Here is a 121,538-nt window from a genome sequence, read left to right as displayed (position 1 = left end):
TTTTTGTTTTGTTTTGTTTTTGTTTTTCACCTGTCAGTGCTTAGGGGTTACTCCTGGCTCTACGCTCAGAACTCGCTCCTGGCAGGCTCAGGGGACCATATGGGATGCCGGGATTCAAACCACTGACCTTCTGCATGAAAGGCAAATGCCTTACCTCCATGCTATCTCTCTGGCCCCAAAACTAGGCTTTTGAAGCAAGAGGCACCCTCCTCACCCCACACCTCATCTTTCCTCTTCGAGGAAGCTATAATTACACTCACAAATGCAGTGGCTATGTTCACACCAGGCCAGCTCCATATTCTCACTCTTTTCTTGAAAGAGATGTAAACCAAGCCATGAAAGATCATGAGTACACTGGCCAATTAGCAGAAAGCTGGCAATCTCAAAAGGAAAGGGCTGGCCAAGCCTCCACCTTGCTGAAGCCACACATGCTGCATCCATCACCCAGAATCATCGTTTTGCCTATGGTCCTGCCTCACAACCCTTCTACAGTTCCCTTCAGGGACACCAATCTGACCACAATTCTAGTACGCCTTTTTGGGGGCTGATATTATGAAGGCTTTTAAGTGGGAGTGTGGGCACCCCACAAACACACACACACACACACACACACACACACACACACACACACACCCCTCCTCCTTTTTTTCTGGAGGACTGGCAGCTGAGAACTTACCCCACAAAAGCTGCAGTATCAGTAATAGTACTTTGAATTTCTGGACAACTTCATTTGCTTGATGCTTTCATCCCTATAGGAACACACCAATTTAACAGAATGGACAGCTAAATAAATCTTCTGCTGTTGTATTAATGACTTCATTATAAATACAATAAATTTTTTGACATTTTTATTTTTATTTTTTTAAATAAAAAATTTTTTTTGGTCTTTGGGCCACACCCGGCAGTGCTCAGGGGTTACTCCTGGCTGTCTGCTCAGAAATAGCTCCTGGCAGGCACGGGGGACCATATGGGACACCGGGATTCGAACCAACCACCTTTGGTCCTGGATCGGCTGCTTGCTATCTCTCCGGGCCCTTAAATAAATTTTTATTGTGACCGAAGTGCATTACAAGTCTTTCACAGAATTAAATATAATAATTTTAACAAATGTACTTGCTACTGTCTCCTTCCTTCCTTCCTTCCTTCCTTCCTTCCTTCCTTCCTTCCTTCCTTCCTTCTTCCTTCTTCCTTCCTTCCTTTAAAGAAAATGAATCACAAAGTTGATATAATTGACTATAATAAATTTCTTTCCAGATAAGTGAGAGAAAAGTGACTTTAAACAAAGAATAGAAAGAAAAAAGAAGAGAAGAAAGGAAGTTTTGTTTTGTTTTGTTTTAAAAGAAAGAAACCTGATTCCTGAAGGGTCTGCCAGAACTAGAGAAGTCTGACTCTACAGGGGTTTCAGGAAGGAACCTTGGAAAGTCTGCTCATCTCTGAGACCCAGATCCAGGCTTGAAGTTCTGGGGAGAAATAAAATGCAGATTGTCATGTGAAATGGCTTGTTCTTTCAAATGTTAAAGACAAGTTCTTAAAGTTGTAATGTGCTGTGTGGGTCAAACACAACATGTCTATGGGCTGGGTCTGGTCCACCAGCACCTCTGAGTGTGGTGAGGTTGGCTGAACACCAGCCTAGTGATACGAATGAGAGAGAAAAGGAGGATCTGGGAAGAACACTCACTGCATCTTGGATTCTGGAACCCATTTAATAGTCCTGGCAGATGAACGAACATAGAAAGAAATGTGCTGTGTGTACATTCTTTTATTTATTTATTGGATGAGGGGGTTACACACAGAGATGCTCAGGGCTTACTCCTGGCTTTGCATTCAAGAATCATCTTGGTGTTCCAGGAACCATATGGCATGCTCGAGATTAAATATGGGGCAGCTGTGTGCAAGGCAAGTACCCTACCCACTATACTATTGCTCCTGCCCTGGGTGTATACTCTTGGGGGCAAAAAGCATCCAGGAGGCTGCGCCTTTATCAGAGACGTGGGCCAATCTCAGGAGACCTGACAAGTTCCCGTCCTGACTTGTTCTGTGTCTGCAGTGTCTGAGTTGCTTTGGTATCTCTGGGTTTCAGCCCACGTTGACAGGTCAACTACGCCCCCAAGGGCAGATTAGGAAGGGCCTGGAGTGTCTGGAGAAGGAGGCTGGGCTGCATTTGAGCAGGGCGTGGGAAACGAGACAGGTTCTGAGCAGGGGAGTGACATTTTGAGTGAAATAATAGGGCAATGAATCAGGTTTATGTGCACCATGCAAGGGTAGTGAAAGAAGCCTGCAACTGCGGCCTGGCCTGATCACATCTTTATCCTGAGCACATCTTTTCTCTGGTTATGTTTGTTATTTAAACACCATGGTTACAAGGTTGTGCGTACTATTTTTATTTTCACAGATAATGTTGTTCATGATTGAATTAGTCGTACAATGTATAACAACCATACCAATGAGCATTGCCCACCACCAATGTCAACATGTCAACAGTTTCCCTCTCACCCCCTCTGATGCTCTCTCCTCCACCAGCCGCCATTCTCTCTCTAACTCTCTCTCTCTCTCTCTCTCTCTCTCTCTCTCTCTCTCTCTCTCTCTCTCTCTCTCACACACACACACACACACACACATTGAGCACATCTTTATCCAGATCTCATCTGACCCCTCTGAGCTCATAAGCCTTTTAATCTTTTTCACTTATTTTATTTATTTATTTATTTATTTATTTATTTATTTATTTATTTATTTATTTATTTATTTATTTATTTATTTATTTATTTATTTATTTATTTATTTTTGGGTTTGGGATTACACCCAACAGTGCTCAGGTGACCATCTAGGTTGGCGGAATTCAAGCCCAGGTTAGATGCATGCAAGGCAAATAAATGCCTTACCCTCTGTACTCTCACTTCAGCTCAACCAACTTCTTTTAAAAGTTTTATTTTGGGAGGCTGGAGCGGTGGCGCAAGCGGTAGGGCATTTGCCTTGCATGCACTAACACACACACACACAAACGCACCCTGCAAGGCATGTGCAAGGCAAGTGCATCAGCAGCTATGCTATCTACACACACACACACACACACACACACACACACACACACACACACACACACACACACACCACCTTCCCTGCAGCTGCATACACTCACCGCCATGTGACAACTCAAGCTGGACCTGCTACCTGAGAGCAAGACATCCCAGGAAGCTTTACTTCTTGGCAAGGGGCAGGGAAGTGAACTGTTTTATCTTTTGGGTCATGCTTGTTGGTGCTCAAGGTTTATTCCTAGCTCTGCATTCAAAGATCACTCCTGGAGGGCTCAGGGGACTAAATGGAATGCCTGGGATTGAACTCAGGTCAGTCGAATGCAAGGCAAAAGCCCTACCCACAACCTCACAGGGCCTCACTTTTATTTTGTACCAGAAACCCACAAATCACCCCCAAGGCCCATCTAGGTCTTTGTTTCGGGGGTGGGACCAGAGGCAGCACTCCCATCAGTGCTCCAGGGACATATCTGCATGGGATCAAATCCAGGACTTCTGTCTGGAAGGAAGCATGTGCTCTGGCCCTCAGAGCTTTCCCCTGGCCCCACAACTTGGTTTTTTATTCCTCGAATTTCTGAGAATTATCTCCTGACACTTTCTCTAACCTTTGAAGATGATTCTAAAAACTAAACTTTATGGCTAATTTAAAGCAGGCCCCAGCTCCATGTCCCCAAAGAAGCAGATGGCTTTGCCTGTACAGAGAGCTCCCCATACTACAGAGAGTGAGAACTTAAGCTGGACTCTGTTTGTTGAGTCTGTCTCCCCCTCCAGACTGTGAGCGCCAGGAGGCCTACCAGGGTCACAGGAAGCTCATAAAACTCAGACTGTAAGGGGAGGCTCAGAGGCATGTTAAATAGGAGTATGGAGACCCCATCTTGAACCTTTCTTCTTGGTGGGCAGATGTTTTGCAGAATGGCCAGACCACACACCCAGTAAGGTCTGCTCCGGCCTTGGCCTTTTCTTAGCCCATTAGCTCCAGATCCTGCTTCCTTCCCAGTGCGGGGACAAGTGAAGAGGGGATTGGGGAGGGGCTATATTTAGTGTAAAGGCAACACAAAGGGCGAATTTTAGAACCCTGTCATAGTAATCTGGGTACTTGAGGGATTTGTGTTTAAAAAGGTTTGAGAGAAAGTACAGCAGATTAAGACACCTGCCTTGCATGTGCTGGCTTGATTTAGATTTTGGGCATCCCATATAGTCTCCCAAATACTGAGAGTGCTCCATGAGACCAGGGCCTTGAGTAAACTCTAAGCTGAGTGTAACTTTCAAACCAAAAGGTAATTTATATATATAAAAAATTTTATTTTCTAAAGTAAGAAGTATTTAAAGGTTTGTTTTAATTTTACAAAAAATTGACACCATTAGGTGCTGAAGAGAGAGCACAGCGGTAGGCCATTTGCCTTGCACGCAGCCAACCCAGGATGAATAGTGATTCGAATCCCGGCATCCCATATGGTCCCCCGAGCCTGCCAGGAGCGATTTCTGAGCGCAGAGCCAGGAGTAACCCCTGAGTGCCACCGGGTATGACCAAAAAAATTGACACCATTAAAGCCACCATGATTATTTGATGCTTGTCCAATCACTGAGGTAACAGTATTATAAAATATGTAAAAAAAATTTGTAGGTTTATAATATCAGATAGCTTAATTCTCATATAGCTAGTATAAACTTGATTCAAAAAATTTGGGAGGGGCATGAGAAATAGCACAGCAGCGTTTGCCTTGCAAGCTACCAACCCAGGACCTAAGGTGGTTGGTTCAAATCCCAGCATCCCATATGGTCCCCCGTGCCTGCCAGGAGCTATTTCTGAGCGTAGAGCCAGGAGTAACCCCTGGGTGCTGCCAGGTGTGTCCCAAAAACCAAAATAAATAAATAAATAAATAAATAAATAAATAAATAAAAATTACACCAGACTCAAAGCCACAGACAACAGAATCGAAACCCCATCTACAATATAGTAGACACAGAGGGGACAATCCAGAATTCACATTCATTAAGCTGGTCCCATGTACCATGATCTGAGAGAGACATTCAATTCCAGATCTGTCCTGAGCCCTTCACTTCTACAAAAGAGCTAAAGGGGCTCATCCTATGATTGGAACAAATTCCTTAGCCTCTCTGAGTCTCAGAATCGTTAGCCTTAATCATGTCATGCCGTGATAGATGCTGCAGCTGGCTCTTAAGACTTGGCATTGGGGCCGGAGACATAGCATAGAGGTAAGGCATTTGCCTTGCATGCAGAAGGTCAGTGATTTGATCCCGGCATCCCATATGGTCCCCTGAGCCTGCCAGGAGCAATTTCTGAGCATAGAGCCAGGAGTAACCCCTGAGCGCCACCGGGTATGACCCAAAAACAAAGCAAAACAAAAAACAACGCCAACAAAAAAGAGTTGGCATTCATTCTCCACTAGACCCTTTATGGGAACCTGCTGAAAACAAGCCTGGAACCTCTCCATGGGTGAGACCCTGGGGGCTGGCACTGGTGACCTCTACATGCTCTGTCCAAGTAGCACCACATGGCCATGCTGGGCTAAATCTCACTGAGAGTGGTACCCAAGCCCCCTAAATACAGATTGGGAGGTATTCACAGCTTCCTACCATTGTTAAGGTATCTGGACTAGACCTAATTAGGTATATAAAAAGTTTGCTGAAAAATAAACTGCAAGTTCAAGAAAGCATAAAAAAGTTTAATCTGGGGCCCGAGTGATAGCGCAGCGGTAGGGCGTTTGCCTTGAACATGGCTGACCCAGGACAACCATCGGTTCAATCCCCAGCATCTCTTATGGTCCCCCAAGCCAGGAGTGATTTCTGAGTGCATAGCCAGGAGTAATCCCTGAGTGTCACTGGGTGTGACCAAAAAAACAAAAAAGGGGGAGAGAAAAAAATGTTTGCCACAGAAACAGGAAGGGGACAGGGCATCAGGAGAGTGAGGGGAAAACTGGGGACATTGGTGGTGGGAAATGGGCATTGGTGAAAATTTTGTACATTGAATGACTGTAAGTCAATCATGAACAACTTTGTAACCATAGAGCTAAATAAAAATATATATATATATATATAAATAAAAAGAATAAAGAAAATATCCATCTGGTTGATAAAAGTATGGACCAGTTTAGCTCCTTTTTTTTTTTACCATTTATTCTTTTAGAAAAATTAGTGGTCATATATGTTTTATTCAAAAACATGTCCTCCTTTTGGGGCCGGAGCAATGGCGCAGTGGTAGGGCATTTGCCTTGCAAGCAGCTGACCCAGGACAGACCTGGGTTTGATCCCCCGTGCCCAATATGGTCCCCTAAGCCAGGAGCGATTTCTGAGCGAATAGCCAGGAGTAACTCCTGAGCGTCACCAGGTATGGCCCAAAATTAAAAAAAAAAAAGTCAGCGGAGAGATAGCAGAGCAGCGTTTGCCTTGCAAGCAGCCGATCCAGGACCAAAGGTGGTTGGTTCGAATCCCGGTGTCCCATATGGTCCCCCGTGCCTGCCAGGAGCTATTTCTGAGCAGACAGCCAGGAGTAACCTCTGAGCCACGCCGGGTGTGACCCCAAAAAGACAAAAAAAAAAAAAAAAGTCAGGGCCAGTGCAGTGGCGCAAGTGGGTAAGTGTGTTGTGTTTCAATCCCTAGGTGTCCCATATGGTTCCCCAGGCCAGGAGTGATTTCTGAGTGCATAGCCAGAAGGAGCCCCTGAGCATCACCAGGTGTGACTAAAAAACAAAAACAAAGGGGCCGGAGAGATAGCATGGAGGTAAAGCTCTTACCTTTCATGCAGAAGGACTGTGGTTCGAATCCCGGCATCCCATATGGTCCTTCGTGCCTGCCAGGAGTGATTTCTGAGTGTAGAGCCAGGAGTAAACCCTGAGCGCTGCCGGTTGTGACCCCCCCCAAAAAAAATACCCAAAAAGCAAAAATAAAAACATGTCTTCCTTTACCTTGTATGTTCAGATGCTCAATAGACTTGTTACAGCCCATGTATTGGGAGACATTCTTTACTCACCAACCATCTGATAAGGGGTTAATATCAAATATATATATATATATATATATATATATATATATATGGCACATCCACACTGTCATAATGGGCCTTAGAATCACAGATGATGTCACAATGAGACAGGTGATAAAAAGCAGGTGCAAGCCCTGCTCAGATTCATTCTCTCATTGGAACTAGGACTTACACTAGTGACTTCAGAGAATGCCTAGGAGAATTCCTCCACAATCCTTCTTACCTCATCTAAATCCCCCTTCTAACCCTCCTAAACCTCCCTCTCAGCTTCCAAGACCGATCATTACTCGAATTACCCGCCTTCCTCATATATCATCTACTAATTACTCGAATTCGAGTAAAGTCATTGTCCCCCCTAAAAACCCTCCACCCCGCAAACCTGCCACTCACCACCCTACAACTGCTTCTCACATCATCCCACCCCGCCCTGTCCCTGTCAATCTTACACTGGACTACATTTTTGCCAACCCACCACAACCTCGCAGAGTAGTCACCTCGCAGCACAGCACAACCTCATCCTCATCCTCATCCCAGAGTGTCGTATTTCCATCTCTTCAAGGATCTTCCTCTCAAACATCGAACCAGGTGGAAGATCGGCACTTCCCACGAGGTTTAACCAACTACAAGCCCCCACCCCGTCCTTCCCGTTCCCCCAAATAATTCCCCCAGTTCTGGCTCTCTCTTCTCCCCTGCCTCACCAAAACCGGGTAAGTCAAACTGTAGCCTGGGGAGGTGGCTTCACCCCTAGATCAACAGTTGGGTAGAGGTTGCTATTGCCAAGACTTAGTGGAGCCAAGTGTTTATTGAGCTGGGGGTGGTCTGCCAGGGCACAAAGGGCACATTCTCCTCTCATCCTCTAGCCACTTTTGCAGTGAGCAGAATTACGTGTTTATATTTGGCCAATGAAATCATGCCCTTGAGCCAAGGCAATTAAAAGTGATGAGCCTATTCGGCTTTGTTTTCTGAGGGAGATCCCTAATATCAGACTTCTTAGGAGTGAAAACAAGATGATTGGATTAAGCTAATGAAATTTTTGGTGTCGTAGCAGTTACCAAAAATTACAGAAGAAAGATGTCGCAGGGTTGGAGAAATAGCAGAGATAGTTCTGTGCCTGACTCAGGTTTGATCACTGGTTTCCCATATAGTTCCCCTGAGCCTGCCAGGAGTAAGCCCTGAGCACTGTGAGTATAGCTCAAAAACTTGGTTTTTGTTTTTGGGTTATACACTCTGTGCCACTCGGGTTACTCTTGGTTCTGTGCTCAGAAATCATTCCTCATGGGCTCGGGGGAATCATATGGGATGCCAGGGATCAAACCCATCTGCTGTGCTATCACTACAGCACCTCAAAACATTTTCAAAGGGGGCCCAAGTGATACTATAAGGTGTTTACCTTGCACATGACCAACCAGGGTTCAAGTCTGGAATCCCATATGGCCCCCTGAGCACCATTAGGAATAAATAATTCCTGACTATAGAGACAGGAATCTCTGAGCATTGACTGGTGTGCCACCCCCAAAATATTAAAATAAATAAACAAAAAGAAAAAGAAAAATGAGGGTCTAGAGGGTCTAGAGCATGGTGGAAGTGGTAGGGTTTTTGCCTTGCTAGCGCTGACCTAGGACGAACTGCAGTTTGATCCCCTGACATCCCATATGGTCACCCAAGCCAGGAGCGATTTCTTTTTTTTTTTTTTTTTTTTTGGTTTTTGGGCCACACCTGGCATTGCTCAGGGGTTACTCCTGGCTGTCTGCTCAGAAATAGCTCCTGGCAGGCACAGGGGACCAAACGGGACACCGGGATTCGAACAACCACCTTTGATCCTAGATCGGCTGCTTGCAAGGCAAATGCCACTGTGCTATCTCTCCGGGCCCCAGGAGCGATATCTGAGCGCATAGCTAGGCGTAACCCCTGAGTATCACAGGGTGTGGCCCCAAACCCCCCCCCCAAAAAATTGAGTATCAATTTTCAACTGCACAACAATGCTGCATAACCAGCCACCCCAAAATTTAGTGTAAACAGCCAACATATAATGTACAATTTCATTGATTTTGTTTATTTGTTTGTTCTTGGGTCACACCTAGCAGTGCTCAGAACTTACTCCTGGCTCTGTACTCAGGGATCATTTGCTTTCTGTCATACTCAGTGGTACTTATGAGTTGATTACTCCTGGCTCTGTGCTCTGGAATTACTACTGGTGATTTGGGGGGACCAGCTTTGGCAGCTTGTAAGGCAAAAGCCATACCTAGTGCGCTGTTGCTCAGGTGCTACTTCTTGATCACTCAAATCTTAGCAAGTCCCTTTTCTCTCTTGGGCTCTTTATTTTTCCCATTTTCCCATTTGGAGGACATACCTAGTGGTATTCAAGGGCTATTCCAGGCTCTGCGCTTGGAAGCTGCAATCTGAGGGACCATGGTGTGTTTTAGGCAGACTCAGATCCGTTGCTCATCTCTCCAGACCTCTAGGTCTTCCCCCTCCCTATCTAAGTAATCAAGAGCCTGAACAGGGACCCTTACAGCAGGAAGGCCACGTGCCTTAAGTGCATACAACCCAAGTTCAATACCTGGCATCCAATATGGTTCCCTGAACATCAAAAGCATGAGAAAGAAAGAAAAAAAAAAAAGAAGAAAAAAGAAAGAAGGTAGGGGCCAGAGTGGTGGCACAAGGGGTAAGGTGCTGCCTTGCTGGCACTAGCCTAGGATGGACCATGGTTCAATCCCCTGGGCGTCCCATATGATCCCTCAAGCCAGGAGTGATTTCTGAGTACATAGCCAGTAGTAACCCCTGAGCACCACCAGGTGTGGCCCAAAAACAAACAAAAAAAAAAAAAAAGAAAAGAAAAGAAGGAAGGAAGGAAGAGGGAGGAAGGAAGAAATGAGAAAGAAAGAGAAAAAGAGGGACCAGAGAGGTAGCATGGAGGTAAGGTGTTTGCCTTGCATGCAGAAGGACAGTGGTTCGAATCCTGGCATCCCATATGATCCCCCGAGCCTGCCGGGGGCAATTTCTGAGTGTAGAGCCAGAAGTAGCCCCTGAGTGTTGCCAGGTGTGGCCCAAAAAAAAAAAAAAAAAAAAAAAAAAGCAAAAGAAAAGAAAAGAAAAGAAAAGAAAGAGAAGAAGAAAGAAAGGAGGAAGGGGGTGGAAAGAAGGAAGGAAAGATAAAGAAAGGAAGGAGAGAAGGAAGGAAGTAAAGAAAAAAGGAAGAAAGAAAAAGAAGGGAGGGAGGAAGGAAGAAATGAGAAAAAAAGAAAGGGAGGGAGGAGGACGGAAAAAGGAAAGAAAGAAAGAAAGGGAAGAAAGAGAAAGAAAGAAAGAAGGGAGGGAGGGAAGAGAAAGAAAGGTAAAAAAGAAAGAGAACAAAGGAAGGAAGGGAGGAAGGAAGAAATGAAAAAGAAGAAAGAAAAAGAAAGGGAGGGAGGGAGGGTGGAAGAAAGTAAAGAAAGGAGGAGGGAAGTAGGAAGGAAAGAAAAAAGAAAGGAAGGAAGAAAGAAAGGAAAGAAAGAAAGAAAGAAAGAAAGAAGAGAGAAAGAAAGAAAGAAGAAAGAAAGAAAGAAGAAAGAAAGAAAGAAAGAAAGAAAGAAAGAAAGAAAGAAAAAGAAAGAAAGAAAAGAAGAACTTGTCTCCTAAAACGAGAAAATCCAATCCAAAGTGCTTATTTAGCACAGGGTTCAGGACAGATATTGCCCAAGTTCAACAATTAGAGGTGAATTGCTTAACTTTCTGTGCCTCCTTTATTCTTTTTCTTCTTTTATTTATTTTTTTGGGGGAGCCACACCCAATGATGCTCAGGAGTTACTCCTGGCTATGTGCTCAGTAATTGCTCCTGGCTTGGGGGACTCATATGGGACCCCGGGGTCCGTCCTAGGCTAGCACGGGCAAGGTAGATGCCTTACTGTTTGTGCCACCGCTCCAGCCCCTGCCTCCTTTTTTCTAGCCTTCAAGCAGTACTAAGTTTTCATCATCACCATCAACAACATTAGCATCATTATTTTGGTGTCTGGGCCATACCCAGCTGTGCTCAGCGCCTACTCTCGGCCCTAAGCTCAGGGATCACTCCTAGGTCGGGGCTGGCGGTACCAAGGATCAAACCTGGGTGGGCTGCATGTAAGGCAAAGTGTCCTACCTGCTGTACTAGGTCTCTGGCCATGGACTAAGGACAGTCTTAAGGCAATGGGGTGGTGGTGTAAAAGAAACAAGCTATTGTGGACTAAGCCACAGCACATTGCCTGCTATACACACACACTTCAGAAGCACTTTAAATTTATTTTAAAGTTCTGAGACCTGTTCTGGGCCAGCAAAGACAATGGCGACCCCAGCCTCCTTCTGAGCCTTGCTCCAGGCATTGCCTCTGCTGCCATTCAGCTATTCTTAGGCCCAGCGTCCTCATCTCAAATCCAGATGGGGAATGAGAGAAGGGTGGGCAGGGCTGGGCCTGGCTGGCGAATGGCTGGGAACACGGAGGGGAGGCTGGGTTCGGGTTTGGGCCCCACCCGCCTGCCCGCCCTCGCCGGCAGCGGGTCCAGCCGCCACGTCTACACTTGGCTTGAGGTTTGCACAGAGCACTCCCCTCCCACTGTGGCCGCCTCCTCTGGGAAGATCCAGAGTGTTTCCACAGCCTCAGCACTTTCCTCTCTGCCTCGGGGAGGCCAGGCCTGCATGGAAATTTTAAACTGGATACCTTTCTCCTCAGGCGCTGCAAAGGGGCAACCGCCTTCCAATTCTCACATGCCTGGGTTCAAACTCCGGCTGGGCCACCAACATTGTCAGCATGGACAGGTGATCTCCCGCCTCTGAGCCTCAGTGTCTTTATCTGTACAATGGACACAGAGCCTTGCCGATGTTTTAATGGCTGATTGGCACAGAGCAGGCCCTGTTGTCTGCCACTTTTTGTTATTTTATATTTTATGGTGCTAGGCCTGAGACAACAGATTTGGGAGACTGGGGATATGGGATACGGAGTGGCTCTACTAAACCTGGCTTGGTGATTGAGCACCTGTGTGCCATGGGTGAGGGTCTTGAGTTTGATTGCTAGTACTCCAAAAGGGGAAAAAAAAATCTGGGCCTAGTGGTTCTCTGCAATTTGCAGGACTTTGTTCCTTGCCTTCTCTAGGACTTCCCTGAGTCCACTTGGTCTACCAAGTTGGCATCTAGAACTCTAGGATGCCAAGATGCAGTTGCATGTGAGCAAAGAGCCTCAAAGGGCAGGTAGACGGTTGCATGGGTGGTGAAGGGAAGGTTTCTGAGTTTGATCTTATGTGAGGTGTCGCCGATGGTCTCATCTGTATAAACATGGTCCCACCTCTGCTACCTCTGGAGGCTCAAGTTATAAATGTCATAAGCTGAGGGGGCAGGGAGATAGCACAGGAGCTAGAGACATGCTAGATTTGTGCTCAATTTGCATTTGGTCCCCTGAGCATTGGTGGGTGCAGCTTTGAGATCCCTAGCACCACTGGGGTGGCCAACTATTGGCCAATGGCCAGCACCACAGGGCCAAGCATTATGACATGCTCAAATTCTAATATAGAACTAAAGGCGCTGTGGTCTCAGAATTGTCTGTGGAGCTCCCAGGCTTTCTTTTTCTTTTTCTTTTTTTTTTTTTTTTTTTTGGTTTTTGGGTCACACCCGGGCGGTGCTCAGGGGTTACTCCTAGCTGTCTGCTCAGAAATAGCTCCTGGCAGGCACGGAGGACCATATGGGACACTGGGATTTGAACCAACCACCTTTGGTCCTGGATCGGCTGCTTGCAAGGCAAACACTGCTGTGCTATCTCTCTGGGCCCGAGCTCCCAGGCTTTCTAACCACAATTTGGAAGCTGCTTCCTTCCTACACGCCCCCCCCCCACAAACCCCAAAACTTAACAAAAAATGTAAAGGTCATCTGGAGCCAGACTCCAGCCCTCTGCACAGTGTAATGTTTCTCAACTTTTCCACAGAGGCTTCCTTTCAATCTTGTTCCCCTGCCACCCCGGGGCCCCATAGACCTACTAGTTGGCCCCTAAACTTATGTTGTGATCTTCCTCTGTTCACATAATTTTCACCTGTGGCACCTCAGAATACCCCCCAGGGGCTCAGTTGAGAAACACTTGGGTTAGACAGTATGAGGCATCTCAGAAATGACACGTTCAGACAATCTGGATACTCAGAACCCCTTTGTCCTGGTCGCTGGGACTCTGTACAGCCCAATGAGTGTCTGAGGGCTCCCTCTCCTTCCCAAGGAGAGGGATCCCCCATTCTCTCTCTCAAGGCCGGAAGTTTATCTGGAACTGTCATTCAGAGGACACAGCAGCTGGATGACTTCATCAAAGAGATGGCTTTGCCAAACTGGTTTCCCAAACAGATCCCCAGACACACTCCAGGGGCTGCTGGACATGACCTTGAGGGCCTCCAATTCTGCCCAGAAGGAGGAGGGAGAAAGCCCTTGGAACCAACCAGCCCCCAAGCTCCAGTTTTTTTCTCCTCTTTTGCTCCAGTCTCTCTTACCTGCCCCCATGCTTGCTCCAGTCCTCCCTCCTGGCCCTGGACCAACACAGCCTGGGGAGAAGCCTCCACTAAGACCCACCACCCATCTTGCCTGCTGCTCCCAGATCTGAACTTTCTCTGCAGGACTCTGGCTGGCAGGAGAAACTGGGGTGGTTCAGGGCCAACATGGGTAAACTATTTCTTTTCTGACATAGTCAGTAGAGCAAAATATTACACTTGGCCCCTGAGCTGCTGTACCACACCCCACCCTGCCAGTCACGGTTGGGTCCAGATACAAAAACAGTCCCTGGTCCTGAGATGCCTGAATCAGGCTAGGTCAAGCTCCTCATTTTATAGAGGCTCTGGCCTCCCTAGTGTCCAAAATAGGTTTAACCAATCCTTCCCTACTATTCAGGACCTTTCGCAGGTGAAATTACCTCCATCTCCTGCTCCATCCATCTATAGCCCATCTCACCTCCTTTCCACACTCATGAACTTCCCAGCCTTTCTTCACTCTGTCTACCTTTGCCACAAATGCTCTTCTATGTCTGGTCACAGCATTAAAGGGTCACAAGGAGGTGAATTTCTTTCTTTTGTGTTTTGGTCATACTCATCCATGCTCAGGAGTTACTCAAGCTCTGCACTCAGGAATTAGTCCTGGCCAGTGCTCAGGGGACCATATGGGATGTTGGGGATCCAAATTACCAGATCAGCTTCTTGCAAAGCAAGAGCCTTCCCATTGTCTTATGGCTCTGGCCCCTGTGACTTATCTGTACTCTTCCTTCCTCAAGGATGAATTTGCACATTGCTTCCTCTGGGAAGTCTTCCTGAGGCAGCAAAGAGGGTTTTGACACAGAATAGTTTGTATATCACCAACCCAAAGTTACTTTACCCTCCTGAGCATCAGTTCTTGTGTAGAATCTGGATAATACTTGTCTTGCACAATAGTCAGCTAGCAAGAGGACAGATCCTCTCTAGCACTCAACACATGCTCAGAAATCCCAGGACCTTACTCAAGGGATGTTTACTTCTCCTAAACCACGACAGCAAGTTTCCCAGCACTGCAGCCCCAAAGGAGATCAAAATCTCCGGGTGACCACCACCATCACCCCACCCAGTGAAGGAAGGGAAAGAGGGGGAGCAGTGACTTCTGGTGGGGGCCCCTAGATCTTAGCAGGGCGGGGCCAACACCTCTTTGGTATCTAAACACTGCCAGCTCACCAGCTCGAGCAGGTCATTCACTGGAGCCCACAGCCACCACTCAGGCACTCTGCCCTTTCTCTTGGGAGCTACAGTCCAAATAATTTATGATGTTTGAGGGAGGGCCAACTTGCCTTGAAAGGTGCTGATTTTTTATTTATTTAATTTTATTTGGAAGTGGGGGGCAGAGAAGGTTCTGGGCCACACCAGGCTGTGTTCATGGCTTTCTACAGACTCTGGTTGAGGGTGCTGGAGATTGAACCAGGTCTGCCACATGAGAGGCACGCTCTTTAACTACTACTGTACTATCTCTCTAGCCCTGATCCTCGTTTTGGAGATTAAGATTGCACCTAGATGGCTGGAGTGGTAGGGCATTTGCCTTGCACGTGACTGACCTAGGACGGATCTGGGGTCGATCTCCCGGCATCCCATATGGTTTCCTGAGCCAGGAGCGATTTCTGAGCACAGAGACAGAAATAACCCCTGAGTGCCGCTGGGTGTGGAGCAAAAAAAAAAAAAAAAAAAGAGAGAGAGAGAGAGAGAGAGAGAGATTGCACCTAGGTCAGGAGAAGGGGGCCTTAAACTAGACTCTATGTTCCTCCTCCCGTGTCACCTCGATTAGGTTCTTCCTTTTTCTTTTTTTTTTTTTGTTTTTTGTTTTTTGTTTTTTGGGCCACACCCGGTGTTGCTCAGGGGTTACTCCTGGCTGTCTGCTCAGAAATAGCTCCTGGCAGGCACGGGGGACCATATGGGACACCGGGATTCGAACCAACCACCTTTGGTCTTGGATCGGCTGTTTGCAAGGCAAACACCGCTGTGCTATCTCTCCAGGCCCTGGGTTCTTCCTTTTTCATGCTTCAGTTTTCCCATATGTAAAGTAGGACCACCTCTCAGGGTCATGGGGTTAAAATAAGATAACACGGGCCGGTGAGGTGGCACTAGAGATAAGGTGTCTGCCTTGCAAACGCTAGCCAAGGAAGGACCGTGGTTCGATCCCCCTGCGTCCCATATGGTCCCCCTAAGCCAGAGAAGCGCTCAGGGAAACCCCTGAGCATCAAATGGGTGTGGCCTGAAAAACAAACAAACAAAAAAAGTAAGATGACACAGAGAAAGAGGGAAGTGGGAAAGCCAGAGAGATTATACAGGAGATAAGGTATTTGCCTTGCATGTAGTGGACCTCTGTTTAGTCCCCAGCACCACATATGGTTCCCTGAGCTCCATCAGGAGTCCTGAATAGAACCTAAGGATAGAGTCAGAAGTAGTCCCTGAGTACCCCACAGGTGTGGCAAAACACCCCCAATAAAAGAAAGGGTCTCAGAGTGGATTCTGCTCATCTCCTTAGAAGGGGGTGAAGTAGAGGTATATGGGTGGCCATGTAGACTCTGGACAGTGCTGGTGAGGGACTTCCCTTGAGCAATAGATTGGAAGTACTTCCCAGAGCCCCACATCACTGTGGTGAAAAGCAGATTTTTGGATGCAGACAGTGCTGCTAAGCAATAATAGGTCTAATCTTAGCTCTTGTAGCAGTTGTATCTATAAAATGGGAAAATAATCTTGGGCTGTTATAGCAATGCAACGCAACAAGTAGAAAATATGGGTTTGGAGTGATAGTACAGTGGTGGGTAAGGAGTCTGCCTTGCACACAGTTAACCCAGGTTTCATCCCTAGCCATCCCATAGGCCCCAAATCCTTCCAGAACTGATGCCTGAGCACAAAGCCAGGACTCAGACCAAAGCACAGCCAGGTGTGGCCCAAAATACAAGGGGAAAAAAGAAAAAAGAAGAAATGAGTTGTTGTTGTTTTAATTATGCTGTTTGCTCCTTTGATCATAGGAAAAGACTCTAACCCCATCCTCTGGGCCAAGAAAACTAGCAAAGGCTGTGTGTGGGCAGTAGGGTGGGAATATGGGGACAGGTGGAAATGAACCCTTGGGTCATGCTCTTTGTGATCCTGAGCCTCAATCTCCCCCACTTGCACGACAATGACTCCTTTCCTCTTCTCTTTAGCTGAAGAAACACACACAGCCCAAGAGGTTTGAAGAGAGAAGCATGAATAGCGAGGGGGATATAGCTGTGCAAAAGGTGTGTTGGTTGGAGAGGCGGTGCTGCAGGACCGACCCTAGGCTACCTGACCTGGCTCCTGAAATGCTTCGACAGGAGGGCAAGGTACTGCTTGTGAGTGACTCAGTCCCTGCTATGAGGTGGCCCAGACCAGGTGTTTCTAAGTCAGGGGAGAGGGGCGGAGTCGAGGGAGGGAACACGGCCCACTGAACAAAGACGAGGACGGAAAAGGGGCTGTCCTGAAGGGCCTGAGACGCGATTTGGGGTCTCCAGCACCAGATCGGGGTGGGGGATTTCTTTCTAACTGAGCACACAGTACCTAGGCCCAGCCAGCCCCAAGAGCAATCCGGAGCCTGGAGCTGCCACCGGGTTACCCGGGCCCTTAGACTCAGCACGCAGGGCGTGGCCTCCCGGGAGGCGTGGCCTCTAAATTGAATTCGACCAATGGGATGCGATGGTGGGCGGGACCCTTTCGGGGATAGGAGGAGGCTGCTGCAGGGGCGGGGCCGGCCGGGCCGCCGGCGGGGCTGGCCAGGCGGCGCTTGCAGAATCCCGGGAACGGTTGCACAGCCGCCTGGGTTCCCGGTCGCTGCGCCTTCCGCCTAGCTGGCTGTCCCGGGGCACGTCTGTCTGTCGGATCCCGAGTGAGCTAACCCGAGCCCGCGCCGGTCGGGCGGGCAGGACTCAAGAGGTCGGTGTTCGGGTCTGTTGGGCCACCAGGGTCCCCGATGGTTCTGGCGGTGGGTGGAAGGTGGGATCCGAACATCTGACCTGGACACTCCCCACCCACCTATGGGAACCCTAAACCAGGTGAGGTGCTGAGACCTCGGGGGTGGAGGACGCGCATGGACCTCTCTAGAAAGCTCCATGGACAACCCCCCCGGGAGGTAAATGCCCTAGGGAAGCTCATGTCCCCCCAAAAGACCTCTCATAATCTCTAGGATCCCAGATGATGACAGGGCGACATGAAGCTGGAGGAAGGCAGTAACAGGAACCTGGGAGGAGAAAGAGCCTTCAGTCTGTCTCTTTGGGGTCCTTAGAATATAAATGCATTAGGCACCCCCAGTCTCCCAGAAGACACGGAGGGGTGGGGACTGAGTGTCCACTTGATACCCAAAGCTGGTGATTTCTCGTGGCCCTTAAGAGGTAGGGACTCCCAACAGACAGGTTAGGATTGACACATGCCTTTGCCTACCAGAATAGGAAAAAGTAGCAGCATTTTGGGTAAACAGGATAGGAGGACGCCCCTCAAATCAATACACTGCTGGGGTGATGCCACAAGTGGCTGCTGCTCTGGGAACAGAGAGCTGGATGACTGAGAGATGAATCAAAAGGGGGCTTTCTGGGGGCCTTTCAGTCACCAGACATTAAACATGGTTGGTGTACCAGACCTTTGGGCCCTCAAATTCCAGAAAGACATCAGGTTATAAGAACGAGTTATGCTGGGAGGCTGTACCAGGATTTAGGGTACATAGTGAGGGACAGTGCTGGAATAAGAAGTTTCTGGGGCCCCTGAGAGCACTTGGGAAGGGGGCTTCCAAAGCAGTGGTGGTTTGTATTTTGTTTAAATTCCTCCCTGTTTTCTGGGTCTCTGGGATCTCCTCCTCTGGCAAATACCCCACTCTCTCCAATTCTGTTTGCTGAAGTCCAGGGTGTGATGGGTTAACTTTGGGGGCTCCTCCATCCCGAGGAATTAAATCCTAGCTGTGAAATGATAGGAAGAACTAGGTTCTAGCATCTAGCTCATGATGTCAGGACAACTGGCATCACGGAAGGGCTGAAGGAGGCGAGATGGAGAGGCTACGAACAGATGGATATTGGGTAGAAACTCCTATAGCTGGGGATAGGCAGCAAGACCTGGGAACATGGGTGCAGCCCATAATGAGAAGCCAAATTGGATGGTTGGGTGGGCCAGGAAACCTTGGAATCTGCGGGGCACTCCCTGAGGAGCACAGCATGGGTGGGCTTTGTGTAACGCCCACATCTCCTCAATGCAGACTCTACCCACACTAACCAGGGCACCAGGGGCTCGTCCAGTTTGGTGCATTTCCTAGAACCCCACTCTGGGGGAGAGGTCAGCTCTTAGCCTGGAGCCATATCACCTGGAGCCAGGATGGGACTCCAATTGCTGGCCAGGGCTTAGAAAGGGAAACTAAGGCCAAGCACACAGTGTGTTCAGTTCCTAGAGATCCCAGCAGGCTTGATTCACCTCTATCCCTTGCAGAATCCCCTGAGTTGGTGTCAAGTGCCACGAGGGGCAACGGAGCTAGAGGCCAGCAAGATGGCAGATGAAGCCTTAGCTGGCCTGGATGAAGGAGCCTTGAGAAAGCTGGTAAGTGGACCCTCTGGCCACCCGGAGAGGCAGGGACTGTCCAGGGTATCTCTCTGCTAAGAGGAGTTCATGGGGAAGGGGCAGAGGGAAGGCTCTGGGTAACAGGACTAGGCTGGTTCTGCGTGACTGCTGCAGAGGCCCCCATGGCATGTTCCTGTCCATGCCAGGTGCTGGGCTGATTCCTCCCAGCCCCCCACTGGCACCACCTGTTTAAACAGTAACTGCGGAGGACTCGCCCATGTGCAGCCAGCCACAGGTGTAGGGAGGCTGGATTTGCCTCTACCCAGCAACAGCCTGGGCTGTGCCTAACCCTGGAGGCTGGCCCCATGATAACAGCAGCCATAGCCATACGTACTGCCAGGGGTTGGTGGTATTTGGAGTATGCCAGGTGCCAGCTAGACATTGTAGCCCACAAGGGGGCCAAGGGGTCTAGATAAGTCAAGGCTGGAAGTGCACATCTAAGGAGTCAGGCTTTGGGGACCCTTCCGTGACTTCCAGTCTGTCCTTTTTTTTTCCCTCGGAGGGGAGGGTATTTGCGCCAACATCATTATCCTGGAGTTGGCACGGGCATGGAAGGAGACATGGGCCTAAGCTGTGGAAGTGGAGGAAGGATGCCCAGGTCCATCTCCTTCCCCTAGTGCCTTCCTGAGTACCTTAACCTCTCCCACCCACCAGTCCAGCACCCAGGCCAAGACCATACAACAGGGTAAATATGTGCCCACCGGCAAGGCTGGGAGGGGAGCCTTTGGACTGGAGGCAGAGCCAGAGTCCCCCCCCTCCCCTTCACCAGCTCTGACCCTTGTCCAGTTGTGGGGGGAGATTAAAGATTTACCTTCCGTGGGGGAAAGAAGCAAGTGACCACTCCACCCCCATGTACCATTCGGCCAACTCTGGGTGTCTGCCACTGCTACAGCTGCTTGCGTGCTGCCTGGAGGAGAGGGGATGGCTTTGGGTTTCCAACAGTTCCCACCACGTCAGCTCAGGCTCCTCGCAGGAAATCAGAATGCAAATGGGGGTGGGGAGAGGCAGAGCTGGTTGGTCCAAGAGAGCTAGCCGGGCCCCTCTCCCCGGATTACCGATGCAGCCTGGAGTCTCAGGTCACCCGGGGATATCCCCCCCTTGCCCAGGCCTTTGCGGGGTTCGGGTGCTGGAAGGGGGGGTGCGGTCAGTGGTCGCTGCAATCCCAATCTCGGTAAAGTACTGGGCTTCTGCTGTCTGGACCCGAACTCTTTGCAACCCAGGACCCAGCTGGGGAGTGGGGGGACGGTCCCCCCCACTGCCAAGCCTGCGCCCCGGTTCCAGCCGAGCCCCGGCGGCCTCGTGGCAGGAACAGGGGGCGTCCCGCGCTGGGCTCCTCCCCGCGGGATGGCACCTTATAAGGAAGAATTGGCCTGCACCCCAGTTTTGGGCTGCTTCGGGGACCCGGGACAGCTTCCGGCCCCGGCTCCCGCACATTCCTGAGGATGGGGCAGCCAGGGGGGGCTGCGCGGGATGGGGCACCTAGGGACACTCTGCATGCACCCCCCCCATTGCCACTAACCGGGGTCTGGGGTGCAATACTCACTGCCTGGATAGCCTGGGGTGTCGCTTAAGTTTCCCGAACCTCCTCCGTTCCCTCTTCCTCGGGGGTGTCTTGCAAGGGGGGGTTCTTGCCAGGCTCCCCCCTGGGCGCCTAGCTCGGGGTGGCCGGGACTGGAGCTGGAGGCCTAGAGCACCCTCTGGTGGGACTTGGTTACCAGTGTAGGGCCGACCAAGCATCGCCTATGGTCCCCCCAGTACCGCTAGGGGTAACCCCTGAGTAGCTCTGGGTGTGGCCCCTCTCAAAGGAAAAAAAAAATAAGTCACCTTCTCTGGCAGGGAAACAGGCTCAGAGAGATGCTTGCTAGGATCCTCAACCACACCCCCAGCAGTGAAAGCAGAAAACTCAGAAACTTGGCCCCCCCACCCACCCATGGAGGAAGCTCAGTCTTTCCTCCCAGGAGAATTTCCCTGCGCAGTTTCCGAAACCGCCCCATCCCCTTCCCCTTCCCCAGTGTGGACAATGGCGCTTTGTACCTTCCTTCCCTCCCTCTCTCCCTCCCTCCCTCCCTCCCACAGCCCCCTCCACCAGCCGTTGGGCCCCAGAGGGTGAGGGCAGGGCGGGGAAGCTGGACACAGCTAGGACACTGTGCAGGGATCGTGCCCAGGCTCAAAGGAAAGGGCCATGGGGTGGACTGATTGGTAAAACTGTGGTTCACCATCTCTCAGTCCTGTCCCACCCGCAGTAGGTGGGGAGAATGGACAAAGGCGCCTTCCAGGCCAGGACACTGAGGACCCCAAGGGATGGCAGAGGTGATCATCGCTCACATTAGTATTTTCTTTTTTATCACACTAGCATTTTTTTTCTTTCAGTGGTTCCCCCTTCTCTGGGAGACCAGGAGCCAGGAGATATCTCTGAGCTCTTAATAGGAAGCTTGATCAATGGTCCCCAAGCACACACAACAAGTGTACCCCGAGGTCAGGGAAGGCCAGGAAGAAGAAGGGGGTTGCATTTTGGGTGGGGGAACTACATTCTCCTCCACCAGTTAGCCCATCTTGGTCCCAGTATATCTATCACCCAGTATATCTATATATAGTGTACTGTCCAGTATATCTGTATATGCTATCTATATATGCATAGTCCAGTATATCTATCTATACTGTCCTATATATAGCCATACATAATACTCCTATAGTTTACCTAGGAAGCCCATTATATCTATAGTCCAGATAACGGGAGATATCTTACTTCAAGATATTTCACAGGCCCACCCTGGCAACAAAACTATCCTCAGTCCAAGGCAAACCCAGTTTAAAGGTCTGTTTATGGGGGCCGGAGCGATAGCATAGCAGTAGGGCGTTTGCCTTGCACACAACCAATCTCGTACGGACTCCAGTTGGAATCCCGGCATCCCATATGATCCCCCCGAGCCTGCCAGGAAGACTTCTGAGTGCAGAGCCAGGAGGTAACCTCTGAGGTCCTCCGGGTGTGACCCAAAAAACAAAAAAAAAGAAACAGAGGGCCCGGAGAGATAGCACAGCGGCGTTTGCCTTGCAAGCAGCTGATCCAGGACCAAAGGTGGTTGGTTCGAATCCCGCTGTCCGATATGGTCCCCCATGCCTGCCAAGAGCTATTTCTGAGCAGACAGCCAGGAGTAGCCCCTAAGCACCGCCGGGTGTGGCCCAAAAACAAACAAACAAAAAAAGAAACAGAAATAGTCTATTCATTTGACAGTGAACAGATCTGTGCCTTCAGCCTTAGTTTCCTCATCTGATAAATGGGAGTAGTTGAGGGGGTAGGGGGGTTCAGAACAAGCATGTTGCACCTCATAAATGTTTCTTATTCTCTGAGGTAGTTCCTTCCAGGTAGCATCTACCACTATGGAGAAGGGGGAACCCCCCAATTCAAGTCACAGTTTAAAGGAACAAACTCCACTCCAATCCCCACCAAATAGAGTAGAGCAACATGTGGGGTGCTCTTTCAAGTGAATCTCTACCTACATTCGATCCCCAGTGCCCTAGAAGGTCCCTGAGCCTGCCAGGTTTGATGCTTGAGCACAGAGCCAATAGCAAGGCATGAGCACTACTGGATGTGCCCACCCCCAAACAAAAAAGAAAAAAAGAAAGGTACCTGACTCTGCAGCCAGGACTGGACTGAAACCAGCTAGGGGTTCTGACCTGACCAGCTCCTCAAGAATGTGGTTGAGTGCTCAGTCCAACCCCACTTTCCCCAGCCTCAGGCAGCACCCTCTTCCCACTGGACAGATGAACTTATAGCTGAGTTGGGCGGGCCCACATTCCCTGCCGAAACCTCCTCCCACACATACTGGCCCCCCCCCAACAGGGAGGAATGATGGGAGGGGGCAAAGAGGGTTGTAGTGGGTGCCTGGGCCCTACCCCCCTAAAGACTGGGAGGGTGTGGGCAGGGAATTCACCGTGCCCCTGCTTGCTCTCCCCTGGCTCAGTCCCACACTGGAGACTTTATCTTGGCCATTATCTTCCTGGGGGGCCTTGGGCCAATCCTTTCTCCCTTGAGCCCCAGAGACTTCGTGGGGGGTGGTGTGGGGAAAGCCACAGGATTGGCTGGCTCTGCCCAGAGAAAGTGCCCTTCCCTGGGCCAGCTCAGACCAGTCACCCCCATTTCCCAGCGACCAAGGGGCTAAGAAGCTGGTAAGAACTCAGGTCCCCCAAGAACACACTCTTCCAGGCCCTGGGCCCATGGGGTGGTGGCTACTGTTAGGTCTGCATGGGGAGCCGCTTTGCACCCAGCTTGAGTGTCTGCTTCTGCCTCAGTTTCTCCACCTTCTCCATTTGGACAAAGCTTCCACTTGTCGGTGTCTTTCCTGGCTCACAGGGCCTCCAGCTGGCCGGGTGGGGCGTGGGGGCTGCCTCCTGCTCCTTCGTTTTGGCTTATGGGGATTTGATGTAGAACTTTGAGGTGCCGGGGTGACATCAGAGGAAGGCGTGTCTGGTTTGGCACCTGGCAAAGGTAGGCAGCTGCTAGCCTACCCAATGTGCTGTTCAAAGTCCCTGGGTTCTCTGGTTTCTGGACCTAGGCCTAACTCCCCTGCCCCCTGACCCTGGGTGGGAGGTGGGCATGTGATGGGCTTGCCTCAGAGCAGGCGAGACAGACTGTTCATTGTGCCCCAAAGCAGAGCAGTGGGCAGCGGGTGCCCGCCCTTCACCCCTGCCAGCCAGAATGACCTTCCCCTCGCCCCCGCCTACCCCATAGTTGGAGGTCACTGCTGATCTGGCCGAGCGGCGGCGCATCCGCTCAGCCATCCGGGAGCTGCAGCGGCAGGAGCTGGAGCGCGAGGAGGAGGCCCTGGCATCCAAGCGCTTCCGCGCAGAGAGGCAGGATAACAAGGAGAACTGGCTGCAGTGAGTGGCCCCAGGGGGCTGGGCACCAGGGTTGGGGAGCAGGGTGTCTTTCTTGCTGCCATGTGCACAGGTTTGTCATCTGTTCTACTAGGGTCCAAATGGCAGGACAGTGCTGGCAACAAGCATACACGGGGAGATCTGCAGGGCTTACTGTCCTGGCTATGCCCATGTGGTGTGGAAGAAGCTGAGATGAGCATATGCTGTATTTTTGGGGGGGCGGGGGATTGTCATACCCAGATGTGCTCAGGGTCTACCCCTGGCTCTATGCTCAGGTATAACTCCAGGAGGTTCTTGGGAGACCATATGCAATGCCAGAATTGAAAGCAAGTGCTGTAATTCCTATAAACTGTATCTCTTTTTTTTGTTTGTTTGTTTTTTGGGCCACACCCGGTGACGCTCAGGGGTTACTCCTGGCTATGCGCTCAGAAATTGCTCCTGGCTTGGGGGACCATATGGGATCCTATGCTGGGGGATCCTACCGTGGTTCGGTTCGTCCTAGGCTAGATGCCTTACCACTTGTGTCACTGCTCCGGTCCCTATAAGCTGTCTCTTGAGTCTACTTTTGTGTTTTGTGTGTGTGTGTGTGTGTGTGTGTCTGTGTGTGTCTGTGTGTTTTGGGGGGACGGGGGATTGATTTACACCCAGTGTAAATCCTTACTTGGGGACTATTCCCAGAGAGATGTTGGTGGTCACTAGCAGTGCTCAAGGTTGCAACTTCTTGGAGCTGGAGCAATAGTGCAGAAGTAGGATGTTTGCCTTGCATGGGGGCTGCCCAGGATGGGCCTGGGTTCAATCCTCGGTGTCCCATATGGTCCCCCAAGCCAGGAGCGATTTCTGAGTGCATAGCCAGGAGTAACCCCTGAATGTCACCGGGTATGGTCCAAAAACAAAAACAAAAAAAAATAAACCCCAACTCCCTCCACTCCTATTCCACCACTCCACACAATATCACACAGACACAGACACAGACACAGACACACACACACACACACACACACACACACTCACCCACTCACCCACCCACCCACTATGCTGTATGCACACTAGCCCTTTGAACCATCCTCGGTCCCTGGGCCCGTGTATTTATTTACACCCTTTCCCATGGCTCTGTACCGGTGTAGCCAGAGGCTATGCGCAGAGACATGCTTCCCTGCCAAGGTCTGGACACCCAGTGCCGGCACCTCCCTCCATCCACACCCCCTATGACCAGGCCATGGGGTGTGGGGGTGATGATCCTTGATGTCCCCACAGCTCTCAGCAGCAGGAGGCTGAGCAGCGGGCTGCCCTGGCTCGCCTAGCTGTACAGCTGGAGTCTATGAGTGATGTTGAGGAGCTGACCGTGCTGGTGAGGCCTGGGCCGGGTCAGGAGTGGGGGCATGGGGCACCCGGAACTACACGCCCCTCCCAACCATGCGGCCTGTCTCTCCCGCACAGCTGCGAAGTGCTGCAGAGTACGAGGAGCGAAAACTGATCCGAGCTGCCATCCGCCGGCTTCGGGCCCAGGAGATTGAAGGTAGTGAGCGTCTCAACAGCCTGGCTTCACCCACACCCTCCCCTGTTGTCCCTCTTCTGACACATTCCCTTCCTCGCAGCCGTCACCTTGGCAGGGAGATTGTGCAGTGGGCATCTGAACAGTGGTTCTAGAGAAGACAGCCAGGGCCGGGCAGCACGCAGGCTGGCACGGTGTGAGGTAAGGGGTGTGGGCAGGGTGGGGAAGGGGGCCCAGGGTCCCCCCAGGTGCCAGCAGCAGAGAGTGATTGCCTGTTTTTTTGCAAGATGGTACTTGACTGAGGTGTGGAGAGGTACCCAGCTAGTGTTATGGGGACACTGGGCTATCTGTCTGTCTCTCATCTCCACTCTTGCTGACTGCCTTCCTCACCGCCTCCATCCCTTTTGGAAGAAAGAGGACAGAAAGGTGTTTGGGGCTACATCTGGAAGCTACTACTGGCTCTGTCTGTGTTCATGGTACCATGCGGTGCCTGGCATCAAGAATGGGCCCATGGGCCCGGAGAGATAGCACAGCGGCGTTTGCCTTGCAAGCAGCCGATCCAGGACCAAAGGTGGTTGGTTCGAATCCCGGTGTCCCATATGGTCCCCCGTGCCTGCCAGGAGCTATTTCTGAGCAGACAGCCAGGAGTAACCCCTGAGCACCGCTGGGTGTGGCCCAAAAACAAAAACAAAAACAAAAAAAAAGAATGGGCCCGTTGCTTACATAGCATGCACTCCATTTGAACTACCTCTTCAGACTGGCCCTTCCCACTCCCTGCTTTCTACACTCACCCTGACCACCCAGCCTCCACTCAGCAGAAAGAGATCTCCCTGAAAAGCTTAATCATAGGTACCTGCCTGGCTTACACCATGACTGCAGGCCCGCACATCCTTCCCTGGCTCCCAGGCTCCCTCCGCTAATTTGCTTATAGCTTATCAGTGAGTGAGAAACAGGCAATGTAGGCTCCCCAAATGACCAGTAGGGGTCACTGGGTACTTGCTCTTGCCAGGAGTATTTCTTCTCCCGTGCATAAGCCAGAATAAGGTCAGGGATCCTAGGACTAGAATCAGTTGCTAGGATCAGTTGCTAGGCCTCCCTTGCAGGGGTCTATTTGCAGGGATCTAGTAAGGCGGGGTTTCTCTGCCATCCCCATCCTCTGATGTTGAGATTTGAACTGCCCTTGGCAAAGCAGGGTGGAAAACCAAAAGGATGGGAAGTGAAGCTTGGAGACAGTGTGCCCAGCCCCAGGCCTGTTCAGGTGTGCCCACAGGAAGCCATGCCCAGTCCCTCTGCTTTGCATGTCCTGCATGGCAGCCTGGAGCATAAGCCACATTCTGTGTGTCCCCAGCAGGCACCTGAGCAGGCACAGGAACAGGAGCAGCTGACTGAGGGCCCCAAGCACACCCCAACTCCTGAGCCCAGCAGCCAGAACGTGACGACAGTGACAGTTCTGCTGCAGGCCCCACCTGGGGCCACCCCCAGCCCACCTGCATCACCCAACACTTCCCCCTCTTCGGCCTCCCCGGAACCTCCCCTGGAGTCCACTAAGCCCCAGGTTCCTGATGCAGAGGCCCTGGGCAGCCCTGAACGACCCTCCAGCCTGCCCATCGCCACCACTCCTGAGCCTGAGGAGCAGCCAGCACCCCCTGATACTGAGGAACGGGTGGTCAATACGGTGAGTCCGGATGAGGGGTGGAAGCCCAGGCAGGCGAGCTCTTTGGTCAGGCCCTAGCCACGTGCTTCTCCCCATGTAGCTCCTGACTGATCCCCCAGAGCCCGCTGTTGCCCACAGCCCCATCAGAAGTCCTTCGGACACAAAGAGAACAGGTGAGGGACCCACCGGGGGCATCTGCCCTCCACTTTCCTGCCTAGAGAATGGTCTCTGGTGCCCAGACAGCCCCAGCCTCCCAGGTCCAGGCCAGCTCTCCTCCCACTGCCCCTGAGGTGTCCCCGCCCCCAGCCCACCCAATCTCCTCCGCCACCCCCTTATGACCAGAGGCCTCCCTGCAGCCTTGAAAGGCAACGGGCTTCAGGCACATTCTTTTTCCCAATAAGGGAGTGCACCCATCTCCCAGCTTGGAGACGGGGCAGCCTTGAACCGGGGTGGGGGTGGGGGTTGTCCCCAATCCCATCGGCAGGGAGGCCTGGGCACCCTTCCTCCTGCTCAAGCCTTGCTTCAGCCCCCAGAGAGTCCAGGGTACCCTGGGCTTAGTGCCGGAAAGAAAGGTGGGGCGTATGGGTGGGGAAGTAGCTGAGTGGGGAGGCCCCAAGGCTGTTGCTTTGAGATTTAGGTGTGGTGGAGAGGACTATGAGAGGTGACCCCCCTCATATCTACTGTCCATTCTCTTTCCCACATGGTCCCCACATTTCCCCCCATGTGACCAGACCTTGCTGGACCACGTCCTTGCCAACGTTCTCTTTCTTTGCTCAGCCCCCGCCAGCCACCTCAAACACAAGGTACTGTCTGTTCTCACTTTCCCAGGCTTGGGGCAATCCAGCCGTGCCCACCTTGCCACTGACTGCCCTCCTGTCCCTTCTAGAGTCCACCCCGCTTGCCAGCGGTCCTTCCCCATTCCAACGGACTGGCTCGGTGAGGGACCGAATGCGCAAATTCACACCGGACCCCCCCAGGACAATGGGGCTCCAGCACGGCCCACCCCAGGCAGCTCTGGGTCCCTCGACCCCTGCCAGGCTCCCAGGCCCCACCTTCGTCAACACCACCCTTGCCTCCTCCTCCAGCGGCTCCTCACGCCCAAGTGATGCATCCTCCCGGTCCAGCAAGGAGAAGCCAGGGACAGCCCGGCCCTTGGCCCAGCTTCAGAGCTGCCCCCAGGAGGAGGGCCCCCGGGGGCGGGGCTTGGCTGCCAGGTCCCTTGAAAACGGAGCAGGGGGGGCTGGGGCCTGCTCAGAGGAGCCCAGTACCCTGCTGCCCGTGGCTGTGGGTACTGCTGAGCCAGGGGGCAGTATGAAGACCACATTCACCATCGAGATCAAGGATGGCAGAGGCCAGTCTACCCCAAGTCGGGTGCTGCTGCCCGCAGGCAGCCAGAGGGCAGGTAGGTCCCCTGTGTCACCCCGCTGTAGGAACAACCCTCTGCAGCCGCCCAGCTCTGCCCCAGGGACAGGTGCGGTGGCCAGAGCACAGGGTGTGTCCAAGGGGCCCACTGGGAGCAAGGGTGCCATTCACCTAAAGTGGCATCGCCTATGACCCCTCTATTCTGACCATTCCTGTCCCTTCTAGAACTGACACTGGGGTTACGGGCTTCCCCAGCCGTCCTCAGCACCAGTCGTGGAGGGAAGAGCTCCATCACTCAATTCAGCAACCCTGGGACACCGAGCCGGCTGGCCAGTGTCACACATGTCACCAGCTTTAGTCATGCGTCTCCCGGGAACCGGAGAGGCTGCAACGTTAAGGTGAGCTTCTCCCTGGGTGTACCTCTGTCCTCCAGCCTCACCATCCATCCATCTGGGGCTTCTAGAACCAGTTTCCTGCTCCATTCCTCTACTCCATTCCTCCCCCAGTGTGCACAGGGGGAAACCAAGGCTCAGAGAGAGAGAGATAGAGAGAGAGAGAGAGAGAGAGAGAGAGAGAGAGAGAGAGAGAGAGAGAGAGAGAGAGAGAGAGAAGGTGGCTGACCAATGCCCACCTCAACTGGTAGCAGAGCTAAAGGCAGCCCCTAGACTTGATGAGTGAGAAATTTCTGGCAGCAGAAAGCTTCCCACAGGCTAATCTCTGGTGGCGGCTGCGGTGTCGGTTCAGCCGGTTCCGAATGCTCAGATACAAGGACGGGGCACAGAGTAAGTGAGTGGGTTTCACCCTTTCTTCTTGAGCAGCCGCACTTGCTACTTCCTACCCCACACTGGGGGGTAGAGCTGCTCCTTAGCGCTTCCAAGATCAGCCTGGTTCATTAGGAAATTGGAGTCTAGCGATTAGCATCAACATTGACACTGCAGTGGCAGAGGGAGGATGAGCAGATGTAGGGACAAGGGGGCGGGGGGGGGGGTTGACAACCAGCCCTCCGGCTAGGAGGGGGCATCAGGCAGTTGAGGCAGCAGCCAAGCAGATGCCACAGGAACTGAATCCTCCACCTGCTTCCATTATTCATTCCTGAGCTGGTAACTCAGCCAGGGAAGGGATCCCAGTAAGCCCTTTGCCCAGGTAATGCCTGTCTGCTACACCTGGGACTGGATGGGTCTTTGTTCAAGGTAAGATGGCTCGAACCCAGGGTGATGAAGAGCGGGGGTAGGGAAAAGAAAGCCTCTTCTGGACTGAGAGATAGATAGTACAGCGGGTAAGTAGTCATTTGCCTTGCATATGGCTAACTCGGTTCAGTCTCCTGCATTCTACATGGTTCCTTGAGCATCATCAGGAGTGATCTCTGAGAATAGAGACAGGAGTAACCCCTGAGCATTGCTATGTATGCCCCCCCCCAAAAAAAAAAAAACACTACAAAAAGAAAGAGGACCAGAGCAGTGGTGCAAGGCAAATGCGCTAACCCCGGATGGACTGCGGTTCGATCCCCCGGTGTCCCATATGGTTCCCTAAGCCAGGAGCGATTTCTGAGTGCATAGCCAGGAGTAACGCTTAGTGTCACCAGGAGGACATCTGGCCCCAAATGCATGCTGGCAGCTCACTGCTAATACTTTGTGTGGCTCCCTGCCTCTTATTTTCCTACCTCTAAGGCAAGGAACCTTGGCCTCAGCAATCCTCCAGCACGTCTGCAGCCTGGATGGACTATGGGCCAATGATCCGTGCAAGGCCAGGGCTAGGTCTGGGCCATCTGTTGGCTTTAACGGGCCACCCCTCCCCCAGCCCCTCTGCAGAGAGCCCAGAATAGGTTTCTATTTGGGCTGCAGCCCCAGTTGGCAGCCAGGGCGGGGCAGGCCCACTGCCCTTGCCTTCGCCCTCAGCTGCAAAGACTCTGACACTGGCAGCCAGAAGGCATCGTCCCTGTCCCCTGGTCATAGAGCTCCCCTGCCAAGAACTATGCCGGGGGTCCCAGGGCCCGGGTCAGAGCTGGCTGCAGCCCTTGAGGAGCATTTGGGCCGGGCATTGGAGGAGCTGCAGGCAGTGGCTGAGGCGGGCCGGGCAGCCGTGACCCAGGCAGCAGAGGCAGCTACCTCTGCTGTGGAGCCGGTGGCCAGGGCCGCGGAAGAGCTGCGGGCAGACACGGCTGCACTGAGCCGGCGCCTGGAGGCTCTGAGCAGGCAGGTGGAGGTGCTGAGCCTGCGGCTGGGGGTCCCGCTGGCACCTGACCTTGAGCCTGAGCTGGAGCCCAGTGAGCTGCTCCTGGCTGCTGCCGACCCCGAGGCTCTCTTCGAAGCAGCTGAGGATGCCGGGAGCCCAGTGGCCCACCCGCCTGCCTTTAGCACCCGCCGCTCCTCCTCTGCCAGCATTGCCCGCAGCAGCAGCCTTGTGAGTCTCAGAGGGGGGAGAGGTGAGGGATTGGGGGTTCTGAAGTAGATTTTGACTTTACTGAGTGATCTGAGGTGTGCCACCATCTTCTCTGAGCCTCAGTTTACCCATTTTTACAGAGCGTTGGGACTCTAGTGTGCCTGGGGCTGAGGGCTGAGGGTGGCAGCTGCTCCTGGCCAGGGCCAAATCTAGCCTCGCTCCCATCCCCAGGCCCCCCGACCAGGCCTGGCCTTCCCAAGACAGCTGTCTCCTCAGCTCTTCTTACCCTCACAGCCGGCAGAGAGGCCCTTTCAGGAGGGACTGAGCTGTGAGAGATGGGGGCAAAGGCTGCTTGTCTATGAGGCTGGAGAGATGGTCAGGTTGTACACCCCTTCCAGGGGAAGGCAGAGCGTAGGAGGTAGCAGTGGCGGCATATGGGTTGCAGCTTTAGGCAGACACCCGGTGCAGGGACCTCTGTGACAGAGGCAGTCTGAGGTTTGATTGTATGTTAAAGGATGGTAGCACAGTGTATGTAAGCGTATCTATATGTGTATAGATTGTGTGTGTATTGAGAGGGGAGCCTACTGTGACCCAGGACTTGGGAACTGGCAGAACAAAACACAACCTACCTGGAGGGGCTGAAAAAGGAGCAGTAAAAGGAACCCCAAGAAACAAGAGTCTGGTTACTGACAGCTTAGTAAGTAATTAGTAATTAGTCCTCATTGCACTGAAAGGACTAATGGGCAAGTGTCCCAGCCTATAAGCCTCAGGCTTTCCTTCTGTTAACTAGGGACAGAAAACTCTCTGGTACTTCTACCAAACTCCCTATTGGATGGACAGCACCCACCATGCCCCCATCCATTGTCTCGACAGTCCTGGGTGCAGGGGAAGTCCTACAGCAAGGCTGGCAGTGCCTCTTCTGACACCAGATTGGTCATCCTGGACAAGCAGTCTGGCACATTTTCATTTCCAGGCTTGGCCCCTTTTTCCACTGGGGCCATGTTGATCTCATCAACACCCCTGCTCACAGTCCATGCCCTCTCTCTGCCTTCCAGATGGAGCCAGAGCCAGCAGAGCCCCCCTCTGCGGCAGTGCAAGTTGCTAATGATACTCAGCAGACTCAGGGGGACAAAGGTCCTGAAAGGCGGAGTCCCCTGAGCGCTGAAGAATTGATGTCCATTGAGGACGAGGATGTCCTGGACAAAATGGTATGGCGGATCTGGTGTGTGCTGGGGTTTGGCAGGGGACCAGGAGCCTCCCCTGGAGAGCAATGACCAGGGAATCTGTCTGCAGTTGGACCAGGCTACGGATTTTGAGGAGAGGAAGCTCATCCGAGCCGCCCTTCGAGAGCTTCGACAGAAGAAGAGAGGTAAAGAGCCAGTGGGCCCAGCTTCTATCTAATGGTGCCATCTCCCAGCTGCTCCTCCAATGCTTAGATCCTGCACGGACACTACAGCTCCTTTACCCTACTGACTCCTTTACCCTGTTCTTTTCTAGACCCTGCTTTTCCCCTGCCTCCTTCCCTAGCTGCTTTTCTCCCTCCTGGACATCCCAGTTAGTCTCTCTGAGATGTTCTTTGGATCCATCTACTTGCTTCCCCAAAAACTGTCAATTACTCCTTCGGAAACCAGATTCTCCTCCTCCCAGTTGGCCTCTGTCTCCTTGAAGCCCTCTGAGGAACCCCATAGCCACTCCCACCCCAGAGTTTTAGAAACTCTCCATGTCTCCCTTTCTGGTTTGGCCACTATAGCACACAGATGACCATGTAACCTGTCTCCACCACATTCTTCTTTGGTTAAAATACTTTGTTTTGGAGCCACACCTTGTTAGGAGTTACTCCTGACAGTGCTCGGAACCATATGGGATGCTGGGGATTGAACCTGAGTCAGCCACATGCAAGGCAAATACCCTACCAACTGTATTACTTCTCTGGGCTACCACTACCATCTTCTTTAGACAGGCTTTCCTGCTTTACCAGCTTCTCTTCCAACTGCCTACCCCTTCTCAAGGACTTTCAGTTCCCCTCTTTGGATTTAGAGATTCTTTCTTTAGCTGTTCTTGTCTCCACTAAGAGCCAAGTTAAAGCCTCCCTGGCCTCTGGCCTCCTCACACAACTTCTCCTCTGCCTGGGGTTTGCTCTTCCCATCTTCTGGACTCAGCCCTCAGTCTCACATAAACTCCTTCCTTGGGGTGAAACAGTCCCCTTTGAGTTGATTGCTTCAGTAGCCCCTCGTTTGTGCTTGTATATATTGCTAAGCCCTCTGCACCAGCCTCTACCCTGCCACGCCTACCCCTACACCTTTCCTCCCCTGAACTGCAGTCAGTCATGTCATCAGTGTTTCTAACCAATTGCCCTCTACCCCATCCTGTGTACCTCTACATCTGTGCATTGTGGGTACTGGGTGGCCCCTCTGGGCACAGATCAGAGAGATAAGGAGAGAGAGCGGCGGCTGCAAGAGGCCCGGGCCCGGCCGGGGGAGAGCCAAGGCCATACAGCCACCGAAACCACCATGCGACACAGCCAGCGAGCTGCTGGCGGCAACGCTGTCAGCACCGTTACCAAGACAGAGAGGCTCGTCCACTCCAGTAAGGGACCAGGCAGGGCTGCGGCTGGGTGTAGGGAACCTCTGCGGGCTCCATGAGTCTCACCCTCTTCCTCTCCTGTTCTGCCCACCACAGATGATGGCACTCGGACGGCCCGTACCACTACAGTGGAGTCGAGCTTTGTGAGGCGCTCAGAGAGTAAGGCCGCTGGCTGTCATCCTGTGCCCACCTGTCTACTCAACCTCTTGCAGCTCTTCCTCGAACTCTCTGAATTTTCATCTATGTGTCTCTGTCACTTCTCTGCCTGTGGCTCCAACTCTTCTCCGTAGCCCTTTGTCCCATCTTCACCATCCAGCCCAGGCCCTTAAGTCTCTCCCTTTCCTCCTGTCTTTGCAGATGGTGGTGGCAGCACATTGGTACAGACCAAGACCATTTCTTCCTCCACCTCCTCTTCCTCCAAGAAGATGGGCAGGTGAGCACAGGGCCAGCAGCGCCAGGGACCTCACAGCACAACCATTCTATAGAGGGGCCAAACCAAGATTTTAGGAGGTGATAAACTGACAGTTTGGGGCCGAAGAGATAGCACAGCAGTAGGGTGTTTGCCTTGCACACAGCTGGTGGTTCAAATCCTGGCATCTCATATGGTCCCCCGTACCTGCCTGGAGAAACCCCTGAGTGCTGCCAGGTGTGATCCAAAAACCAAAAACGAAAAACCAAAAAAAAAAAAAAAAAAGACCCTTCTTGCGCCCCCTGAGGTCTCACCTAGTCCTCAACAGCACCATGGTGCTTGAGAAGCTTTCTCAGGTCTCCTGGCCACTTTGGTTTGTATGTTTTATTTTGTTTATTTTTATTTATTTTGGGGGGGGGGCATACCCGGCCATATTCAGGAGTTAGTTACTCCTGATTCTGTGCTCAGGAATCTCTCTTGGCAGGCTCAGGAGACTATGGGATACCGGGGATCAAACCGGTCTGTTGCTTGCAAAGAATCACTTTACCTTTTGTAATATTGCTCCAGCCTTCCTCCTGGCCACTTTGGATGGCACACTCAAGGGGGTGTCAACCCCAGAAATTAGGCCTTGGTACCTTGAGGGCCTTACCTCAGGCAGCTCTTTCCCTGTGGCAGGACCTGCCAGTGGTCATTTAGGTTCAGCTTAGATGCCAGTTGCCTTGCCTGGCACTTTCCAGAGAGGCTTTGTTACTCTGGTCCTTGCTCCAGGAGACAAGCAGAACTTTCAACCTCATCCTTCTGAGACCTCAGGGTCCTTAATGAGGTCTCACCATGCTGAACTGCCCAGGGATGCCATTTCCCACTGTCCACAACCACGTTCCACATCACAGAACCCCACAAGGCAGGGGTGCACCTCTTATCTTAAAATTTCAGGGATGCTAGAAGCAGGGGTAGGATCAGCATGCAGGTCAGGCTAAAATGCTATGGAGATATCCCATCCTCTTAAGAAATTTTTTGTTTTGTTTTTGGGCCACATCCGGCGTCGATCAGGGTTACTCCTGGCTCTGTGCTCAGAAATTGCTCCTGGCAGGCTCGGGGGACCATATGGGATACTGGGGTCCTTCCTGGGTTGGTCGCATATAAGGCAAATGCCCCACCACTGTGCTATCACTCCTGTCCCCCTCTTGTGAAGGTTTTTTTTTTTGGGGGTCACACCCAGCAATGCTCAGGGTTACTCCTGGCTCTGTGCTCAGAAATCGCTCCTGGCAGACTCGGGGGACCATATGGGATGCCGGGATTCAAACCACGTCCTTCTGCATGCAAGGCAAACGCCCTACCTCATGCTATCTCTGTGGCCCAGCCTCTTGTGAAGTTTTTTTTTTGTTGTTGTTTTTTGGGGCCACACCCATTTGACACTCATGTGTTACTCCTAGCTATTAGCTCAGAAATTGCCCCTGGCTTGGGGGGACCATATGGGACGCTGGGGGATTGAACCGAGGTCCGTCCTACACTAGCGCTTGCAAGGCAGACACCTTACCTCTAGTGCCACCTTCCCGGCCCCTCTTGTGAAGTTTTAAGTGGCATACTGAGAGATAGTACAGTAGGTAGGGTGCTTATCTTGCATGCAGCTGACTCGGGTTTGATCCCCAGCATTGTACATAGTTCATGAGCACCACGGGAGTGATCCCTAAGCACTGACAGGAGTAAACCCGGAGCACAGCCAGGTATTATCCCCCCTCCCAATTAGTAATACAGTAAAATGCATGCTGGGAAAACACAATGGAAATGTTATTCCTAGGGTGAGGCTCATCTGGACAGTGTTCAGAATCTGAATTCACTCTGAACTTCACCCATACCATGATTTTTCTCAGAGAGCTCTTGGAGGGGCCAACTTTGTGAATGAGAGTTGTCTCCTGGCTTTTTTGTTTTGAGACCACACCCTTTGGTGCTGAGGTGGGAACCAAATGGTGCTGGGAATCCAACTCTGGTCTCCTGCGTGCGCCTTCTTCAGGCCTTGGAATTCCTTTGGAATTCTGTGTACTTTTCTGTAAAATGGGTGTGAGGACGCTTCCCTTGCAGGCTAAAGAGCTATCAAATGCTTAGGGTCTGAACCACGATCCCCATCCTTGGGGTTGGAGAAACAGTACAGGGGGTAATGCACTTTGCAGGAGACTGACAGGTTCAATTCCAAGGCACCCAGGATGGTTGCCTGAGCCCCGCCAGGGATAATCCCTGAAAGCAGAGCCAGGAATAAACCCTAAGCACTGCTAGTGGTGCCTCCACCATACCCGAGGTTTGGTGAGTTGGGGGTTGAGGCCCAGGTGCAACGCCTCTCTGCGGACTGAACACTAACCTCTTCCCTACCTCCTAGCATTTTCGACCGCGAAGACGAGACGAGTCCGCGGCCAGGGAGCCTGGCAGCACTTGAGAAACGCCAGGCAGAGAAGAAGAAAGAGCTAATGAAGGCTCAGAGTCTGCCCAAAACCTCGGCCTTGCAGGCACGCAAGGCCATGATTGAGAAATTAGAAAAAGAAGGCAATGCAGCCGGGTGAGTGTCGTGGTGGGGTGGAGCCCAATGGGCACTCAAGAGCAGACTGGGTGGTGGGGGCAAGGCCAGGGCCCAAAACCTGGTAGGGCCTGAGTGGGTGGGGTCTGGGGAAGCAACCAAGGCCCAGGCTACGGGCCCCTTAATCTCGGAACTCCTCTCTCACTCCCACAGAAGTCCCGGCAGTCCCCGTGCAGGCGTGCAGCGTTCCACGAGTTTTGGGGTCCCGAATGCCAACAGCATCAAACAGATGTTGCTTGACTGGTGCCGGGCAAAGACGCGTGGCTATGAGGTGAGCTCTGCGTGGCCCTACGTGGCCAGACAACCCAGCCACTCCCTCTCCCACTTGACACCGGGACACAACTTGTCACTATCCTCTGTGATTAGAGTGCCTCCCATCCTATACCCAGTGGCTGGTACTGGGTAGGAGAAATGGAAGTTTTGCTGAGGATGAGGAATGAATAAGGAAGTACCAGGGCCTAGGAAGGGGCCCTTATTTCATGGTTCAGGCTCAGGTCCCATGCTTGAAGTGCCCTTTTCATTGTCCTGCGGGGAGCAGGAATGGGGTGGTTTGGGGGCCTTTTGATCATGTTGACCCTCATAAGTATCAGGCTTGGGAGTTGACAGCCTTGGAGGTTTATGTTCTCACTGCTTGCCTACTGTGCATCCTTGAGCAAGTTACAGAGCCTCTCTGAGCCCAGTTCCTGGGATGTCAAATGCCAAAAATGGGGAGACAGAAAAGATGGGGGAGCTCATCAACCTTCCTCCATTCTCCTTTCTCCTCCCCCACAGCATGTAGACATCCAGAACTTTTCCTCGAGTTGGAGTGATGGCATGGCCTTCTGTGCTCTGGTGCACAACTTCTTCCCCGAGGCCTTCGACTACGGGCAGCTCAGTCCACAGAACCGGCGCCAGAACTTCGAGGTGGCCTTCTCATCTGCTGAGTAAGTGCGGTGTCCAGACTTACTGGAGTCTGCCGAGTCTCTGGGGCTGGGCAACTGGGCCAGGCCCACTGCCCCAGGACCCCCAGGAGCTGTCAGAGGGCAGCCGAGACCCCGTCCCCAGAACACCCCAGTCCTCCATCCTGCCCACCTGCTGCTGAGTGTGCCAGGTGCCTGCCAGAACAAAGGAAGGAGCTGCAGGCCCGCCTGCCAGCCCAGGCCAAGGCCTACCAGGTGGCCCTGTCCCTTTTGCCCCATTCTCCCTCTGCTCCCTTTATCTCTCTCCTAATCTCTGTCCGGCTCTCTTCCCACTGTCATCAAAGCTTCCCTGCTCCCACGGGATCCCGGCTGGAGATTCCAAAAGGAGGCTCCTGGCTTGGCCACCGGGCCCGTCCAGCCTATATAGGCTCTGTCAGAGGCTTATATAGGACATCAGAAAGCCCTCCACTTTGGAATCGTTGCCCCATCTGCTCACCTCACCTTGGCACCCTTGTCCATCTGTCTTTCTTTCTGCCCTTTTTTCTTTCAAGTTCTCCTCATTCCCCACATTTTGGCCTCCTCTTCTCCCCCCACCTCCTCTCACGCCTCCCTCACCCCCTTTCCCTGGGGCACAGCCCTCCTCTCCAACCTTGGCATCCATGCCATCGCCCCCCCCCCACCCCGAGTTCCTGCTTGCCCCAAGAGTTCTCCGCACCTGTGACTGGTATGGTCCTCCCACCCTGTCTGCATCGCACACCATTAGTGACGGGTAGTGAGCGGCACGTCCACGGTGGGGAGGGGGCATGCGGGGGCGACTGGCAGAGTGCAGCACCAAGAATGGAACTGAACTTATGTCTCTGTGTGTATGTGTGTCTCTCTGTTCTCCTCCCCTCTCTCTTCTCTGCCTCTCCCTTCTCTTCCCCACCCGGGCCCCCACCACCCCACCTCGCCCCTTCCTGGCCCCCTCCCCTCCCCAGGACCCATGCGGACTGCCCGCAGCTCCTGGACACTGAGGACATGGTGCGGCTGCGAGAGCCTGACTGGAAGTGCGTGTACACGTACATCCAGGAATTCTACCGCTGTCTGGTCCAGAAAGGGCTGGTAAAAACCAAAAAGTCCTAACCCCTGTTGGAACCCCACGGTGAGAAACGTCGTCTTGCCTGCCTGCCTGCCCTGTTATGCTGGAATTTGCTCAGATGCACAAAGAGGTCTGGGTGGAGGGTGGGGAAGCCACGAGGGGGGACCCTGAGAAGAGCTGCAAGGAGCCAAAACTCTGATCCCACAGTAGTTCGTGGGGGATCGGTCTAGGCAGAGGCCTGAGGATGAGAGAGACAGAGCCTGGCATATGCAGGAAGGAAAAAGAGTTTGTGAGGGAAAGGAGATCTTATGAAGGGATTGTACTTCTTCCTAAGGATGAGGTGTGAAAGGTTTCCAGAGGTTTGCGTTCTAGAACATTCCTTGGATGAGTTTGGGTAGTGAATGGATGGACTTGAATGTTGGAGCAGCTTCAGTAGCAGGACTAGCTTCCAGGTGGCTCTGGCTTGGGGAGGGAGAAATAGGGTCACAAAGCCGCCCAGACCCCCTGTTCAGGTACTGGGAATTGTTAAAGCACCCAGACATAGAATCAATTTAAACAGAGCCAGAGTAGCAACTAGATCCTGATCTGGCTGTCTCTATCTGCAAGGATCTGCGAGGGGCCAGGTAGGCTCAGTGAGTTCTGGAAAGCTCCTTTAGAAATAGGCTGGAGGAGCTAGAGAGATGCTACAATGGGTCAGGCACTTGCCTTGCACATGCCTGACCCAAATTTGATTCCCAGCACCCCATCTAGTCCCCTGAGCACTGCCAGGAATATTTCCCTAGTGCAGAGCCAGAAGTAACCCCTGAGCACTACCAGGTATGGCCCAAAAACTTAAAAAAAAATTGGGGGGGCCGGGCGGTGGCGCTGGAGGTAAGGTGCCTGCCTTGCCTGCGCTAGCCTAGGACGGACCACGGTTCGATCCCCCGGCGTCCCATATGGTCCCCCAAGAAGCCAGGAGCAACTTCTGAGCACATAGCCAGGAGTAACCCCTGAGCACTACCAGGTATGGCCCAAAAACTTAAAAAAAAAATTGGGGCCAGGAACTGCAACTCCTCATTTTCCCCACCACCATCTTGATGAGTCTTATCCTTGCCCCATTCACTTTCTCACTTTCTGTAGAAAGAATAGACATAGTCCTGGAGAGGGGGAAACAAGATTACCCAAGTAATCTTATAAGATTACTTACAAGTAGTAAGAGTCAGGGAACACTTGGGGTGCAGCTTAGATGTCCCTTGGGGCCTGAAGTCATAATAGGGCCAGTCCCTGAGTGCTCGAGCCTACTCAGAGAAGCCCTGCAGGTGAGGGAGGGTAGGCTGGGTGCTTTCTCTGGCTCATATATGGACTTGGGGCTGCTGCCCAGCGGGCCAGCCTGGAGGGAGTAGGATGAACCTGCTCTCATCCAGTTGGAAAGTGTGACTCAGCCATGCTGGTGAGCTGATGCTCCAGTTGCTCTAAGTTGCCTGCTGTTTGGCCTGTCACTGGGGCAGCTAGAGCCCTGAGCTGTGAGCCCCGGTGTAAACAATGGCTTTATAAGGTCTCCAGGGAAGACACCGAGTGTGGGAGGAATCTCCACATCGGGGGAGGGAGGCTGGGATCCCAGGGAGATAGCCACAGCTGGAAAAAACTGCACAGAGAGCCTCAGGAAAAATGCGACCATAAGAGGTGGGAGGCCCAGCTGTCAGGGATCTCTTACTCCTCTGAGAGCATTCCAAGTCTCAAAGGAGACAATGACGAACTGTTGATCGAAGGAAGGGTAAACTGAGTCACCACACAGAGGAGGGCTTTGTGATGCTTTGGGTGCCATCATGGCTGGTAAGGCTAGAGCGTGGCCACAAACAGGTCGCCTGTCTCCCTGGCTTTCCAAAAGCAGTCAGTCTTGGTGAGCCAGAGGAGACATTTGCTGCCTTCTGTGTGTAAGGTGGGAGGGACAAAGATGGAAGGAACAAGATGATGGGAGGTCATGCCAGACCCTGGGTGTCTGGTAACAGGAAAACTTCCTGCCCTTCTGTCTTCCCCATCAAAGGAAACTTGCCACTTCTGCCTGGAGCATTTCCTCTTGGCAGATGGCTGGGGACAGGCAGAACGCTGCTCTGAGACAGGAGGGGACGTAGAAGCAGGGAACAAACTCCAGCTTTAGAGCCCCGGGGGCTGTCAGAAACTTGGAAACAGCAGCTACTGACGCTAGAGTAGAAGGGGTGCCAGGCAGGCATCAGGACCCTGTGTTGGGGGTTGTGTGTATGTCTCCTTAGTAGGGGGCGGGCACTCCCTTAGCAGTGCAGCTTAAAACAAATGACTGTGTTTGGTGACTCAATCTCTCCTGATCTTTCAAGTACAGGTCACTCTCTGAAAGCTAGTTGTAAGCAAGGTGTTGTGTAGATAACTTCGGTGTATCAATTAAGACCTCTTCTGCATCCCCTGCTGTACTCAAGTGGGTTTAATCTGAAATACCCCCCCCCCCAAATCCCTTATACACAGCTTTTTGTCTACTGGGGCAAGGACAGGGGTGAGTGGGTCTCTCTGCAAGAAGGTCCCAGGCAAGGCAGCTGGCTGATAACCTGGAGCCCAGAGTCACTGCTGCAGTGTAAGAGCTGCCTGAGGTAAGGACCCTGCAGTGCAAAAGGCCTAGCTTTGAGGTGGTGCCATCCCAGGTGACCAGGAGGTGGCGACCAGGAGTTGGCACTCCAGAGAGGCCTGGAGCAAGGACCTTCCCCGGACTAGAAAGAGATCCAGGCCGTCTGGTCTAAAAGGGCCTTTGCTGTCCCAGCCACAGTGTGGGCCTCCTACCCACCCCACCCCTCAGCGGTGCCTCCAGGCTTGAGTGGGGCTTGGGGTTTTCTACCTTCCTGGAAAGCTTTGTACCCCAGAGGCGTTCGAGTGGAGTTTATGGAAGACCAGCCACCGCAACCATGGAAAAGACTTTGGAGGAGAGGGTTACCTCCAGAGGGGGAGCCGGAGCTGACCCCCCTCGTGCCCCCTTCTGCAGGATGCTGGTGGACTGCGTGCCCCTCGTGGAGGTTGAGGACATGATGATCATGGGCAAGAAGCCCGACCCCAAGTGCGTCTTCACTTATGTGCAGTCGCTCTACAATCACCTGCGGCGCCATGAGCTGCGCTTACGTGGCAAGAATGTCTAGTCTGACAGCCCCCCACCTGCAGCGAGCTGCCCACCACCCCAGGCACTGGCCCCTCTCGCCTGCCCACCGCTGCCCCCTACTGCCCCGACACCTTTCCCTGCACACGCAGAGTTTTGATAAATTATTGATTTTCAATGACCTGGATTCATTTCTCTCACTCTTTTGTTTTGGGTTTTGTTTTTGCTTTTTGGTCATAGCCAGTGATGGTCAGAGCTAATCCCTGGCCCTGAGTTCAGAATTCACCCCTGATGGCCTCGGGGACCAAACCCAGATCTGTGGCAATGAGAGGCAAGTGCCCTTTCTGCTATACTCACTCTCTCTCTCTCTCTCTCTCTCTCTCTCTCTCTCTCTCTCTCTCTCTCTCTCTCTCTCTCTCTCTCTCCTCTCTCTCTCTCCTCTCTCTCTCTCTCTCTCTCTCTCTCTCTCTCTCTCTCTCTCTCTCTCTCTCTCTCTCTCTCTCTCTCTCTCTCTCTCTCCTTGGAGGGTTGACTGGAAAGATTCCCACTCCAGCTGGACAGTTGGGGATCTCAGGGGATCTTTTGGCTTGTTCTGGGGGGAAGAAATGTTCCTAGTTCCATCGACCACAACAAGATAGGCATAGAGTTAGAATGAAAGGAATAAGATTTAATGGAACCGAAGAGGGGGAAAAAAGATGTGGAGAGGAATGAGGAATCCCCAAACTCTATCCCTGCTGGCTTGGAGACGGGGTGTCGACCCTCAGCGAGGGAGTGCTCCCGGGACACTGAGCGCTTCATTCTGTCCCCAGGACTCGGCAGGGGGTGGGCAGAGGGGATTCCACACCCCGGAGACTACAACTCAGAAGATCGGTCCGGGGTGCCTTCAGTGGACTTAGCAGGAGCCTGCAAGAATTCTGGGGGCACGGGCGCATCGGGGGCCTCCTTGCGGTAGAAGCCGAGCTCCTGTAGCAGCGCATTGATCTCGTCACGGGTCATGTCGCTGAGTGGGATTCGCTGATGGGGAAGAAGGATGACTTTAGTGTGTCCCATCTATCTTCTCACCCTGCCTCCCTGCCAGCCTCCTCAGGCCTCACCTCCAGCTCTTCGTGGTGATGGCCCAGAAGCACCAGCTCTGGGTCGGCCCCCGGAAGGTGTTTCATTACCAGGTTGTGGCTGGAAAGGGTGTTAAGGTATAGAGCAGTGGACCGAGGCGGATGGGTGCTCTGAGAGCCTTGCTTAAACCTGCCCACCCCACTCGTCCAGATTGCCCAGGGGTACCTGTTTCCACATGGAGGAATCAGAGTTAATGGAGTAATGGGTCCGGCTTTCTCTGGTCTATGCAATTTGGTGGACACATAGGCATATCCACATCACGTATCAAATGAAAACCATCTGCTCCCTCTGGGTTAACAGAAGTTGGCCCAGGTCCTCTCCCCCAGAACAGAAGAAGGATACTACAATGGGATGTCCTCAGTGACAAAGAGCTTGACCTGGGAGGAATCAGAACATCAGGCCCTAGCCCCCCCCTCCAGGAACTAATAGGAAACTGAAGCCCAGGCACAGTCAGGTGCAGACCCTGTCATCCCTACCCAAGGACCATCCACCCATGCCGCCCACCTGCCAATGCCCAGAGTTTTGGGAGAACAGAGCTGGACATTCCTTCTTTTAAACTCACCTCCTTCAGGCGATTCAGCTGTCATCCCCCACAGGTCTGGAGGGGAAAACAAAACATTCAGTCAGGGAGTGTGTTGGCATTTGCCTTGATAATAGCTGATCTAGGTCTGATCTCTGGTATCCCATATGGTCCCCTGAGGCTGCCAGGAGTAACCTCTGCCTGGTGTGGCCAAAACACACACACACACACACACACACACACACACACACACACACACACACACACACACACACACAAAACAAAAAAACAGAAACACACAAAACAAAACTATTAAGTCAGGATTTCCTCTATTCCAAAACCCTCAAGACATTCACTGGGGCAAATTACAGTGTCTGGGCCAGGCTCTTTTGCCTTGCACACAGCCAATCCAGGTTCGATCTCCAGCATCCCATATGGTTCTTCCAAGCCCACCAGAAGTATCCCTGAGTACTTGAGTGTGGCTCAAAAACCAAGGTTGGAAGGAGACCACTAGTGGGAGGAAGAGGGAACCAACGGTACAAATGGAGGAAAGGAGCAAGGCCAGAGAGCTAAAAGGCCATGAACCAGTCTTGAGTTGCCTGCCTGCAGACTCTCTCCCGATGCCCAGGAAAACAGCAGTCACTTTGGTCCCTTTACAGCTGAGACCTCGCCTTTGGTCCTAGGCTAGATTTTGGTCCTAGCCTAGAGCAAGCAGAAGGTCACAGTTCCCAACTGCCCTGGAGTTCCCTGTAAGCCGACCTGCCATATGGTGCCTATTCACTCCATGCTTAGCTGTCACCCCTGCCACTTGTGGGCCCTCCCACCCACCATCTGGCAGCTTCTTCCTCAAATAGTCCCCCCTGGGAGGGTCCCTCCCTGTAGGAAGGTCCAGGCAGGTGCCCCGATGGTCCCTTCTATCTTCACACCCTCTCACTTAATTTTGATCAGACCCAAAATAAAGGCCCAGAGAAGAGCCTTAGGTGTACATCCGCGATGCCACACAGCAAGACAGGAACCCTAGTGGGAAATTTCCAGGCGGGCCAGGTTAGGGTTGCTACAGATGTGTTGGTAAAGAAGGCAATAATGGTTGCAATGAAGGTTCTGGGAGAGGCACCAGAGCATTCCTCCCCACCCCAGGGCCCTTCCCTTCTGAGCAAAGAAGGAGACCATCTGGAACCCAGTGGGGGGGAGGAATTCCGGGTAAAAGTGCAGCGATGGGGGCAGGATGGGCTGCTGGGGCCCCCAGGGAGGGAGCCTCAGGACTCTTGCAGCCAGATGGGGAAAAGAATCTGGGGCAGAATTCCAAATTTCCAGGCCGCAAGATCTGGTGGCTCTTGGCTTTCAAAGTGCAGGATGATGCAGGGGCTCGGGAGGAAGAGACCCCAAATCCGCAGCAATGGGAGGGGATCGGGCATATGGGCATCCAGGCCAGGGCGGAGAGGAGCTCGGAGGCTAAGAGGCCAGATTCTGGGGGTTCTGGGGGACCCGGTGCACTCACCTCTACCCGGGCTCGGGCCAGACCGTGCAGACGGGTCCAGTCGGGCCGGAAGGTGGTGGTGGAGGCCGCGAGTGCCGCACAAAGCAGCAGCAGCAGCAAAGGGCTCCGGAGTGTCATCGGGGCCGGGCGGGAGATGGGCCGCGAGCAAGTCCCGGACTCGCCGCCGCGCCACGTCGGATTCGGCGGCTGGCCACGCCCTGGACCACGCCTACCACTAGGTCACGCCCACTGGGTGACGTATAGGCCTTCCATTGGCTTGCTCCCGCCAGGGTCCCTCCCCTTTTCTGGCCACCACGCCTTTTCTTTCTCGGTCCCGAGGGTCCGTGCGCCCTCTGGCGGCCAAGAGAGAGGATGGCGCCGCAGAAGGCGGAGGAGTCAGTTCTCTCTCTGGCCGGCAGGGGGCGGGATGGGGACGGACATTGCTGCGAGTTTCTGCAGCAGACACTCAAGGCAGGGTGTGAGAAACAGACATTTTTTTTTTTTAATAGTTTTTAGTTTTGGGATCTTGGGCCACACCCGGCGGCCCTCAAGGGTTACTCCTGGCTCTGAGTTCAGAAATTACTCCTGGCAGGCTCCTGGAGAACATATGGGATGCTGGGAATCGAACCCCGGTTGGTGCCTGGACAGCTGCATGCAAGGCTACCCCCTGTGCTAATTGCTCCCAAATCAAATCTGTTTTCTTTTATTTTCTCTCTATTTTATTTTTTTGCGGGGGAGGGGGCTTCATCCAGAAATACTCAGGGATTACTCCTGGCTCTGCACTCAGGAATTATTCCTGGCATCCTAGCAGGTTCGGGAGAACCATATACGATGCCGAGGGATCTAATCCAGGTCAACGGCTGCAAGGCAAACACCCTACCTTCTATGCTATCACCACAGTCCCTGTCTTTTTGTTTTGTTTTGCTTTTTGAGATTGACGAAATTCCAGGTAGAGACAGACGCAGAATGATCTCTCTCATGTGCAGGATATTAAAAAAAAAAAAAAAAGTAGTAGGAGTTAATAAGTGCCCAAAAGCCACACTCAGGGAAGGGTGTAATGCGACCTTGGTGGAGGGAAGCTGTCACCCAGAGGAGAATGCTGAAAAGGAGGTAAAAAGTTCCTGCCATAGAGGCAAGCCCGGGTGCAGAGGGTAACTGGGGACAATGGTGAAGGAAATGGACACTAGTGAAGGGACTGGTTTTGGAACATTGTACCCCTGAAATTCAAGCCATGAATAAACTGGTAGCTTTGTAACTCATAATGTCTCAAAAAAAAAAAGGTAGCCAGAACCAGGGTAGCACAGTGGATAGGGCATTTGCTTTATATACTGCCAACTCAAGTATCCCATATGGTCCTCTGAGCACCACCAGGAGTAATTCCTGGGGCTGAGTGCAGAGTCAGGAGTAACCCTTGAGCATTGCTCGGTGTGCCTCCCCAAAACCTGATCAGGGTTCTGATTAATGATGTACACTTAAAAGGGGGAAATCATAAAGAACACAATCACAGTAGGATAATATTACGGTTTTTATAATTCAAAAAATTTTAATTTAAAAAAGTCTGTGATTTAAATTACAAAAACTGTAATTTTATTCCTTCTCTTATAAAGACCCCGTGAACTCCATTGTGGAGAAACATTGTTGGGAAAGTTTAACTAGGAAAGTTTAACTAGGGGCCAAAGTAATAGAAGAGCGGGCAGAGAACTTGTTTTGTAACCCAGGTTCCATTCCTTTTTCTTTTTTTTTGGGGGGGGGTAACACCCGGCTGCGCTCAGGGGTTACTCCTGGCTCCACACTCAGAAATTGCCCCTGGCAGGCTCAGGGGACCATATGAGATGCCTGGATTCAAACCTCCATCCTTCTGCATGGAAGGCAGACGCCTTACCTCCAAGCTATCTCTCCGGCCACTCCAGGTTCCATTTCTAGCACCACATATATTCCTAGGAGTGATCTCTGAACACTTCTGGGTATGTGAAGGATGAAGAAGTGGAAGAGAAAAAAGGAGGAGAAGAAAAAGAAGAGAAAGAAAAGACCCAAAGGTGGTTTAATAAGAATAGGCAGAGACTGGAGCAATAGCACAACAGGTAAGACATTTGCCTTGCACGCGGAGAACTTGGGTTTGATCCCGGGCATCTCATATTGTCCCCTGAGCCTGCCAGGAGTGATTCCCAAGCTCAAAACCAGGAGTAACCCCTAAGCACTGCTGAGTGTGCCCTCCTCAAAATAAAACAAAAACAAAAACACAAGACTATATTGGAACTTTAATGAACCTTAGATGTTACTGCCTTTCTGAGTCCTTTCCTCCAAAAATAACAATATTAAAATTTGGATTTTTAGGACCAGATAGATAGTATAGGAATGAATGCTCTTGCCTTACATGCAGTTGGCATTGCATTTGGTCCTCCAAGCACCACCAGGAGAAATCCCTAAAAAACAATGTATGTGACCCAAAAGAAAAAAAAAAAAGATTAGGGGCCGGAGAGATAGCATGGAGGTAGGGCATTTGCCTTGCATGCAGAAGGACAGTAGTTCAAATCCCTGCATCATATGGTCCCCCAAGCCTGCCAGGAGCTATTTCTGGGTGTAGAGCCAGGAGTAACCCCTGGGTGCTGCCAGGTGTGACCCCCACCAAAAAGGAAAAAAAAATTAGGGGCCTGAGCAATAGAGCAGCAGGTAGGTCACTTGCACTGGCCAACCTAGATTTGATCAGCTGCACTCCATGTTACCCAACACCACCAGGAGTGATTCCTTAGTGCAGACATAAGAAGAACCCCTGAGCTTCACGGGGTGTGATCCCCCCCAAAATTAGTTTTATAAATTGCTTTGGTGAAAAAGATAGATTGATTAATCAAAGCTGGGTTCATTACGCTATAGATTTTTGCTTTTGTTGTTGTTGTTGTTTTCTGATTCCAAAAGTAACTAAAATCTGGGGCTGGAGCAATAGCATAGTGGTAGGGCATTTGCCTTGTACATGGCTGATTCGGAACAGACCAGGTTAGATGCCTGGCATCCCATGTGGTCCTCCCAACCTTCCAGGAGTGATATTTGAGCAAAGAGCCAGGAGTAACCCCTGGGTGTGACCAGGTGTAGCCCAAAAACAAAGAAAAAGTGAAAATTAAACATTGTTCTGGATCCCCTAAAAGTATTGTGGGTCCTAGACTCTGATCTTTTAATAATTTAATATGAATAGGCTTACAATTGTTATTTAATTTATTCTCTACAAGCACATAGAAAACAGTAAATATAATAGATACTTTAACTCATTTTAAAAATTTTAGGCACCATGATTTACAACAGTTAGTTATAAGGAGGGATGTGGGAAAGCTATGAAACTGTAATTTCAGTTGGGAATTGTACTGCTCTAGAGTGCAAGTCCCAGAAATTTGAAGTGAAATTTGCTCATGTTGATTGATTGATTTGCAGCATGTACCCCGGGTAGTTTACACTTGGATGTGGCTTACTTATCAAAAATTGCACTTCTGGCTTTAATGTATTAAACAATAAAGGAATTCTGTTGGCTCAAAGAACAAAAATGTCTAATAGGGGTGCCAGAGCAATAGCACAGCAGGTAGGGCATTTGCCTTTCACACGATCCATCAGTGTTTGAGCCTGCAGGAGTGATTTCTTTTTCTTTTTTTTCTCTCTTTCTCTCTTTCTCTCTTTCTCTCTTTCTCTCTTTCTCTCTCTCTCTCTCTCTCTCTCTTTCTTTCTTTCTTTCTACTTTCTTTCTTCTTCTTTCTTTCTTTCTTTTCTTTCTTTCTTTCTTTCTTTCTTCTTCTTTCTTTCTTTCTTCTTTCTTTCTTTCTTTCTTTCTTTCTTTCTTTCTTTCTTCTTCTTTTTTTTTTTTTTTTTGTGGTTTTAGGGTCACACTCGGCAGCGCTCAGGAGTTACTAATGGTTCTATGCTCAGAAATCACTCCGGAGGACCATATGGGATGCTGGGATTCTAACCACTGACCTTCGGCATGAAAGGCAAATGCCTTGCCTCCATGCTATCTCTCTGGCCCCACAGTAATGATTTCTAAGTACAGAGTGAGGACTAACCCCTGAGCACCTCTGGGTGTGGCATAATTCACCCCAAAATAGTCTAATAGCAGGGAAAGCATCATTTAGTGAGGTTTGATCCTGGAGAGGAAATAAATGACCAGGAGCTGATCTCTCTTTCTCTCTCTCTTCTGCTTTTTATAGTATCAGCTTATTAGGCAGGCTCTCTGTGTGGTGTTGCGATGTTGCCAACAGTCATCAGATGACTCCTTCATTCACAGATAATCAAGAGAAAATTATTTTTTTTTTTTGGTAACCTCTTCAGGACAGCATTTGCCCAAAAGTCTTCAACAAAAACTCTCTTTATATTTCTTTAATCTATCTATTAATGATCTAACTAAGCATGTGACTGAGGGGATAGTAATCTCTCATTGGCTTAATCATTTGGGACCATTTCCTAAAGCTTATCAAAGGAATATTAGCTCAAATAAAAAAGCTAACTCTTTTTTTTTGTTTGTTTGTTTGTTTTGTTTTTTGGGTCACACGCGGCAGTGCTCAGGGGTTCCTTCTGGCTCTAAGCTCAGAAATTGCTCCTGGCAGCTTGGGAGACCATATGGGATTGCAGGGACTTGAATCACCATCCTTCTGCTTGCAAGGCAAACACCCTACCTCCATGCTATCTCTCTGGCCCCAAGCTAACTCTTCTATCTATCTGTCTATCTATCTATCTATCTATCTATCTATCTATCTATCTATCTATCTATCTATCTATCTATCTATCTATCTATCTATCTATCTATCTATCTATCTATCTATCTAATCTTCTACCAGCTGTGTTTAGAGCTTAATCTTGGCTCTGTGCTAAGGGATCACTTCCTGTTGGGCGTTGGGGCCCATATACAGTGCTGAGGGTCAAATTCAGGTTGGCTACAAGCAAGACAAATCCCCATTGTTCTGTACTTTCTCGTCCAAGTCAATCAATTTTATACAACATGTGTATATAAAGATATATTGTTAGATTAAAGAGAAAGTTGAGAAAGAAATCAGCCAAGAAGTTAAATTGGTCATCCAGGGGCCGGAGAGATAGCATGGAGGTAGTGCATTTGCCTTGCATGCAGAAGGATGGTGGTTCGAGTCCTGGCATCCCATATAATCTCCTGAGCCTGCCAGGAGCGATTTCTGAGCATAGAGCCAGGAATAACCCCTGAGCACTGCCGAGTGTGACCCAAAAATAAAAAAAAAAAAAACACAAAATGTTCATCCAATGGTGGATGAAAGTATAAGTGAACTTTTTTCTTTTTTTTACACTAAACTTTGCCATAAAATTTATGCCAGGGGCTACCTCTACCCCACCCCATGCCCCAAGAAGGGCCTCTGAGTGGCTGAAATCAGAGGTCCTATGGAGCCTGTGGTTTTTCTACTGATAGAGCCAAACCTCAGTGCCCCATGGGTCCATATTGTTCACTGGATAGATGCCACCAAACCACTCTCATGCATTAACCTGAATGCTGTGGCCAGGAGGGGCCACAGCCTGGGATGCTGAGGGCTGTCTAGTCAGTCAGTGGAACCAGTGGTAGAGACAGTGGCCATAATATACCGGGAACATTATGGCACCAGCGATCACGGGAGGCCCAGAATCTCTCAGAACTGAACTCTGATCATCATCAGTGGCCTTATTTGACAGTTCCTGGTCAGTCTTCTTCAGGTGCAGCTGGATTTGAGTTTAGTCTTTGATAAGGTGAGGCTGAGACAGGTTCAGGGTTCAAACAGGGCCCAAGGTCAAGTTGAAAACTGAGTCTGGGTTGAGTTAATAGTTGGGAGTGGCCTGGATTCCTAACCAGGATCAAGGGTCAGCTTGTAATTCTGCTCAAGACACAGCTTTTTTGTTTAGTTTTGTTTTGTTTGGGGCCCACACCTGGTGATACTCAGGGGGTTACTCCTGACTCTGTGCTCAGAAATTATTTCTGGCAGGATTCAGGGTACCATATTGAGATGCTGAGGATTGAACTCAGGTAGGCCACACAAAAGGCAAGCATCCTACCTGCTGTACTTTTGCTTCAGCCCCTCAAGGTGCAGCTTTGGCCTGATTCAGTGCATAGCCTGAAGTCAGGGTGCATTGTGAGGTTCGGGGTCACATACACCTCAATTTGAGACCATGTCTCAGTCAATGGTTAGGATTTGGACTTTGTGATGATACTCAGGTTGGGACCCACTCAGTCACCAGTTTCAGGGATCAGTAAATATCTAGACTTGACCTCATTCTAGACCTAGGGTCAGGATTCAGTTTCTATATTTTTTGTGTAGGTAGGGCACATTTGTTTGTGTTCAGGGCTTACTTTTGGCTCTGTGCTCGGGGATCACTCCTCATGGAGCTGGAGGACCATATGGATGGAATGTTGGGTTCTAACCTGGCTTGGCCATGTGCAAAGCAATTGTCTTACCTGCTGTACTAGCTCTCCAGTCTCTTGGAACTCATTTTTAAAACCAGGGTTAAGAGTCAGAAATCATAAGTCCTTTCTAGGTTCAATTCCAGCATCATACACCCTCTTTTTTTTTTTTTTTTTTTTTTGGTTTTTGGGCCACACCTGGCAGAGCTCAGGGGTCACTCCTGGCTATCTGCTCAGAAATAGCTTAGCTCCTGACAGGCACGGGGGACCATATGGGACACTGGGATTCGAACCAACCACCTTTGGTCCTAGATCGGCTGCTTGCAAGGCAAACGCCACTGTGCTATCTCTCCGAGCCCTATCATACAACCTCTTGAGCATCACCAGATATTGCCTTGGATGCCTTGAGCACCAAGGTGGCCCTAGTGGTCTCTGAAACCACAGAGCCTAAGCAGCACCACATCTCCGGTTTCTCTCACCAAACCACCAGCCTGGTTGGCTGAGCATCACCAGGAATGTCCCTGCCACCCCAGTTCTACTCAGGAGGCTGTCAAATTAATGGAAAACAAATAAATAATCAAGGGTTAATCAGGCTCAGTAAGATAGCTTAAAGAGTAGGGCTCTAGGCTACAACCCCTAAGTGCTGCTAGCTATAGACCTGATGATTCCCCTCCTAAGCCCTGTTTCTACCAAATCTTACACAAATGAAACCCAAGATTAATGTGAACCAGGAATAGTGGTCAGCCTACCATGAAAGCTCAATCTTAGACTGGAGTCAGAGCTCAATCTGGGTCTAGAATGGAGGAATGGAGATCTTCAATTGGGGTGTCTTTGTTCTCTTGGAGCAGGGCTCAGTATGCACCTCAAATCAGGGCTGATGGTCAAAGCTCATTCTAATATCAAGGTAGAGCAGGGGTCTTTAAACTACAGTCTGTGGGCCACATGTGCCCCTCCAAGGACATTTATTTGGCCTGCTGCTACCTGCCCTGCTTAGCACCCAACTGGTCCCAGACCTAAAGGTGTGCAGGTGTGGATGTTCACTGCACTCTCAGACTTTCTCCCCGCTTCTTTCTGTCTCTAGATTCCTCATCTCAGTCTCAGGCAGGGATTCTCAAACTATGGCTGCCCAGTGGGGCCACTATTCATATTTTTTTAAACTATAGTCCAGCCCTCCAACGTTTTGGTCTGAGGGACAGTGAACTGACCCCTTGTTTTAAAAGTTTGAGGACCCTGGAGTAGAAGTTCAGTTTTGGAACGAAATCAGGGCTCAGTTAATGCCAAGATCAGGGCTCAGGTAGAATCTGGGATCAGAGCCTTGGCCAGTTTCATCTGGGGCTCTGCTCTGTTTTGAGCAGAGCAATGAAGAAGTTTGTGGAGGCAAATGAACCAAGACAGGTGGGTCTGTAAGAAATGAGAGTCGTCAGGTCCACTTAGCAGAGCCTGTGGCAAGTTTCCCTTCGCCCGAGAGACCAGGCGTCCTAACTGCTTCTAACCTACATGGCTCTGCAGCCTGAGATCCCCTCGCACCAGAGTATAAATAGCCACTCGCTTCAGAGCAGCTGACAGCGGGTGCCAGGCTGCCTGGGAGGGGGGGAGCTAAAGAGAGGAGAGAGGCAGGAGGCCAGAGCTTAACCCTAGAGGCAGTGTGACCTTGGAAAGTCACTCCTCTTTGAACCCATTTTCCTACAGGGCAAAATGGGAGGTGAGGTCAATACCCATCACAGTGGCTGAGAACAAGGGGCCAGAACAGTGACCTAAGGGTTTAACTCCTGCTACTGAGAAGAAACCCAAAACAAAGCCTCAGAAAGAGAAATGATCTTTCCCATCCTGAGTGCTTTCTCCTCCAAGAAACCCTCCGTGGTGCTTATCCTGTCTCTCTTGCATCAGGTCATGTAGCACCCCTACATTTTGAGACATTTCTCACAATGTTTGCTGTGTGATTTCCCTCATCACTAGCCTGGGTCAGAGGCACTGGGGAGGAAAAGGAAAGAGGATAGAACATCTTTGGATTTTGGTTTCGTTTTTTTTGGACCACACCGGCAGTGCTCAGGGTTACTCCTGACTATTCAGAAATCACTCCTGGCACGCTTGAAGGACTATATAGGATATGGGATGCCAAGAATTGAACCTGGGTCTACTACGTGCAAGGCAAGCACCCTAGCTGCAGTCCTAGCACTTTAACCCTAAGAACTTTTGCACTGTACCTCCTCAGGTGTTCCAAGAAGAGGAGGAAATAGCCAGAGTGATAGTTCAATGAGCTGAACACATGCTTTGTATGTGGGAATCCTGGGTGCAGTCCTTGGCACTATGTGGTCCCATCAAGCACCATAGGATTGACTTCCGATCACAGAGCTGGAAAGTAGCTCCTGAACACTACTAAGTGTGGTTTAAGGTAAAAATTAAAAAATACATCATCATTGGGGGCCAAAGTGATAGTTCAACAGATAGGGCATTTGCCTTGCATGCAGCCAACCTAATTTCAACCTATCTGGTCCTCTCTGAGTCTACCAGAAGTAATTTCTGAGTGCAGAGTCAGGAGTGACCCCTGAGCACTGCTGGGTATGGCCCCCCCAAAGAAAATAAAACAAAAGACATCATTATCATCATCACTTTTAGATGAAAGAAGAAAAGAGCAAGTCTTTTTTTCCTTCCCTACTCAAAGAGCCCTTACTCAGAGGCAAAGGGTTGTGCTGGCACATTACCAAATCTGCCATCCTTTCACAGCCAGAACCCTTCATACTCCATTTCCTCTGCTTTCCTGAGCATTTTTCTTCTTTTCTATCTGTAACTCTCCTTTAAAGAAACAGTTCAGGGACCGGAGAGATAGCATGGAAGTAAGGCATTTGCCTTGCATCCAGAAGGACAGTGCTTCGAATCCCGACATCCCATATGGTCCCCCGAGCATGCCAGGAGCGATTTCTGAGCCTGGAGCCAGGAGTAACTCCTGAGTGCTGCCGGGTGTGACCCAAAAACAAACGAACAAACAAAAAAATAAAGAAACAGTTTAGTAGACACCTGAGTGGGGGGAAAATAGCTGTGCTCTTCCTAGTCACCCAGACTTTGTTCCCTACTGGGCAATCCTTGAGCCTCAGTTTCGTCTGTCAAATGGGATGATGATGATGAAGAAGATGATGGTGTCAAAGAAACACCCAGCAGTGCTCGTGGGAGGTCATGCAGTCCCTGGGATCAAACCCAAGTCTTCTGACATGGAAGGCATGTGTGGTTCTGGGGCTGAAGCCACTTTCTCAACACTCAGATGGGAATCTAATTTCCAAAGCCACAGATTCCTATAGAGATTTTCTGAGATGATCTGTGAGCTACCAACTTCCGTCTTGCCTCTTCCTGACCCAAACAGCCTGGTGGTGAGCACTGAGAGTTCCTACAGGGACTGGACAAGCTGTAGCCATAACCCCCTTCCCCGCTGCCACCTCAAGGAAGGGAGGAAGGGAGGCTGAAGAGGCCTGCAGAGCTGACAGCCTTCTCCAGGGGGCGGTTCTTCCTGGCAGCTGCCCCCGGCCTGCCTGCACCCTGAGCCCCAGAGCCTGTTATCAACTTCCTTAGTCATCATAGCAGGAGCTCAAATATAGCTCATTCCCACTCCTTTCTCAGCCAGGGCCCGCCCCCCCACCTCCATCCCCTAGCAAGGCCATGTCTGGGTCTCTGAGCCCCTTCTTGTTCCACCCCTGCACTGAGCCTCAGTTTCAACTTCCACTGAATGGGCCGGTAGGAGCCGAAGGTGATGCTGCCAGTGATAAGGACTCCAGAGTGGCTGCCCAAGTGCCCCCGTCTCTGCGCTAAATACGGCACGTGTGTTCCCTTGCTGAAGCTTCACAGCAGCCTGCAGAAATAACCCCTGTGTCTCTGGGAGACCTTCACAAGCAAGTCATGGGAAGGTTAGAAGTAAGGTCCACTGCAGAAAGGGTAGGGTGTTGTGAAGGTGGTTGAGTGATTTATTTATTATAATTATCATATATTGTATAATATAATACAATATTATATTTGTAGTGCTAGGAATCAAACCCAGGGTCTTACATATTGAATAATGCCCTTTACCACTGAACCTCACTCCATTTTGGGGGGTTTGGTTTAGTTTTATTTGCATGTATGACCCTTCAAGGTTGGTCCTTGTCACCCAAACTAAAAGTTTCCTGGGAGGTCTGAGCTCCAAGAGGAGAAAAGATGAAAAATCCTGGATTGTCCTAATGGGGCAGAGCTGCTCTAGGCACATTCATTTGCATGACATTTGCCTGACTTCCAAAGGACACTGATGGCCTTGTGGCAGCCCAGATGGCTGGGACACTAGGACAGGAGCCAAAGACCTCAATCTGTCCCTCTCCCCATCTAGAAACTCTTGGGGTGCCTGTTTTCTGATCTTTACAATAGGAGCAAGAGGCTGGGTCAGGAACCCTCAAAATTTCCTCCCTTTTCTGATACCCTGAGCAGTTCCACCATGTTCACCCTCCCACCTCTCTTCAACTCCACACCACCACTTCTTCCATCAGCATTTGCTATCACCCTCGTCACTGCCACCACCGTACTTTTTTTTTTTTTTTTTTTTTTTTTGGTTTTTGGGCCACACCCGGCATTGCTCAGGGGTTACTCCTGGCTGTCTGCTCAGAAATAGCTCCTGGCAGGCATGGGGGACCATATGGGACACCGGGATTCGAACCAACCACCTTTGGTCCTGGATCGGCTGCTTGCAAGGCAAACACCGCTGTGCTATCTCTCCCGGCCCTACCACCGTACCTTTCTTCTATGACCTCCGTCACCCAGGGCAAACATTTCCCTCTCCAGCATTGTCACTGCCATAATCTCCACTGTCGCCAGCATCACCATTCTCCACATCAGCACTATGTCCTCTATCCTGTCCAACTGAATGGACACTTTCACCTCCACCTTTGCCAGCACCATTTCCTCTCCTATCTCTCCCACCCTCTTTTTGTCCTCCATTTTCATCCTGGTCATCATGTGCCTCAGCATCTCCATCCTGCCTTACTGTCCCCATCATCACTGCTATTGCTCCTCTACAGCTGTCCAATAATCTTTTCCCTTAAGACCCTCACAAGGCCTGGGTCCTGACTCAGGCCGATCCCAGCCTCCCAGAGATGAAGGCAGGCCTAGAAACATACACAGTTGATCAGAGACAGTCGTAGGGGTGTGTGTGTGTGTGTGTGTGTGTGTGTGTGTGTGTGTGTGTGTGTGTGAGAGAGAGAGAGAGAGAGAGAGAGAGAGAGAGAGAGAGAGAGAGAGAGAGAGAGAGAGAGAGAGAGAGAGAGACCATTCAGGTGAGATGAAGGAGATATCAATTCAATCGTTAAAGAACAAAGAGCTCTATTCAAGGCCCACAGAGAGCACAGTGGTGGGGCGTTCCTTGCATGCAGCCGACCTGGGAGAGACCTGGTTGGATTCCCAGCGTTTCATATGGTCTCCCAGCCTGCCAGGAGTGATTTCTAAGTGCAGAGCCAGTGGTGACCTCTGAGCCTCCACTGGGATTGGCTCAGAAATCAATGAATCAATCAATAAATAAAGTTTTTTTTTTTTTTTAATAAAGAGCTCTACTCAATGACCACGTCTCTAACAGTTTTGAAGGATTTGGGATTTCATCAGACTTTGGGATGATGAGTGAGAGGAGGAAAGTTGAGAGCCCATGACATCCCTGTGTCATGTATAAATCCAAACATTCATTCATTCATTCATTCATTCAGTCTTCAGTCATTTTTTTGGAGGGGGAAGGTCACACCTGGTGGTGCTCAGGAGTTTACTCCTGACTCTATGCTCAGAAGTCACTCCTGGCAGGCTCGGGGGAGCTTATGGGATGCTGGGATTCAAATCGGGGTTACTCCTGTGTTGGCCATGTGCAAGGCACATGCCTTACCACTCTGCTATTGCTCCAGCCCCAGTATTCAGTCATCTTGCTCATTCATTTATTTACTAACCTGTAGACCTATTGAAGATTAGGACATATGCCCGAGCCTGGCTAGAGGGGCTCCCGGATCTGTTTGTTTAAGGGCCGTACCCAGTAGTGATCAGGAGCTATTCCTAGTTCTGTGCTTTGGAGTGATAGTTGAAGGGGATCAGGGAACCCTACATGGTACTGGGGATTTGAACCAAAGTCATAGCTGACATAGACATAGGCCAGGCAAATCCCTTACCTCCAGTATTAACTCTCTGGCCCTTTCAGGCCTGTTTTTCTTTTCTTTTCCTTTCCTTTTCTTTTCTTTTCTTTTCTTTTCTTTCTGTTGATTCGGTTTTGGGGCCATACCTGGTGATGCTCAAAGCTTTGCCTCAGGAGTCACTCCTGATAGACTCAGGGGACCATATGGGATGCTGTAGATCAAACCCAGGTCTGCTACATGCAATGCAAGCACCTTACCCACTGTATTATCTCTCTGGTCCCCTCAGGTCCATTTTTGACCCTTCTACTAACCTACCCCCCACTTCTGAATCCTCCCTACAGTATTTCTCTTCTGTCAGAGACCCTAGTTGATTCATGCTACTATCAGTCACTGAGGGAGTTCCATTTACCCATTGAAACTCAGGTGACCTTGGCTAAGTCCCTTTCTCAAGCCATTTCCATGTACCTGAGAGAAGGAAGCTGAAAGCTGCTGGCCTGGGACAGGCCTAGCTTTGAGGACAGGACACTAGGGCAGGTACCTGTGAAAAGGAGGGCTCAGTGCCAAGGCTGAGATGGGCAAGGACTTCCGTGCCTGGAGTCTGAGTGTCTGGTTCTTGGTGCAAAAGGAGGGAGTCAGAGTGGAGGGAGCAAGCATCAAGGCCCCAAAATGGGGCAAAGGTGGGGGCTGGGGCAGGGCCCGAGTTGGCAGGAAGTCAGCAAGGTCACAAGAGCAAGGCCGGGATTCAGGTGTCCCTGGAGAGGACACTGACCTCTGGACTACCTGTCTCTACCTTCCCCTCAGGTGTGCCAATGCCCCTCCCTTCAACCAGGGCCAGCCAGGCTGGCTGATGGGAGGGAGGGGATAGGCAGCTTCGTCTTGGTGCCAGTTGGGACCTGGGCCAGGCTAAGAGACAGACTTCTTCACTCTCCCCTGACTGTTCCAACCCCAGCAGCCAACTGGAAGGGTTCCTCCAGGCCAGGCCCCCTTGCCCTGGCCACCTCTAGGTTGCCAAGTGGGTGCCTACGCCTTTAAATTCTCAGCAGGTTGACTCGGCTGATGACATCACTGGTTCCCGGGAGTGGAGGAGCTGGAGCTGGAGCCTGAGGGAGCCCGGGCTGCTGCTTCTGCTGCCAGCCGGGTTGCAGACATGGAGGGCCAGAGTGGCTGCGGCAGCAGGAAGCCAAGGTCCCCAACAGGCCTGGGCTCCTTGCCTATACCCCATGGAGTTTCCCAAACTGAGGCCACCCCCAAGGTAAGACCCCCCTAAAATTGAGCTCCCCCATTCCTGATTCCTGGTCACACACTCACTGCAGACACCCCAGAGCTCCAGGCTAAGGGGCAGTACTATCCTCTGCCCACCAAGCAGCGGATGGGTGAACAGGGCATGTAGGAAAGCTAAGGGCATGCAGGAAGCAAGGGGATTGGCAACAGGACACCCAGAAAGAGATGGAGTTAGCCAGCTCCAGGAGCAACCTCCCCCCTGCAGCCTTGGACTCTGTGTCAGGGGACCCAGCTGTGCTCCACCTTTGCTGTGTGACCTTGGGCAAGTTGCTTTTCCTCTCTGAGCCACTGCAAAATGGGGAGCTTGTCCCTGAAGACTGAAACTGTGACATCTGGGATGTCTAAGTTGTTAGTACTGGAGGTGGTGTGGTGGTTGCGGGGTGTACAGACTGAGACACTTGGAGCCAAGGAGGATGTCTAAAATGCAGTCTCTAGAAACTGAGTTTAGGGACAGCAGTGGAAGCTGTGTTTCGGGTTCTCTGAACCGAGAAGGACATGGGAAGCGGCTAGAACTACTGTGTTGGTGGAGTCAGGGATGGGGCCACCCAAAGGCCAATAAGACCTTCTTTTGCCCTCCTTGGCAAAGGACACTTTATCCTGTCCTCTGGAGACAAGGGACATCAGAGACAGAGGATGGATGCGGAAAAAGGAGGAGGTCTCTGTGCTCTTCACTCTACCTCTTGGAGAAAGGGGGGAATTCCCACTTGCTTGTCTGTCCTCACAGGTGAAGGCAGGGGGCAGGGGGGCACAAATTGACACCTTGTAATATGGCACCAGGATGGGCTGAGCTCGAAGTCTTAGAATCATACTTGGGGATGGTGGCCATGTGCCACAGGGCTCACAGGGCTCAGCAAACAGGCCTGGAGACCAAGACTTCTCAGAAAATGGTATTTCCTTGTTTACAGCCAGGGAAACTGAGGCTTTGGACAGTGAGAGGCTTCCCAAAGGTTCCACAGATCTGGGCTTAGACTTGACTCTGGGTATCAGCACCCTCTCATGCTTTTCTGTGGTGCTGGAGAGGGGTTGGGGGAAAGGCAAAAGTTTGGGGTCTTGGGCATTTAGGGTATCTACCTTGCTGGGTAGGGCTCACGGGTCAAGAATGAAGATTAAGTTTCCTGGACATTGTGAAAGAAGGGAGGAGACATTTAACAGGTGGGGTGCTCTACTAATGGGTGGGATGTTCTGTTTTCTGGACACCTCAGTGTCCAGAGTCAGCTGATCTGGGGTGCCAGGTCACTTGTTCTTGGCCACAGGAGCAGTGGGACTGTAGGAGGGCTGCCCCCAGGAGCTGGCAGTAGCTTTCTGGGTGCTAGCCAAAAAGACAAGGGGAACCCTGGAGAGCCCAGTCTCACCATCTGCCTGCGTTGAGTCTAGGCTCTTAAGTCTTCCCATCTATAAAAGATGGGACAGATTTAGAGTTGGAGCCCTCTGTCCCCCAAGAGAGAAAAAGCTAACCTGCAAGAGAATGGGTTGAGGTGAGAAAGTAGAAAGATGCCCCTTGAAAGTGGCACCTTCCACTCAGATGGAAGGGTTTGGTAGGATTGGAGCTGGAAATGGGGGGTTAATTTCCCCCCCACACCCCCCCAGGCTAGGACTACTCTCAGTCTTGGTTTGTCTTCTCCAAGGTGGACTCAACCTTTCCGCTCCTCCCAGCAAAGGAGATGGCAGCTTCAGTGCCCTTGGAACCTCGGTTGGCTCTGGCTCCCGTGGGGCCACGAGCCTCTCTGCCCCCTTCTCCGGAGGGGCCCAGGCTGCCTCTGGCATCTCCCCAGCCCATTCTGGTGCCACTGTCAATCCCTGGAGGGCAGAAAACTATTCCTGCCCCCCGAAGCTCTAGCCTGGCTCCGACATCAGTGGGCCATCTGGTGATGTCTGCCTCAGCTGGGCCAAAACCCCCAGCAGTGAACCCCAGCTCGGTCCTGACTCCAACCTCACTGGGGCAACTGGTGATGTCGGCTTCAGCTGGTCCGAGGTCCCCCCCAGGCACCCTGGGTCCTGGGCTGGCTGCAACATCCAGAAGCCCAAAACAAGTGCCACCTACCACCGTGGGACCCAAGCCAGCACGGTCGGCTTCTGGTCTGAGCCTGGCCTTGACTTCTGAGGAGCACCCCCCACAGCGCCCCTCCAGCTCATCTTCACTATCCTGTCCAGTTCTGTCACCTTCTCAAGAGCAGGCTCTGGCTGGGGCATCCATGGCGTCAGTCCCTATCTCTGGGGGGCATAAATCAGCAAAACAGAGGGAAGCCCTCAGGCCCCTCCTTCCTTCAGAGAGTCATCTCCAGCCTCCAGAACAAGCCTCAGGTCCTGTGGGTTCCCCACCCTTGATCCAAAGCCCCCCAGTCCCACGACTCTCCCCTTCCTTCAGAGCCCGGCCTGAGGTTCCCCGCAGCAGCCCTGAGGAGTCTGGCCTCCCCCGACCACCCCAGACCCTGCCCCTGGATGGAGGACAGGGTCCTCTAGATCCTGGTACCCGCTCCCCTGGACTTCTGTCCCCCACCTTCCGGCCAGGTGCCTCTACATCCCAGACTGTGCCCCCACCTCTGCCTAAGCCTCCTCGGTCTCCGAGCCGCTCCCCCAGCCGCTCCCCCAACCGCCCTCCCTGTGTCCCCTTGAGCCCTGAGGCAACACCCAGACCTGGAACCCAGGCTGCAAGTCCTGGCATTCATCTGAGCCCCAGCCTTCAGCCTCGAGAAATACCAGCGCCTGTCACCAGCTCTCCTTCTACAACTACAGTCACTTCCTCCTCTTCCTCCACTTCCTCCTCCTCCTGGTCAGCCCAACCTACCTGCAAAAATGACCCCGGCTTCTGGTGAGGCACCCCTCCTGCCCTCTTCCAAAAGATGGTCGGGGCTAGAGCCCAGGGGAGGAGGCATTTTTCTGGGGCAGGCCCCATGGTCACCTCCCAGAGAAAGAGTCCTTGGGGACCTTTGGGAGATGACGTCCCTCCTGAGGGACTTGCCGGCCCTGCCTCCACGGATCTCTGCAGGGAAAATCAGTCGGGAGGAGGGAGACAAGCACAAGACAAGCACCCTTTAAGGGGTGGGAGCGGTGGCGCAAGCGGTAGGGCATCTGCCTTGCACTTGCTAACCTAGGATGGACCTCGGTTCGATCCCTGGAATCCCATATGGTTCCCTAAGCCAGGAGCGATTTCTGAGTGCATAGCCAGGAGTAACCCCTGAGCATCACCAGGTGTGGTCCAAAAGAAGGGTCCTTGGAAGTTGGCTGCCCACCCTGCCTTATTTACTTCCCCAGTAAAAGAGAACCCTGTGGTGGGAGGGGGGCTCAAGATGAAAGAGGGAACCCCAAGAACCCCCTCCGTTCCCCCTCTCACCAGGATCACCGTGGTCACGTGGAATGTGGGCACTGCCATGCCCCCAGACGATGTCACCTCCCTCCTGCACCTGGGCTGCCACAGCGATGACACCGAGGGGGCAGACATGATCGCCATCGGGTGAGCCATTCCCAGCATCTTCTTGCTCTCCCCTCCCCACTCCCTCCTGGGAGCAGACGTGAAGTCTGGGGGGCCCCCCTCCAACCCAGAGGCCGCCTCCCCTGCCCGCTCCCCCAGATTGCAAGAAGTGAATTCCATGATCAACAAGCGACTCAAGGACGCGCTCTTCACGGACCAGTGGAGCGAGCTCTTTATGGACGCGCTGGCACCCTTCAACTTCGTCCTGGTAACGCTCCCCTCAGTGCCCGGCCTGAAGCTGACCCCTCCCCGGGTCTGGGCCCTTGGCTTTGGGGGGGAGCCCCTGGTCTCAGCTGCAGCGGAGAGTGTCGAATGGAAGGCTAGGAGTGCAGAGTCTGAGTCTCCTCTCTCGCCTCCCTCCCGCCCAGGTGAGCACAGTGCGAATGCAGGGCGTCATCCTGCTGCTGTTTGCCAAATACTACCACCTGCCCTTCCTGCGGGATGTGCAGACGGACTGCACGCGCACCGGCCTGGGGGGCTACTGGGTGAGCACGGGGCAACCTGGCCAGATGGAATGGGAAAGTAGCCCCCAAAGGGGACAGAATGTAGCTGAGTCCCGGGAGAGATTTGCATGCACCCCAATGCATGCAAACATCCCTGCCCCCGTCTCCTAGACCCTGCCCCTCTCTTCCTCCTATCCCGCCCCTGACCCCCCTGCATCTGGCCTCTCAAGGGCAATAAAGGTGGAGTGAGTGTGCGACTGGCAGCCTTCGGGCACATGCTCTGCTTCCTGAACTGCCACCTGCCGGCCCACATGGACAAAGCGGAGCAACGCAAGGACAATTTCCAGACCATCCTCAGCCTTCAGCAGTTCCCAGGACCCGGGGCTCACGGCATCCTAGATCATGAGTACGAGTGACTTGAAATTGGGCGGCCCCGACGTGGGTTCCCAGCCACCCACCCTCCTTCCACCCCCAGCTAGCGACTAGCTAGTGGCAAGGGATGATGCCTGCTTTAGGCAGGTCTTCTGGGGACAGGCGGAGGCTGCTGAGGCGGTGGGTGTCCAAACTCCATTTAGAGCACGAATGCCGCTTAGGTTGCTGGGGGTGAGGGTGGGGTACTACTGGGCAGGGCCTGGCTGAGTTGGGACCTGACTTTCCTCTTTCCCCAGGCCCTGCTACCCTATGGTTGGCCGGGTCAAAGGTGCTGCCCCTCCCTACTCCCCATGCAACAGGCCAGTGGGGCAGGCAGGGTTGGGCACTTCTATCCCAGTGACCCCCCCACCCCCTCTGACAACCCCACCCCACCCGCTTTCATCAGTCTCGTGTTCTGGTTCGGGGACCTGAATTTCCGCATTGAGAGCTATGATCTGCACTTCGTCAAGCTTGCCATCGACAACAATCAACTCCAACAGCTCTGGGAGAAGGACCAGGTGTGGACTCCGAGCCCACACGCCCCCCTCTCCCACCACACGATGTACCCCAAGGCACGCCTGTACCCTAGATCTTGGCCCTTGCCCTGAGTTTCCCTGCCCAAGCTCTCGTCCAATTCTGCCCTTCTGGACCCTCACAGCTCAACATGGCCAAGACTACCTGGCCCATACTGAAGGGCTTCCAGGAGGGGCCCCTCAACTTTGCACCCACCTTCAAGTTTGACGTGGGTACTAACAAATATGACACCAGGTGAGCAGACTTCCAGGATGAAGTGGACTGTGCATGTGGGCTGGGATCCTCTGGGGAAGGGAGACGGGGACCAGGGGTAGGAGGCAAGACTTGGGACTTTGCCTTGACCCCCAGCTCCTGATACTCTGGCTACCCCTGCCCACCGCAGTGCCAAGAAACGCAAGCCAGCCTGGACAGACCGTATCCTGTGGAAAGTCAAGACGCCAAGTGGGGGTCCCAGTCCCTCAGGCCGGGAGAGCCACCGGCTCCTCGTGACCCAGCACAGCTACCGAAGCCACATGGAATACACAGTCAGCGACCACAAACCTGTGGTGGCCCAGTTTGTCCTAAGGGTGAGATCTAGTCCCTCCGTCCTGTCCTAAACATCCCTAATCCCAGCCCAGTGTTCCACAGCTCACCAGTAACTCCTCTTGCCTGCCCTCAGCTCCAGGCATTTGTTGTAATGGGATAATCATGCTCAGATAAAAAGATTAGATTCAGAGACATTCATGACTCAAAGTCTTACAACTGGTAACAGGATGTAAGATTTGAACCTGGGGCCGGAGCGGTTAGCGCAAGCTGTTTTTTTTTTTTTTTCTTTTTTTCTTTTTTTTTTTGGGCCACACCCGGCGGTGCTCAGGGGTTACTCCTGGCTGTCTGCTCAGAAATAGCTCCTGGCAGGCACGGGGGACCATATGGGACACCAGGATTCGAACCAACCACCTTTGGTCCTGGATGGGCTGCTTGCAAGGCAAACACCGCTGTGCTATCTCTCCGGGCCCAGCGCAAGCTGTTAAGGCCTCTGCCTTGTGCATGCTAGCCTAGGAAGGGCCGCGGTTCGATCCCCCTGGTGTCCCATATGGTCCCCCAAGCCAGGAGTGATTTCTGAGCACATAGCCAGGAGTAACCTCTGAACATTACCGAATGTGGCCGAAAAACGAGAACAAAAACAAAAGATTTTAATCTGGCATGGTATGGTTCTCATTTTCAAAGTCCATGCCTTTCCCACTCATTTCTAACTTTCTTCTTATGAGAAATTTTAGGGTAAGTTATTAAAATTCACGTAAGAGGGGCTGGAGAGATAGTACAGCAGGTAGGTAATTGCCTTACACACAACCAATCTGGATTCAATCCCCAGCATCCCATATGGTCCCCTAAACACTGCCAGGAGTAATTCCTGAGTGTGGAGCTTGGAGTAAGCTGTGAGCAATACTGGGTCTGGCCCCAAAAACCAAAAATATTTTTAAAATTTACATATAGAGTAAGAACAGCACACTCAATGTTTACTCAGACTTCATAGAACATTCATTGTTTATGTCCATTCACTTTATACTTGCCATAGGGTGTGCCTGTAACTATGAGGTAGTGGGGAGGAGAGATATAAAAAATACAAAGCGGGGCTGGAGAGATAGCATGGAGGTAGTGCATTTACCTTGCATGTAGAAGGATGGTGGTTCAAATCCTGGCATCCCATATGGTCCCCCGAGCCTGCCAGGAGCGATTTCTGAGCGTAGAGCCAGGAGTAAACCCTGAGCACTGCCGGTGTGACCCCAAAACAAACAAACAAACAAACAATTACAAAGCTAGGGGCCAGAGCAATAGCACAGTGGTAGGGCATTTGCCTTGCAATTGGCCAACCCTGAATGGACCCCAGTTTGATTCCCAGTATCCCATATGCCCCACTCCAGCCTGCCAGGAGTGACTTCTTTTTTTTGTTTGTTTGTTTGTTTGTTTTTGGGTCACACCCAGCAGCACTCAGGGGTTACTCCTGGTTCTATGCTCAGAAATCGCCTCTGGTAGGCATGGGGGACCATATGGGATGCCAGGATTTGAACCATGCCTTCCGAATGAAAGGCAAACGCCTTACCTCCTTGCTATCTCTCCGGCCCCCAGGAGCGACTTTTGAGCACAGAGCCAGGAGTAACCCCTGAGCACTGCCAGGTGTGGCCCAAAACACAACAACAACAACACCTAGAGACAGGAAAAAATTAATGGACTAATTAATGCACATGTGTTTTTTGTTTTTTGTTTTTTGGGTTTTGGGCCACACCTGGCATTGCTCAGGGGTTACTCCTGGCTGTCTACTCAGAAATAGCTCCTAGCAGGCACAGGGGGCCATATGGGACACCGGGATTTGAACCAACCACCTTTGGTCCTGGATTGGCTGCTTGCAAGGCAAACACCGCTGTGCTATCTCTCCAGGCCCTAATGCACATGTTTTACATGTGGGAAATCTAGGTCAGATCCTGGCACTAAATAATCCCCTGAGCTTTGCCAGGAGTGATCCTGAGCAGGGCCTCAAAAGAAACTCTGAGTATCACCCAGTGACCCCAAACCTAGAGTATCACAACTGGCCCACTGGTCCAACTCTGTTTATCTTTTTTCTCCTCCTCCTCCTTCATCCTCTTCTTCTAGAAGTCTCACTAAGGAGGCTTGTACTCTGTCATGGAGCCACATCCCATCCCATACAGAAAAGCTGAGGCCTGTGAGGGGTTAGACATATGAGCCCAGTCGTACACAGGCTAGGTCAAAGAATGGGGTAGATCCCATCTTTGCAACCCTGAAACCCAACTCTGGATTCTCTCTTTCTCTTAATCTGATAAGAGAGAATCCTGCTGGCTGCAGAATGCTTTCCCTGGGAACTTAGTTATGTGATCAGTCATGATGGGTCAGTGTTCCGAGTCCTCAGCTGGGAGTCGTAAATTAATCTGCTTAACCTGGTCCTTTGGGCCCTTTGGTAAAAGTCTTAGGTGTACATTCTAACCTTCAGTCAGGAACCTTCCCTAGAAAAACATCCCTTTTGGGTACCCTGCTTTAACCATTCCTCCTTGTTTTGCTTTTGGGTCACACCCAGCAGTGCTCAGGGCTCTTTCCTGGCTCCAGGCTCAGGGATCACTCCTGGCAGGGCATGGGGACCATGTGGTGCTGGTGATCAAACCCAGGTTAGCTCTGTGTGCAAGGCAAGTGCCCTTCTCACTGTACTATCTGTTCTACCCCAAGTCTCTTCTCTCTTATGTAGTGATGGGAGAGGTGTGTGTGGGGAAACCTACTATATGCCAGATCTGCTGGAGGGCACTTTACACGTGCCATCCCTTTGAGCATTTGAGTAGGCTCTGAGCTGTTCAAATTCTCCTCCTACTGGCTAGGAAAAAATGAGGTCCAGCAAACTTAAGTCTCTTACCCAAGGCTACACAGCCATAAATGGACTCAGTGTGGGGTGATGGCGTCCCCTGCCAAATCTTAAGGGGCATGTCCCAGAGTCTAGCAGAAAGACCTACTGTTAGAAGCCCAGGACCAGGGGCCCGGAGAGATAGCACAGCGGCATTTGCCTTGCAAGCAACCGATCCAGGACCAAAGGTGGTTGGTTCGAATCCCGGTGTCCCATATGGTCCCCCGTGCCTGCCAGGAGCTATTTCTGAGCAGACAGCCAGGAGTAACCCCTGAGCAATGCCGGGTGTGACCCAAAAACCAAAAACCAAAAAAAAAAAAAAAAAAAAAAAAAAGAAGCCCAGGACCAGAGAGAATATTCAGTATCGCCTGAAGCAGTTTGGCTCAGCCTTAACAGAGAGGGAAACCTGAAACCAGATAAACAGGGAAAGAAAGTCCTAGGCTGCCACCACCTGAGTCTACGGGGAAGGCCTGGCCATCTGCCACTTCAGCAATTGTACCAACCCAGTGACCACCATTATAGCATGGATTGACCCTGGCATGATGATACTAAGCATCATAATTTGTCTTTGTGGACTTAGGAGTCCTTTGTGTAGATGGGGATATTGGGTCTTGGGATGGTTCCGGCTTACTGGAGGTTCCACAAGTGAGTGACATGTGCTTAGGAATGAACTGAAGCCTCCCAACTCCTATCCAGGACTCTTCTTACTGCACAGGGATGTCCAGCTTCCTCCAGAATATCCTGTGTCTCCTTCTTGAGCAGGTAGACAAGTCATCATAGACAACCTACTGTCTACTGGGAAGCTTCATCAATAGGAGCTCCTTGAATCTGCAGAAGCCCTTCCAGAGTTAAACAAGAGCATTCAACTTGGAGATGTTCTTTTTTTTTTTTTTTTGGTTTTTGGGCCACACCCAGTGGTGCTCAGGGGTTACTCCTGGCTGTCTGCTCAGAAATAGCTCCTGACAGGCACGGGGGACCATATGGGACACTGGGATTCGAACCAACCACCTTTGGTCCTGGATCGGCTGCTTGCAAGGCAAACGCCGCTGTGCTATCTCTCCGGGCCCTTGGAGATGTTCTTAAGGGTTTAAGGCATTGGCCTTGTCCCAAGTCTGGTTTGAGCCTCATCAGAAGTGATTCCTAAATCCAAAGCCAGGAGCAAGCTCTGAACAATGCCGAGTGTGGCCCTCAAACAAAACAAATCATACAAATTTAGAGATGAGATCCCTGGATTTAGAAAGGTCAGGGCATTCACACCAGGTTACACAGTTGACCTTAGTCCTGCTAGGGTCTCCCTATTAGTTTCATGCTGTGTTCTCACTCCCTTCCTAAGGAGGCTGTGGACAGAAAGCCTGGGGGAAGGGGCACCCAGGCATCCATCCTTGACCATCTCTGCCTCGGTTTCTCTGTGCAGTGGCTTCAAAGGCATTCAAAGATCTCACCCAAAATGTGCTGACCTTGCCCCTAGGGTCCTGGGTCAAGAGATGCTGAAACATGTCCCCTGTTGGTGTCCCCCTGTCCCTGCAGTTTGCCTTCAGGGATGATGTGCCATTGGTGCGGCTGGAGGTGGCAGACGAGTGGGTGCGACCCGAGCAGGCTGTGGTGAGGTACCGCATAGAAACTGTGTTCGCCCGGAGCTCCTGGGACTGGATCGGCTTGTACCGGGTGAGAGGGGCAGGATGGGGTGGTGGTGGTGTCACTGGCTTCTCTAGGGATCTATCCTGCCAGGGGTCACACACCTCATTTCTCTCACCCCAGGTGGGTTTCCGCCACTGCAAGGACTATGTGGCTTATGTCTGGGCCAAACACGAAGATGTGGATGGGAGCGTCTACCAGGTACTGACGGAAAGGGGAGTAGGGAAGTTGTATGCTCTCTGGCCCTTAGACGCAGGTCTCAGCTTGGGGGTGTGCTGAGCTTCCCTGCCTCTCCAGTCTCAATCTGGGCTGTTTTCTTGGGCCCATCAGGTGACATTCAGTGAGGAGTCTTTACCCAAAGGCCATGGAGACTTCATCCTGGGCTACTACAGCCACACTCTCAGCATGCTCATTGGTGTCACCGAGCCCTTCCAGGTGAGTGTTGGCCTGGGACAGGGGGGATGAAATACTGTTCAAATGCCATAGCCCGTTGGTGCTCAGCTCTGTGATCTGACATCTTGGGTCCCAAAGGAATAGGAGAAATAGTACAGGGGTTAAGGTGCTTGCCTTGCATAAGGCCCAACTTGATTCCCTATATAAAAGTTTCTTTGAGCACTGACAGGAGTGACCATTGAGTTTAGAGCAGAAGAAAACTCTGAGCAGAAATTTCTAGGTGTGGCTCCAAAATAAACAAACAAACAAACAAACAAACAAAAAGCCCAAGAGATCATAAAGCTGGGCCCCCAAGTGACTGACCTTCCTCTGCCCCAGATCTCGCTACCTACCTCCGAGGTGGCCAGCAGCAGCTCAGCCAGCTCGGGGGCCAGCTCGGAGGAGGAGGACGACAGCACCCTGGAGCTGTTGGCGCCCAAGTCCCGAAGTCCCAGCCCTGGCAAGTCCAAGAGGCACCGGAGCCGCAGCCCGGGTCTGGCCCGCTTCCCCAGCCTTGCACTGCGGCCCTCTTCCCGAGAACGCCGTGGGGCCAGCCGCAGCCCCTCGCCCCAGAGCCGCCGCCTGCCTCGGGTGGCCCCCAGCAGAAGCAACGAAGGCAGCAGCCAGGGCAGCTGTGAAGAGGGGTCCTCCGGGCTCCCGGGGCCCTGGGCCTTCCAGCCGTCTGTGCCTCGAAACCTGCACCTGCTGCCTGCCTTGCGCCTCGAGACGGTGGATCCTGGTGGTGGAAGCACCTGGGAAGCAGATCCGAAACTGCCAGCCCCTAGCAGCCAGTCTCCCAGCCCGCAGGGCCCGCAAGGGCTGGAGGAAGGGGGCCTGGGGCCCTGAGGGTGGCTGGGCAGGTGGACCCAGGTGGCCCCCATCTGCCCCATCTTCTGCAATCCCACCTGCCTCCCTTCTGCTGTTGCTCCAGCTTTATATGCACCTGCCACTCTGTCCTGGTCAAGAGTGGCCAACAGGGGTTCCCCACCACACACTTGGTCGTGGCATTCTGCTGTGAAAATCAGTAGAGCCTTGTCTGGGCCCCCATCTGGGGTGGGGGCGAGGACAGTCCTGAAGGTCATCGATTAGGAATTAAATTCTCTCACCTCACTCCAATTCCAGGAGGGCGGTGGAGGGCCTCAGAGGCAGAAAGATGTCAGGAGCGACAATTAGCAGGCCCCAGCTGTATACATTCCATGTGCTATCTCCTTTAATTTGCACCACCACCCAGAGTGGTGGTGTTGAGGGCAGTGCAATCCTTAGACACATTTCACAGGCAAACAAACTGAGGCCCCTCAAAAATCAAGACCCATTGGCACAATTTGGTTGTGAGTTGGAGGAAGACCACGATTCCAAAGGGATGAGTGTTGTGCATATACTGGTTCTCAGAGCCCTCCTAGGAAGAAGGTTCTGTTTACTCTCTCTTGGTCAGAGGAGGCCTTGAAGGCTCAGATTAGCAGAGGGAGGGCCCTTGTTCAAGGGACTGGGGGAAGTTTGGATTTAGGTTTCAGGCAGAAAAACGTGAGCCCTGGTCAGGGCAGGGCAGGAAGGGCGCAGTGACTGTTAAGAGAAGGGGTGCCAGGGAGGAGGCGAGTTAGTGAGTCCCTCTAGTGTTCTGATTCCAGATTCAGACACACATTCTGGGACAACCTTCACCCCCACCCCCTACCTGCTGGCTCAGGCCTCAGCAGGCAGGCGCCACAGCTCCCTGAGCAAACGTGTCCATTTTGCAATAAAGACATATGTGTCCCTCCTACTGTATTCTGGGCTGTTACAGTAACTTCGACCGGCACCCTTTCCAGCCCCCCTTACCCATCTGGACATCTGTTTCCCTGACAAGGTCCAGGCCCAGAGCATCAGAACGCGCCTCCGGCAAACTTCATCAGTACACAGAATAGAGGGCATCGCCCCAAGATTGTCCAGCAGAGCAGAAGATACGAGTGGGCCAGCATTTGGGGCATAGCTCCTCCCACCCCCCAGTCCAAGTTCCCAGCTATCCCTCAGAAGATGTATCACACTGCAGCTTCCCACGAGCACAAGCTGGGCCTGTAGGGACTCTCTTTTTTATTTATTTATTTATTTATTTATTTATTTATTTATTTATTTATTTATTTATTTATTTATATTTTTGGTTTTGGGGTCACACTGGCAGTGCTTAGGGGTTACTCCTGGCTCTATGCTCAGAAATCATCCCTAGCAGGCACGGGGACCATATGGGATGCCGGGATTCGAACCACCACCCTTCCACATGCAAGGCAAATGCCCTACTTCCATGCTATCTCTCTGGCCCTGTAGAGACTCTCTAGGCCAGGGCATAAGTCTAGTATTGGCTTCCGGAAAGCTGGAACTGAGGTCACTGATTCCAGGATTTCTGCTGCCTGGGTGGTATCCAGGCAGTCTTACTCAGCTCTAAGCAGCACCCATAAAACGATTGAGTGTCCCCAGGGTGCTCTGAAGACTCTGTTCTCCCCTCATCTGTGCCCGGATCCTGCAGCTGAACTTGATAGAACCAAAGTCTCTGCAAGTGCAGGGCTGACACTTTCTCTAGAACAACTGTGGTGAGAGGACTGTGGGGTGGTTGGTCATAATTGTTAAGATTCCACTCTTTTCTACAAACTGGGGCAACTGAGGTTCCCGGGGAAAGGACTGGAGCCAGGCAGAGGTAGATTAAACCTAAAAGGCGGCACATTGAAACAGTTGTCGCCAGAGACCTGTGTTCTGCCATTACCTACATGCCAAAAATCTGGCCATAAATTAGGTCATTCAAAGGCTTTGCATGAGGGAGGCCCAGTTCAACCCCCAGCACAGCCAGGTTTCCCAAGCACTACTCATTGTGGTTCAAGAAAGATACAATCTTGGGCCTGCCTGGGCCTCAGTTTCCTCCTCTGTGAAAGAGGCCAGGCAATTAAGGGCTGCCTTGAGAATATTGGAAGCCAAGTGAGATCATAGATGTAGGAGGAAAGCAGGTGATTGATTTGGTTGTGTCTGGCAGGCCTTGGGTTATATGTATCACCCTTCAGGCTCCTTAGCTTCTCTTGATATTTAACAAAGAAGGAAATGGAGGTGCGAAAAGTGACTTAGTCACACAGGGAAAAAACGACAGTCAAGATGCAGCCATTCAGGGGCCGGAGTAATAGCACAGTGGTAGGGATTTGCCTCGCACACAGCTGACCCAGGATGGACCCAGGTTCGATCCCCAGCATCCCATCTGGTCCCCTGAGCCTGCCAGGAGCAATTTGTGAGCCCAGAGCCAGGAATAACCCCTGAGTGCTGCTGGATGTGTCCCCCTCAAAAAAAAAAAAAAAGATAGTACAGTGGGTGGGGTTCTTGTCTTGCACATGGCCAGTTTGGGTTCAAGCCCTGGCATCCCATATTGTCCCCCAAGCCTGCCAAGGGTACAAATTCTGAGTGCAGAGGCAGGGTGACCCCTGATCATCAAGGGTGTGGCCCCAAAATAAACAAAAAGGAAGCAGCCAGAGAGATAGTACTGGGTGTAAGGTTACTTACTTGCCTTTCACGGAGCCAACCCTTGTCCCATCCCTGAAACTACAATGTCCCCAAGAGCACTGCCAAGAGTGAGCCCTGATCACAGAGGCCTTGCTCACCTGTTCCCCCACCCTCTTCATCCAGGTAGCACAAAACAGGCATTGACACCCCTGCCTCAGCTCTGCCATCGCTTACCCATTGCCTTTTGTACAATCAAATGCAAGAGTCAGTTTGAAGCAGTTGGTGCCCAGCGCCTCCCGGAGCACATGTGGCCTGGTGGGCAAACTTCAGAGTCTTAGGGATTGTGCCAGCCTGCGCGCAGAGGTGAGTTCAGGCTGTGCTGGGCCCTTCCCAACCAGGGCCCCTTTCTTGAGGGGTGCTGGTGGCCTGACCAGCGTATGCAATCTCAGTGGAAGAGTGGCTCCAGGGCCCTGTTGAGCAACTGGAACTTGGTCTCCTGGGGCATGATCTGGGCTTTATACAAGTCCAGGTGATGAAAGCTGTGGCAGGCCTGGTGGTGGGTGCTTGTAGGTAGGGAGGGTGATGAGAAGAGGCCTTCTCCTTGTCCTCTGCCCTTTGGGTGGGTCACTGGGCACCTATACTTCCCAAACACCCTCTCCCTGGGCCCTTGCTCTCTGTGACCTGGAAGAACCACACCTCTTTAACATCACAAACACACACACACACACACACACCATTGCTACCAGGTACACACACACACACACACACACACACACACACACACACACACACACACATTGCTACCACGTGTGCTCCCAGGTGCCCAGAGAACTGAGAAGGGTCAGGAAAGGATCCCTGGTGTCCCAGACTGCTAAACTGAGGCCTGGGAAGAAGAGGAGGGCAAAGGGTACTCCAGGCCTAGGGATCACTCTTGCAAAAGCCTGGAGGCAGAGAGGCAGGTACTTCTGAGGGCCCCCCAACTTGGAGAATCCAGAGCATCAGCACCTGTACACGTGGGGAAAGTCTGCAGGACCAGCCCCAGGGTACAGAGGGACACCACTTGAGGTGTGAGCCACAATGGGGATACCCAGAACAGGGTCACATTTGGGGTTAACAAACACCTTGGTATGCCCTTCCTCATTTCCCCCACTACTGTGTGATGTGCAATGAATTGGAAGGATTGCAGAGCAGGACAGGAAGTCAGCAGGGCACTTCCCCCATGCAGAGACAGGATCCCAGATCAAGAACCCCTCCAGATGGGGTTGTGAGTGCACCTTGAGGTTTGAAGTCAGCCTGTGGCCCTTAGGGATCTGCACAAATGACCTCTGGCAGGGCAAGGGGTACTAGCAGGTCCTGGCGGGCTATGGCATATGATCTTTCATGGTGCTTGGAGTCTTTCTGCTCTGGCAACTGCTTCTGGGGTGTCTTAGTGAGGCTGGACTCCAGGACCTCGGGGCCTCATCAGGCCCCAGGGAACTCCAGGATGTGTTGTAGGGGGTCCTGGGCTGGAGACGGGCAAGGGGGGTGAAGTCATATGCTTGACACCTGGAAGTGACAGTTGTGGCAATTGGGAGCCTGGAAATTCCCCCCAGAAATCCCTATGGTTGATCTCCAGGTTGGCCAAGTCTGTGAGTCCATCCCTTATCCTCTGGTTTGTGTGGGGCACCCAAGGAAGGTCTGAATCCTGAACCCCACCTTGAATAGAGGTCATGGGGGTGAGACACACACCCTGGGGTTCTCTCCTGGGCTTTGTGTACAAAGTGGCTAGTACATACCCACCTCATCATTACCATGCCATGCAGGCCTGCTGCTCCTGCAGCACGAAGAAGGCGGCCATGCCCACGATGTCAATGACTGAGTTCCCCAGGCACTGCTGGAACCTGCACCAGAGGGCACTTGGACCCTAAGATGCCTTCCTTCCCCACCCAGCCACTAGCAGTCAAGTGGTTTGGGAAACAAGAAGGCAGTCCCTTTCCCTCTCAGGCCTCTGCTTTCCCACCTGTACACTGGGGTCCCACCAGCCCATCCTTTTAGGATTTTCTGCAACCTCAGTCTCTGCACCCAGGAACTGAGTCAACCATGTTCTGCCCCATCCTCTCAGCCAGCCTGGCATCACAGTCACAGTGGGAGATGGTGTGGAAGCAGTAGTTTCGGAAGCCATAGTTGGACTGGAAGGGAGACATGGTCTGTGGGCAGTGGTCGTGTTTCCAGCAGCAAAGATTTGGGCTCTGAAAGACCCCTACAGAAAGCAGAGAGTCGGGAGCACAGCTCAGTAGGGTCCTGGGCACTACACAGCATTTATGCTATGGGGTGTTAGGGGGATGCTCCCAGTTGCCAAGCCTGAAGACATCATCCAGAGTACTTTTTAGAATTCTTAGACTCCATCCTTCCACTCTTCCTACACTCCTTCCTTCCTTCCTTCCTTCCTTCCTTCCTTCCTTCCTTCCTTCCTTCCTTCCTTCCTTCCTTCCTTCCTTCCTTCCTTCCTTCCTTCCTTCCTTCCTTCCTTCCTTCCTTCCTTCCTTCCTTCCTTCCTTCCTTCCTTCCTTCCTTCCTTCCTTCCTTCTTCACCCTGACACTTCTCAGGACTCACTCCTAACCCTGCTGTATTCAGGGATCATCCTGGGAGTGCTCAAGACACATAACCATTTGTGCAAGGCCAGCGCCCTCCTCTTTGTCCTGTGTCCCCACTTGAGGGATGCCTGAGAGCAGAGTCAGGAGCGACCCCTGTACACCCCATGGTCTGACCCCCCCAAAGAGAAGGACCCAGAGGTGCAGCCTAAGGCAGCAGGTGGACCCCATGAAGGAAGACCAAAGTGGGGGTGCTGGGGAAAAGAGTGATGGGGTAGGGGCTCTCTTAGGCTTTGAAGACCCCAGGATGGTGCAGAGAAGCTGTTCCCGACTGGGGGGCACTGGGCCCCACTTCCCCCCTGCAGCAGGCCTAAAGGGGACCACCCACCCCCCCAGCTAATGAGCCCCAAGTGTTGCTTGCTGTTTTTAGCTCTGGCTCTAGTGCTCTGGCTGCCACCCACTGGGCTAACATGGAAATGCGCCGCATGTTGCAGGCTGCAGGCTCTGAGGGCCAGAGTTCAAATTCCTCTCTCCTCTAGCCCAGGCCTCTCCTCAGCTGTGCACAGCTGGGCTTCTGAGCTGGTTTATTTTCTTTTTTCAGAGTGGAGCTGTTGGGGGTCCAGCACCACTGGGTGGGGTGCACCACTACCAGGGACACCAGGGGCTCTGGATGGGTGAGAACATGGAATCCACCCAATGGGGCATCGTGTTGGGGTCCACTAAGGAAACTAAGGGCCAGGGCTCAGAGGGGATTCAAAGTTTGTGCCCCTCTTTAATTTAGGGGTGACTAGAAAAAGCTGGGGAGCAAAGATGACTATTACTTGGGATTCCCCTGCACAGCCTCAATTCATTTCCTAGAAGCCTTTTACTGAATTCCAAAGAATCCCAATAATCTGTCATTTATTTTTTTGAAGGACCCTCTCCCAGCAATGCTCAGGGGCTACTCCTGGCTCAGAAATCACTGCTGGAGGGGCTCAGGGAACCATATGGGATGCCAGGGATCAACCACATGCAAGGTAAACACCCTCTTCACTGTACTATCACTCCAGCCCTCCCTAAAAGTGCATTTCAAAAATAACATATTTTGGGGGGGGGGAGGCAGAGCTATAGCACAGCAGTAGGGCATTTGCTTTGCATGCTGCCGATTTGGGATGGTCCCAGGTTCGATTCTTGGTATTCCATATGATTCCTCTGGAGTGATTTCTGAGCACAGAGCCAGGAGGAAGCCCTGAACACTGCTGGATGTGACCCTAAAACAAAAACTAACTAACTAACTAACTAACTAATAAAAGAACATATTTGGGGGAGCGAAAATACAGCGGAGAAAGCACTTGCTTTGCACTCAGCCAAACTGGGTTCAATCCCCGGCATCCCATATAGGATGAATTCCTCCGAGCACCAGGAGTGACCCTTGAGCAGAGCTAGAAATCAGCCCTGTGGAGCCGGAGAGATAGCACAGCAGTAGGGGCATTTGCCTTGCACGCAGTCAACCTGGATAGACCCAGGTTCGATCCATCATCTCATGGTTCTCTGATCCTGCCAGGAGCAATTTCTGAGTGCAGAGCCAGGAGTAACCTCTGAGCACTGCTGGGTATGAACCAAAAAGAAAAGAAAAAAAAAAAATCAGCCCTGAGTACCACTGAGTGTGGGCCAGATTTAAAATCAATGAATAACTAACTAGACTGAAGAAACCAATTATGTCCAGAGAGCAAGATAGAGAAAGGTGGGAGGAGACAGCTCGAGGATGAGGAAGAATTTTTTTCATCTCTTCAGGCCCCTAATTAATACTGGGGGTTTAATTATAACTTTGGCTTGGCTCCAGCCACTCCGAGGTCTCCCTGCCTTTCATCTCCCCTGGGGAGCCCCTCTGGGCCCAATCCCTCGGGCCTCCCACGTGGAAAGTGAGTCAGGGAGGGTTCCCCTGATCCTTGGTCCTCATCTAATCAGGGGGATCCCGAGGAGCCACCGACCTAACAGGGAGGATCTGGGACCAGCCCAGACGCCCTCATTCCTGGGTCCCCATCCTGGCATTTTATCTTAGGAGGTTTGTTGCTTGTTCCTAAAAACCTTTCCCATGTGGCCCTACTCAGAATCTATTGCTCCCCAGCATTTTGAGACCCTGAGCACTTGTATTTTTGAGCCTCAGAACTATCAAAAGGTTATTTCTTGGGGCTGGAGCGATAGCACAGAGGGGGAGGGCCTTGGTTTTGCATGCAGCTGACCTGGGTTCAATCCCAGGCATTGTCCCATAGGGTCCCCCAAGCCAGCAGGAGGGATCCTTGAGTGCAGAAGCAAAAGTCAGCCCTGAACATTGCCAGGTATGACCCCAAAACCAAAACCAAAACCAAAAGAACCCCAGAATTCAAGGTCTGTGAATGCAGATGTATTTCTTGGTTGGTTGGTTTCTGGGCTATATACCCAGCTACACTCAAGAATCACTCCTGATGGGGCTCAGGGAACCATATGGGAGTGACTTGAAACAGCCACATGCAAACATCCTACCCATTGTGCTATCGCACTCCCCCCAAATAAATAAAAGTAGGTTCTTTGTGGTAGTTGATTTTGGAGGGCACAGCACACTCAATGGTGCTCAGGGCTTCCTCCTGGCTCTGCACTCAGGAACTAATCCCAGCAGTGTTCAGGGAACCCTATGAGATGTGGGGATCAAACCCAGGTCAACCTTGTGCAAGGCAAGTGCCCTCCCTTCTGTGCTCTCACTCTGGCACTGTGGTGGTTAACTCTGATTGGTTTCTAATATTCAGGCTTGAGGTGATCACCTGGCATCTCTCATCACCCTCCCACAGGCCTTACCTCTGGGCGAATATTCAGACCCCGGTTTCATCTTGAGGAGCAGAGGAAGCAATAGAGAAACTTGACCTTCAGGATCAACCCCACCCTGGGACTGGAGCAATTGCACAGATTGGGGAGGGTGCCCGCCTTGTCCAAGTGACTGATTGGGGTTCGATCCCCAACATCCCATGCACTGCAATTCCTGAGTGCAGGGCCAGGAGTAACCCCTGAGCATCTAAGTATAGCCCCAAAACAAAACAACAGCCCCTCCCCAATTCTGCAGCATTTCTGAGGCTACCTACTGAATTTACCCCCAGCCAACTATCAGAAATGGAAGTCAGTTTTTTAGTTTGGAGGCCACACCTGGTGGTGCTCAGGGGTTACTCCTGGCTTTGTGTTCAGAAATCCCTCCTGACAGGCTCAGGGGGCCGTATGGGATGCTGGGGACAGAACCCGGGTTGGCTGCATGCAAGGCAAACGCCCTCCCCACACTGCTATTGCTCTGGTCCAGAACCAAAGTTTATGTTTATTTATGTCCTTTGTTGTCCCAATAAGCAAATAGAAAAGGGATGCAAGTTGTCCAGGAGAGATCCACACAGAGCTCCCCTCTGGCTCCAGTATTCTTGGGCTGGTCCCCTTCTGGCAGCCACAATCTCCACTAACTCCTGGGAAGTAACCCTGTGTCCCCCTTTATCTGCCCAAATCGCACTGGCTCTGCTGAACAGTCAATGATTACTCCTGATTTTTCTCCATTTATCACAGAGACAGGCATCCTGAATGCCTGGAATTTCAATCCTGAACAGGGGTGGCCGCTGCACCTAGACACGGTGGTGAGGGTGGCCGGGCGCAGGGAGTCTGGGTTTGGTCCTTCCAGCCCTCTGTCAATGGCATCTTATTAAAATGCCCAGGATGGTAAGTGAATGCCAGCCTGAACCTGGTAGGGCAGCAGCAGAATTTTGAGCTAAGATGAATTTGCAAATGTTATAAGGATAAATGTGGGGTGTGTTAATATTTTAAGAGACACCCCCCTCAGGGCCGGAGAGATAGCATGGAGGTAAGGTGTTTGCTTGCATGCAGAAGGTCGGTGGTTCGAATCCTGGCATCCCATATGGACCCCCAAGCCTGCCAGGAGCGATTCCTGAGTGTAGAGCCAGGAGGAACCCCTGAGCGCTGCCGGGTGTGACCCAAATTAAAAAAAAAAAAAAAAAAAAAAGGACCCGGAGAGATAGCACAGCGGTGTTTGCCTTGCAAGCAACCGATCCAGGACCTAAGGTGGTTGGTTCGAATCCCGGTGTCCCTTATGGTCCCCCGTGCCTGCCAGGAGCTATTTCTGAGCAGACAGCCAGGAGTAACCCCTGAGCACCGCCGGGTGTGGCCCAAAAACCAAAAAAAAAAAAAAAAAAAAAAAAAAAAGAGACACCTCTCCAGTCCATGCAAACCCTGTATAGCTGGTATTTCTCCTGCCTGAGCTCCCCACCCCCCAGAAAGGGGCCAAGGGTCTGCAGAATGCCATGAAGCATCAGAGAAAAAGGGGGGCGAATGGGGCCGGAGAGATAGCACAGCAGTAGGGCATTTGCCTTGCATGTAGCCAACCCCGGAGGGACCCCCGTTTGATTCTCAGCATCCCACATGGTCACCCAGCCTGTTAGGGGTGATTTCTGAGTGCAGCCTGTTGGGGTGATTTCTGAGTGCAGAGCCAGGAATAACCCCTGAGCACTGCTGGGTATGGTCCAAAAACCAATCAATCATTAAATAAAGTTAAAAAAAATAAATAAAAGAGGGGTGGTGGGTTCTTCTTAGGGGACTCGGGCACCTGGCAGGTGCTCTACAGAGGGTGATTGATTAGGTGTTTGGTTTTAATTTTGGGGACCCTCTGGGTGTTGGGGATTGAACTAGGTCAGCAGAAGTGCTGCCTCTCCTGTGTCCTCTAGCCCTGAAAGCTTGTAAGTGCAGGGAAGGACCTTCCCCAGGGATTTTGCTGTGAGAGCCATAGCAATGAGGAGGAGGGGAAAAAGTAAGGGGATAGGAGCACTCCCAGATTTCTCTGGGTCCCTCATTCCGGAGCTGAACCCTGTGCAGTAGTAGGCCCGGGGTCCACCAAATCTCGTCGAAACTCTGCAGCCCAGACTTGCTCTAGGTGGGGCAGGTGGGCCTGAGCGCACCCAGGGGTGGGGAGGTGGGGCACCCAGAAGAGGAGGAGTTGGGGGACCAGAATCTCTGAGCAAGGAAATGGCATGTGGGAGGGGGAGGCTGGTGCTCAAAGTTCCGGCGCACACACCCAGCAGTGCTCAGGGTGGACTCCTGGCTCTGTGCTCAGAGAACCCTATGGGGTGTCAGGGGTGAAACCCACTGTCCGTCCCATCTCTCAGGCCCCAAACAGGGCCCACCTTGAGCACTCCAAGCTGGACACTATCCCCACCCCCCAACAGTGCGGTACTGGGACTTCAGGCCAGGTTCTTGTCTCAGTTTCCCCATCCAGAAATGGAATTGCTTCCCCAGATCCGCGCCGATCTGTCTCAGGAACTAGAAACACAGGAGCAGAGTAGCAAGGGAGACAGATGGGATGCGGGGAACAGAAGGGACCAGAAGGCAGGCAGGGGCAGGCCGAGGAGACAGGGGAAGCAGAGGTAGCAGCGCGGCTCTGCACCCCATCAGTCCTCCTGGCCTGTGCCCGCAAAGCGCCAACATCATGATGAAAGACAAGTAGCTGTCGGATCTTAAGGAATGGGGCAATTCGCATGTGATTTGCATAGTGCTTGTGAACTGTCAAGGTCTAGAAATACTTCTATCTAGTCAAGGAACAAAGTAATCTTCCATCTCCCTCCATCAGGAGACACCCCCCAGTATGGACTATAAGTTTAGAGGCCTGTGACATTGCACACCCCATTGTAAAATGAATTCAACTGAATATAAAACAGTCCCTCTATCTTCCTAGTTTCCACCCTGAAGGTAGGTTTTGAGGTTTCTTTTTTATTTTTTTATTTTTATTTTTTGGTTTTTGGGTCACACCCGGCAGTGCTCAGGGGTTCCTCCTGGCTCTACGCTCAGAAATCGCTCCTGGCAAGCTCGAGGGACCATATGAGATGCTGGGATTCAAACCACCATTCGAACCACCATCCTTCTGCATGCAAGGCAAACACTTTACCTCCATGCTATCTCTCTGGCCCCTCTTTGTCATTTCTAGAGGTCACATCTGCCTGTGCTCCTGGTTCCTTGGATTCTGGGGTTCACAGGATACCCCCTTTTTCTTATTTTTGTTTTAGAATGTACGAAGATAGTGCTCCGAGCTTACTCTTGGTTTTACCCTTGCTGGTTCCCCAAGTTCTCATCCCCAAGTGCACCTAACTTGAAGGCCCCATAAATACTTCCTGGCGTCCTTTCTGGAAGGTTCCCTAGGGTTATTATCACCCTGTTTCCATGCTAGCCAGGACAGAGGGGACCCACCCGGCTCCACTTCCCAGACCCCTACAGATTCATTCCAGAGACTCCACACAAAGGGCTATAGAAAGAACATTTAGTGGAAGAACAAATGGGGGTGTGATACTGAAGAGGGTGCTGAGGTCATCCATTAACCCCCCAAAGGTCATTTGAAATTTGGGTGTGATGGGCCCATTGCAGTGGCCGCCCAGACTGTTCACAGTAGTCTCCAAAGGGACAAGGGTGGAGAGAGGAGGAGGGAATCCAAGAACACTTCCTGGAGGAGGCAGCATCTGAGTCAGAGTCAAGTAGGAAGGATGCTTGCTTCGGGCAGGGTCCTGGTGTGGCTGGGGCAAAGGAGTAGTTGAGAATGTACAAAGTAGGGCCTTGGCACAGGGCTGACCTGGGTTCGATCCGTGGCATCCTATAAAATTTCAGGAGTGATTTTTCGAGTGCAGAGCCAGGAGGGACTCCTGAGCATTGCAGGGTGTGGCCCCCAAGTCAATCATCAAAGAGAAAGAACAAAGCCCTCCCCTATCTCCAGGACACCCTGTCTTCTTCCCTCTGTGTCTATCTCTTCGGGCCAGGTGGAATTTCTGCAGGTGGCCGAGACTCAGAGCTGAGCTAGTGGGATTCTAGCAGCAGCTTCTCCTTCACATCAGGACCTGGGGTTCCAGCAGGCCTATCTGAGGCAGTGGGCATTGGGCATCAGCTAGTGAGGGCATTGCTTCGGGGGTGTACGGGGATCCCCAAACCTGGCACAGCAGGACAGAAAAGGGAAGATCCTGGGTTGTCAAACTGGTTTTGTGGAGCCATCTAGTGGCAGATGATGATGGAATTGCAGGCAAAGTGTGCAAGAAAAACTTATGCTTAGAAAGTCCCCCTTTTTGCAATGCTCAAAATTTACTTCTGGTTTTATTTTCAGAAATCATTCCTGGCGGGGATTTGGGGACCCTATGGGGGTGCCAGGGAACCTGAGTCATCTGCATGCAAGGCAAACATCCTCCCCACTGTACTATGGCTCCGGCCCCTTCATATTCCCTCAACTTACCTGTAATTGAGGTCCAGGCTCCTAGGACACTCCATCCCAGCTATTTTGGGGGACTCCTGCACCCCAGACTGCTTCGCTCTACCAGCATGTCCACAGGTCCTGTTTAAAGTTTCACCCCCTAGACTGGAACGACCTGAAGGAGGAGCCAGATTATCACACAGACCCAGCCGGACCCCAGCTCACCCCAACTCCATGGTCATGGTCTGCTGGAGACACAAATTCCTGCTCTGGACAGGATCTCCAGCGCTGAGACCCTCTCCCCCACTTTTAGGAGCTCCAGAACCCCCTATAATGTTCTCCACAGCTGCTTCTAGAGTAACACATTCAATTCATGTTAAGGCTTTTGGGGTTTTGTTTTATTGTGTGGCTACACCCAAAACTTAAGGATGACTTCTAGCTTTGTGCTCAGAGATCTGGTGGCGCTCAGGGGACCCTGTGGGATGCCAGGGATTGAATCTGGGTCAGCCATGTGCAAGACCAGAGCCCGCCCCGCTGTGCTATCGCTCTGGCCCCTGAAATGGTGATTATTAAGCACCTACTGTGCACCTCGCACAGCCCAGAATGGGTGAACCAAGAAAATGGTCAGTGAGTGTTCAGCCCAGGGGGTATGGTAGGGTGGGGAACAGAGCTGGGGGAGATCTCAAATGACTGACCAGAGGCCTGGGGTTTGCTCCTGGCAGATGGTCCCTGCACAGCAGTAGGCATTTGCCTTGCACGCAGCTAACACAGGATGGACCCTGGTTCGACCCCCAGCATTTCATATGGTCCCTAGAGCCTGCCAGGAGCAACTTCTGAGTGCACAGCCAGGAGTAACTCCTGAGCACCACCAGGTGTGACTCAAAAACCAAACAAAAGGGCTGAAGAGATAGCATGAAGGTAAGGCATTTGCCTTACATGCAGAAGGTCAGTGGTTTGAATCCCGGCATCCCATTTGGTCCTCCGAGCCTGCCAGGAGTGATTTCTGAGCATAGAGTCAAGAGTAACCCCTGAGCACTGCTGGGTGTGACCCCAAAACAAAAACAAAACAAACAAAAAAACTAAAAAGAATTGCCCCAAGATAGAGAGGTCACTGCTGCTTAGTGACAAGAAGATAAAAGCAAGGCACGGGTGGGAGGGTGGAGGGAGCTGGAGCGAGGGCCTTGCACATGGCCAACACAGGTTTGATACCAGCATCCCCTGAGCATCACCAGGAGTGATCCCTGAATACAGAGCCAGGAGTCAGCTCTGAGCACCTCTGGGTGTGGTCCAAAACAAAAAATTCTGGAGAGAGACAGACAAGACAGAGAGAACCCTAGTCTGGCCCTGGTGGCCACCTTCAGGCTCCATCCAACCAAGGTCTCTCTGGGACTCATCCCCACCAGGCCGGGGGTCTCTGGGGTCCTCTGCCTCCCAGCACCCCAGCCTTCCCACCTGGGCTCGCTGAGCAGCAGCAGCAGCACCGAGTCATCCTGCAGGGAGGTGTCGGGCACCATCTGGTGGTCATGGAGGAGCCATGTGCGAAGTCACTGACCATGTTTCGGGCCGCACCGTGAGCAGCGAGCGGTGGCAGCAGCATCGCTTCTTTGTTTTTTGTTTGTTTGTTTTGTTTTGGGTCACACCCGGCAGCGCTCAGGGGTCACTCATGGCTCTCCACTCAGAAATCACTCCTGGCAGGGAGTGATCTCCTGTGGGGATTCGAACCACCGTCCTTCTACATTCAAGGCAAACACCCACCTCCATGCAGATGCACCTTGATGTGTAAGTGCTGCCAGCGCAACAGGTGCCACCACAGCCCCACCATGCTCCCAACCCTGCACCGGTGCCAGGCTACCTGCTCCACTCTGCACTCCGCCCCAGGGCCTGGTCTCTGGGGGCGGAAGGAGGAAGACCTGGGAGAAGGAGTAAAGTACTTCTGGGGGTAAAAGCGTTGCAAAGAAGGGTTTGGTGGGTGTGCAAAAGCCATGGGGCATGGGAGGGATCATGCAAAGGCCCTGGGACAGGGGAGCAGTGCTAGGGGGCTGGAGGGTTAGACAAAGACCTGGGGAATCATCAGTGGACCATGAAAGAGCATTTTGTTGAGGCTGTAAGCCCAGGAAAGTGACTGACACTCTCCTGGTATTCAAAAAAGTTTGGTGGGGACCAGAGTGATAGCATGATAGCACAGCAGCAGGGATGATGTTTGCCTTACACGTAATCACACACCCCCCCAGTTTGATTCTGGCATCCCAGAGGGTCCCTTCGGCAGTGCTAGGAGTGATCCTTGAGTGTAGAGCCAGGAGGAACCCCTAACCACTGGCCAAGTGTGGCCCCCAAACAAACAAAAAACATCTTGCAATCACCGGCTCTGTTCTAGCTGGGTTGGGTAATGTTGGGGGCCAGCTAGTGTAGGATTCTAGTGCCAGGGCCCCCAAAAAAGCCGCTGCAAGGGTGGGTAAGGGTCTCTTCCAGCCTATAGCCTCGGAGGCCAGGCTCGGGAAAGGAACGGAAGACTACAAGCCACAAACCACTCTCAGGATAACAGTGTCAGAGCAATGGACTTGGTTTATTGAAGGGAGGGACAAGGCTTTAAGGGAAAACTTTAGGTGGGAAGCAACGTGGATAATACAACTTAGGCATTACAGCAACAAGATGGCATGTGAAGACAACAGACACAAGCTACATGGCATCATTGATTTGGATAGTAGGCAATGATAGTGGTTACAATGCCCATGGCATCATTAAATCAGGAAGTATGTAAAGATAGCGGTTGCAATGCTTATGACACTATTAGCCTAGACAGGTTGTTTGACCTGGATGACTTTCTCCTTAGCTCATCCTGCAGGGACACAAGTCTATAAATAGAGACTTTCTTTTTTAATTTTAATTTTAATTTTTAATTTTTTATTTATTTATTTAATTTTTTTGTGGTTTTGGGTCACACCCGGCAGTGCTCAGGGGTTACTCCTGGCTCCATGCTCAGAAATTGCTCCTGGCAGGCACGAGGGACCATATGGGACGCTGGGATTCGAACCGATGACCTCTTGCATGAAAGGCAAACGCCTTACCTCCATGCTATCTCTCCAGCCCCTTTAATTTTTATTTTGATCATATTGGCTTACATATCTTTCACAGTATTTTAGGTACATATTAACATTGAATCAGGGGAATACCCATCACCAAATTTGTCCTCCCCCACCCCACCCCACCCCCGTTCCCTTCCTGCAACCCATATCCCCCACCATCACCCCCCGGGCTGCTAGAGTAGGTGGTCCCCTCTTTGTCTAGCTTACTATTAGTGATCATATATCTGTTTGGTCCTGGTACCCTTCCTTGTTTCCCCCTCGATTTGAGAGGTGGAGCTAGATAATTCGAGTTATGTGGTTTTGTTTGAAGGAAAGAAAAGCAATAGAATGGAGTAAAAAGTAAGAAAAAATAAAAAATTTAAAAAATGTATAAAATCAAATAAGTTGAAAATGGGCAAAGTCCTTCTAGAGGCTCAACCTCAGTTTGAGAGAGGACATGAAAAAGGTAATTGAAACACCACAACAATACAGAAAGAAATATCAAATTAAGTATCCAGTGAGCACTACAGCAATAAAGACAAGCACCATACAATAGTCTCGGTTCTGAAATCAAACCATGCCAGAGTGCAAAAAGAAAGATAAAGATAAAATAAAATAAAATAAAATTGGAGATATCAACTTCAATATCTACACCAAAATAAAGATGTCAAAAAATCTATCAATCGGGGGCCGGAGAGATAGCATGGAGGTAAGACATTTGCCTTTCATGCAGGAGGTCATCGGTTTGAATCCCGGCGTCCCATATGGTCCCCCATGCCTGCCAGGAGCAATTTCTGAGCCTGGAGCCAGGAATAATCCCTGAGCACTGCCGGGTGTGACCCAAAAACCACAAAAAAAAAAAAAAAATCTATCAATCGGGCCCGGAGAGATAGCACAGCGGTGTTTGCCTTGCAAGCTGCTGATCCAGGACCAAAGGTGGTTGGTTCGAATCCCGGTGTCCCAGATGGTCCCCCTGTGCCTGCCAGGAGCTATTTCTGAGCAGATAGCCAGGAGTAACCCCTGAGCATCGCCGAGTGTGGCCCAAAAACCAAAAACCAAAAAAAAAAAATCAATCAATCAATAAATATATATGTGGAAAAATGATTATTTTGTGCTTTTTTTTTTTCTCCCCGACCCCCTTGCATTGGCACAGTAACTATTGGGGATATTATAGAGGGAATTCCCTTGGCCTAGGAGATACAGGGTTTCTCTACCCCTGAAGTATACTGTCATGGGATTAAATATAGACTCCTTGCATGATCATTTACTCTCCCCTCGGTGCTTTTGTGGTGTATGGAAGACTTCTGCTTCATCATGGATGGTAAAATCAGACCTCTGTATCTAGAGATCTTGGTGAGACTTTCTTTTATATTCAAGACTAACTTGCAGAAATCCCCTTATTTCCCGGCCTCTCTCCCCACATCTTCATCTTTTTACTTTATAAGAACCAAATGAGGTATGCAGGAGGGGCTGGGCCTTATGCGGTTTGTGCCTGTCTTAGGTTGTCCTGGTGACACCTAAAAGATGTCCCAGAATCTTATCCATCATTGACTACCAAACCAGCCTATAGGTCATGGGTTTCTGCTAACATAATATACTCTGCAGCCTCTCTGTTTCCAGTTTGTACTGTTAACTCATTTACTACATTAGAAAGCATTGTAACCATGTGAAAACAGTTATTAATCATGGCCACCAGACTACTTAAAATGCAAGGTCCAAAAGTAATGATAATCAAAAAAATTAATGGTCCTGCCCATGCAGATAAAAGGATAGTAAGCCAAGGGGACCAATTAAACCAATTTTGATACCAAGATAATCCCGCATCCCACTTTTTTCTTTGTTCAATTCCCTCCTGCAATTTATTAATAGAGTCCTCAGCCAGTCCAGTATGGTCAGTATAGATGTAGCACTCTTCACATAGGGCAGCACAAAGGCCATCCTGCTGCAATGGCTGCCTGCAATGGCTGTTCTGGTGACTGCTCCTGCAAGGCTTAAAAGGGAGGCCACAGTAATTGCAGCCATAGTGCCTGGGCCCCGCTTAAAGCGAGTCATGGTGGCAGAGGCATACATATATGGAACATAACGCCAGGTAACTCAGGGAATTAACTGGACAATGACACATACATCTGGGTCATTGCTTAAAAATGCTGATGGATATAGGCACTTGGTAAGGCCTATATTTTTACATAGCCACTGCTCATGGTTGGAACTGCCCAATCAGAAAAAGGAGATGTCTAATTGGTAAAATTGAGGCATAAGGGGGATGATTGTACTGTCTCCCTACTCCACTATATAGGCAGGGGCCTTGACCCTGGACCTGTCCAAATGTCAGACTCAGGGTGTCAGAGGTGGAACACCATTGAGTTTCAGTTACATTTATAAAAAAAAATGATTAAGGGCAATAGCTTCATAAAAAGAGGGGGCTGTTGGGGCTGGGTGGTGGCGCTGGAGGTAAGGTGCCTGCCTTGCCTGCGCTAGCCTCGGACGGACCGCGGTTCGATCCCCCGGCGTCCCATATGGTCCCCCAAGCCAGGAGTGACTTCTGAGCGCATAGCCAGGAGTAACCCCTGAGTGTCACCGGGTGTGGCCCAAAAACCAAAAAAAAAAAAGAGGGGGCTGCATCAAAACAAAGTTAAGCATAGCATAGGTGGAATTCATAAGCTACCAAAGGGCTTGTGCAATAGGTGTTAAACCTAAAAGAACGTGGCGCATAGGCAGTGGCCCACTAGGGGTCATGGTAAATTGGGATCTAAATATTGGTGAGCCAGAGGTCAGAGCAGTTGGACTGGGTGATGAAAAGCTGAGAAATGTTACAGTAGGAGGTGGTGTGGGGACAAGGGGCCATAGCTCAGGCCCTATTTTAAAACTAGGATAAGTGATGCTTGCTTAACTGGATTTTAAAAAGGAATCCAGAATCATGGCCAGATTCATAAAATCTTAATCCCCACATCATTCCTCTTTTTAAATTTTCTACATTTTTCTTTCCAGTTTCTGTGAATTGTAAAAGCACAGGGTTACATTGAGTAACCCAAAGTGAGCACACAGCTGATGGTGTTTCGGTAATTTTAATGAAATCTTCAGTGTTATGCTTTATCCAGCTGCCTGAATCTGTAGACTCATACCCCCATGTGGCACAATAATAATCCCTTTTTGTTCCACGTTTAGTTGTAGAGACAAGGCCATGACCAGGGCATATATAAAACTGTAAGTCACGCAAATTATTTTTTGCACTTAATGTGGAACAACCGTAAGATAACTCAGGTACCCAGGGCCTGTCTAAGGTATTTTAATACTGGACCAAAAGGCGCTCACAAGGTCACATAAATCAAACTGTAACTCCAGAAACCAGGCTCCTGCTGGGTAGGCAGAAGACTCAACCAAAAGGGCACCAGCAACGGCTGTGGCTTGAATAACTTGCTATTGCTGCTTAACTGGTTGGTGTTGTGCGGGTGGGGGGTGGGGGGTGGTCCAGGCAGCAGTTGGGTAAAAAAAAAATTAGCAAATTTTTATCCTGCAAAACAAAAGAAAAACTAACCTCAGGTTGGATCAACCTGAGTCGAGTTATCATGATCAGTATTTTTACTAGGTATATGTTTGATATTTATGGGACTCAAATGGGTCTAAGGTTTTTCTGTGAGAACACAGAATCAAAGCCTTGTCTTGCTGACAACAGAGGATCTGGACTCTTACTTTTCCCTGATTCTGGCTCCTTCAATTGGACTGTCACTTGGGGCTTAGCTGATTTCTTTTTTTTTTTTTTTTTTTTGGTTTTTGGGCCACACCCAGCGGTGCTCAGGGGTTACTCCTGGCTGTCTGCTCAGAAATAGCTCCTGGCAGGCACGGGGGACCATATGGGACACCGGGATTTGAACCAACCACCTTTGGTCCTGGATTGGCTGCTTGCAAGGCAAACGCCGCTGTGCTATCTCTCCGGGCCCTTGGCTGATTTCTTTATACAGGGCCAGGTTCACAGCCCATTCTCCTTACTAGAAATTGAGTCAGCAAAATGTACAGTGGACCCTTATCATTCTGTACCTCGAGGAGAGAAGCTGTTTGCGATTAAAGGTGACCAAAACTGACTCAAGAAACAAGCAAATGTCTCTACTTTTGAAGATATCAAATTAATAATGTGTAAATGACCAGAAATTCTGTTTTTGTTCTTTTAAGGCAAATTCAGCCTATGTTAGATGCCCAAAATAATGAGAATTTTTAAAACCTTACTGGGAGCAGTAGGCAGTGCTTGCCCCAAAGGGCAAGTTTTCACTCTGCTCTTGGTCTGGAAACCTTGAGAGATTCAGAAATTTCTCATCAATTTCAAAACAAAAGACTACTTCCTTATAATTTCCCTGCTATTTCTGAACTGACTCCTAATATTTTAGATGCCCAGTCCCACCATCTCCTCAGGCACCTTAATTAGGGGTCCGGACACTCCATTTCCTCCGACAGATGAGCAGCTTGCCAAGTTAAAACACAAGCTGGATTTGGAGCAGGCAAAGAGTTCTTGTCTGAGCATAGAGCCAGGAGTTATCCCTGAGCACTGCTGGGTCTGACCCCAAAACCAAAAAAAAAAAAATAAATAAATATGCAAATGTGCCAGAGACCAGTCCCTAATAAGGAATCCAGTAGGACAAGCCAGTCTTGTGTGGGCTATTGCCCATGCCCCAGAGCCCAAAGAAATACCACAGTGTTCTATCAGTCAAACATTCCAGGAAGCTTGTGACATCTTTGAAACTTCACTAACCTTGAGATGCTCCTGTGCTTCTGATGTAAAGATAGCATGTAAAGATTACCCACAAGATGACCTCTGTAAAAGTTGTCTGTAATGCAGGCTGTTCCATCCTGCCTTCTCTCCACCCCCTGTAAAATTGTGCTTAAAAGAAACCTGTGCAGATCAATAAACGGAACCTTGACAAGCCTCCATTTGCTTGGTTCCCTTCCCCCACCCCCATTCTCTTTCAGGCTGGATCCCCTCTGCACCCACGAATAAATGAGTCCTGCAGGTCAGGACAAGTGGCGCCCAACGTGGATGTGGAGTACATACCCCCAGTCAGACGGAACCAGGCTGGACCTCAAGGGCCTGATCATAAGATGCCAGTCAAACCCCATCAGGGAGGCGTGGACAGGTAAGACAAATTTGTGCACATTTACATTTCCGTCCCATCAGAACGGGTCAACATTTGTCTAAGGCTGCCTTAGTCAAGAAACTGAAGGCATCTCTCAGGGAAAGAAGCGTTAGGGTTAAGGGAAAGGATCTTGTCAGATTTTTTCTCTTTGTTCTTAACAAGTGCCCATGGTTTATTATAACTGGTCCAGAAATTCATCCTTCAAAATGGCAAAAAGTGGGCCAAGAATTAAATACCATTCTAATGGAGGAAGGCCAGAAGGATGTTACAAATACCAATTTTACCTATTGGGGCTTGATTAGAGATATTGTTGAAGGGACTGAGAGTGACTCCAAGAAACAACAACTTCTTTCTGTAGCTGAACATTGCTTGCACCCTCTATCTCGCACCACTTCTGAAGCTTCTCTTGCTAAGATAAACCACTCCTGTCAAGCTAGTCCTTGACCCCCGTCTTCTATTTTCATTGTTTCTGAGACTTCCTCCAGAAAATCTATCCCTCCCTCATCTGGCTTCTATCCTGTCCTCACCAAGGACCCTTCCAACGGGAAGGAGTCGGAGGAACCCCTAGACCCTCTAGATATCCAGACCCTAGAGGATGAGGCTGCCATATATCTTTGGTGGGATGCTGCAGCTTTGGCCCCTGCCATGGCCTTATCCCTCCGAACCTCAGTTCTGTGCACCCAGTCTGGTCGATTCAGACAAGGAGGATCCCCTGATTAGAAAGGAGTTAGAACTCACACAATGCCTTGAGAACCTCAAATGCATATGGCACCTGCAAGAACAGGTGGCTGCTCTGGATTCTCAAGTGCTTGCCATGCATAATTTGGAAACCGCGAGTGACACCCTAGTCTGTCCTATGCTAACCCGGTCCATGGCGCCTGCCACCCCCGTGCCTGTGGATCCTGAACCCCTCATCTGCCGGGGTGCCCCCATGGCCCCTGGTGAGGCCACCAAGGCAGCCCCTGATGCTGATGCTGAGGGCCCTGGCGGGGCTGTTGCACACACCAGAGAGGGTGCTGCAGCTGAGCCAAATGAGCCTGACTAGAGACTCCCTCTTCCAGAACGCCCTATTCGGCAGGTTATCAGAGAGTATCAGCAGTTTAATCATAAGACTCTTCATGACCTTTTTAATGCTGTTAAAACTTATGGTCCTGGGGCCAGAGAGGTGGTGCTAGACGTAAGGTGTCTGCCTTGCAAGCACTAGCCAAGGAAGGGCCGAGGTTCGATCCCCCCCATGTCCCATATGGTGCCCCCAAGCCAGGGGCGATTTCTGAGCGCTTAGCCAGGAGTAACCCCTGAGCATCAAACGGGTGTGGCCCAAAAAACCAAAACCAAAACCAAACAAACAAACAAAAAAAAACTTATGGTCCTCATGCTCCCTAAACTCAATCCCTTTTGGATGCCCTTCAGGAGGGTGGTGAACTCTTGCCTTGTGAATGGTTTAAGATCACTCAGGCTGTGCTCCCTCGAGCCCAATTCCTTACCTGGCAAGCAGACTTTTTGGATCGCTGTTGGAACATGGCTAATAGAGATGCAGGACCAAACCTTCCAGATCAGACTTATGCACAGCTAGCTGGACAGGGTAGTTTTACCTCCGAAGCCAGACAGCAGCGCCTATCCCCTGGCTTCTGGGCCCAGATGGCTACTGCCTGGAGAGCTCTCCCCTTCAAGGGGTCCGCGGCCACTCCTATTGCTCAGGTCACCCAAGGTGCCCAGGAAGATTATAGCGAGTTTATCAGCCGCCTATTAGAAGAGGCTGAAAGGGCTCTTGGAGGAGATGACCCAGATAATAAGATTATCAAGCAATTAGCTTATGAGAACGATAATTCCACCTGCTGTGCCATCCTTTGCGGAAAGCTAAGAGATAAGTCTTTAAGTGACATGATTCGAATGTGTAGTGAGGCTGACCTTTTTGTGCATAAAATGTCTCAAGCCTTTCATATGGCTGTTAGTGCTGCCCTTAATCATCCTAGTGGCAAAACCTGTTTTAAATGTGGAAAGAGAGGTCACTTTGCTTGGCTTTGTCCAGCGACAGGCATTCGTGTGCCGACCCCACAGACCTCCCAGCCTCCTTTCCCATCCTCAGTCTGCCCCCGCTGCAGGCACAACCGACATTGGGTCAATGCTTGCCGTTCTAAAATGGATGCGGCTGGCAATCCTCTGCCTCCCCTTCAGGGAAACAGGCAGAGGGGCCAGCCCGGGCCCCTCTTTCAGCCTCCTTCCTGCCAGCCTCCTTATTAACCATTTTACTTAATGTTCTAAACTTCAAATTAGGATTGTTTTAAAAATGTTTTGTGCTAAATCTAAACCTTAAAGCTTTTATTTTCAGCAAATCTCCACTCCATCTACATTAAGTACTTCCCGAAACTGGAAAAGTTTTTCTACAAAAATTTTTCTTACAAACATGCCGGCTAAATATTTAAAAGCGCTTGTCCAATTTTACCCGGGACAATTTTTCTAACGTAAGTTTTGGATCGATCCTTTTGTCTGTTCATGTGTGTGTTGTGCTGAATGAAAGTTGCCACTAGTGTGAAAAGTTTTGTTTAGTGTTGTTTCGTCTTGTGTGACATGTCTGTTTATTTGGTATTTCAAAGCCTTATCCATTTTTGAAATTTCAATAAATTTTTTCACAACTTGGTCAGTCTGGTCACTTAGCAGCTGACAGACTGTGGCATCCTGAACCTCCCAAGTATGCCTCTGTAGCTATAGGCCCCAATGTTAAGCTACATCCCGTGGCCCCACTCCCTCCCAAACCTATAACCATTTTGCCTCCTGCCAAGCTGTTTCCTTATAGACCTCCTGCAGTCGTGTTTTCACCCATCTTGAAAGAGCCTACCACCCCTGCGTTACCCACTGTTCCAGTCCTTCAACCTACCATTCCTGCCGGACCTGTTTCTAACTAACCCCACCTACGAGGAATGTTGGATTTACTACTCTGCCCAGCCGCCCTTCTATGAAGGAATTGCCACCTTCGGCACACCCACTGCTACCAACAACCCTCCTGACCTCCGATGGGGAGCTGAGACGCATCAAGGCATAACTTTGAGTCAGGTCATGGGTGTGGGACTTTGCTTACTCGAACCACATATGCGCCCCCCTCATCCAACTGTTGGACATTTGCAATCAAACCATTGTTGTTACCAACTCTTCCATCTTTGTTCAAGCCCCCAACTCCTCTTATTTTGCTTGCTCCACTGGACTTTCTCCCCATATTGTTACTGAAATGTTTCTTGCTTATCATGATTATTGTGTTTTAGTTTTGTTAATACCTAGATTAACCATTAGACCTGTTGATGATTTGCTTTGGGATAAGATTACTATGTTTAGACATAAGTGTGAATCTATTACGCTATTACCCTTGCTGTTGTTTTGGGTTTGAGTTTTGCTGGAGTGGGAACTGGTATTGCTTCTTTAATCACTTCACAAAGTCATTTTAATCAGCTTACGCGTGCTATTGATAGAGATGTCAAGGAACTGGAGGAAGGTTTAAAATATCTTTTTTTTTTTTTTTTTTTTTTGGTTTTTGGGCCACACCCTGTGACGCTCAGGGGTTACTCCTGGCTATTCACTCAGAAGTTGCTCCTGGCTTCTTGGGGGACCATATGGGACGCAGGGGGATCGAACCTCAGTCTGTCCTAGGCTAGCGCAGGCAAGGCAGGCACCTTACCTCCAGCGCCACCGCCCGGCCCCGGTTTAAAATATCTTACTGAGGATGGCAGCTGGGAAAAAAAATATCTTACTGAAACTGTTAGCTCTCTTGCTGAAGTTGTGCAGCAAAACCTCCTGTGGTTTGATTTGGCCTTTTTGAAGGAGGGTGGAGTCTGTGCTGCCTTAAAGGAAGAATGTTTCTTTTTTAAAGATAAGTTAGGACTTGTTAAAGATAGTATTAAAAAAGTCAAGCATAGCCTGGAAGAAAGGCAAAAACAGAGAGAGCAAAGTGAATCCTGGTATCAGAATTGATTTTCAACGTCCCCCTGGCTCTCAACCTTGATGCTCAGCCTGTTGGAATCTTTCATAGGATTTTTGTTGCTTATTTCTTTTGGCCCTTGGGCATTTTGTAAATTAACAGATTTTGTTAAAACTCAGGTTGACTCTGCCACCAAAAAGACAATAGCTGTCCATTACCAACATCTGGAGATGTCAGAGCCTCTGGACGCTGACTTTTATTGACCCCGCTTCTGTTAGACTTATAGGCTCTGAAGGACAACTTCCACAGGATGCTCTGCCACTTGAAAAGCTAATCAGACCATCCATGTGGTCCTGGCTGTGGAGCTGCCAAAGACAGGAATAGCTCAGTGCCAAGAGTCAGAGTCACACTCCCGCATATAATTAATGATTGGGCAGAACAAAATTATTTAATTGTTTTGAGTGCTGACCCTGGGAGCCCACTGGGTAGCCTAAGACAGGCTCTCTACCCACCTTTTCTTTTCTTTTCTTTTTTTTTTTTTTTTTTTTGGTTTTTTGGGCCACACCTGGTAACACTCAGGGGTTACTCCTGGCTATGTGCTCAGAAGTTGCTCCTGGCTTGGGGGACCATATGGGACACCAGGGATCAAACCGTGGTCCCGTCCATCCAAGGCTAGCGCAGGCAAGTCAGGCACCTTACCTTTAGCGCCACCGCCCGGCCCCCTCCACCCACCTTTTCTTTTACACTCAGAAAGGGGACATGCCAGAGACCAGACCCTAATATGGAATCCAGTAGGACAAGCAGTCTTGTGTGGCCTAAGTATGTAACCTAAGGCAATGGCTATTGCCCATGCCCCAGAGCCCAAAGAAATACCAGTGTTGTCCTATCAGTCAAACATTCCAGGAAGCTTGTGACATCTTTGAAACTTCACTAACCTTGAGATGTTCCTGTGTTTCTGATGTAAAGATAGCATGTAAAGGGCCTGGAGAGATAGCACAGTGGTGTTTGCCTTGCAAGCAGCCGATCCAGGACCAAAGGTGGTTGGTTCAAATCCTGGTGTCCCAGATGGTCCCCTGTGCCTGCCAGGAGCTATTTCTGAGCAGACAGCCAGGAGTAATCCCTGAGCACTGCTGGGTGTGGCCCAAAAACAAAAACAAAAAGGTAGCATGTAAAGATTACCCACAAGATGACCTCTGTAAAAGTTGTCTGTAATGCAGGCTGTTCCATCCTGCCTTCTCTCCACCCCCTGTAAAATCATGCTTAAAAGGAACCTGTGCAGATCAATAAATGGAACCTTGACAAGCCTCCATTTGCTTGATTCCCTTCTTTCCCCCCCCCCCCATTCTCTTTCAGGATGGATCCCCTCTGCACCCATGAATAACTGAGTCCTGTAGGTCAGGACACAAATGTCAGATGCAAGCTGCTTTACCTAATGAAATCTTAGATATAGTTAAGGATATTGCATTGTCCTCGTGGGAAAAAATTGATATTAATAGCACTGGTACAGGAACCTTTTTGAAAATTACCCAAGGCTTCCTTGAACCGTAATATCGTTTGTGGGTAGGCTTAAAGATGCGCTGAAACTACAAGTCAAAGATGAGATGAGAAAATTCCTCGAAAAATTTTGGCTTATCATAATGCGAATTTAGCCTGCACATCAGTATCTTGGTTCCATTACTTGACGTGCTTGTCAAATGTGCGTGAGATACCCCAAACCCCACACCGCTCGAACTCAGTACAAACATTCACGATTACCAAGGGAACAATGCCTTCCTCCCCTGGGGACAAAGCACTTTCTGGAAACCAGGGTTTTGCCCAAAATGCGGTAAAGGGCATCATTGGGCGAGACTGCCGGTTCAAAAACCTCTTTGGTAACAACCCAAGAGAGGTTTCAATACAAAACCCCAGGAGTACATTGCAGTACATTGCAGTGTGTAAATTACACTGCTTCCATTGTGGGCAGCCTGGGTATTTTAAGAGATTGCCGACTCCTTTTAAATTCAGTTCCCCAGGAGCACATATACACGATGCAGGGAAACACCCACAGGGCCCCACCCCAGGCCCTACCCAAACGGGCAAAATCCTCAGACCATAATGCTTCCCAGCCCAACCCAAGAAAATTCAACACAATTAGAGAATCGAATCACGTGACTTTGGGGAGCACTGGGTAGGACATAATATGCCCGGAGGACATTACCATTTACCCAAAACAATGCCCTTATATGTTGAAAATAGCACCAAATTCAATGGGTTTGATTCTTGGTAGAAATTCCTTCAACCTAAAGGGGATATCAATAACACTGGTATCAATGATTCAGATTCAATGGGAGAAATCATTGTGATTATTAACATACCAGTTACCTGGATTTTTAAGAAAGGGAAAGCAATCACCCAGCTCGTGATAGTGTCTTACGTCAAATGTGGGAACTCAAATAAGAAAAGTATCGGAGGTTTTGGAAGCAAAATCTGGGTGCAGTCCACAACCCACTTGTGGCTATGGTTGCTAAATTAAGAGATGAACACCCGGGCTAGGCGGTGGCGCTAAAGGTAAGGTGCCTGCCTTGCCTGCGCTAGCCTTGGATGGACCACGGTTCGATCCCCCGGTGTCCCATATGGTCCCCCAAGCCAGGAGCAACTTCTGAGCACATAGCCAGGAGTAACCCCTGAGTGTTACCGGGTGTGGCCCAAACACCAAAAAAAAAAAAAAAAAAAAAAAAAAGAGAGAGATGAACACCCAATGATAAAACTTCAATTGGAAGGACAAATGTTTGAAAGAATGCTGAACTCCGTGGCACAGGTTACCGTAATCTCTGATAAAGAATGGCCAGAAATTGGCCTCTCCAGGAAATCCTGTATTCTCTAGAAGGAATAGGAGGTTTAAGTTCCTATTTGCTGAGTACAAAGACTATGGTGTTTCATGACCCAGAATCAAAGAGCTTTATCAGACCTCAGGTGGGCCCATTTTTTACCATCTTTGTGGGGTTGTGACCTACACAAACAATGAAAGGCAAAATTCCATATCCCATTAGCTCCAGAAGCACCCAAACCTTCCCTTGATTCAAAAACTCAAAATTGGAGCTGGAGAGATAGATGAAGGTAGGGTGTTTGCTTTGCATGCAGAAGGACGGTGGTTCAAATCCTGGTGTCCCATATGATCCCCCGACCCTGCCAGGAGCGATTTCTGAGTATAGAGCCAGGAGTAAACCCTGAGCGCTGCTGGATGTGACCCAAAAACAAAAACAAACACATACAAACAAACAAAAATCCAAAAACACCAAAAAAACTCAAAATTTTTCTTAGGGGCCACTGCTATAAAAACTCCAGCACTGATAAAAATAAAATGGAAATCTGATGAACCAATTTGGATAGGTCAGTGGCCCCATAAAGCTGATAAATGAAAGATGCTGACAGAATTAGTGGATGAACATCTAAGTTTAGGACATACTGAACCTCCTTTTTCTCAATGGAATTCGCCCATATTTACAATAAAATAAATACAGGAAATAGACTTTTGATGGATCTTAGAGTTGTGAATTTATCCATGATACCTATGGGCAAACTGCAGACAGGTTTACCATCTCCAGTAGTTGTTCCAAAAAACTGGCCATTAATAATAATTGATTTAAAAGATTGCTTCTATCATATTCCTATTCACCCAGATGATAGAAAAGGTTTTGCATTTTCAGTTCCTTCTCTCAATAATACTCATCCCTGCAGGCGTTTCCAATGGACCATTCTCCCCCAGAGCATGCTGAATCCCCTTTCTGCCCCTGAAGCAATCCTTTTGTTACTCCCAAAGATCCCTCCCAGAAAAGGGCTGGTCTTAACATCAAGTAAGGTTACTCAGGAAGATGGAGGTGGGATGCAATTTAGCTAAATCCCTGAATACTACCTCTACAGCCATTGCCTTACTTAATGAAGAACAAGTACAATTGAGGCAAGCCATCCTGGATGAGCAGCCATACACTATTTGCTGCTGTTTCATCAAGGCTGTGAGAAGGTAAAAGGCGTGTGTTGCTTTAATATTTCTGATAATAGGGCCCGGAGAGATAGCACAGCGGTGTTTGCCTTGCAAGCAGCCGATCCAGGACCTTAGGTGGTTGGTTCGAATCCCGGTGTTCCATATGGTCCCCCGTGCCTGCCAGGAGCTATTTCTGAGCAGACAGCCAGGAGTAAGCCCTGAGCACCGCCGGGTGTGGCCCAAAAACAAAACAAAACAAAAAACACAAAAAACAACAACAACAACAAAAAACAAACAAAAAAAACAAAAAACCATTTCTGATTATAGCCAGGAAATTCAGGATAAGATGGATAAATTGCATCACCTGGCCATGAATATTAAACAAGATGGAGGAGAATGGAACCTGTTTGGTTGGTTAACTCCCTTTTGTCCTCCTTCCTTGGCCCCCTCATTGGCTTCCTATTGGTAATCTCATTTGGGCCATGGACTTTTAAAAAAATTAACTGATTTTATTAAGCATCAAGTTGATGAATTGCTGTCAAAACCTATTCAGGTACATTATCATTGTTTAGACTTACAGGACAGAGGCTTCCTGTGGACTCTTGTGAGACTCTGAATACCACTGTGTAATCCACAATAAAGCCATACACAGGAACAACCGAGGAGCTATCCTGGCATGGTATCCTACCCCAGCTTGGGCCCTTAAAATGGCATGCCAAGGAATATTGCATGGCCTGTGGGCCAAAATTAGCAAGGTCAAGTCAGTGGAAAAGGCAATATGGAAAAATCCAGAAAAACAAGATTTCTATTTTACATTTTGCTTAACAGAGTTGACTATTTCCATCCTGTGATCTTCTGGTGGGGCTATGCATTGATTCTGCTGGAATCTCAGGACTAGAAAGCCTAACTGTGGAAAGGCACAATCAGGCCCAGAGTATTTGGGATGAGAGCATTAAACATCATTTATGCAGGCTGAGCCTACGCATTGGCATAAAGCGCAGTGACATATAAGGAGATCCTGGAATATGACCCCTTTGGGCCCCTTAACTGGGTGCCGTAGATCACCAGTGGGATTCCATAGGCAATAAACCTTGGTGAAACTCCTTATAAATGGAAAACAGCCTGCACACTGCCAGACCTTCGTATGACAAAGGTGCTAAAGCTAATCCAAGCAGGGTAAATGGGATGATCCAGTGCTTGCCATGCAAAATGGGCTGACCTTAAATAGACATCTGGACCTCTCTGTTAAGCAACTTTTTGTTTTGTTTTGTTTTTTGGGTCACAGCACTCAGAGGCTGGCTCTATGCTCAGAAATCGCCCCTGGCAGGCTTGGGGGACCATATGGGATGCAGGGATTCGAACCATCATCCTCTGCATGCAAGGCAAACGCCTTACCGCTGTGCTATCTCTCCAGCCCCATTAAGCAACAATTTATTAGCTATATTTCTATGTTTGGAAAACTTTTCCTAGTACTGCCATGGGAACACTGACTTCCTTCTGACACTTGATGTGGGAAGCTGAAGCCTGATAGTCTTTCAGAATACCTGAACAGGATGCAGCCTGTCAAAGAAAAACATTGAACCCTGAGAACATTATAAAATGCTCGGGATCAGGATGATTGACCAACTAAATAGAACTATATAGAATTATTTAGGGTATAGGATAGCTGTTAAACAATATATCCTCATAATTGTAGTTAGGAAATTATATTTTTTAATCTTGCTTTATATTAGAAGGGGGAGATGCCGGGGCCCTTGTAACAAGCAGAGAACTTTGCTAAAAGCACGAAGCCCTGAGAAGTGTAATCATTTAAGGCTTAAAGACAATAAGAGCATAGAATTTTAACCCTGGGAAACTGAGTCTAACTTACCTGAAGTCCCCTTATCTGTACATTCCAACCCCTCTCAATGGGCTGTTATCTAGATATTCCTGTCTGTTCAATACATCTATGCCATATCTGTATGCATACGTGCAGAATTCTGCCTGCAAAAGGTATTTAAGCTAAGCCTTGTGCTTCAATAAACGGAATCCTTCTCCCATTCTGTCTGTCTCTGTCTCTGTTATTTGTTCTGTGTTTGTGTACTCTCATTCCCCCCAAGAAAAAGTAACCCACATATTGACTGGTATCCCTTGCAGGTTGGGGCCTCTACAGAGATGCACCAGTGTTGCATTAAATAATTAACGATGGGGCTGGATGGCGGTGGATGGCGATGGATTTCTCTTCGTGCCATCCCAGTCCACGTGGCTCTGCAACCTCCATGCAGTCGGCGAGTCCCAGGCCCAGGTGAAATCACTCACTCACAGTCAGGCGTTAGGAAGCAACAACTTTATTCAAGCCCTAACCACCACGTGTGTGTGGCCTATTCATAACCTTTCAAGCACAGCAATATTTTGCTAGCCCTGCATCTTATTTCCTGTTAGCCATCTTCCCTTTGGGCTCCATGCTGGTCAAAGACCAGAACACAGAAACCCAGAAGCCAGAGCGCACAGCAGCGCAAAAAGGGCAAAAAGCCAAAAGGGCTGAATTTCCTTCGTTCAAGCCTTATCTAACATTTCCAAAACCCCTCCCAGGAATGGGAGGGTCTCGCAGGTAAGGTTACACCTACTATCCGGTTTCCAAGACCCCTCCCAGAAATGGGTGGGTCTCAGGGTCTAAAATAGGTACACCCACACACCAGCAAGCTCCAGCTCAATGACCCATGGCACTCCCTAACTCTCACTCAGGACATCAGTAGCAGGCAAGGCAAGAGACTTGCGGCACTCCCAAACAAGTGTTTCCCCTGGGCTCTGATGGTTGGAAAAGGCCACGGCAACTTCTGCTTCTCTTGCACACTAGAGGGACACATCCAGGTAAGGACCCCTACAGACACATGTACTTCCCATGATTGTAACCTGGCCGCGCCAGCTGACAGAGGGTCTAGAAGCCCCACTTTCATCCATGTGAGCAGACCTCTCAGGACCCTGGGCATTCCTGGTCCCAGATTTAAATAAGAAGAGGGAAGAAAGGCCAAGAGGGCCCCTCGCCATCTGTCCCAATCATGGAATTTAGAGGTCTGTTCAGTACCCATGTGGTAAAGGGGACTTTCCAAGGCCCAGTGGGGGCGGGAGGGGGCTTGTTAATGTGGCACACACCCAGCCGGGCTACAATAGCCGGAAAATAGCAAGAGCCTGCCTAGGGGACTGGCAGTATGGCTGGGTATGGCTCAAAAACACCAAAAAGAAAAAAAAAAAAAAAAAGTCCAAGAGAAAACCTTGATTCCTTAAACCAAATGACCCAGACACAGCCCAAGGCTACATGAATCTTCAAAAATGCTCAAGGGATTCAAGTCAGAACTAAGTCAAACTGCAATTCAACTGTAGCCTCCTGGTTTCCCTCTACCAAACAAAGCAACTATCCTGTGGAAGTGTGAGTCAAACCACCAAGCCCGCCTTCTCAGGAGACACTGGCACCCCAACCTGGGGCCCCAGCAGACTATTTCCCAACTCTGTGTCCTAGGATTGCTCTAGGAAGTGCTTGTGAGATCATTTGGTGTCCAGGAGAGTCTGGAGCAAGGCAGATCCCTTCACCTCTGCCCTATTTCCCTGTATCTTTTTATTTGTTGTGGGTTGGCTGGCCACACCCAGGGGTGCTCAGAATCTAATCCTGCTACTGTGACCCAGGGTGATCTCTGATCTTGCTGGGTAGTGCATGCAATGTTGGGGACAAACCACTTGCCAGGCAGACACTTTAATTCCCTTCATCCCTTTGTACCAGCATTTCCTTAGCCTGGCAAAAGACTTTATAAACCATAAACAACTGTCTATTCCCCAGCACCTAATATGATAGATACCCTAGGGACAACTAGGTCACTCCTATACAAAGACAGGAACACCCCTGAGCACAGGAAGGGCCTGGAGAGTTAGTACAGTGGGTAGGGTACTTGACTTAAACACAACTTACACTAGTGACTTGGGTTTGATCCCCAACACTCATTATGGTCTCCCAGTCTTCTTCTGGAGTTATCCCTGAGCACAAAACCAGGAGTAAGCCTGAGAACAACTGGGTACAGACAAAAAAAAATGTTAAAAAGAAAAAAAATGGGGCCTGGAGAGATAGCACAGCAGTGTTTGCCTTGCAAGCAGACGATCCAGGACCTAAGGTGGTTGGTTTGAATCCCGGTGTCCCATATGGTCCCCCGTGCCTGCCAGGAGCTATTTCTGAGCAGATAGCCAGGAGTAACCCCTGAGTACCGCTGGGTGTGGCCCAAAAAACAAAAACCAAAAAATAAAAAAAGTCCCTCTGTAAACTCAATCAAAACGCTGAGAGGGCCTAAAGAGATAGTACAGTGGGTAAAGCAATTGCCTTGCATATATTGGTTCTGATTCAATCTCCAACAAGGCACAGCTAGGAGTATACTACCAGGAATGATCCCTGAGTCAGGAGTACTTTAGAGAATGAACATGATGAGTGCTCCCCTACATACATACGCGAAAAGGAACTGACAATACAATGACAGGGAACCAAGTACATAAAAAAAAAAGAACTATGAAATACATGTAGTATTGGGGGAGGGTGTCAAAAATACTATTGTGCTATCTCTCCAGCCTTAATATATTTATCAATTCTAATGTACTCAACTTCAAATATTGCAAGGAGAGATTTCTAAGCTCAAAGCCAGGAAGAAGCCCTAAAACATTGTTGGAGTGTCCCAAAAGTCAAAAACAAAAAATGAAACAAACAAAAAAAAAAAAAAGGAAGAAAAAAATAGGCATTTCACCAAGACATACAGATGACCAGCAGACCCATAAAAAATAATTGTCATCACTTATTAGGGAAATGCTTTTCCAAACAATAATGCAACACCACCTGACACAGTTAGAATGGCTATTATCAAAATGACAAGTAACATATGTTAACAAGAAAACAGAGAAAAGGGACCTTATGGAGGCCAGAGCTATAGCATAGTGGTAAGGCATTTGCCTTGCACACAGCCAACCCAGGATGGACCCAGGTTCGGACCCAGGCTCAATTCCTGGCATTCTATATGGTCTCCCAAGCCTGCCAGGAGCGATTTCTGAGTGAAGAGCCTGAGAACTGCTGGGGCTGAGACGCAAAAAAGAAAAAAAGAGGGGGACCCTAGTATGCTGTTGGTGGAAATGAACATGGGTACAGGCACTATAAAAATCCTCAAAATAGGGGCCGGGCGGTGGCGCTAAAGGTAAGGTGCCTGCCTTGCCAGCACTAGCCTAGGATGGACCGCGGTTCGATCCCCCGGTGTCCCATATGGTCCCCCAAGCCAGGAGCGACTTCTGAGCGCATAGCCAGGAGTAACCCCTGAGCTTACGGGTGTGGCCCAAAAAAAAAATCTTCAAAATATTCAGACTGGAAATATTATCTGATCCAGCTGTTCCACTTCTGAATATTACCTGGAAAATATATATTTATCCCTTATGATCACTATAGCATTATTTTCAACTGTGAATATGTGAAAACAACTGTGTTGTGGCAGCTGAGTGGATAAAGAAGTGGTATGCAGTAACATGAAGCACAATGATTTGCATTTATGCCAGCATATAAGATGGCAGTCCCAAATCCCTACTATATATGAACATGGGCACCTAAAGTTCTGCATTTTTCTTTTTTTTTGGGGGGGGCACACCCAGTGACACTCAGGGGTTACTCCTGGCAATGCGCTCAGAAATTGCTCCTGGGGGGCTGGAGAGATAGCACGGAGGTAAAGCGTTTGCCTTGCATGCAGAAGGAATATGGTTCGAATCCTGGAATCCTATATGGTTCCTGGAGCCTGCCAGGAGCGATTTCTGAGCATAGAGCCAGGAGTAACCCTTGAGCACTGCTGGGTGTGACCCAAAAACCAAAAAAAAAAAAAAAAAAAAAAAAAAAAAAAACTTGCTCCTGGCTTGGAGGACCATATGGATGCCGGGGGATAGAACTGCGGTCCATCCCTAGGCTAGTGCAGGCAAGGCAGAGGACGCTTTACTGCTTGAGCCACTGCTCTGGCCCCAAGTTTCTTACAGACAGCTGTCTCCCACATCTTTATGAGATGAGGGAAAATGGCAAAATCACATTTCTCAGAATGTATTCCTATTTCATTTTTTTGGTATTCCTATTTCTAAGCAAAACATGATTCTCAATACACAAGGAAATGGAACTTGACTATCAAAACAAAAGATGAAATCTTGAGGGGCTGGAGCAGTGGCGCAAGCCATATAAGGTGTTTGTTTTTTTTTTTGTTTGTTTGTTTGTTTTGGGCCACACCCGGCGTTGCTCAGGGGTCACTCCTGGCTGTCTGCTCAGAAATAGCTCCTGGCAGGCACGGGGGACCATATGGGACACCGGGATTCGAACCAACCACCTTTGGTCCTGGATCGGCTGCTTGCAAGGCAAACGCCGGTGTGCTATCTCTCCAGGCCCCATATAAGGTGTTTGTGTTGTACACGCTAACCTAGGATGGATCATGGTTTGATCCCCCGGAGTCCCATATAGTCCCCCAAGCCAGGAGTGATTTCTGAGCGCATAGCCAGGAGTAACCCCTGAGCATCACCTGGTGTGGCCCAAAAACCAAAAAAACAAAACAAAAAAAACCACCAAACTTAAATTTCTTTGTGCCACAAATTAAACCTTGAACTTCAAGTATAAAAAACGTACCTATCACTGAGCTACAGCCCCAGCCCAAGAAGACCACGCCTCTTGGTGACCAGCCCCGCCCCTACCAGAATAGGCCACGCCTCTTGGCGCCCAGTCCAGCTCCTTCGTGAGGCTCCTTGGCGGCCCGAGCGCCCCCTGCCGGGCTCTCGAGAGGAGGCATCGCCTGCTGAAGGTGAAATTTCAGTCCCCGCCCCAAAGGCCCATTTCACAGATGGAGAAAGACAAAACTCCGAGAAAATGAGTTTGAGTACCTGCATTGGCTTTAGCACCTTCGAAACTGAACTGCGGTAGGTTCTTCTGCACCCAAGTTTCCCGAATCTCAGTAGAAAAAGTTTTTTGTAGTGTAGCACAGCCTGTATGGAGGTGCTTGGGGGGCCCTTGTGGCTGGACTCGAACCGTGGTCTGTTGCTTGCAAGGCAAACACTTTGAGCATTGTGCTAGCCGTCTGGTTCTAAGCTGTTTTCGTAAAGTGGAATCAAGAAAATGAGTATGGAGAAGTCAGGTCTATCCCATCAGTAGTTTTTAGGGAATGGAGGTTGAGGGCTAGCTTTTCTTAATAACCTCTAGCTCAGAAATTCTGTTTCTCTGCACAGTATGAGTCATCTGATAGTGGTTAATCTTTAGGTAAAAATGAGAGATGTGCTGTCACCAGCATTCCAGGGCCCAGGTCAAGAGAAACCACAATCCACCTTTCAAGACACGACAAAAATTCAGATATTTATTTAGATGAAATTTTCCTCCTTTGAAAATGGATGATGTATGATTGTATTCCAAAATTCAAAGCATGCCATGTAGACCAAAGAAAGCACACGTGTGATTTGCCCTGTGAACTCTGGAAACATGAAAGAAAATCATTCAAGGAGCGAGGTCAGCCAATTGGTTTCAGGCAGTGGCCAGCTGGCTAAATTGGTAGAAACCCAGGCAGGACAGGCCTGGGTTTGGGAGTGGATTGGGTTCTTCCTGGGATGAAGGGCCCCCACATCAGCTGGTCCCTGAGGTCCCTCCCATCTGACTCTCTTGTACTGGGTCTTTGCAACTATCATTTCCTAAGATCAGATTTAGGTCGTGGCAAAGTGTCTAAATGACTGGGAAGATAGTGGGATAGAAAATGGATCATGAAGATATTGGGATCAAGAAAATGGATCATGACATGCCATCTAGGACAAAGTTCAAACCAACTACATCCGGTGCCAGCTCTTGTGTAAGCAAAGGTGATTACAACAATTATCTTTTTTTTTTCAGTCCTGTGCAGTTCAGTGTAGACACAGTTCAGATTTTTCTCCTCTGGGTGTGGCAGGTAGCTTCAGATGGATGTCCGAGTATATAGAAAGACTGGACACAGAGAAGGTGTAGTGGATGGGCCTGATGTCTGTTTCCTGAGAATATCCTTTTTGTTTGCTTGTTTTTGTTTGGGGGTCACACCCAGCAGCACTCAGGAGTTACTGGCTCTACACTCAGAAATCGCTCCCGGCAGGCTCGGGGGACAATATGGGATGCCGGAATTCAAACCACTGACCTACTGCATGCAAGGCAAACGCATTACCTCCATGCTATCTCTCCGGCCCCCTTGACTAATTTTTATAGTGATCTAAAGTTGGACAAAAGACACTTCCCTGCTCATAAAAGCTCTCTTTGGTATTAAACATGTTTCCCCTTCTAACACTTTCAAGATCTATAAAGATGGAGGGAGTAGTGATGTGATTCTTCCTATACTGGCAAAATCTCAAAAACAAAAGCCTACCAAACTATCAAATCCAACACAATTTCTGAATGAGGAATGGGGACCCCAGATGTACTGGCCTGCTAAGGCCAGAGAGGCTCTACATAACAGGAGTATCCTGGGAATTACATTAACCAACTCACTAGTTTCCTCAAGTTCTGTCAATAGGCAGGTAGATAGGGGGTGGGGGGGCAAGCAAATGAATCCATAAGCAAGAGAGATTGCAGTTTTTGACAGCAGTCTCCTGAGACCAGGAGTGTATTGTGCAACGACAGCTGATGAAAGACAAAGTAAAGTGAAAAGCATCTTACCTGATGTAAACATGGCCAATTGCCAGAGTCCCCCAGGGCAACCAATCATCAAGGAAAAAGAAAATGGGAGAAAAGAAGAAAAATGCTTTTATTAGCAGAAACACTGAAGGTGGTAGGCGCAGAAAAATGGGGGAAAAGAATCACTATAATCCACTGAGCACCTGTGGGGATCACTAGTGTTAGTAATAGTAAAGACACTGATGTTAGAAAATAATCAGTAAAAGCCATGAGGCCATGGAGGCAAAAAGATCAGCCACTACCCCTGGGACTCCCCTACTTGAGAAGACCTCCAGGATCCCAGATTCACTCACACCCAGGTTCTTTACTTCAACAAGTAAATCATTGAAGTGTTATGACATCTGAATTATATAAAAGTTAAGGACTCTGGGGCCGGAGAGATAGCATGGAGATAGGGCATTTGCATTGTATGCAGAAGGACGGTGGTTCCAATCCTCACATCCCATGTGGTCCCCTGTGCCTGCCAGGGGCGATTTCTGAGCGCAGAACCAGGAGTAACCCCTGAGCGGGGTTGACCCAAAAAAAAAAAAAAAAAAAAAAAAGTTAAGAACTCTACAAGGAAAAATAACTGGGAGCACATGCGTGCATTCACAACACTTGGTCTCTGTGGGTTCTTAAGTTTCTTTATAGGCTTCACAGTGCATGTGTAAATTTACATCTACATCTATTTAATAAAATATTCAGGTGCCTTTAGTCAAGAGCTCTGCTGGCAGGAAGTGGCATGGATGTTCAGGTTTACTGCAAAAGCATCTTTAAGTAATGGAAAAGATGGGGATGGTAGAAAAGCTTGTAGTAAATCTTAGATTAGTGAGTTATAAGACAGAGGCTGCTGCCCAGTCTTTTTATAAAAGACCCATTTTATTGATTTGGCTTTTTAGCTTCACAAGCAGTGTTCTGGAAACCTGGGAGCTACTCATCCTGACTCTGAAGGCCAGACAGTTCAGTGCTTACCAGCAATGCTGGGGATTGAACTCAGTGTTCCTGAATGTAAGACATGGGCTCTAGTCCTTTGAGCTATCTCTCAAGACCTGAAATCTCTAGTTTTTCAAATGAGAAAAATGAAATTCAGAAACATGAAATAACTGGCCTCAAGTACCAGTGATTTCTGAGCAGATATATAGCCAGGAGTAACTCCTGAGCACCTCGGGTGTGACCCCAAAACCAAAAAAAAAAAAAAAATTTAGGGTAAGCTAACATTTGGCTAGACTTAGAAGCATTGTTTTGTTGTTGTTGTTGTTGTTGTTGTTTAGTGTTTTTTATAATTCACATTCAAAACCAGGACAGTGTACATCTAGTGGAGCTTGGGGACTGTGTAGGCCATTTTCATTGATGCTCAGGAGCATATCGTGCTGAAGAAAGAAATCAGGTCATGTGTATAATAGCATACAATCTACCATTAAAACAAGTCTGTGACCTATGTGACCAATGCATTCTTTCATTATACTTTCAATGTCCATGATAACAGTTGAGATGTCCCCCTTTTCACCAGATAATAATGTTGACTTTCCTCTTACTTTTTTCTGGTTAAAGTGGTTTCGAATTTTTTTTTTTTTTATCAATTTTGTTGCCATTTGCCAAAAAACTAGCTCTGAGTTTGGCGTTGTCAGTTATATCAAATGAGGTTTGGTCTTCAAGTTAGTGTGTTTTTAGCACAATCTCAAATGTCATGACTTCAACTTATATGGAAAGATTCTATTGTCTTTTTAAAGGTGGATTCTTATTCATGAAACTCCTTTCTTTTCTAGCAAGTTGGATTAAATATTATGAATTTTTCTCAAAAGCCTATTTGTGTGCCCAGAGATTTTGGATAGTAAACAACTTAATTCGTATAGATATGATTCTAGTTTTGAGTTTTGCCATCTCTGGACTGTGCATTATGGTAGTAACTGAAAAAGAAAAAATAACTGAAAAAAAAAAACCTTGAACAAAGTGTGTTTAATTATCATAGAAATGCACAGACACAAATGCAATCGTTGCTATCTAGAACAGAGGCATATCTGGTATATAGCTGGCAATCCTACCATTACTTGGAAGTTCAAAAAAACCAGTTTATTCAGTGTGTAGAAGCAGCTTACACAAGAGTTAGAGTTAGTTCCTCTATAATCAAGAAAACATTGGGTAGTTCACTTTTGTGGTGAATCTTGGAAGCCTCTAAAATTCATGGGCACACCATCATCTGGCTGAAAATTCTGGGACACTTTGGGAGGAGGGTGGGCTGAGTCCTCACCCTCCTGAAGCCACAGCCACTTAGTTAAAAAAAAATCAATATAAAATCAATTATTTGGGGGCCATCTCGGGAGCAGGCTAGCAGATGAGTGGGAAACTGGGAGTAATGGTGGACGAGGAAATGTTACACTGATAGTAGGATACTGGTGTCAAAACACGGAATAACAGAAACAACTCTATTATGAGTGCTTTGTAAACTATGGTGTTTAAATAAGTAATAACATTTTTGCCACACCCAGTGATACTCAGGGGTTACTCCTGGCTATGCATTCAGAAATTACTTCTGGCTTGGGGGACCATACGGGAAGATCAAACTGCCATCTGTCCTAGGCTAGCGCAGGCAAGACAGATAGATGCCTTACCGCTTGAGCCACTGCTCGTGCCCCAAATAACAACATTTGAAGATTTCCTAGGTAATTGGGGGGCATTGGGAGCAGACTAAAAATCAGAACATCATGTTACCTGACTCAAAAAGGATATTACAGGGGGCTGGAGAGATAGCACAACAGTAGGGCATTTGCCTTGCATGCAGAAGGATGGTGGTTCAAATCCCAGCATCCCATATGGTCCCCCAGGAGTTATTTCTTAGTGCATAGCTAGGAGTAACCCCTGAGAGTCACTGGGTGTGGCCCAAAAATCAAAACAAAAAAGAATAATAACAACCAGTGCTTCTGAGGATAGAGGGAGAAAGGGACTTTCATTCACTGCTGGTGGAATGTGTATTGGTTCAACTTTTGGAAAAATAAATGGACGTTCCTCTAATACCTGATAGTTGAGCTTCCATTTGACCCAGCTTTTCTTTTCTTTCTTTTCTTTTCTTTTTTTTTTTTTTTTTTTTTTTTTTTTTTTTTGGTTTTTGGGCCACACCCGGTGACTCTCAGGGGTTACTCCTGGCTATGCGCTCAGAAATCACTCCTGGCTTGGGGGGACCATATGGGATGCTGGGGGATCGAACCACGGTCTGTCCTATGCTAGCACTTGCAAGGCAGACACCTTATCTCTAGCGCCACCTCTCCGGCCCCAGAGGCATGTATTCTTACATTCATTGCAGCTCTAGTCTTAATAGCCAGAATCTGGAAACAACCTAAGTACCTGAGAACTGAGAGGATAAAGAAAGCATGGAATCCTATGGGACTGTTAGAAAAAAATGAAGTCATGGAATTTATCTATACATAGATAGATATGAAAAGTACAATGTTGAGTGAAATGAGTCAGAGAGAGAAGGGAAAGATATGAATGCTTGCACTCATGGTGCATAAAAGGAAAGAGAGATTAGAGAGAGAGTGAATAAAATGTTTTCCACAGAGGCAGGCTGGGTGTGTGTTTGGTGGGGCAAGGAGGATGACTGGGGAAATTGGTGGTGGCAGGAAATGAAGACTGGTGAAGGGTCAGGTGTTGGAATATTTTACTACTGAAACGCAACTATCAAATGCTTTTTAAGTCTATACATTACAGTGGTTTAATTTTTGTTGTTGTTGTTGTTGTTTTTGGGTCACACCCGGCAGTGCTCAGGGGTTCCTCCTGGCTCTATGCTCAGAAATTACCCCTGGCAGGCTTGGGACCATATGGGATGCTGGGATTCAAACCACCGTCCTTCTGCATGCAAGGCAAACTCCCTACCTCCATGCTATCTCTCTGGCCACATACAGTGGTTTAATTAAAAAAAAAAAAAAAGTAATCTAGTGGCCAGAGAAATAGCACAGCAGGAAGGGGGCACTTGACTTTCATGCTGCTGACCTGGGTTCAATTTCCACCATCCCATATGTTTCCCTTAGCATGCCAGGAGTATCCATGACTCTGCTGGGTGTAGCCCCCTCACATACAAATTAAATATACAAATTACATAAAGATAAATGCATACAAATTACATAATAACATACAAATTAACATAAAGAGCTTATTTAACAACAAATTAACCCCAAACCCACCAAGAAACCCTCTGCTATTTTCTTGTCTCCCCATCTGGGACACAGGAAGTGAGACATTAGGCCTGTACCTAGCAGACAGGAATAAATCAGATATGACTAACACTTAATACTTCTCCATGATGCTCCTTCAAACTGTCACTTAAGGGCCTGGAGAGATAGCACAGCGGCGTTTGCCTTGTAAGCAGCGGATCCAGGACCAAAGGTGGTTGGTTCGAATCCCGGTGTCCCATATGGTCCCCCGTGCCTGCCAGGAGCTATTTCTGAGCAGACAGCCGGGAGTAACCCCTGAGCACCACCGGGTGTGGCCCAAAAACCAAAACAAACAAACAAACAAAAAAACAAAAGCTGTCATTTATAAGTAGAATGATCCCAGGGCCAGAAAGATAGTACAGTGGGTAAAGCTCTTGCCATTCTTGCAGCAGATCTAGGGTTCATCCCAGGCATCCTATATAGTCCCCTGAATACCACCAGGAGTAATTCCTGAAGTGCAGAGTCAGGAATAAGGCAGCCTAAACATCACAGGACTAGCCAGGTCATGCTCCAGAGCCCACCCCATAACAAGCTAAACACTTGACCTGTAGACAAAACTGACCTTTTCCTTAAAGAGCTTCTTCTGTATTCTTCCACTTTCCATAGAGAGAGTGTCTTCAAGAGGATGTGCGGAGACTGTCTTGGTTCATCCACAGGCACAATATCGGGCAGAAAAATAATCACAGAAACATTCTTTTGCATCTCGCTGTGATGTTGGGAAATGAAGAATGTGCTCACTTACTGTTGACTCACAATGCTTCAGTATAGGTGAAAAATGCTCAAGGATGGAGCCCAATGGCGGAAGCCATCAGCTGTGGCGATAGACAGATGATGACAGCTCTCCTAAGGAAGCCTAAGCAGCAATCCAGGGAAAGTGTTAAAGAAAAATGACCTTGATTATTAAAAGCTCTGAAAGAGCTCAGTGACTTATCTAGAACTTCACTGGGATTTTCAAAGCTGGGTGCCCTTACTTTCCTGAATTCTGCCTTCCAATGCATGTAAGATTATCAAACAAGGTATCTAAATCAGGCTTGACACTACTCTTATAGACTTACTGACATGAAGTGCCACCAAGGGGTTCTATGCTTCATTTTCAGTGAGGATGTGGCAACCCCTATATCTTTTGTAGTATTAGACAATGAACAAAATTTATCAGTGAGAACACCATGAGGAATCAGAGATGGAAACAGAGGAGGAGGCTGACATTTTGATGAATAATGCTATTTATTCTGCATCTTTATCAACCAAATCAATTTCTTTCACATGTGTCTAAATAGGATGGCTCTTTTGGGAAGATAAAACCAAAAGAGTAGGAAATTTTGACAGACTTATCTGGTAAATGGACTTGTTTTAGAATCAAGAAAAAGAAGAGAACAGCTCACTGAAGATGACATTTTTTGAAATAAGGCCATTATGGAGATTTTAAGTAAAGACAGAAAGATTATGAAACAAAATTTTGAGCTGGTTCGAAGAGCCTTACCTCTCCCCCTCAGAACACCAGTATATATCTGCTAAAAATGGAAAAGCTCTTGGTCAAGAACTTGTTGTGCAGAGAGAGTAAGAAAGCATTTAAATTCACAATAGCCATGAGCTAATTTCCCTTGGGAATCAAGTCATTATTTTGAAAGTAATAGTTCTTTTCAAGCACTTTAATAAGCTCAGATAATTTGTTCAGATGAAGCTTCCTCCAGGTTTTCCTGTAAAACTAGACATACCCGTGTTTCCTGCCATCCCAGCCACTTTTCAGGAGTTTTGCTTCGATGACTTTGATGGTTTCATCTTCACTCTTACCTTGTGACTTCAAGGAAGACCCAAGCTCATTTCTTGACCTATAATGGCTAGGAATATTACGCTGCCAAAACTAGGAGAGCAAGAGAATTCAAAGATCCCAAATGTGTACCCAAATAGAAAAGGGAATTTCCACACAGGACTGACCCATCAGGAATACAAGGAAATGGACCTCTAAGGATTTCAGCAGGTTTCCTGGTGGGCCATTTATTTAGGCTTTTTCAAAGTAACCATAAATGGAATAGTTTGACATTTTAATGACCTTCAATCCTTCTTATGTAAAATAGCTCTAAGTGCTGAATGTTTTTTTAAATTTTTACACTTCTTGAAACATCTATATAAGGGCCCGGAGAGATAGCACAACAGCGTTTGCCTTGCAAGCAGCCGATCCAGGACCAAAGGTGGTTGGTTCGAATCCTGGTGTTTCATATGGTCCTCTGTGCCTGCCAGGAGCTATTTCTGAGCAGAGCCAGGAGTAACCCCTGAGCACCGCCGGGTGAGGCCCAAAAACCAAAAAAAAAAAAAAGAAAAGAAATATCTATATAAGTAAATATATATATATATATATATGTATGCTGGATTACTGGTCCCACCCTAATCAATATTCACACTCCACCCTAGGGTGTGATCTGCTATTCCTCCTCCACCCTAGGGTGTGGCCTGGTTAAAGAAAAGACAAATTGGGGGGGGGGTTGCTGGGTGAGACACATTCACCCCAGAGACTGTCACAGAGATTTGCAATGACCACATGCCCTGCTACCAAACTCATGCAAGTATTTGTGGCTGTTGTGCGCTGACAGGCTTTTGTGTTCTTGTCCGGGCCTGTGTGCCTTGGATGTGTTGATCCCCAGAAGGGACCACCTGGGATTGGACTCCAGATGTAGCAGCAGCATTTACAGCGATCAGAGGGCAGTGTTCCAGATGCAACCACTGGACCAGCTCTGGTGATGGCCCAAACAATCCCCAGACCCAGGTGTGGACTATGTAGGGAATGGACACCAGATCCCAAAGTGGGAGTCCCAGGCCCCAACATAGCTGAATGGGAGAGTTTCTGCAAACCTGCTGGAGGCAGGCACAAGACGAGCAGGGCCTGGGAACTAACATGAACAGATATTTCAACTTGAGACTAGAGGTTAGGCTCCAGCCCAGGTATTACCTGGTGTTGCAAGATTGAGCAAGATTGTTGCTGGGGGAAACCTGGTATATGATGAACCTAGCTATGTAGCCAGCTTGGTGGTCTCCAGTGGTCACCCAGCCCTCTGCAGACGTGATTCTGTATGCCCAGGAGGAGATGACAGTATGGCAGGATGTGCACCCCTGGCTTCACTGTGCCATAGCAGGCTGGCTCTGATGAAGGGACATTGAGACAGGACTGCTGCCCAACAGAGAGCTCTGGATTGCTGCTGGTGGTGGCAGGTGGTTGCTGCGTGCTGCCTCCAGTTCTATAATAGGGGTGGTGAATCAGGGTCGGGTTCAGCCTTCACTCTGCAGAAGAAAGCGACGCTTTGGGCACCTTTGTGCTTAACTCCCTGTTCCATCACCCATGCACTGCTGCAGGGCTGCACTGGAAACTTTTCCTGTCTTGGAAATACTGTTCAAACTCTAAGTGTATCTGTAGAAAAGTTCTAATATTTATGCTCAGAGAAGTCTAGGGGAAAAAATTGTGATATGTGTAAGACAAGGGAAAGGCTGATTGTTTTGAGAGAAATTGTGCACAATTTACACTTTGATGTTTTGGGTTATATTAGAGTTCATGCCTTTGGCAGAGAACAGAAATACAAAAGCTTTGTAAATTATCTTTTTTTTTTTTTTTGGTTTTTCAGGCCACACCTGTTTGATGCTCAGGGGTTACTCCTGGCTAAGTGCTCAGAAATTGCCCCTGGCTTGGGGGGACCATATGGGACGCCGGGGGATCGAACCACGGTCCTTCCTTGGCTAGTGCGTGCAAGGCAGACACCTTACCTCTAGCGCCACCTTGCCGGCCCCATTTTTTTTTTTTAAACAAAGAAGGCAGGGGCTGGAGAGATAGCATGGAGGTAAGGCGTTTGCCTTTCATGCAGGAGGTCATTGGTTCGAATCCCGGCATCCAATATGGTCCCCCGTGCCTGCCAGGAGCAATTTCTGAGCGTGGAGCCAGGAGTAACCCCTGAGCACTGCCGGGTGTGACCCAAAAACCACAAAAAAAAAAAAAAAAAAAAAAAAACAAAGAAGGCAGAAATGTTACCCCTCTTTCAATGCTGTATGATAATATTACCTGGATGGTCAGACCCGCACACATCTGGGATGGGGAGGGGTGCGTATCTTGAATAAAGAATATAAGGTGTTGCCTGGGGGAAGAGAGGAGAAAAAAATAGCCAGGAAGATGGAGAGCAGCAGAGAAACTGCTCTGAAAAGGCTTAGCCTAGAAACCATGTGAGGAAATAAATGGCACATGGCAGTGGGGCTGTGGAATAAACTGAGCTGACTCCCATGAAACTCTGTGATTCTTTCTTTCTTTTTATTTTTTTATTTTTTGAGCCACATCCGGTAATGCTCAGGAGTTACTCCTGGCTATGTGCTCAGAAATCGCTCCTGGCTTGGGGAACCATATGGGATGCCTGGGGATTGAACCGAGGTCTGTCCTAGGTTAGCGCATGCTAGGCAATCGCCCTACCGCTTGCGCCACTGCTCTGGTCACTGACTGTGACTATTTCTATGCCCTTATCCTGTGCTTTCAGGCCAGCTGGCAGTAAGGGTACAGGCACTGTGCAGAGAAAGGCTTCACCCCAACCCTAATACTAATACAATTATTCACTATTTACACTCTCCTTCTCTCCCCTCCCCTCAACACAGAACAGCCCAATCTAATTGTCAGGAGGAGCAGTCCAAGGAGGCTCTTGGGGCAATCAGAGGCTGAGGATGGAGTTTCCCACACCCCTATCCTAAAGGGTACCAGGAATCTTAATCCTCCTCAGGACCACCACAGGCTGCAACCTTCAGTCTGGAGGAAGTGTGGGGCGACCCAGTCCACAGTCACACTCCCACACTTTTTGGGAGTCTCCTCAGATCTAAGGGTCTGCTCAGGCAAGACCCTGGGTCCACACAAATGCAACGTTTTTTAGATGGGGGAGCAGCAGGGCCAGGGAGCTGGAAGGCCCTTCTCTGAGGAGAGCGAGGCTGGAGACTCTCCCGACCACTAGGGCAGTGGGGGCCAGAGGCAGGGGCAGGACTCAAGGACAAAGCCCTCCTCTTTGGACAGAGTGTGGGGCTGTCAGGTACAAAAGTGTGTACACTCCACACATCCTTGGGGTCTCCTCAGCAGGGACAGACCCTGGGACCTTACCCACACAAGGCTTCTGAGATGGGACAGAATTAGGGATAAAGATCTGGATGGTCCTTCTCAAAGGAGGGCGAGGCCTGAGACCTACACAAATTTTAGGGCTGTGGGGGCCAGGAGCAGCTGCAGGACTCAGGGGTAAGTCGCAGGGCTGCAGGCTTTGCTGAGAGGCCAGGAGGAAGGCCAGGCTGGGCGGTTTCTCCTCCTCACTAGAACTCTTTGTAGATGTAGGCATTATCATGCCACGAGGGTCCTGTCCCAGCATGTGGTCAGCCCTGCTGTCCATGGTGGGGAGAACAGGGTGGGGCATTGGCTGGGTTTGGGGTCAAAGGCTTCAGTTGCCAACAAGGAAGCTTCTTCGAGGATAGGCCTTGGGTCGCGTCCAGAGTGAGTTGTTGGCACACAAGTGGCGGTGCTGGCCCCTGGCTTGTGGGTCTAAGTGGGTGTTGGGTCACTGTGGATGGCTTCAATCTCATCTGGTATCGGGGTCATCTGGTGTCAGAGATGAGCTAATCATGCAGGGCCTGCAGCTGCTTATCCGCAAACTGGGGGGAAAAGAGGGGAATGTGGTAGATGAGAGGACGGTGTGCAGTGATGAGCTATGTGGGGGACGAGGTGACCCAAGTCTTCAAAGGAATAGACAACCCCACCTCTGCTGGTGCACCTCAGGTTCCTGAGGGCCCATGGTCCTTCCTTTCACCCCCATGTCCAAGTCCTACTCTCTCTGAAGTTCAATGGTATCCCTCCCTGAACTAACCCTGTAGCTGCATCCTGCCTCTCACCTGTGAGGGGGTGAGTCCTTCCACCGCTTCCAACTCCTCTGCCAGGGTCGAGGGATCCAACTGGGGATCTGTGGAGAGCAGGTGATCCAGGAACCGGAAATCAATGATGGTCTCTACCTGGGCAGAAGGGAGTGGGGTGAAGATCACTAAAGAGAGCAGGAGGGATGAGGGAGCAAACACGCAAATGTCAGGCACAGGGCTGGGGCTGGGATGGCTGCTCACAACACATGAATGTGGACTTAGGTGCTGGCATATGAGCACATGCAAAGGAGCCAAAATGTACTCTCAAGCATGGAAACTCAACCCAAGCATGCAAACACTCATGTATCAGTGGTCATACAGACACACACAGCTTAGACACAGAAAACAGAGTCCTTCCATAACCATGGACCATCCCCACCCTCCATTACCCTCCCAGTCACCTGGGACAAAGTTCTCCTGGAGCACAGCTCATCCAGATAGCTTGGGACATTGGGGTCAGACCAAGGCTTGGTGTTCTCCTCTAGTTCCTTTTTGGCCTCTTCCAATGTGGGGCCTTCAGCAGCTCACCCATACTGTCCATGTACTCGTGCATGACCTCAGGGGGGATCTCAGGAAGCGCCTGGGTCCTGGGGAGCTGCTAATTGTTGTGTGTTTGGGGTAGAGCTGCCAGGGCCTGTAGGACTGCCATTCCTGGGACACAGGCTGAGGGGAAGGCAGAAAGAAGGGGGTAAGGTGCCCAGATTCCTACAGAAATACATGGCGCTGAGGACAGAGTTGGGGGCACGGTTTCTGAAGGCTGTGTCAGGACTCTTGAGCCCCATGCCTGGGGTAGACCCTCAGTGTGAGGAGGGGACACACTGTGTGCAGGGCTCCTACCTGCTTCTCATGGGAGTGTGTGAGGAACTGACAGGGTGAAGGATAGGGAGAAATCAGAGGACCAGGAGCAGCTGAGTTCCAGAACTGGGGAGGTTCTGAAGACCAAAGGCTCCTGTGAAGGGACAGATCCACCCACAGGGTTCCTGTTATGACCTGTGGCCTTTCCCTGTGGGTACAGGGTCCTACCTGGCTGCTGGCCCACAGCTGGGGGTGTTACCCCCTGAAGTTCAGGCATTGAGGGGATGGGGGATTGTAGGCCTTGCTCCCTTTTGCTGCACTGCAGTTTCAGTGCCTGCATTTGCTCCTCTGCCTCAAACTCCATGAACCTGCAGTGGGGGAGCACAGTTCCTTTGTGATAGGCCTAGCCGGACTCTAAAGAAGTCCAAGGGCAGGCAGGGGCAATGGAAAAGGGGGGGGGGGTCTTGGGGTTCTCGTGGCTCAGCAACCCAGGACTCTTGAGAATAGGAATGACATGGGCTCTTGTGTACCCAGTGAGAGATGACATATGCTGTGAGAAGTTCAAGGCAGGGCAAGAGTGTCATGTCAGGGTCCCAGGTTGGGGACAGGGAATGCCTCGGGCCCCAGGGAGAAAGAAACTTCTGCAGGGAAGGGCCTCTCTGGGCTTCAGGGCCCCTGTCCTCTATCCCCCGCCCCACACAGCTTCTCTTTGGAGAGGCCCCAGCAACCCCAAGCCCAAGGCCAGACTCACTTTGCCGCCATGTCATAATAGTTTAGGCGCCCAGAGTTGCTTGTGTACTTCGATTCCTGCATGGCCCTTCCTAGGCTTTCCTTCAAAGTCATGGTGGGCTTCAAGTGGGCCAGCAAGCCAGCACTGGGCTGGAATGTCATAGTCAGGGTGAGTGTCTGCCCCAGCCATGTGCCTCCACTCCTGTGCAATCGGCCTCTGACAGTCCTATTCACCCTCCACATTGGACTCTTTCTGCCACACACCACCCTACTGTCCTGCGACTGGCCACCCTCAATTGTGATAGGTGCTATAAGAGGACCCTCCCCCCAAGTGGGTCTCTCTGACCACTGCATATCTGTGCTCTAACATTGTCATAGGAACTGAGAACTGTCCCTCAGATCCAGAGGCAGGGTATGGATCCCAATGAGATGACTGAAATGATTTTTTTTTTTTCTTTTAGGGCCACACTGGTGATACTCAGGCATTACTCCTGCTCTAACATTGTCATAGGAACTGAGAACTGTCCCTCAGATCCAGAGGCAGGGTATGGATCCCAATGAGATGACTGAAATGATTTTTTTTTTTCTTTTAGGGCCACACTGGTGATACTCAGGCATTACTCCTGGCTATGCACTCAGAAATCTCTCCTGGCTTGGGGAACCATATGGGATGCCGGGGATCGAACTGGGTCAGCTGTGTGCAAGGCAAATTCCTTACCGCTGAGCTATCGAGCCATCCCCTGAAGTTAGTGTTTAGGGCATGACTCGGTCACTATTGGGTATTATCTCTAGAACTCTTCAGATGGCATTTCTGAGGACATGTGGATAGTGAGACTGGACTCACTGTGCTGGCCAGTGTGAACACAGCTCTGAAGGCCATTATAACCTGGAGGGTGCCTCCTATGTGTGTACAGTCCCTGTGAACTGGGTCCTTCCTCCAGCTGTCCCCTTCTGAAAAGCTCCCATGAGCCTGAGGCTCCAAGAACTCACATGAGAAAGCAGGCAAAGGCTTCAGTCTGAAGAAGTAGTCTGAGGAAGGTAGTTCAATAAACACTCTGGGAGCTGCAAGAGTCTTCATGGGGGCTTTGCTTTGGGCAGGGGTCACACCAATGTTGTCAGTTAACCACAGGGCCAGGGGCCCATCATTAGATGGGAGGACACTGCGGCCCACCTGGACCATTGGGGGTGGAGCTTGAGGAGCAAAGCCCCCCTGGACAGCCTGGGTGACACTGGAGGCTGTGGTGGACATCAAGGTCTTCTGCACAGAGGATGCTGAGAAAAGGAGTGCAGGATAACCAGCACCCCCAGGCAGAGACCTGCTGCATCCTAGTTGGGTGTAACCTATGTTAATGCCACAGGTTGTTTCTGGGCTGATGCCTCAAGCTCTGCTTCAAGTCCAACCTGGATAATGGCCATACAAGGCTCAGGGTCACGGGGTCCATGTCCGGCAGCTCAAGTCACCAGGGAATTATGGGGGAAGGGGACAGCATCAGAGGGCTGTCAGGATCGATGACTGAGGTCACCAGAAGGGGCAACCAAATTGGTTCTTGGGGAGGCGGCTGGATAGGCTCTGGAGTGAAGAAGGGCAAGACCCGGGTTCAGGGTCATGTCTGGGAGTAGCTCAGGAAATGCTGTGGAGACAGAGGAAAGGGGGATGAGAGTGTGGAGTGTGCAAGGGGGAAGGGACTCATGTCTGTCTATATTCCCTAGGACATCCCTCAGTCCCAGCTCTCACTACTAAAGGTCCTTTGCCGGGTAAAGGGCAGTGAACACTGTCTCAGCATTGGGTTCCTGACTCCGTGGGATCCTTCACTTCAAGCTCAGTTATTGTTCATCCAGACCCAGAGTTTAGTGCCCAGGTGAGGCAGCTGGGTGTGATAGCTGCACCGAGAGCCTGAATACCCCGGACCTCTGCCTTACAGACTCATGGGAAAGGTATTACATGTACTCAGGTCATAAGCCTGAGGGTTAAAGGCCTTGAGCAGCCACCAATAGAGGCTGAACCATCCCAACGATACATGATCAGCACCAAATAGGCTTTATGCCACTCATTTTTTTTACACATTAAGTTAGTGTTTTATTTCCTTACTATACAAATAATATGAGGAACTGTTAAAACCTCAACTGTCCCTGGCTTCTTTTAATGAACAGAATTAGTGCATAAACAGAATGGTGTTATCCTTTCTAAAATGTTTACAAAAATTATAATATCAAAGTTCACAGAAAGCCCTTCCAAAATCTGATGTGAATTAAGGACAAATGATAATGGCTATCTTCTCAGGATGGTCCTCTTGGAAGAGATAGTCAGTACTAAGCAGGTGACATAAACATGAGAATCCACCACAATTTTTAGTACCAAACTGTTGCCAACTTGCCATGAAGTTTATTTGTTACACTGAAAATTTTGAACTGTGAGACAAATGCCATGGTTCAGGAGTTGTAATCTAATGATTAAGTCAAGTAAGTGATGGCAATTAAAAATTATATTCTTAAAATATGGAAACCTGATACATTAGTATTTTTATTTTAGGATGTGCAGATTACAGGATCTTTAATACAGAAACCTGATGCCAACAATAGGACTGCATAAAAAATAAAACTGTATTGGCACTACAGACAATGACTTGGATTGAATAAACTAGTTTGCCTGGAGCCTAGAGATGGTCTTATGCTAGGAAACTTCAGGGGTAGTGGTCTCCTTGTATTTAGACCAAGGCTATTTCTTTCTATGACCCCCATATTTTGTTGGGCCTATGCAAACAATATTTGCCACTCTAACACTGTTTTTACTGTGCCCTTTTGACTAACCCTTAAAAAAAAAACTCTTGGCCCGGAGAAATAGCACAGTGGCGTTTGCCTTGCAAGTAGCTGATCCAGGACCAAAGGTGGTTGGTTCAAATCCCGGTGTCCCATATGGTCCCCCGTGCCTGCCAGGAGCTATTTCTGAGCAGACAGCCAGGAGTAACCCCTGAGCACCGCTGGGTGTGGCCCAAAAACCAAAAAAAAAAAAAAACAAAAAAAAAACTCTTAAACTTTTGATGTTAACTTAAACTAATATGTATGGCATGAATATATACAAATACTATGTCTTCAAAGTTAAGGAGTCACATAAATCTCATGGCTTTAGGTTGCTTTGTGTACTGCTAAGAAATGTTATAATGTACTACAATCTGGGGACTTGTGGACTAAGTAATTGTACATGGGTTCTGCCTTATTTTTCTTAATGTTTTTTTGACTGTAAGTTCAATATTTAGGCATCAGCAAGGGGATTTC

At 50.0% G+C, this 121,538-nt stretch overlaps 3 protein-coding genes and 1 pseudogene across 3 annotated transcripts; 3 read left to right on the top strand and 1 right to left on the bottom strand.

Moving 5' to 3' along the window:
• Positions 1-19,011: 19,011 nt before the first annotated feature.
• On the top strand, positions 19,012-41,675 carry SMTN (smoothelin). Its single transcript, XM_049788898.1, has 20 exons — positions 19,012-19,079; positions 23,830-23,978; positions 25,230-25,323; positions 25,413-25,491; positions 25,571-25,677; positions 26,831-27,142; positions 27,222-27,294; positions 27,853-27,924; positions 28,008-28,523; positions 28,709-28,881; positions 31,918-32,070; positions 32,156-32,231; positions 33,284-33,448; positions 33,542-33,604; positions 33,803-33,878; positions 36,226-36,402; positions 36,574-36,691; positions 37,192-37,343; positions 38,297-38,460; positions 41,381-41,675. The coding sequence occupies exons 1-19, from the start codon at positions 19,029-19,031 to the stop codon at positions 38,439-38,441; spliced, it is 2,751 nt and encodes a 916-aa protein (XP_049644855.1). The 5' UTR covers positions 19,012-19,028; the 3' UTR covers positions 38,442-38,460; positions 41,381-41,675.
• A 459-nt stretch (positions 41,676-42,134) lies between these two features.
• Positions 42,135-44,811, bottom strand: SELENOM (selenoprotein M). The gene is made up of 5 exons (XM_049788886.1): positions 44,620-44,811; positions 43,164-43,199; positions 42,944-42,978; positions 42,583-42,661; positions 42,135-42,502 (listed from the first exon to the last, which is right to left on the bottom strand). The coding sequence occupies exons 1-5, from the start codon at positions 44,734-44,736 to the stop codon at positions 42,341-42,343; spliced, it is 429 nt and encodes a 142-aa protein (XP_049644843.1). The 5' UTR covers positions 44,737-44,811; the 3' UTR covers positions 42,135-42,340.
• A 13,369-nt stretch (positions 44,812-58,180) lies between these two features.
• INPP5J (inositol polyphosphate-5-phosphatase J) lies at positions 58,181-70,429 on the top strand. The gene is made up of 13 exons (XM_049788770.1): positions 58,181-58,333; positions 59,988-61,171; positions 61,697-61,813; positions 61,931-62,039; positions 62,200-62,316; positions 62,505-62,680; positions 63,092-63,203; positions 63,344-63,453; positions 63,602-63,785; positions 68,129-68,266; positions 68,360-68,437; positions 68,567-68,671; positions 69,008-70,429. Exons 1-13 carry the CDS (start codon positions 58,229-58,231, stop codon positions 69,512-69,514), a joined length of 3,042 nt encoding a protein of 1,013 aa, XP_049644727.1. The 5' UTR covers positions 58,181-58,228; the 3' UTR covers positions 69,515-70,429.
• A 20,529-nt stretch (positions 70,430-90,958) lies between these two features.
• Positions 90,959-112,669, top strand: LOC126029787 (ankyrin repeat domain-containing protein 13C-like; annotated as a pseudogene).
• Positions 112,670-121,538: the final 8,869 nt, after the last annotated feature.

The sequence above is a fragment of the Suncus etruscus genome, chromosome 15, assembly GCF_024139225.1.
Source record: "Suncus etruscus isolate mSunEtr1 chromosome 15, mSunEtr1.pri.cur, whole genome shotgun sequence".
NCBI lineage: Eukaryota > Metazoa > Chordata > Mammalia > Eulipotyphla > Soricidae > Suncus > Suncus etruscus.
The sequence above is the reverse complement of the archived record's forward strand: the minus strand, read 5'-3'. Positions and strand labels throughout refer to the sequence as shown.

Bases quoted from the DNA above. Each gene is read 5' to 3' on its own strand.
- SMTN (XM_049788898.1), top strand. From the start codon at position 19,029: ATGGCAGATGAAGCCTTAGCTGGCCTGGATGAAGGAGCCTTGAGAAAG. The intron at 19,080-23,829 runs GTAAGTGGACCC...CCTACCCCATAG, and splicing joins AAGGAGCCTTGAGAAAGCTG to TTGGAGGTCACTGCTGATCT. The intron at 33,449-33,541 runs GTAAGGGACCAG...TGCCCACCACAG, and splicing joins AGAGAGGCTCGTCCACTCCA to ATGATGGCACTCGGACGGCC.
- INPP5J (XM_049788770.1), top strand. From the start codon at position 58,229: ATGGAGGGCCAGAGTGGCTGCGGCAGCAGGAAGCCAAGGTCCCCAACA. The intron at 68,267-68,359 runs GTGAGAGGGGCA...CTCTCACCCCAG, and splicing joins ACTGGATCGGCTTGTACCGG to GTGGGTTTCCGCCACTGCAA. The intron at 68,672-69,007 runs GTGAGTGTTGGC...CCTCTGCCCCAG, and splicing joins GTGTCACCGAGCCCTTCCAG to ATCTCGCTACCTACCTCCGA.